The sequence below is a fragment of the Triticum urartu genome, chromosome 4A (assembly GCF_056163025.1).
Source record: "Triticum urartu cultivar PI428250 chromosome 4A, HENAU_Tu73, whole genome shotgun sequence".
NCBI classification, from domain to species: domain Eukaryota; kingdom Viridiplantae; phylum Streptophyta; class Magnoliopsida; order Poales; family Poaceae; genus Triticum; species Triticum urartu.
Genome location: NC_141876.1, coordinates 43015779 through 43159957, shown reverse-complemented (window position 1 = coordinate 43159957; position 144179 = coordinate 43015779). Strand labels below are relative to the sequence as shown.

Sequence of the window (144179 nt, the reverse complement as noted above, 5' to 3'; positions counted from 1 at the left end):
TAGTGTGTGTCTGTTTCTCCAACTTTAGTTGAATCGGATTCAATGAACATGGTTCTTTCTGAAGATCAAAAAGCAATCACTATACCGCGTTGTGGTTTTTGATGCATAGGTAAGAACAGTTCTTGCTAAGCCTGTAGCAGCCACGTAAAACATGCAACAACAAAGTAGAGGACATCCAACTTGTTTTTGCAGGGCATGTTGTGATGTGATATGGTCAAGACGTGATGAGATATAAATTGTTGTATGAGATGATCATGTTTTGTTAAAGTTATCGGCAACTGGCAGGAGCCTTATGATTGTCTCTTTATTGCATAATATGCAAGCGCCATATAATTGCTTTACTTTATCGCTATGTGATAGCAGTAGTTGCAAAAGCAATAGTTGGCGAGACGACCATGTGACGACACGTTGATAAAGATCAAGATGATGGAGATCATGGTGTCATGCCGGTGATGATGGAGATCATGATGGTACTTTGCAGATGGAGATCAAAGGCACAAGATGATGATGGCCATATCATGTCACCTATTTTGATTGCATGTGATGTTTATCTTTTATGCATCTTATTTTTGCTTAGTACGATGGTAGCATTATGAGATGATCCCTTACTAAAATTTCAAGGTATAAGTGTTCTCCCTGAGTATGCACCATTGCGACAGTTCTTCGTGCTGAGACACCACGTGATGATCGGGTGTGATAAGCTCTACGTTCACATACAACGAGTGCAAGCCAGTTTTGCACAAGCAGAATACTCAGGTTAAACTTGATGAGCCTAGCATATGCAGATATGGCCTCGGAACACTGAGACCGAAAGGTCGAGCGTGAATCATATAGTAGATATGATCAACATAGTGATGTTCACCATTGAAAACTTCTCCATCTCACGTGATGATCGGATATGGTTTAGTTGATATGGATCATGTGATCATTTAGATGACTAGAGGGATGTCTATCTAAGTGGGAGTTCTTAAGTAATATAATTAATTGAACTTAAATTTATCATGAACTTAGTCCTGATAGTATTTGCATATCTATGTTGTAGATCAATTGCTCGCGTATAGCTTCCCCGTTTTATTTATGATATGTTCCTAGATAAAACTATGTTGAAATATGTTAGTAGCAATGATGCGGACTAGCTCCGTGATCTGATGATTATCCTCATTGCTGCATAGAAGAATTATGTCCTTGATGCATTGCAGGAGCAGAGGCAAATGTTATGAACGTTTGGCAAGCTCCCTATGATGACTACTTGATAGTTTAGTGTGCCATGCTTTACGGCTTAGAACCGGGACTTCAAAAACATTTTGAATGCCACAGAGCATATAAGATGTTCCAAGAGTTGAAATTAGTATTTCAGACTCATGCCCGTGTCGAGAGGTATGAGACCTCTGACAGTATTTTGCCTACTAGATGGAGGAGAATAGCTCAACCAGTGAGCATGTGCTCAGATTGTCTGGGTACTACAATTGCTTGAATCAAGTGGGAGTTAATCTTCCAGATAAGATAGTGATTGACAGAGTTCTCTAGTCACTATCACCAAGTTACTGGAACTTAGTGATGAACTATAATATGCAAGGGATGACGTAAACGATTCCCGAGCTCTTCGCGATGCTGAAATCAGCGAAGGTAGAAATCAAGAAAAGCATCAAGTGTTGATGGTTGACAAGACCACTTGTTTCAAGTAAAAGGGCAAGTTCAAGAATAATGGCAAGCAAGTTGCCACTCCCATGAAGAAGCCCAAAGCTAGACCCAAGCCTGAAACTGAGCGCTTCTACTGCAAAGGAAATGGTCACTGGAAGCGGAACTGCCCTAAATACTTGGCGGATAAGAAGGATGGCAAAGTGAACAAAAGTATATATGATATACATGTTATTGATGTGTACTTTACTAGTGTTCATAGTAGCCCCTGGGTATTTGATACTGGTTTAGTTGTTATGATTAGTAACTTGAAACAGGAGTTACAAAATGAACATAGACTAGTTGAGGGCGAGGTGACTATGTGTGTTGGAAGTAATTCCAAGGTTGATAAGATCACCATCACACATTCCCTTTACCTTCGGGATGTTGAACCTAAAATAAATGTTATTTGGTGTTTGCGTTGAGCATAATATGATTGGATCATGTTTATTGCAATATGGTTATTCATTTAAGTCAAAGAATAATTGTTATTCTGTTTACATGAATAAAACCTTCTATGGTCATACACCCAAGATGAATGGTTTATTGAATCTCGATTGTAGTAATACACATATTCATAATATTGATGCCAAAAGATGCAAAGTTGATAATGATAGTGCAACATACTAGTGGCACTGCCGTTTAGGTCATATTGGTGTAAAGCGCATGAAGAAACTCCATGCAGATGGACTTTTGGAATCACTTGATTATGAATCATTTGATGCTTGCGAACCATGCCTCATGGAAAAGATGACTAAGACTTCGTCCTCTGGAACAAGGGAGTGAACCACTGACTTATTAGAAATAATACATACTGATGTATGCGATCTGAGAGTGTTGAGGCTCGTGGTGGGTATCGTTATTTTCTTACCTTCACAGATGATTTGAGCAGATATGGGTATATCTACTTAATGAAACATAAGTCTGGAACATTTGAAAAGTTCAAAGAATTTTAGAGTGAAGTGGAAAATGATCTGATCGTGGAGGAGAATATTTGAGTTACGAGTTTGGTCTTCATTTGAAACAAAGCGGAATAGTTTCACAACCCATGCCACCTGGAACACCACAGCGTAATGGTGTGTCCGAACGTCGTAACCGCACTTTATTAGATATGGTGCGATCTATGATGTCTCTTACTGATTTGCCACTATGATTTTGGGGTTATGCTTTAGAGACGACTGCATTCACGTTAAATAGGGCACCACAGAAATTCGTTGAGACGACACCTTATGAACTGTGGTTTGGCAAGAAACCCAAGTTGTCGTTTGTTAAAGTTTGGGGCTGCGATGCTTATGTGAAAAAGCTTCAACCTGATAAGCTAGAACCCAAATCGGAGAAATGTGTCTTCCTAGGATACCCAAAAGAGACTGTTGGGTACACCTTCTATCACAGATCCGTAGGCAAGATATTCGTTGCTAAGAATGGATCCTTTCTAGAGAAGGAGTTTCTCTCAAAAGAAGTGAGTGGGAGGAAAGTAGAACTTGATGAGGTAACTGTACCTGCTCCCTTATTGGAAAGTAGTTCATCATAGAAATCAGTTCCAGTGATTCCTACACCAGTAACTGAGGAAGCTAATGATGATGATCATGAAACTTCTGATCAAGTTACTACCGAACCTCGTAGGTCAACCAGAGTAAGATCCGCACCAGAGTGGTACAGTAATCTGGTTTTGGAAGTCATGTTACTTGACCCTGACGAACCTACGAACTATGAGGAAGCAATGATGAGCCCAGATTCCGCGAAATGGCTTAAGGCCATGAAATCTGAGATGGGATCCATGTATATGAGAACAAAGTATGGACTTTGATTGACTTGCCTGATGATCGGTGAGCCATTCAGAATAAATGGATCTTCAAGAGGAAGACGGACACTCATATTAGTGTTACTATCTACAAAGCTCGAATTGTCGCAAAAGGTTTTCGACAAGTTCAAGGTGTTGACTAGGATGAGATTTTCTCACTCGTATTGATGCTTAAAAGTCTGTCCGAATCATGTTAGCAGTTTCCGAATTTTATGAAATCTGGCAAATGGATATCAAAACTACATTCCTAAATGGATTTATTAAAAAAGAGTTGTATATGATGCAACCAGAAGGTTTTGTTAATCCTAAAGGTATTAACAAAGTGTGCAAGCTCCAGCGATCCATTTATGGACTACTGCAAGCATCTCGGAGTTGGAATATACGCTTTGATAAGTTGATCAAAGCATATAGTTTTATACAGACTTGCGGTGAAGCCTGTACTTACAAGAAAGTGAGTGGGAGCACTACAGCCTTTCTGATAAGTATATGTGAATGACATATTGTTGAACGGAAATGATGTAGAATTTTCTGGAAAGCATGAAGGAGTGTTTCAAAGGATTTTTTCAAAGAAAGACCTCGGTGAAGCTGCTTACATATTGGGCATCAAGATCTATAGAGATATATCAAGACGCTTGATAAGATTTTTCAATGAGTACATACCTTGACAAGATTTTTGAAGTAGTTAAAAATGGAACAGTCAAAGAAGGAGTTATTGCCTGAGTTGTAATGTGTGAAATTGAGTAAAGACTCAAAACCCGGCCACGGAAGAAAATAGAAAGAGAAGGAAAAGTCATTCCCTATGCCTCAGTCATAGGTTCTATAAAGTATGCTATGCTGTGTACCAGACCTATTGTATACCTTAGCATGATTTTGGCAAGGGAGTACAATAGTGATCTAGGAGTAGATCACTGGACATCGGTCAAAATTATCCTTAGTGGACTAAGGAAATATTTCTCGGTTATGGAGGTGATAAAAGAGTTTGTCGTAAAGAGTTAAGTCGATGCAAGCTTTTTACACCGATCTAGATGACTCTAAGTCTCGATCTAGATACATATTAAAAGTGGGAGCAATTAGCTAGAGTAGCTCCATGCAGAGTATTGTAGACATAGAAATTTGCAAAATACATACAGATCTGAATGTTGCAGACCCGTAGACTAAACTTCTCTCACAAGCAAAACATGATCACTCTTTGGGTGTTAATCACATAGCGATGTGAACTAGATTATTGACTCTAGTAAACCCTTTGGGTATTAGTCACATGAAGATGTGAACTAATCACATAAAGATGTGAACTATTGGTGTGAAATCACATGACGATGTGAACTAGATTATTGACTCTAGTGCAAGTGGGAGACTGAAGGAAATATGTCCTAGAGGCAATAATAAAGTTGTTATTTATATTTCCTTATATCATGATAAATTTTTATTATTCATGCTACAATTGTATTAACTGGAAACTTAGTACATGTGTGAATACATAGACAAACAGAGTGTCGCTATTATTCCTCTACTTGACTAGCTCGTTAATCAAAGATGGTTAAGTTTCCTAGCCATGGACATGTGTTGTCATTTGATGAACGGGATCACATCATTAAAGAATGATTTGATGGACAAGAACCATCTGTTAGCTTAGCACTATGATCATTTAGTTTATTTCTATTGCTTTCTTCATGACTTATACATGTTCCTATGACTATGAGATTATGCAACTCCCGAATACCGGAGAAACACTTAGTGTGCTATCAAACGTCACAACGTAACTGGGTGATTATAAAGATGCTCTATAGGTGTCTCCGATGGTGTTTGTTGAGTTGGCATAGATCTAGATTAGGATTTCTCACTCCGATTGTCGGAGAGGTATCTCTAGGCCCTCTCGGTAATGCACATCACTATAAGCCTTGCAAGCAATATGACTAATGAGTTAGTTACGGGATGATGCATTACGGAACAAGTAAAGAGACTTGCCAGTAACGAGATTGAACTAGGTATGATGATACCGACGATCGAATCTCGGGCAAGTAACATACCGATGACAAAGGGAACAATGTATATTGTTATGCGGTTTGACCGATAAAGATCTTCGTAGAATATGTAGGAGCCAATATGAGCATCCAGGTTCCGCTATTTGTTATTGACCGGAGATATGTCTCGGTCATGTCTACATAGTTCTCGAACCCGTAGGGTCCGCACGCTTAACGTTCGATGACGATTTGTATTATGAGTTATGTGATTTGATGACCGAAGTTTGTTTAGAGTCCCAGATGAGGTCACGGACATGATGAGGAGTCTCGAAATGGCCGAGATGTAAAGATCGATATATTGGAAGGCTATATTCAAACATCAGAAAGGTTCTGAGTGGTTCGGGTATTTTTCGGAGTACCGGAGAGTTACGGGAATTCACCCGGGGAAGTATTGGGCCTTCATGGGCCTTAGTGGAAAGGAGAGAAGGGACACAAGGGGAGGCCATGCCCCCCCATGGGCTGGTCCGAATTGGACTAGGGAGGGGGCAACGCTGATACGTCTCCAACGTATCTACATTTTTTGATTGCTCCATGTTATTATATTATCTATTTTGGATGTTAATGGACTTTATTTTACACTTTTATATCATTTTTGGGACTAACCTACTAACCGGAGGCCCAGCCCAAATTGTTGTTTTTTTGCCTATTTTAGAGTTTCGCAGAAAAGGAATATCAAACGGAGTCCAAACGGAATGAAACCTTCGGGAATGTGATTTTCTCAACAAACGTGACCGAGGAGACTTGGAGTGGGCGTCAAGAAACGATCGAGGAGGGCACGAGGCAGGGGCACGCCTACCCCCCTGGGCGCGCCCTCCACCCTCGTGGGCCCCTCGTTGCTCCACCGACGTACTCCTTCCTCCTATATATATATCCACGTATCCCCCAAACATCCAGGAGCACCACGAAAACCTAATTCCACCGCCACAACCTTCTGTACCCGAGAGATCCCATCTTGGGGCCTTTTTCGGAGCTCCGCCGGGGGGGGGCATTGATCAAGGAGGGCCTCTACATCAATTCCATAGCCTCTCCGGTGATGTGTGAGTAGTTTACTTCAGACCTACGGGTCCATAGTTATTAGCTAGATGGCTTCTTCTCTCTCTTTGGATCTCAATACAAGATATCTATTCGATGTAATCTTCTTTTGCGGTGTGTTTGTCGAGATCCAATGAATTGTGGGTTTATGATCAAGTTTATCTATGAACAATATTCGAATCTCCTCTGAATTCTTTTATGTATGATTGGTTTATCTTTGCAAGTCTCTTCAAATTATCAGTTTGGTTTGGCCTACTAGATTGATCTTTCTTGCAATGGGAGAAGTGCTTAGCTTTGGGTTCAATCTTGCAGTGTCCTTTCCCAGTGACAGCAGGGGCAGCAAGGCACGTATTGTATTGTTGCCATTGAGGATAAAAAGATGGGGTTTATCTCATATTGCATGAGTTTATCCCTCTACATCATGTCATCTTACTTAAAGCATTACTCTGTTCTTATGAACTTAATACTCTAGATGCATGCTGGATAGCGGTCGATGTGTGGAGTAATAGTAGTAAATGCAGAATCGTTTCAGTCTACTTGTCGCGGACGTGATGCCTATATACATGATCATACCTAGATATTCTCATAACTATGCTCAATTCTATCAATTGCTCGACAGTAATTCGTTTACCCACCGTTATACTTATGCTCTTGAGAGAAGCCACTAGTGAAACCTATGGCCCGCGGGTCTATCTTCCATCATATTAATCTTCCAACACTTAGCTATTTCCTTTGTCGTTTATTTTACTTTGCATCTTTATTTCTCTTTATCATAAAAATACCAAAAATATTATCTTATCATATCTATCAGATCTCACTCTCGTAAGTGACCGTGAAGGGATTGACAACCCCTTTATCGTGTTGGTTGCAAGGTTCTTATTTTTTTGTGTAGGTGTGTGGGACTCGAGTGTGATCTCCTACTGGATTGATACCTTGGTTCTCAAAAACTGAGGGAAATACTTACGCTACTTTATTGCATCACCCTTTCCTCTTCAAGGGAAAACCAATGCGGTGCTCAAGAGGTAGCAGGCGCCCCCTCTTTCCTTCTCCCTCTCCTCTCCTTCCTTCTTCTCCTACTTGGACTAGGAAAAGGGGAAACCTACTCCTACTAGGAGTAGGAATCTCCCCTTTGGGCGCCCCTTGTGGCCGGCCCTCCTCCTCCTCCCCTCCTTTATATACGGGGGAGGGGGGCACCCCCATAGACACACAGGTTCATCTTTAGCCGTGTGCGGTGCCCCCCTCCATAGATTTCCACCTCGGTAATATCATTGTAGTACTTAGGAGAAGCCCTGCATCGGTAACTTCATCATCACCGTCATCATGCTGTCGTGCTGACGAAACTCTCCCTCGTCATCATCTGGATCAGGAGATCGAGGGACGTCATCGAGCTGAACGTGTGCTGAACGCGGATGTGTCGTACGTTCCGTGCTTGGATCGGTTGGATCGCGAAGACGTTCGACTACATCAACCGCGTTACTAAATGCTTCCGCTTTTGGTCTACGAGGGTACGTAGACACACTCTCCGCTCTCGTTGCTATGCATCTCCTAGATAGATCTTGCGTGATCGTAGGAAAATTTTGAAATATTGTGTTCCCCAACAATAGCAAAGAACCTTTTGTGTCTCCAACACACCCAATACAATGGTAAATTGTATAGGTGCACTAGTTCAGCGAAGAGATGGTGATACAAGTGCAATACGGATGGTAGATATAGGTTTTTGTAATCTGAAAATATAAAAACAGCAAGGTAACTAATGATAAAAGTGAGCGAAAACGGTATTGCAATGCTTCAAAACAAGGCCTAGGGTTCATACTTTCACTAGTGCAAGTTCTATCAACAATAATAACATAATTATATCATATAACTATCCCTCAACATGCAACAAAGAGTCAATCCAAAGTCATTAATAGCGGAGAACAAATGAAGAGATTATTGTAGGGTACGAAACCACCTCAAAGCTTTCTTTCCGATCAATCCATTGGGCTATTCCTATAAGTGTCACAAACATCCCTAGAGTTCGTAGTAAAATAACACCTTAAGACACAGATCAACCAAAACCCTAATGTCACCTAGATACTCCAATGTCACCTCAAGTATCCAGGGTATGATTATACAATATGCATCACACAATCTCAGATTCATCTATGCAACCAACACAAAGAACTTCAAAGAGTGCCCCGAAGTTTCTACCGGAGAGTCAAGACGAAAACGTGTGCCAACCCCTATGCATAAGTTCATAAGGTCATAGAACTTGCAAGTTGATCACCAAAACATGCATCAAGTGAATCACGTGAATATCCCATTGTCACCATAGTGCACATGCAGGACATACATCAAGTGTTCTCAAATTCTTAAAGACTCAATCCGATAAGGTAACTTCAAAGGGAAAACTCAATTCATCACAAGGAGATAGAGGGGGAGAAACATCATAAGATCCAACTATAATAGCAAAGCTCGCGGTACATCAAGATCGTGCCATATTAAGAACATGATAGAGAGAGATCAAACACATAGCTAATGGTACATACCCTCAGCCCTGCTACCTCTTGAGCACTTGCGTTGGTTTCCCTTGAAGGGGAAAGGGTGATGGAGCAGAGTAGCGTAAGTATTTCCCTCAGTTTTTGAGAACCAAGGTATCAATCCAGTAGGAGGCCACGCACGAGTCCCTCGCACCTACACAAACAAATAAATCCTCGCAACCAACGCGATAAGGGGTTGTCAATCCCTACACGGTCACTTACGAGAGTGAGATCTGATAGATATGATAAGATAATATTTTTGGTATTTTTATGATAAAGATGTAAAATAAAATAAAAGGCAAAGGAAATAACTAAGTATTGGAAGATTAATATGATGGAAGATAGACCCGGGGGCCATAGGTTTCACTAGTGGCTTCTCTCAAGAACATACGTATTCACGGTGGGTAAACAAATTACTATTGAGCAATTGACAGAATTGAGCATAGTTATGAGAATATCTAGGTATGATCATGTATATAGGCATCACGTCCGAGACAAGTAGACCGACTCCTGCCTGCATCTACTACTATTACTCCACACATCGACCGCTATCCAGCATACATCTAGAGTATTAAGTTCATAAGAACAGAGTAACGCTTTAAGCAAGATGACATGATGTAGAGGGATAAACTCATATAATATGAAATAAACCCCATCTTGTTATCCTCGATGGAAACAATACAATACGTGCCTTGTTGCCCCTACTGTCACTGGGAAAGGACACCGCAAGATTGAACCCAAAGCTAAGCACTTCTCACATTGCAAGAAAGATCAATCTAGTAGGCCAAACCAAACTGATAATTCAAAGAGACTTGCAAAGATAACCAATCATACATAAAAGAATTCAGAGAAGATTCAAATATTGTTCATAGATAAACTTGATCATAAACCCACAATTCATTGATCTCAACAAACACACCGCAAAAGAAGATTACATCGAATAGATCTCCACAAGAGAGGGGGAGAACGTTGTATTGAGATCCAAAAAGAGAGAAGAAGCCATCTAGCTAATAACTATGCACCCGTAGGTCTGAGGTAAACTACTCACACTTCATCGGAGGGGCTATGGTGTTGATGTAGAAGCCCTTCGAGATCGATACCCCCTCCGGCGAAGCTCCGGAAAAGGCCCCAAGATGGGATCTCATGGATACAGAAAGTTACGGCGGTGGAATTAGGGTTTTGGCTCCGTATCTGGTAGTTTGGGGTACATAGGTATATAGAGGAGGAAGGAGTATGTCGGTGGAGCAACAGGGGGCCCACAAGGATGGAGGGCGTGCCTGGGGGTGGGGGTAGGCGCCCCTTCCTCGTGGCCTCCTGGTTGATGTCTTGACGTAGGGTCCAAGTCCTCTGGATCATGTTCGTTCCGAAAATCACGTTCCCGAAGGTTTCATTCCGTTTGGACTTCGTTTGATATTCTTTTTCTGTGAAACCCTTAAATAGGCAAAAACAGCAATTCTGGGCTGGGCCTCCGGTTAATAGGTTAGTCCCAAAAATAAAGCCCAATTATGTCCAAAACAGAATATAATATAGCATGGAACAATAAAAAATTATAGATACGTTGGAGACGTATCAAGCATCCCCAAGCTTAATTCCTGCTCGTTCTCGAGTAGGTAAATGATAAAAATAGAATTTTTGATGTGGAATGCTACTTGGCATAATTTCAATGTAATTCTCTTAATTGTGGTATGAATATTCAGATCCGAAAGATTCAAGACAAAAGTTTAATATTGACATAGAAATAATAATACTTCAAGCATACTAACTAAGCAATTATGTCTCTTCAAAATAACATGGCCAAAGAAAGTTATCCCTACAAAATCATATAGTCTGGCTATGCTCCATCTTCACCACAGAAAGTATTCAAATCATGCACAACCCCGATGACAAGCCAGGCAATTGTTTCATACTTTTAATGTTCTCAAACCTTTTCAATCTTCATGCAATACATGAGTGTGAGCCATGGACATAGCACTATAGGTGGAATAGAATGGTGGTTGTGGAGAAGACAAAAAGGGAGAAGATAGTCTCACATCAACTAGGCGTATCAACGGGCTATGGAGATGCCCATCAATAGATATCAATGTGAGTGAGTAGGGATTGCCATGCAACGGATGCACTAGAGCTATAAGTATATGAAAGCTCAACAAAAAGAAACTAAGTGGGTGTGCATCCAACTTGCTTGCTCACGAAGACCTAGGGCATTTTGAGGAAGCCCATCATTGGAATATACAAGCCAAGTTCTATAATGAAAAATTCCCACTAGTATATGAAAGTGATAACATAGGAGACTCTCTATTATGAAGATCATGGTGCTACTTTGAAGCACAAGTGTGGAAAAAGGATAGTAGTATTGCCCCCTTTTTTTGGGATAATACTCTATGAATGATGATCATCACACTTCCATTTATTTACAACCCAATGATTACAACTCGATACTAGAACAAAGTATGACTCTATGTGAATGCCTCCAGCGGTGTACTGGGATAGAAATGATGCATGAGTGACTTATATGAAAGAATTATGAACGGTGGCTTTGCCACAACTAAAATGTCAACTACATGATCATGCAAAGCAATATGACAATGATGGAGCGTGTCATAGTAAACGGGATGGTGGAAAGTTGCATGGCAATATATCTTGGAATGGCAATGGAAATGCCATGATAGGTAGGTATGGTGGCTGTTTTGAGGAAGGTATATGGTGGGTGTATGATACCGGCAAAAGGTGCGCGGTATTAGAGAGGCTAGCAATGGTGGAAGAGTGAGAGTGCGTATAATCCATGGACTCAACATTAGTCATAAAGAACTCACATACTTATTGCAAAAATATATTAGTTATCGAAGCAAAGTACTACGCGCATGCTCCTAGGGGGATAGATTGGTAGGAAAAGACCATTGCTCGTCCCCGACCGCCACTCATAAGAAAGACAATCAATAAATACATCATGCTCCGACTTCTTAACATAACGGTTCACCATACGTGCATGCTACGGGAATCACAAACTTCAAAACAAGCATTTCTCAAATTCACAACTACTCAACTAGAACGACTCTAATATCACCATCTCCATATCTCAAAACAATTATCAAGTTTCAAACTTCTCATAGTATTCAACACACTCATAAGAAAATTTTATTATTAATCTTGAATGCCTAAAATAATTAAAGCAAATTACCATGCTGTTTTGTAGGACTCTCAAAATAATCTAAGTGAAGCATGAGAGAACAATGGTTTCTATAAAACAAATCTACCACCGTTCTCTAAAAGATATAAGTGAAGTACTAGAGCAAAAACTATATAACTCAAAAGATATAAGTGAAGCACATAGAGTATTCTAATAATTTCCGAATCATGTGTGTCTCTCTCATAAAGGTGTGTGCAGCAAGGATGATTGTGGTAAACTAAAAAGCAAAGAATCAAATCATACAAGACGCTCCAAGCAAAACACATATCATGTGGTAAATAAAAATATAGCTCCAAGTAAAGTTACCGATAGAAGTAGACGAAAGAGGGGATGCCTTCCGGGGCATCCCCAAGCTTTGGGTTTTAGGTGTCCTTATATTATCTTGGGGGTTCCCAGGGCATCCCCAAGCTTAGGCTCTTGTCACTCCTTGTTCCATAATCCATCAAATCTTTACCCAAAACTTGAAAACTTCACAACACAAAACTTAAAGTAGAAAATCTCGTGAGCTCCGTTAGCAAAAGAAAAGAAAACACCACTTCAAGGTACTGTAATCAACTCATTATTTCTTTATATTGGTGTTAAACCTACTGTATTCCAACTTATCTATGGTTTATAAACTATTTTACTAGACATAGATTCATCAAAATAAGCAAACAACACACGAAAAACAGAATCTGTGAAAAACAGAACAATCTGTAGTAATCTGTAGCTAACGCAAGATCTGGAACCCCAAATATTATAAAATAAATTGATGGACGTGCGGAATTTATCTATTAATCATCTTCAAAAAGAATTAACTAAATAGAACTTTCCAAATAAAAATGGCAGCAATGCTCGTGAGCGCTAAAGTTTCTGTTTCTTACAACAAGATTAAAAAGACTTCCCCAAGTCTTCCCAACAGTTCTACTTAGCACAAACACTAATTAAACACAAAAAACATAACCAAAAAAGAGGCTAGATAAATTATTTATTACCAAACAGGAGCAAAAGGCAAGGAATGAAAATAAAATTGGGTTGCCTCCCAACAAGCGCTATCGTTTAACGCCCCTAGCTAGGCATAATAAGCAAGGATAGATCTAAGTGATATCATCTTGGGTCTTTAATTTTTTTGCGGAGTTACGCTCGAATCTGGGAGGTTCCCTATGTTTACCCTCATACTCGGAAATTTTGAGATCTAAAGAATCCAAACACTTATTGCAAAGGGTAATCAACATATTCATGCGGTGGAGATTCCCGCTAACACTCTTAAGAGGTTCAAGATATTTTTGTAAGATCTTGGTTACTTCGCAAATTTTCTCGAAAACTTGCGTTTCTTCTTGGGTATGATGATGCCCCTTTTGTTGGGGTAGTGTTCCCACTATACCCCCTATAATTTCATGCGCAATACTGGGATGAATTTCAATAAAATTGCCTTTGGCAACGCAATCCAAGAGTTATCTATGAGATAAATTCAATCCAACATAAAAGTTGCGAAGCAGAATTATAAAATTCACCTCTAGGGTTCAATTACGATAAAACCCCATCATTCTAAACCAAGAATCTTTTAAGTTTTCTCCTTGTCTTTGTTTGAAGTGAAGAACCTCAAACTCGGGAGACAAAGCGGAAGATAAGGGACTAGCCATAACGACAAGCAAGCAATCCGACACACAAGCAAAAAAGAAACGGGCAAAAAGAGGCGAATAGAGAAATAGAGGGAGGATGGAGAGAGAGGGCGAATAAAACGGCAAGGGTGAAGTGGGGGAGAGGAAAACGAGAGGCAAATGGCAAATAATGTAATGCGGGAGATAAGGGTTTGTGATGGGTACTTGGTATGTTGACTTTTGCGTAGACTCCCCAGCAACGGCGCCAGAAATCCTTCTTGCTACCTCTTGAGCACTTGCGTTGGCTTTCCCTTGAAGAGGAAAGGGTGATGCAGCAGAGTAGCGTAAGTATTTCCCTCAGTTTTTGAGAACCAAGGTATCAATCCAGTAGGAGGCCACGCACGAGTCCCTCGCACCTACACAAACAAATAAATCCTCGCAACCAACGCGATAAGGGGTTGTCAATCCCTACACGGTCACTTACGAGAGTGAGATCTGATAGATATGATAAGATAATATTTTTGGTATTTTTATGATAAAGATGCAAAATAAAATAAAAGGCAAAGGAAATAACTAAGTATTGGAAGATTAATATGATGGAAGATAGACCCGAGGGCCATAGGTTTCACTAGTGGCTTCTCTCGAGAACATAAGTATTCACGGTGGGTAAACAAATTACTGTTGAGCAATTGACAGAATTGAGCATAGTTATGAGAATATCTAGGTATGATCATGTATATAGGCATCACGTCCGAGACAAGTAGACCGACTCCTGCCTGCATCTACTACTATTACTCCACACATCGACCGCTATCCAGCATGCATCTAGAGTATTAAGTTCATAAGAACAGAGTAACGCTTTAAGCAAGATGACATGATGTAGAGGGATAAACTCATGCAATATGAAATAAACCCCATCTTGTTATCCTCGATGGCAACAATGCAATATGTGCCTTGTTGCCCCTACTGTCATTGGGAAAGGACACCGCAAGATTGAACCCAAAGCTAAGCACTTCTCACATTGCAAGAAAGATCAATCTAGTAGGCCAAACCAAACTGATAATTCAAAGAGACTTGCAAAGATAACCAATTATACATAAAAGAATTCAGAGAAGATTCAAATATTGTTCATAGATAAACTTGATCATAAACCCACAATTCATTGATCTCAACAAACACACCGCAAAAGAAGATTACATCGAATAGATCTCCACAAGAGAGGGGGAGAACGTTGTATTGAGATCCAAAAAGAGAGAAGAAGCCATCTAGCTAATGACTATGGACCTGTAGGTCTGAGGTAAACTACTCACACTTCATCGGAGGGGCTATGGTGTTGATGTAGAAGCCCTCCGTGATCAATGCCCCCTCCGGCGGAGCTCCAGAAAAGGCCCCAAGATGGGATCTCGTGGATACATAAAGTTACGGCGGTGGAATTAGGGTTTTGCCTCCGTATATGGTAGTTTGGGGGTACGTAGGTATAAATAGGAGTAAGGAGTACGTCGGTGGAGCAACAGGGGCCCACGAGGCTGGAGGGTGCGCCTATGGGGGTAGGCGCGCCCCCTACCTCTTGGCCTCCTTGTTGATATCTTGACGTAGGGTCCAAGTCCTCTGGATCATGTTCATTCCGAAAATCACGTTCCCGAAGGTTTCATTCCGTCTGGACTCCGTTTGATATTCTTTTTCTACGAAACCCTAAAATAGGCAAAAAAACAGCAATTATGGGTTGGGCCTCCGGTTAATAGGTTAGTCCCAAAACTAATATAAAAGTGTATAATAAAGCCCAACAATGTCCAAAACAGAATATAATATAGCATGGAACAATCAAAAATTATATATACGTTGGAGACGTATCAAGCCTCGAGGGTGAACTACTCCCTCCTTGTCATGGAGAGCGTCGGGATGATGAATATGGCCACCGGTGATGGATCCTCCCTCTGGCAGGGTGCCGGAACAGGGTCCCGATTGGTTTTTGGTGGCTACGGAGGCTTGCGGCGGTGGAACTCCCGATCCAGGTTTCTTTTTGGGGGTTTCTGTATTTATAGGAATTTTTGGCCTAGGTCTCACGTCAAGGGGGGGGGGGGTCTTTGAGTCGTCCATGAGATAGGGGGACGCGCCCAGAGGGTAGGGCGCACCCTCCAACCTCGTGGATGGCTCGGGACTCGCCCAACTCTTTTACTTCGGGGGCTTCTTTTGGTCCATAAAAAATCATCAAAAATGGCACGTCAATTGGACTCCGTTTGGTATTCCTTTTCTGTAAAACTCAAAAACAAGGAAAAAACAGAAACTGGCACTGGGCTCTAGGTTCATAGGTTAGTCCCAAAAATCATATAAAATAGCATATAAATGCATATAAAACATCCAAGATTGATAATATAATAGCATGGAACAATAAAAAATTATAGATACATTGGAGACGTATCAAGCATCCCCAAGCTTAATTACCGCTCGTCCTCGAGTAGGTAAATGATAAAAACATATTTTTTAACATGGAATGCTACCTAACATATTCATCAATGTAATCTTCTCTATTGTGGCAAGAATATTCAGATCCATAATATTCAAGACAAAAGTTTAATATTGATATAAAAATAATAATACTTCAAGCATACTAACAAAGTAATCATGTCTTCTCAAAATAACATGGCCAAAGAAAGTTCATCCCTAAAAAATCATATAGTTTGGCTATGCTCCATCTTCGTCACACAAAATATTTAAATCATGCACAACCCCGATGACAAGCCAAGCAATTGTTTCATACTTTAGTATTCCCAAACTTTTTCAACTTTCACGCAATCCATGAGCGTGAGCCATGGACATAGCACTATAGGTGGAATAGAATGGTGGTTGTGGAGAAGACAAAAAGGAGGAAGATGGTCTCACATCAACTAGGCATATTAATGGGCTATGGAGATGCCCATCAATAGATATCAATGTGAGTGAGTAGGGATTACCATACAACGGATGCACTAGAGCTATAAATGTATGAAAGCTCAACAAAAGAAACTATGTGGGTGTGCATCCAACTGGCTTGCTCATGAAGACCTAGGGCATTTGAGGAAGTCCATCGTTGGAATATACAAGCCAAGTTCTATAATGAAAAATTCCCACTAGTATATGAAAGTGACAACATAGGAGACTCTCTATCATGAATATCATGGTGCTACTTTGAAGCACAAGTGTGGTAAAAGTATAGTAGCATTGCCTCTTCTCTCTTTTTCTCTCATTTTTTGTTTTCTCTTTTTTGGGGGGGAGGGGGCTCTCTTTTTTGGCCTCTTTTTTATTTTTTTTATTATTATTTTTCATTCGGAGTCTCAACCCAACTTGTGGGGGAATCATAGTCTCCATCATCCTTTCCTCACTGGGACAATGCTCTAATAATGATGATCATCACACTTTTATTTACTTACAACTCAAGAAATACAACTCAATACTTAGAACAAAATATGACTCTATATGAATGCCTCTGGCAGTGTACTGGGATGTGCAATGAATCAAGAGTGACATGTATCAAAAAATTATGGAAGGTGGCTTTGCCACAAATACGATGTCAACTACATGATCATGCAAAGCAATATGACAATGATGAAGCGTGTCATAATAAATGGAATGGTGGAAAGTTGCATGGCAATATATCTCGGAATGGCTATGGAAATGCCATAATAGGTAGGTATGGTGGCTGTTTTGAGGAAGGTAATGGTGGGTGTATGGTACCGGTGAAAGTTGCACGACACAAGAGAGGCTAGCAATGGTGGAAGGGTGAGAGTGCGTATAATCCATGGAATCAACGTTAGTCATAAAGAACTCACATACTTATTGCAAAAATCTATTAGTTATCGAAACGAAGTACTACGCGCATGCTCCTAGAGGGATAGATCGGTAGGAAAAGACCATCGCTCGTCCCCGACCGCCACTCATAAGGAAGACAATCAAAAATAAATCAAGCTCTGACTTCATCACATAACGGTTCACCATACGTGCATGCTACGGGAATCACAAACTTTAGCACAAGTATCTCTCAAATTCACAACTACTCAACTAGCATGACTCTAATATCACCATCTTCATATCTCAAAACAATCATAAGGAATCAAACTTCTCATAGTATTCAATGCACTTTATATGAAAGTTTTTATCATATCTCTCTTGGATGCCCATCATATTAGGACTAAATTTATAACCAAAGCAAATTACCATTCTGTTTAAGACTCTCAAAATAATATAAGTGAAGCATGAGAGTTCATCTATTTCTTCGAAATAAAACCACCGCCGTGCTCTAAAAAGATATAAGTGAAGCACTAGAACAAATGACAAACTACTCCAAAAGATATAAGTGAAGATCAATGAGTAGTCGAATAATTATCTAACTATGTGAAGACTCTCTAACATTTAAGAATTTCAGATCTTGGTATTTTATTCAAACAGCAAGCAAAACAAAATAAAATAAAATGATGCTCCAAGCAAAACACATATCATGTGGTGAATAAAAATATAGCCTCAAGTAATGTTACCGATAGACGAAGACGAACAAGGGGATGCCTTCCGGGACATCCCCAAGCTTAGGCTCTTGGTTGTCCTTGAATATTACCTTGGGGTGCCTTTGGCATCCCAAGCTTAGGCTCTTGCCACTCCTTATTCCATAGTCCATTGAATCTTTACACAAAACTTGAAAACTTCACAACACAAAACTCAACAGAAAACTCGTAAGCTCCGTTAGTATAAGAAAATAAATCACCACTTTTGGTACTGTTGTGAAATCATTCTAAATTCATATTGGTGTAAAACCTACTGTATTCCAACTTCTCTATGGTTCATGCCCCCAGATACTACACATAGATTCATCAAAATAAGCAAACAACACATGAAAAACAGAATATGTCACAAACAGAACAGTCTGTAGCAATCTGCAACTTCCAAATACTTATGTAACTCCAAAAATCATGAAAAATTAGGACGACCAGGATAAAAAGTTTATTGATCTACTACAGCTGGAATTGGTATTTTATCGCTCTCTGGTAAAAAGTGATAATTATTTTCGTGAGCACATACTTTCTGTTTTTATCAGCAAGATCAAACAGCAATCACCCAAGAAGATCCTAAAGGCTTTACATGGCACAAACACTAATTAAAACATAAAAACAAAATCATAACAGAAGCTAGATGAGTTATTTATTATTAAACAAGAACAAAAAGCAAAGAACAAAAATAAAATTGGGTTGCCTCCCAACAAGCGCTATCGTTTAACGCCCCTAGCTAGGCATGATGATTTCAATGATGCTCACATAAAAGATAAGAATTGAAACATAAAAAGAGCATCATGAAGAATATGGCTATCACATTTAAGTCTAACCCACTTCCTATGCATAGGAATTTTGTGAGCAAACAATTTATGGGAACAAGAATCAACTAGCATAGGAAAGCAAAACAAACATAACTTCAAGATTTTAAGCACATAGAGAGGAAACTTGATATTATTGCAATTCCTACAAGCATATATTCCTCCCTCATAATAATTTTCAGTAGCATCATGAATGAATTCAACAATATAATTATCACATAAAGCATTCTTTTCATGAGCCACAAGCATAGAATTTTTATTAGCAAAATTCTTCTCATTCGGAATAGTGGGAGTATCATAAGAAACTCAAATACTATAAATTGTTTCCACATTAAAAGAGTAATGTTCAGAAAAGGGTAATCATAATCATGACAACTTTTATAAATATAATCATCACTACTTTTTATAGCATAAGTGTCATTACAATAATCATCATAAGTAGCAACTTTGTTCTCATCATAATCAATTGAAACCTCTTCCAAGATAGTGGAATCATTACTAAATAAAGTCATGACCTCTCCAAATCCACTTCTATAATTATCACAATAAGATTCAACATCCTCAAAAATAGTGGGATCATTACTTCCTAAAGTTGACACTCTTCCAAACCCACTTTCATCAATGTAATCATCATAAATAGGAAGCATGCTATCATCATAATAAATTTGCTCATCAAAACTTGGGAGACTAAAAATATCATCTTCATTAAACATAGCACCCCCAAGCTTGGGACAAACATTAATTGCAGCAAATAAATTCTCAAACATGTCATTCTCATCAAATATAGTATCCCCAAGCTTGGGCCTTTTCATATCATAAGCATAGTCACTCTCATCATTAATAGTATGGATAGCACCAATAGTATAGCAATTATCATCATCACAATGGGTAATAGGAGCAACATCATTTGGGAGGGATACCTTTTTACCTTTGCTTCTCCGTCTTTTCTTTTTCTTCATCACATTGTGTGTGGGTTTAGTCCTCTTTTTGGAGCTCCTTATTAATGAGATTGGTTGAATAGAGGGATCCTCCTCGTTACCTGATTCATCATAAAAAATAAGAGGATATTGGGAAGTCGCTTCCCTTTCATTAGTATTCTCTTCATCTTCTATTTGTTTTATTTTCTTTATGTAATTGGCAATATAAGGATTTTCAATACAATTCACCGCACAATACATATAAATTTTCTATAGATCAAAATCAAGAACTGTCTCAAGGGCAAATTCTGGAATATCCTTAGTTATACGTTTCATTTCTTCATAACCCAGAAGCAAACTAAGTTCATTATGATGCGCAACTCGTGCTTTCGAACCATAAACTAATGCCGCCTCTCGGGAGCGCGTGTTACTATTCCATTCTCTGGAGCACAATCCAACGGAAAAAAAGTATGTTTCCAACCTACACCTTTAGTTGTTCCAGCTCGTGAGGAAGACGACTATGGAATTCAGATTTCCTTTCTCTCGAAGCAAGCCAGTCCTTAATTAATGATAGGGAAGGAAGGAATTGCTCTTAGGCTTGTGAGTCTTTTTATCATATGGATGGGTCGTACAACCCTTACATGGTCTCTTGGCATGAAATTGGGTATCAAGTCATCACAATTTTTGGACACGATTCGATCATGAAATATTTTGCATTGGATATTTAAATGACCACGTTCATTGCAAAGTTCACAAGGATGGCTAAGAAAATTTAAGTTTTCAACACAAACATCTAGCCTTTCTTGCAACCATTTAGTTTCTAAATACTTATGCCTCTTGCAAAATCTATCTTCCCTATTTGGTGTGTACTTGCAAACTCTATGCACTTCACAAAAATTGACATGCTCATAAGAGACACTTTCATCATGACTAGTGCAATCATCATTAGTACTATGGATATTCAAAGAATTCGTACTAACAACATTGCAATCATGCTCATCATTCAAAGATTTAGTGCCAAACATTTTAATGCATTCTTCTTCTAGCACTTGGGCACAATTTTCCTTTCCATAATTTTCACGAAAGATATTAAAAAGATGAAGCATATGAGGCACCCTCAATTCCATTTTTTGTAGTTTTCTTTTATAAACTAAACTAGTGATAAAACAAGAAACTAAAAGATTCGATTGCAAGATCTAAAGATATACCTTCAAGCGCTAACCTCCCCGACAACAGCGTCAGAAAAGAGCTTGATGTCTACTACACAACCTTCTTCTTGTAGACGTTGTTGGGCCTCCAAGTGCAGAGGTTTGTAGCACAGTAGCAAATTTCCCTCAAGTGGATGACCTAAGGTTTATCAATCCGTGGAAGGCGTAGGATGAAGATGGTCTCTCTCAAACACCCCTGCAACAAAATAGCAAAGAGTCTCGTGTGTCCCCAACACACCCAATACAATGGTAAATTGTATAGGTGCACTACTTCGGCGAAGAGATGGTGAAACAAGTGCAATATGGATGGTAGATATAGGTTTTTCTAATCTGAAAATATAAAACAACAAGGTAACTGATGATAAAAGTGGGCAAAAACGGTATTGCAATACTTTGAAACAAGGCCTAGGGTTCATACTTTCACTAGTGCAAATTCTCTCAACAATAATAACATAATTAGATCATATAACTATCCCTCAACATGCAACAAAGAGTCACTCCAAAGTCACTAATAGCGGAGAACAAATGAAGAGATTATTGTAGGGTATGAAACCACCTCAAAGTTATTCTTTTCGATCAATCCATTGGGCTATTCCTATAAGTGTCACAAACAGCCCTAGAGTTCATAGTAAAATAACACTTAAGACACAAATCAACCAAAACCCTAATGTCACCTAGATACTCGAATGTCACCTCAAGTATCCAGGGTATGATTATACGATATGCATCACACAATCTCATATTCATATGTGCAACCAACACAAAGAACTTCAAAGAGTGCCCCAAAGTTTCTACCGGAGAGTCAAGATGAAAAGGTGTGCCAACCCCTATGCATAAGTTCACAAGGTCACAGAACTCGCAAGTTGATCACCAACACATACATCAAGTGGATCATGTGAATATCCCATTGTCACCACAGATAAGCACATGCAAGACATACATCAAGTGTTCTCAAATACTTAAAGACTCAATCCGATAAGATAACTTCAAAGGGAAAACTCAATTCGTCACAAGGAGATAGAGGGGGAGAAACGTCATAAGATCCAACTATAATAGCAAAGCTCGCGGTACATCAAGATCGTGCCATATCAAGAACACAAGATAGAGATCAAACACATAGCTACTGGTACATACCCTCAGCCGCAAGGGTGAACTACTCCCTCCTCGTCATGGAGAGCGTCGGGATGATGAAGATGGCCAGCGATGATGGATCCCCCCTTCGGCAGGGTGCCGGAACAGGGTCCCGATTGGTTTTTGGTGGCTATAGAGGCTTGCGGCGGCGGAACTCCCGATCTAGGTTTCTTTTCGGGGGTTTCTATATTTATAGGAATTTTTGGCGTAGGTCTCACGTCAGGGGGGTCTCCGAGTCGTCCACGAGATAGGGGGACGCGCCTAGGGGGTAGGGCGTGCCCTCCATCCTCATGGATGGCTCGGGACTCTTCTGGCCCAACTCTTTTACTCCAGGGGCTTCTTTTGATGCATAAAAACTCATCAAAAATTGGCACGTCAATTGTACTCCGTTTGGTATTCTTTTTCTGTAAAACTCAAAAACAAGATAAAACAGAAACTGGCACTCGGCTCTAGGTTAATAGGTTAGTCCCAAAAATCATATAAATAAGCATATAAATGCATATAAACATCCAATATTGATAATATAATAGCATGGAACAATCAAAAATTATAGATACGTTGGAGACTGATGTCTACTACAGAACCTTCTTCTTGTAGACATTGTTGGGCCTCCAAGTGCAGAGGTTTGTAGGACAGTAGCAAATTTACCTCAAGTGGATGACCTAAGGTTTATCAATCCGTGGGAGGCATAGGATAAAGATGGTCTCTCTCAAACAACCCTGCAACCAAATAACAAAGAGTCTCTTGTGTCCCCAACACACCCAATACAATGGTAAATTGTATAGGTGCACTAGTTCGGCGAAGAGATGGTGATACAAGTGCAATATGGATGGTAGATATAGGTTTTTGTAATCTGGAAATATAAAAACAGGAAGGTAACTAATGATAAAAGTGAGCAAAAACGTATTGCAATGCGTTGAAACAAGGCTTAGGGTTCATACTTTCACTAGTGCAAGTTCTCTCAACAATAATAACATAATTGGATCATATAAATATCCCTCAACATGCAACAAAGAGTCACTCCAAAGTCAATAATAGCGGAGAACAAACGAAGAGAATATTGTAGGGTACGAAACCACCTCAAAGTTATCATTTCTGATCGATCTATTCAAGAGTCTGTAGTAAAATAACACGCAGCTATTCTTTCCGTTCGATCTATCCTAGAGTTCGTACTAGAATAACACCTTAAGACACAAATCAACCAAAACCCTAATGTCACCTAGATACTCCAGTGTCACCTCAAGTATCCGTGGGTATGATTATATGATATGCATCACACAATCTCAGATTCATCTATTCAACCAACACAAAGAACTTCAAAGAGTGCCCCAAAGTTTATACCGGAGAGTCAAGACGAAAACGTGTGCCAACCCCTATGCATAAGTTCACAAGGTCGTGTAACTCGCAAGTTGATCACCAAAACATACATCAAGTGGATCACGTGAATATTCCATTGTCACCACAGATAAGCACATGCAAGGCATACATCAAGTGTTCTCAAATCCTTAAAGACTCAATCCAATAAGATTACTTCAAAGGGAAAACTCAATCCATTACAAGAGAGTAGAGGGGGAGAAACATCATAAGATCCAACTATAATAGCAAAGCTCGCGATACATCAAGATCGTGCCGAATCAAGAACACGAGAGAGAGAGAGAGAGAGAGATCAAACACATAGCTACTGGTACATACCCTCAACCCCGAGGGTAAACTACTCCCTCCTCGTCATGGAGAGCGCCGTGATGATGAAGATGGCCACCGGTGATGGATTCCCCCCTCTGGCAGGGTGCCGGAACAGGGCCCCGATTGGTTTTTGGTGGCTACAGAGGCTTGCGGTGGCGGAACTTCCGATCTAGGTTATTTTCTGGAGGTTTCTGTATTTATTGGAATTTTTGGCATAGGTCTCACGTCGGGGGGGGGGGTCTCCGAGTCGTCCATGAGATAAGGGGACGCGCCTAGGGGGATAGGGCGCGCCCTCCACCCTCATGGACGGCTCGGGACTCTTCTGGTCCAACTCTTTTATTTCGGGGGCTTCTTTTGGTCCACAAAAAATCATCAAAATTGGCACGTCAATTGGACTCCGTTTGGTATTCATTTTCTGTATAACTCAAAAACAAGGAAAAAATAGAAACTGGCACTGTGCTCTAGGTTAATAGGTTAGTCCCAAAAATCATATAAAATAGCATATAAATGCATATAAAACATCCTAGATGGATAATATAATAGCATGGAACAATAAAAAATTATAGATAAGTTGGAGACGTATCAGCCGCCTGCGCCGCTCCCGCGCCGCACCGCCACCGCTGCCGCCGCTCCCCGCCGCTGCCGACGCCGCCCATCGCTGCTGCCTCGCCCCGCCGGAGAACACCGCCGCTGCCGGTTTCCCTCACCCGAACCGGTATAAACCGAGAAAAACCCGCCCATTTTTTTTAAGTTCGGTTTTTCTTTTAGATCGGTTTTATATTTAGGTTTTGTTAAATAGTGAATGTTCACCCGATTCGTTTTGCTAGCGAACGAATTCGCTCGTTAGTTTCTGTTAGCGGACGTTCGTCCGATAGATTTTTCTTTTTAGTTTAATTTCGGCCAGGGACCTATCTGTGAATAGTTTTCTTACCGATTAGTCCTTGATCTTTAAACCCTCACTACTTTTTGCTCGTTTATCCGAATCCAGTGAAACCAACGCCAGAATCTTCGTCTTGTTACCCTCCGTCCATATAAACAACTTGAACATGATTTTGAAAATTTAAAATTTGGTTTCAAGAAGATTTGAATTCGAACTTCTTTTTATCGTAGTTTGAGTTTCGTAACTCCGATTCGACTGATTCTTTCTGCAAATCAAAGCTCTTCACTTGAAATTTCAATTTAGATCTTTTCTTTTGGTTGTACCTTTGCATCTTATGCTTGTGTGCTTATGTATGATATTGTTTGTTCACGATAGAGTTTCCGGAGTGCGAGGCTTGCTACTACGAATCTTTAGGGTTTTCCGATCGTCAACGAGGCAAGTAACACTTTGATCATATCCCTTTATTACCCAGTTTTTATGCATTAGCTTCAACCCTCAAACACTTGCATGAGTAGGTTGTGATAACATGTGGGTATTGGGAAGTAGTTGATGAGGTCGGAACCCATTGTCTTATATTCAAACCCCGGGTGTTACTACGTTATGTTTGCACTATTTTACTATACTCGTAGACGTGGATTGGTTTGTGAGATTCATGAAAGATGTGAGAGTTATTAATAACTAAGGGTAACTTTAAGGTGGCTACTTTAATACACATCTGGGTGGATTGGTTGTGGGCACTTGGAGCAATCCAGTGTTGTCCTAGGATATCCCGGAGTACCCGTGTGATCATTCTATGGTTTGCCACCCAGGCTCAAAGGGATCATAAGATTATTCATGCTAGAAACTTTCATGTGTAGCCAAAAGCCATTATGGGCTCTAGCATAGTTGAGTATGTTGTGTGACCGCTTTCAGTGGTAGGCTAGCAGATGTAGGGGATGTAGGTGGTACTGTCTACTCAGAGTAAAGAGTTAATGCTTCTGAAAGACTTGTTGGAAATATGCCCTAGAGGCAATAATAAAATGGTTTATTATATTTCCTTGTTCATGATAATTGTCTATTGTTCATGCTATAATTGTATTAACCGGAAACCGTAATACATGTGTGAATACATAGACCACAACATGTCCCTAGTAAGACTCTAGTTGACTAGCTCGTTGATCGATAGATGGTCATGGTTTCTTGACCATGGACATTGGATGTCATTGATAACGGGATCACATCATTAGGAGAATGATGTGATGGACAAGACCCAATCTTAAGCGTAGCACAAGATCATGTAGTTCGTTTGCTAAAGCTTTTCTAATGTCAAGTATCATTTCCTTAGACCATGAGATTGTGCAACTCCCGGATACCGTAGGAATGCTTTGGGTGTACCAAATGTCACAACATAACTGGGTGACTATAAAGGTGCACTACAGGTATCTCCGAAAGTGTCTGTTGGGTTGGCACGAATCGAGACTGGGATTTGTCACTCCGTATGATGGAGAGGTATCTCTGGGCCCACTCGGTAATGCATCATCATAATGAGCTCAATGTGACTAAGGAGTTAGCCATGGGATCATGCGTTAAGAAACAAGTAAAGAGACTTGCCAGTAACAAGATTAAACGAGGTATGGGGATACCAACGATCGAATCTCGGGCAAGTAACATACCGATAGACAAAGGGAATTGTATACAGGATTGATTGAATCCCCGACATCGTGGTTCATCCGATGAGATAATCATGGAACATGTGGGAGCCAATATGGGTATCCAGATCCCGCTATTGGTTATTGGCCGAAGAGATGTCTCGGTCCTGTCTGCATGGTTCCCGAACCCGTAGGGTCTACACACTTAATGTTCTGTGACGCTAGAGTTGTTCGGAGTCCTAGATGAGATCCCGGACGTGACGAGGAGTTCCGGAATGGTCCGGAGGTGAAGATCGATATATTGGACGAAGGGTATTGGAGTCCAGAATTGTTCCGTGGGTACCGGGTGACGACCAACATCTCTGAAAGGGGTTTCGGAGGCCCCGGCAAGCGTTGGGGGGCCTTATGGGCCAAGGGGAGGGGGCCCATCAGCCCACTAAGGGGCTGGGCGCCCCTCCCACCCCATCTCACGTAACTTGGAGAGGTGGGGGCGCCTCCCCTAGGGCAGCCACCCCTCCCGGCTTGGGGGGCAAGTTTCCTAGGGGTGGGGGCACCCAAACCCATCTAGGGTTTCCCATGTGGCCGCCGCCCATCCCATAGGGAACCCTAGGGCGCCTCCTCCACCCCCTCCCCCTATATATAGTGAGGGAGAGATAGGGCAGCCGCACCCTTCCCCTGGCGCAGCCCCTCCCCCTCTCCTACACCTCCTCCTCCTCCGTAGCGCTTGGTGAAGCCCTGCCGGAGAACCACGAGCTCCATCACCACCATGCCGTCGTGCTGTCGGAGTTCTCCCTCAACTTCTCCTCCCCCTTGCGGGATCAAGAAGGAGGAGACATCCCCGGGCTGTACGTGTGTTGAACACGGAGACGCTGTTGTTCGGCGCTTAGATCGGAATTGACCGTGATCTGAATCACTGCGTGTACGACTCCACCAACCGCATTCTTGTAACGCTTCCGCTCAACGATCTTCAAGGTATGAAGATGCACTCCCTCTCTCTCGTTCCTAGTATCTCCTAGATTGATCTTGGTGACACATAGGAATTTTTTTGAATTATTGCTACGTTCCCCAACAGTGGCATCATGAGCTAGGTCTATGCATAGATTCTATGCACGAGTAGAACACAAAGCAGTTGTGGGCGATGATTTGTTCAATTTGCTTACCGTTACTACTCTTATCTTGATCCGGCGGCATTGCGGGATGAAGCGGCCCGGACCAACTTTACACGTACGCTTACGTGAGACTGGTTCCACCGACTGACATGCACTTGATGCATAAGGTGGCTGGCGGGTGTCTGTCTCTCCCACTTTAGTCGGATCGGATTCGATGAAAAGGGTCCTTATGAAGGGAAGATAGCAATTGGCATATCACTATTGTGGTTTTGCGTAGGTAAGAAACGTTCTTGCTAGAAACCCATAGCAGCCACGTAAAACGTGCAACAACAATTAGAGGACGTCTAACTTGTTTTTGCAGGGTATGCTATGTGATGTGATATGGCCAAAAGGATGTGATGAATGATATATGTGATGTATGAGATTGATCATGTTCTTGTAATAGGAATCACGACTTGCATGTCGATGAGTATGACAACCGGCAGGAGCCATAGGAGTTGTCTTAATTTATTTATGACATGTGTGTCAATGAAAACGCCATGTAATTACTTTACTTTATTGCTAACCGTTAGCCATAGTAGTAGAAGTAATAGTTGGCGAGGCAACTTCATGAAGACATGATGATGGAGATCATGGTGTCATGCCGGTGACGATGGTGTTCATGCCGTGATGTCTACTACACAACCTTCTTCTTGTAGACGTTGTAGGGCCTCCAAGTGCAGAGGTTTGTAGAACAGTAGCAAATTTCCCTCAAGTGGATGACCTAAGGTTTATCAATCCGTAGGAGGCGTAGGATGAAGATGGTCTCTCTCAAGCAACCCTGCAACCAAATAACAAAGAGTCTCTTGTGTCCCCAACACACCCAATACAATGGTAAATTGTATAGGTGCACTAGTTCGGCGAAGAGATGGTGATACACGTGGTATATGGATGGTAGATAAAGGTTTTTGTAATCTGAAAATATAAAAACAGCAAGGTAACTAATGATAAAAGTGAGCACAAACAGTGTTGCAATGCGTTGAAACAAGGCCTAGGGTTCATACTTTCACTAGTGCAAGTCCTCTCAACAATAATAACATAATTGGATCACATAACTATCCCTCAACATGCAACAAAGAGTCACTCCAAAGTCACTAATAGCGGAGAACGAACGAAGAGATTATGGTAGGGTACGAAACCACCTCAAAGTTATTCTTTCCAATCAATCCGTTGGGCTATCCCTATAAGTGTCACAAACAGCCCTAGAGTTCGTACTAGAATAACACCTTAAGACACAAATCAACCAAAACCCTAATGTCACCTAGATACTCCAATGTCACCTCAACTATCTGTGGGTATGATTATACAATATGCGTCACACAATCTTAGATTCATCTATTCAACCAACACATAGAACCTCAAAGAGTGCCCCAAAGTTTCTACCAGAGAATCACGACGAAAACTTGTGCCAACCCCTATGCATAGGCTCATGGGCGGAACCCGCAAGTTGATCACCAAAACATACATCAAGTGAATCACGTGATATCCCATTGTCACCACAGATACGCACGGCAAGACATACATCAAGTGTTCTCAAATCTTTAAAGACTCAATCCGATAAGATAACTTCAAAGGGGAAACTCAATCCATTACCAGAGAGTAGAGGGGGGAACAAACATCATAGGATCCAAATATAATAGCAAACACATAGCTACTGGTACATACCCTCAGCCCCGAGGGAGAACTACTCCCTCCTCGTCATGGAGAGCACCGGGATGATGAAGATGGCCACCGAAGAAGGATTCCCCCTCCGGCAGGGTGCCAGAATGGGTCTAGATTGGTTTTCGGTGGCTATGGAGGCTTCTGGTGGCGGAACTCCCGATCTATTGTGCTCCCCGATCGTTTTAGGGTATATGGAGATATATAGGCGGAAGAAGTACGTCAGGGGAGCCACGAGGGGCCCAGGAGGGTGGAGGGCGCGCCCCTACCTCGTGGCCTCCTCGAAGCTTCCCTTACTTGGACTCAAAGTCTCCCGGGTTGCTTTCCTTCCAAAAATAAGTTCCGTGAAGTTTCAGGTCAATTGGACTCCGTTTGATTTTCCTTTTCTGCGATACTCTAAAACTAGGAAAAAACAGAAACTGGCACTGGTCTCTGGGTCAATAGGTTAGTCCCAAAAATAATATAAAAGTGTATAATAAAGCCCATAAACATCCAAAACACATAATATAATAGCATGGAACAATCAAAAATTATAGATACATTGGAGACGTATCAGCATCCCCAAGCTTAATTCCTGCTCATCCTCGAGTAGGTAAATGATAAAAACAGAATTTTTGATGTGGAATGCTACCTAACATATTTATCCATGTAATTCTCTTTATTGTGGCAAGAATATTCAGATCCATAAGATTCAAGACAAAAGTTTAATATTGACATAAAAATAATAATACTTCAAGCATACTAACAAAGCAATCGTGTCTTCTCAAAATAACATGGCAAAAGAAAGCTATCCCTACAAAATCATATAGTTTGGCTATGCTCCATCTTCACCACACAAAATATTTAAATCATGCACAACCCCGATGACAAGACAAGCAATTGTTTCATGCTTTTGATGTTCTCAAACTTTTTCAATCTTCACGCAATATATGAGCGTGAGCCATGGACATAGCACTATAGGTGGAATTGAATGGTGGTTGTGGAGAAGACAAAAAGGAGAAGATAGTCTCACATCAACTAGGCGTATCAACGGGCTATGGAGATGCCCATTAATAGATATCAATGTGAGTGAGTAGGGATTGCCATGCAACGGATGCACTAGAGCTATAAATGTATGAAAGCTCAACAAAAGAAACTATTGGGTGTGCATCCAACTCGCTTGCTCACGAAGACCTAGGGCATTTTGAGGAAGCCCATCATTGGAATATACAAGCCAAGTTCTATAATGAAAATTTCCCACTAGTATATGAAAGTGACAAAACAAGAGACTCTCTATCATGAAGATCATGGTGCTACTTTGAAGCACAAGTGTGGTAAAAGGATAGTAGCATTGTCCCTTCTCTCTTTTTCTCTCATTTTTTTATTTTTTTATTTGGGCCTTCTTTTTTTATGGCCTATTTTTTTATTTGGGCTTCTTTGGCCTCTCTTTTTTTCGTCCGGAGTCTCATCCCGACTTGTGGGCGAATCATGGTCTCCATCATCCTTTCCTCACTGGGACAATACTCTAATAATGATGATCATCACACTTCTTTTTTACTTACAACTCAAGAATAACAACTCAATACTTAGGACAAGATATGACTCTATGTGAATGCCTCCGGCGGTGTACCGGGATGTGCAATGATGCATGAGTGACATGTATGAAAGAATTATGAACGGTGGCGTTGCCACAAATATGATGTCAACTACATGATCATGCAAAGCAATATGACAATGATGAAGCGTGTCATAATAAACGGAATGGTGGAAAGTTGCATGGCAATATATCTCGGAATGGCTATGGAAATGCCATAATAGGTAGGTATGGTGGCTGTTTTGAGGAAGGTATATGGTGGGTTTAAGGTACCGGCGAAAGGTGCGCCGTATTAGAGAGGCTAGCAATGGTGGAAGGGTGAGAGTGCATATAATCCATGGACTCAACATTAGTCATAAAGAACTCACATACTTATTGCAAAAATCTATTAGTTATCCAAAAAAGTACTACGCGCATGCTCCTAGGGGGATAGATTGGTAGGAAAAGACCATCGCTCATCCCCGACCACCACTCATAAGGAAGACAATCAATAAATAAATCATGCTCCGACTTCATCACATAACGGTTGACCATACGTGCATGCTACGGGAATCACAAACTTCAACACAAGTATTTCTCAAATTCACAACTACTCAACTAGCATGACTCTAATATCACCATCTCCATATCTCAAAACAATTATCAAGTATCAACTTGTCTTAGTATTCAATGCACTTTATATGAATTTTTTTATTATATCCCTCTTGGATGCCCATCATATTAGGACTAGTTTCATAACCAAAGAAAACTACCATGCTGTTCTAAAGACTCTCAAAATAATATAGGTGAAGCATGAGAGTTCATCTATTTCTATAAAATAAAACCACCACCGTGCTCTAAAAGGATATAAGTGAAGCACTAGAGCAAATGACAAACTACTCCAAAAGATATAAGTGAAGATCAATGAGTAGTCGAATAATTATGCAACTATATGAAGACTCTCTAACATTTAAGAATTTCATATCTTGGTATTTTATTGAAACATCAAGCAAAGAAAAATAAAATGAAATGACGCTCCAAGCAAAACACATATCATGTGACGAATAAAAATATAGCTCCAAGTAAAGTTACCGATGAACGAAGACAAAAGAGGGGATGCCTTCCGGGACATCCCCAAGATTAGTCTTTTGGTTGTCCTTGAATATTACCTTGGGGTGCCTTGGGCATCCCCAAGCTTAGGCTCTTGCCACTCCTTATTCCATAGTCCATCGAATCTTTACCCAAAACTTGAAAACTTCACAACACAAAACTTAACAGAAAACTCGTGAGCTCCGTTAGCAAAAGAAAACAAAAATCACTTCAAGGTACTGTAATGAACTCATTATTTATTTATATTGGTGTTAAACCTACTGTATTCCAACTTCTCTATGGTTTATAAACTCTTTTACTATCCATAGATTCATTAAAATAAGCAAACAACACACGAAAAACAGAATCTGTCAAAACAGAACAGTCTGTAGTAATCTGGATCAAACGTATACTTATGGAACTCATAAAATTCTCAAATAAATTGGTGGACCTGAGTAATTTGTCTATTAATCATCTTCAAAAAGAATTAACTAAATATCACTCTCCAAATAAAAATGGCAGCAATTCTTGTGAGCACTAAAGTTTCTGTTTTTTATAGCAAGATCAACAAGACTTTCCCCAAGTGTTCCCAACGGTTCTACTTGGCACAAACATTAAATTAAACATAAAAAACTCAATCATAACAGAGGATAGATGAATTATTTATTACTAAACAGGAGCAAAAAGCAAGGAACAAAAATGAAGTTGGGTTGCCTCCCAACAAGCGCTATCGTTTAACGCCCCTAGCTAGGCATGATGATTTCAATGATGCTCACATAAAAGATAAGAATTGTAACATAAAGAGAGCATCATGAAGAATATGACTAGCAAATTTAAGTCTAACCCACTTCCTATGCATAGGTATTTTGTGAGCAAACAACTTGTGGGAACAATAATCAACTAGCATAGGAGGGCAAAACAAGCATAACTTCAAAACTTTAAGCACATAGAGAGGAAACTTGATATTATTGCAATTCCTACAAGCATATATTCCTGCCTCATAATAATTTTCAGTAGCATCATGAATGAATTCAACAATATAACCAGCACCTAAAGCATTCTTTTCATGATCTACAAGCATAGAAATTTTATTACTCTCCACATAAGCAAAATTCTTCTCATGAATAATAGTGGGAGCAAACTCAACAAAATAATTATTATGTGAGGCATAATCCAATTGAAAACTAAAATCATGATGACAAGTTTCATGTATATCATTATTCTTTATAGCATACAAGTCATCACAATAATCATCATAGATAGGAGGCATGCTTTCATCATAATAAATTTGCTCATCAAAACTTGGGGGACAAAAAATATCATATTCATCAAACATAGCTTCCCCAAGCTTGTGGCTTTGCATATCATTAGCATCATGGATATTCAAGGAATTCATACTAACAACATTGCAATCATGCTCATCATTCAAATATTTAGTGCCAAACATTCTAATGCATTCTTCTTCTAATACTTTGGCACAATTTTCCTTTCCATCATACTCACGAAAGATATTAAAAAGATGAAGCGTATGAGACCAACTCAGTTCCATTTTTTTATATAGTTTTCTTTTATAAACTAAACTAGTGATAAAACAAGAAACTAAAAGACTCGATTGCAAGATCTAAAGATATACCTTCAAGCACTCACCTCCCCGGCAACGGCGCCAGAAAAGAGCTTGATGTCTACTACATAACCTTCTTCTTGTAGACGTTGTTGGGCCTCCAAGTGCAGAGGTTTGTAGGACAGTAGCAAATTTCCCTCAAGTGGATGACCTAAGGTTTATCAATCCGTAGGAGGCGTAGGATGAAGATGGTCTCTCTCAAGCAACCCTGCAACCAAATAACAAAGAGTCTCTTGTGTCCCCAACACATCCAATACAATGGTAAATTGTATAGGTGCACTCGTTCGGCGAAGAGATGGTGATACACGTGGTATATGGATGGTAGATAAAGGTTTTTGTAATCTGAAAATATAAAAATAGCAAGGTAACTAATGATAAAAGTGAGCACAAACGGTATTGCAATGCGTTGAAACAAGGCCTAGGGTTCATACTTTCACTAGTGCAAGTCCTCTCAACAATAATAACATAATTGGATCACATAACTATCCCTCAACATGCAACATAGAGTCACTCCAAAGTCACTAATAGCGGAGAACGAACGAAGAGATTATGGTAGGGTACGAAACCACCTCAAAGTTATTCTTCTCAATCAATCCGCCGGGCTATTCCTATAAGTGTCACTGAGGGAGTCCTGGATTAGGGGGTCTCCGGACAGCCGGACTATATCCTTTGGCCGGACTGTTGGACTATGAAGATACAAGATTGAAGACTTCGTCCCGTGTCCAGATGGGACTCTACTTGGCGTCGAAGGCAAGCTAGGCGATACGGATATGTTTATCTCCTCCTTTTTAACCGACCTTGTGTACCCTTAGCCCCCTCCGGTGCCTATATAAACCGGAGGGTTTTAGTCCGTAGGACAACATACAATCATACCATAGGCTAGCTTCTAGGGTTTAGCCTCTCTGATCTCGTGGTAGATCAACTCTTTTAATACTCATATCATCAAGAACAATCAAGCATGACGTAGGGTTTTACCTCCATCAAGAGGGCCCGAACCTGGGTAAACATCGTGTCACCTGCCTCCTGTTACCATCTGCCTTAGACGCACAGTTCGGGACCCCCTACTCGAGATCCGCCGGTTTTGACACCGACATTGGTGCTTTCATTGAGAGTTCCACTGTGTCATCACCATAAGGCTTGATGGCTCCTTCGATCATCGCTAGCAATGCAGTCCAGTGTGAGGCTTTCCTCCCCGGACAGATCTTCATATTCGGCGGCTTTGCACTGCGGGCCAATTCGCTTGGCCATCTGGAGCAGATTGAGAGCTACGCCCCTGGCCATCAGGTCAGATTTGGAAACTTGAACTACACGGCCGACATCTGCGGAGACTTGATCTTCAACGGATTCGAGCCCATGTCGGACGCGCCGTACAGTCTTGACAAGCATGACGTAACTCTGCCGTCGGACAGTGTTCGGAGATCGCATTCGCAGCTACTCTGCCCATCAATCCGGAGCAAGCCGCGCCATCCAAGAGCGGAGGGATGGACCCCGCCATGGAGGCCGCACTCTCAGTGGCGATAGAGCCGGATACTGACTTCGCCGCTTACGAGAGTCGTGTCACCAAACAACTGGATTCATCTCCGGCCACGGACTCCGAGCCGCTCATATCCGTGTCCGTCGAGTCCGACTGTGCGGCGATCATGGAGTTCACCTCCGCGGACATCTTTCATCACTCACCCTTCGGGGATGTGCTAAATTCATTAAGGTCTCTCTCCCTGTCAGGAGAACCTTGGCCGAACTACGTCCGGCTAGAATGGGATGCGGACGACGAAGAAATTCGCTGCCCACCCACCACCCACTTAGTAGCCACTTTCGATGACTTAACCGACATGCTCGACTTCGGCTCCGAAGACTTCGACGGTATGGACGACGAAGACGGAGACGAACAGGATCCACCGCCCTCGGGGCAATGGACCGCCACCTCATCATATGATATATACATGGTGGACACCCCCAAAGAAGCCAATGGCGACGAGATAGCGGAGGATGACCCCTCCAAGAAGCAACCCAAGCGCCGACGTCAGCGGCGCCGCTCTAAGTCCCGCCACAACAAGAGAAGCGATACCGGCACAGGAGATAATAACACTCCGGATAGCACCGAAGACAACAACAATCCCCTCCAGCATAATGCAGAGCTAGAGGACGAACAAGCTAGCCTTCCAGAGCAGGCAGCAGATGGAGAACTGGAGGAGGACAATTACATGCCTCTCTCCGAAGACAAGGTGAGCCTCGGCGACGACGAGTTTATCGTGCCTGAGGACCCCGTCGAGCAAGAGCGCTTCAAGCGCCGGCTTATGGCCACGGCAAGTAGCCTAAAGAAGAAACAACAACAGCTTCAAGCTAATCAAGACTTGCTAGCAGATAGATGGACCGAATTCCTTGCGGCCAAGGAGCATGAACTCGAGCGCCCGTCCAAGAGTTACCCAAAACGCAGGTTGCTACCTCACTTCGAGGAGGAAGCATTGAAACCTCATTCACCAGTGTACGATGCGGCTGACCGGCCACTACGCGGCCGAGCCAGAGAGGCGTTTCAGCCTAAAGTTCAGACCGCACCCCGTCGCCACCCAGTCATAAATACTAAGGCCTGGGGCAACACAAAGGACCTGCGAGACATCTTGGACAGTAAGGCAAAAATCGCAAGGTCAATATACTAGACACGCGCACGTGCGCCCACATGGGACGATGATCGTCGCGTCGGATACACCAAGAGTAAATCCGGCCGGGCCGAATACAGCAGATAAGACTCATAGGAACTACGACGGGATATAGCCCGGCACAGAGGCGCCACACACCCCCTATGCTTCACTGATGAAGTTATGAATCATGAATTCCCAGAGGGTTTCAAACCCGTAAATATCGAATCATACGATGGCACAACAGATCCCGCTGTATGGATTGAGGATTTCCTCCTTCACATCCACATGGCTCGTGGTGACGATCTACATGCCATCAAGTACCTCCCACTAAAACTCAAAGGACCAGCTCGACATTGGCTGAATAGCTTGCCAGCAGATTCTGTTGGCAGTTGGGAGGATTTGGAAGATGCATTTCTTGACAACTTCCAGGGCACTTATGTGCGGCCACGGGATGCTGATGACTTGAGCCACATAACCCAGCAGCCAGGGGAATCGGCCAGACAATTTTGGACACGGTTCCTGACTAAGAAAAATCAAATTGTAGACTGTCTGGATGCAGAAGCCCTAGCGGCATTCAAGCATAACATCCGCGATGAGTGGCTCGCCCGCCACCTCGGCCAAGAGAAGCCGAAATCTATGGCAGCCCTCAAAACACTCATGACCCGCTTTTGTGCGGGCGAGGACAGCTGGCTGGCTTGCAGCAACAACACATCGAGGAATCCGAATACCTCAGATACCAAAGACATTAACGGTAGGCAGCGTCGTAATAGACCAAAGCTCCGCAATAACGGCGACAACACCGAAGATACGACAGTCAATGCCGGATTCAGAGGCTCTAGATCCGGTCAGCGGAAGAAGCCATTTAAAAGAAATACTCCGGCTCCGTCCAGTCTGGATCGCATACTGGATCGATCGTGTCAAATCCACGGCACCTCTAACAAGCCAGCCAATCACACCAACAGAGAATGTTGGGTGTTCAAGCAGGCCGGCAAGTTAAATGCCAAAAACAAGGACAAGGGGCTGCATAGCGATGACGAGGAGGAGCCCCGGCCGCCGAACCCAGGAGGACAGAAGGGGTTTCCCCCACAAGTGAAGACAGTGAACATGATATACGCAACCCACATTCCCAAGAGGGATCGGAAGCGTGCACTAAGGGACGTCTACGTGATGGAGCGCGTCGCCCCGAGGTTTAACCCATGGTCTGCTTGTCCGATCACCTTCGATCGCAGGGACCACCCCACTAGTATCCGTCATGGAGGATCCGCCACACTAGTCCTAGACCCCATCATTGACGGATTTCACCTCACTCGAGTCCTTATGGACGGCGGTAGCAGCCTGAAACTGCTTTATCAGGATACAGTGCAAAAAATGGGTATCGATCCCTCAAGCATCAAACCCAGCAAAACCATCTTTAAAGGCGTCATCCCAGGTGTAGAGGCTCATTTCACAGGCTCAATCACACTGGAAGTGGTCTTCGGATCACCGGATAACTTCCGAAGTGAAGACTTAATCTTCGACATCGTCCCGTTTCACAGTGGCTATCATGCACTGCTCGGACGGACAACATTTGCAAAATTCAATGCAAGGCCGCATTACGCATACCTCAAGCTCAATATGCCAGGACCCCGCGGGGTCATAACAGTAAATGGAAACACAGAACGCTCGCTCCGTACAGAAGAGCAGACGACGGCCCTTGCAGCAGAGGCACAAAGCAGCCTATTTAGGCAGACCACTCATTCGGCGTTACAGCCCTCGGACACCTTCAAGCGAGTCCCGAACAATCTGCAACAGGATCGCCTGGCGCGATCAACGCTCGCCTAGGAATTCAGCCCCCGTCCCAGTCCTAGTGCAGCTACGAAATTCGTGTTGCGCGTACATAACTACGCATTGAAAATACCATGGACATAGGCGGGGGCACAATCAGGACACGCCCCGCATTGTGGCTTAACCACGCCAGGGGCTGTATACCTTTGACATTACTTTTCTCTTTCAGGGCCTAACTCTTCGGAAGCCCTTTCCGGCAGTCCGATTGCTGGACACATTCCAGAAGCAACAACCAAGGCGGCAAGAAGCTAAGATGAACACGGGAACTACCAGGTGGTCTCTAATAATACTTGATATACCCGCTTTTCACTATTTATGCGTAGCTTGCCTTGGTATAGGACATTTCGCATTGTCCTACTTTATGCTTATTGCACTACTTGTACCAGTACGTTTTGACATATTATTCAAATAACAATGCATATTATTAATCTGGCATTGCATTATTTAAGTTTTTCTCTTTCTCTTATATGTACATTTACGACATTCCCCACCTGCACGCTCGGGTGCGGTAAGTACGCCAGGGTCTCACGTTTACCCCATAATACGGCGCAAGAAGTCCGAACACTTTCGACAGTGCGGCACCCTGAACTTATAGCATTATATGCATCAGCTCCAAATCATGTCATGGGTCAAATGTTGGGTTGCCCGGCTCCCATGCTTTGGTACATTACGTTCCGCTATATCGGCTAAGGTAGCGGTGGGAGAACTACTGCGATTGTGTCCCGGTTCTTCCGGACGAGCACCTTAGTAGAGAAAGCCAAAAACTGACTGTCATGATTAGGCGAGAGACTGGTCGCTGTTCGAGAGGTCTCAAGTCCTTAAAGACTTTTTCCGCTTCGGGCGAGGAGTCGGCCTTGTCCAGCTTAGGTGTGTATAGCGCCCCAAATTCGGCCCTCCGAATATCAGGGGCTTCGCCAAAAATTTAATATCATAGACTTCTATGGCTAAGTGAGAGTGATAAAGCATTATAGTCTGATTGCCTGGTTCGTTGCGCTGAACACCTCCCTTGAAGGACCCAAAATTGGGGTAAAGAGTGTTCAGATTTACCCCGAACACCCTGTTAGGGAACGTAGCAATAATTCAAAATTTTCCTACGTGTCACCAAGATCAATCTATGGAGTCATCTAGCAACGAGGGAGGAGTGGATCTACATACCCTTGTAGATCGCGTGCGGAAGCGTTCAAGAGAACGGGGTTGATGGAGTCGTACTCGTCGTGATCCAAATCACCGATGATCCTAGCGCCGAACGGACGGCACCTCCGCGTTCAACACACGTACGGATCAGCGACGTCTCCTCCTTCTTGATCCAGCAAGGGGGGAGGAGAGGTTGATGGAGATCCAGCAGCACAACGGCGTGGTGGTGGAAGTAGCGGGATTCCAACAGGGCTTCGCCAAGCGCTGCGGGAGGAGGGAGATGTGTCATGGGAGGGAGAGGGAGGCGCCAGGGCTTAGGTTGAGAGGCCCTCCTTCCCCCACTATATATAGGGAGCCTAGGGGGGCGCCGGCCCTAGGAGATGCAATCTCCTAGGGGGGGCGGCGGCCAAGGGAGGAATCCCTCCTCCCCAAGGCACCTAGAGGATGCCTTCCCCTTTGAGGACTCTTCCTCCTTTTTATCTCTTGGCGCATGGGCCTCTAGGGGCTGGTGCCCTTGGCCAATGTAGGCCAAGGCGCACCCCCTACAGCCCATGTGGCCCCCCGGGGCAGGTGGCCCCACCTGGTGGACCCCCGGGACCCTTCCGGTGGTCCCGGTACAATACCGGTGACCCCGAAACTTGTCCCGACGGTCGAAATAGCACTTCCTATATATAATTCTTTACCTCTGGACCATTCCGGAACTCCTCGTGACGTCCGGGATCTCATCCGGGACTCCGAACAACTTTCGGGTTACCGCATACTAATATCTCTATAACCCTAGCGTCACCGAACCTTAAGTGTGTAGACCCTACGGGTTCGGGAGACATGCAGACATGACCGAGATGACTCTCCGGTCAATAACCAACAGCAGGATCTGGATACCCATGTTGGCTCCCACATGTTACACGATGATCTCATCGGATGAACCACGATGTCAAGGACTTAATCAATCCCGTATACAATTCCCTTTGTCTAGCGGTACGATACTTGCCCGAGATTCGATCGTCGGTATCCCGATACCTTGTTCAATCTCGTTACCGACAAGTCTCTTTACTCGTTTCATAACACATCATCCCGTGATCAAATCCTTGATCACATTGTGCACATTATGATGATGTCCTACCGAGTGGGCCCAGAGATACCTCTCCGTTTACACGGAGTGACAAATCCCAGTCTCGATTCGCGCCAACCCAACAGACACTTTCGGAGATACCCATAGTGCACCTTTATAGTCACCCAGTTATGTTGTGACGTTTGGCACACCCAAAGTATTCCTAGGGTATCCGGAAGTTGCACAATCTCATGGTCTAAGGAAATGATACTTGACATTAGAAAAGCTTTAGCATACGAACTACACGATCTTGTGCTATGCTTAGGATTGGGTCTTGTCCATCACATCATTCTCCTAATGATGTGATCCCGTTATCAACGACATCCAATGTCCATGGTCCGGAAACCATAACCATCTATTGATCAACGAGCTAGTCAACTAGAGGCTTACTAGGGACATGGTGTTGTCTATGTATCCACACATGTATCTGAGTTTCCTATCAATACAATTCTAGCATGGATAATAAATGTTTATCATGAATAAGGAAATATAATAATAACTAATTTATTATTGCCTCTAGGGCATATTTCCAACAGTCTCCCACTTGCACTAGAGTCTATAATCCAGTTCACATTGCTATGTGATTAACACTCAAGGTCACATCCCCATGTGACTAACACCCAAAGAGTTTACTAGAGTCAATAATCTAGTTCACATTACCATGTGATTAACACTCAATGAGTTCTGGGTTTGATCATGTTATGCTTGTGAGAGATGTTATAGTCAACGGGTCTGAATCTTTCAGATCCGTGTGTGCTTTACAAATCTCTATGTCATCTCCTAGATGCAGCTACCACGTTCTATTTGGAGCTATTCCAAATAACTGTTCTACTATACGAATCCAGTTTACTACTCAGAATAATCTGGATTAGTGTCAAAGTTTGCATCGGCGTAACCCTTTACGACGAACTCTTTTACCACCTCCATAATCGAGAAAATTCCTTAGTCCACTAGTTACTAAGGATAACTTTGAGCGCTGTCCTGTGATCCATTCTTGGATCACTCTTGTACCCCTTGACTGACTCATGGCAAGGCACATTTCAGGTGCGGTACATAGCATAGCATACTGTAGAGCCTACGTCTTAAGCATAGGGGACGACCTTCGTCCTTTCTCTCTATTCTGCCGTGGTCGAGCTTTAAGTCTTAACTTCATACCTTACAACTCAGGCAAGAACTCCTTCTTTGACTGATCCATCTTGAACACCTTCAAGATCATGTCAAGGTATGCGCTCATTTGAAAGTACCATTAAGCGTTTTGATCTATCCTTATAGATCTTGATGCTCAATGTTCAAGTAGCTTAATCCAGGCTTTCCATTGAAAAACACTTTTCAAATAACCCTATATGCTTTCCAGAAATCCTACGTCATTTCCGATCAACAACATGTTAACAACACATACTCATCGGAAATTCTATAGTGCTCCCACCCACTTCTTTGGAAATACAAGTTTCTCATAAACTTTGTATACACCCAAAATCTTTGATCATCTCATCAAAGCATACATTCCAACTCCGAGATGCTTACTCCAGCCCTTAGAAGGATTGCTAGAGCTTTGCATACTTATTAGCATCTTTCAGGATTGACAAAACCTTCTGGTTGTATCACATACAACCTTTCCTCAAGAAAATCGTCGAGGAAACAATGTTTCGACATCCTATCTGCAAGATTTCATAAATAATGCAGTAATCGCTAATATAATTCCAACAGACTCTTAGCATCGCTACGAGTGAGAAAGTCTCATCATAGTCAACTCCTTGAACTTGTCGGAAAACATCTTAACGACAAGTCAAGCTTTCTCAATGGTGATACTTACCATCATTGTCCGTCTTCCTTTTAAAATCCATCTGTACTCAATAGCCTTACGACCATCGAGCCGTTCTGCCAAAGTCTACACTTTGTCTTCATACATGGATCCTCTCTCGGATTTTATGGCCTCGAGCCATTTATCGGAATCCGGGCCCACCATCGCTTCTTCATAGCTCGTAGGTTCATTGTTGTCTAGCAACATGACTTCCATGACAGGATTACGTACCACTCTGAAGTAGTACGCATCCTTGTCATCCTACGAGGTTTGGGAGTGACTTGATCCGAAGTCTCATGATCAATATCATAAGCTTCCACTTCAATTGGTGTAGGTGCCACAGGAACAACTCTTTGTGCCCTGCTATACACTAGTTGAAGTGACGGTTCAATAACCTCATCAAGTCTCCACCATCCTCCCACTCAATTCTTTCGAGAGAAACTTTTCCTCGAGAAAGGACCCGATTCTAGAAACAATCCTTCATTGCTTTCGAATCTGAGACAGGAGGTATACCCAACTGTTTCGGGTGTCCTACGAAGATGCATTTATCCGCTTTGGGTTCAAGCTTATCAGCCTGAAACTTTTCCACATAAGCGTCGCAGCCCCAAACTTTTGAGAAGTGACAGCTTAGGTTTCTCTAAACCATAGTTCATACGGCGTCATCTCATCGGAATTATGTGGTGCTCTATTTAAAGTGAATGTGGTTGTCTCTAATGCCTAACCCATGAACTATTGTGGTAATTCGATAAGAGACATCATGGTATGCATCATATCAAATAGGGTGCAGTTTTGATGTTCGGACACACCATCACACTATGGTGTTCCAGGCTGTATCAGTTGTGAAACAATTTCCACAATGTCTTAATTCTATGCCAAACTCGTAATTCAGATATTCATCTCTATGATCATATCATAGATATTTTATCCTCTTGTCACGACGATCTTTCAACTTCACCCTGAAATTACTTGAACCTTTCAATAATTCAGACTCGTGATTCATCAAGTAAATATACTCAACATCTACTCAAATCATCTGTGAAGTAAGAACATAACGATATCCACTACACGCCTCAGCACTCATTGGACTGCATACATCAAAATGTATTACTTCCAATAAGTTGCTTTCTAGTTCCATTTTACTGAAAATGAGGCTTTCAGTCATCTTGCCCATGTGGTATGATTTGTATGTCTCAAGTGATTCAAAATCAAGTGAGTCCAAATGATCCATCTGTATAGAGTTTCTTCATGCATATCTACCAACAAACATGGTTCGCATGTCTCAATCCTTTCAAAAATGAGTGAGTCCAAAGATCCATCAACATGGAGCTTCTTCATGCGTTTTATACCGATATGACTTAAGTGGCAGTGCCACAAGTAGGTGGTACTATCTTATATCTTTTGGCATGAACATGTGTATCACTACGATCGAGATTCAATAAACCATTCATTTTAGGTGCAAGACCATTGAAGGTATTATTCAAATAAATAGAGTAACTATTATTCTCCTTAAATGAATAACCGTATTGCGATAGTCATAATCCAACCATGTCTATGCTCAACGCAAACACCAAATGACAATTATTTAGGTTTAACCCCAATCTCGATGGTAGAGGGAGCGTGCGATGCTTGATCATATCAACATTGGAAACACTTCCAACACATATCGTCAGCTCACCTTTAGCTAGTCTCCGTTTATTCTGTAGCTTTTATTTCGAGTTACTAACAATTAGCAACCGAACCGGTATCTAATACCCTGGTGCTACTAGGAGTACTAGTAAAGTACACATCAACACAATGTATATCCAATATACTTCTATCGACCTTGCCAGCCTTCTAATCTACCAAGTATCTAGGGTAATTCTGCTCCGGTGGTTGTTCCCCTTATTACAGAAGCACTTAGTCTCGGGTTTGGGTTCAACCTTGGGTTTCTTCACTAGAGCAGCAGCTGATTTGCCGTTTCATGAAGCATCCCTTCTTGCCCTTGCCCTTCTTGAAACTAGTGGTTTCACCAACCATCAACAATTGATGCTCCTTCTTGATTTCTACTTTTGTGGTGTCAAACATCGCGAATATCTCAAGGATCATCATATATGTCCCTGATACATTATAGTTCATCACGAAGCTCTAGCAGCTTGGTGGTAATGAGTTCGGAGAAACATCACTATCTCATCTGGAAGATCAACTCCCACTCGATTCAAATGATTGTTGTACTCAGACAATCTGAGCACAAGTTCAACAATTGAGCTTTTCTCCCTTAGTTTGCAGGCTAAGAAAATCGTCGGAGGTCTCATACCTCTTGACGTGGGCACGAGCCTGAAATCCCAATTTCAGCCCTCGAAACATCTCATATGTTTCGCGACGTTTCAAAACGTCTTCGGTGCCTCAATTCTAAACCGTTTAACTGAACTATCACGTAGTTATCAAAATGTGTATGTCAGATGTTCGCAACATCCATAGACGACGTTCGAGGTTCAGCACATTGAGCGGTGCATTAAGGACATAAGCCTTCTATGAAGCAATGAGGACAATCCTCAGTTTACGGACCTAGTCCGCATAATTGCTACTATCAACTTTAAACTAAATTTTCTCTAGGAACATATCTAAACAGTAGAACTGAAGCGCGAGCTACGACATAATTTGCGAAGACCTTTTGACTATGTTCAGGATAATTAAGTTCATCTTATGAACTCCCACTCAGATAGACATCCCTCCAGTCATCTGAGTGATTACATGATCCGAGTCAACTAGGCCATGTCCGATCATCACGTGAGACGGACTAGTCAACATCGGTGAACATCTTCATGTTGATCGTATCTACCATACGACTCATGCTCGACCTTTCGGTCTCTTGTGTTCCGAGGCCATTTCTGTACATGCTAGGCTCGTCAAGTTAACCTAAGTGTTTCGCATGTGTTCCGAGGCCATGTCTGTACATGCTAGGCTCGTCAACACCCATTGTATTCGAATGTAAGAATCTAACACCCGATCATCACGTGGTGCTTCAAAACAACGAACTGTCGCAACGGTGCACAGTTAGAGGGAACACTTTCTTGAAATTATTATGAGGGATCATCTTATTTACTACTGTCGTTCTTAAGCAAATAAGATGTATAAACATGATAAACATCACATGCAATCAAAAAGTGACATGATATGGCCATCATCACTTTGCTCCTCTTGATCTCCATCTTCGGGGCTCCATGATCATCATCGTCACCGGCATGACACCATGATCTCCATCATCATGATCTCTATCATCGTGTCTTCATGAAGTTGTCTCGTCAACTATTACTTCTACTACTACAGCTAACGGTTAGCAATAAAGTAAAGTAATTACATGACGTTTATGTTGACACGCAGGTCATAAATAAATTAAGACAACTCCTATGGCTCCTGCCGGTTGTCATACTCATCGACATGCAAGTCGTGATTCCTATTACAAGAACATGATCAATCTCATACATCACATATATCATTCATCACATCCTTTTGGCCATATCACATCACAGAGCATACCCTGCAAAAACAAGTTAGACGTCCTCTAATTGTTCTTTGCATGTTTTACGTGGCTGCTATGGGTTTCTAGCAAGAACGTTTCTTACCTACGCAAAAACCACAACGTGATATGCCAATTGCTATTTACCCTTCATAAGGACCCTTTTCATCGAATCCGATCCGACTAAAGTGGGAGAGATAGACACCCGCTAGCCACCTTATGCAACTAGTGCATGTCAGTCGGTGGAACCAGTCTCACGTAAGAGTACGTGTAAGGTCGGTCCGGGCCACTTCATCCCACAATGCCACCGAATCAAGATTGGACTAGTAACGGTAAGCATATTGAACAAAATCAACACCCACAACTACTTTGTGTTCTACTCGTGCATAGAAACTACGCATAGACCTAGCTCATGATGCCACTGTTAGGGAACGTAGCAATAATTCAAAATTTTCCTACGTGTCACCAAGATCAATCTATGGAGTCATCTAGCAACGAGGGAGGAGTGGATCTACATACCCTTGTAGATCGCGCGCGGAAGCGTTCAAGAGAACGGGGTTGATGGAGTCGTACTCGTTGTGATCCAAATCACCGATGATCCTAGCGCCGAACGGACGGCACCTCCGCGTTCAACACACGTATGGAGCAGCGACTTCTCCTCCTTCTTGATCCAGCAAGGGGGGAGGAGAGGTTGATGGAGATCCAGCAGCACGACGGCGTGGTGGTGGAAGTAGCGGGATTCCAACAGGGCTTCGCCAAGCGCTGCGGGAGGAGGGAGATGTGTCATGGGAGGGAGAGGGAGGCGCCAGTGCTTAGGTTGAGAGGCCCTCCTTCCCCCACTATATATAGGGAGCCTAGGGGGCGCCGGCCCTAGGAGATGCAATCTCCTAGGGGAGGCGGCGGCCAAGGGAGGAATCCCTCCTCCCCAAGGCACCTAGAGGGTGCCTTCCCCTTTGAGGACTCTTCCTCTTTTTTATCTCTTGGCGCATGGGCCTCTAGGGGCTGGTTCCCTTGGCCCATGTAGGCCAAGGCGCACCCCCTACAGCCCATGTGGCCCCCCGGGGCAGGTGGCCCCACCCGGTGGACCCCCGGGACCCTTCCGGTGGTCCCGGTACAATACCGGTGACCCCGAAACTTGTCCCGACGGCCGAAATAGCACTTCCTATATATAATTCTTTACCTCCGGACCATTCCGGAACTCCTCGTGACGTCCGGGATCTCATACGGGACTCCGAACAACTTTCGGGTTACCGCATACTAATATCTCTATAACCCTAGCGTCACCGAACCTTAAGTGTGTAGACCCTACGGGTTCGGGAGACATGCAGACATGACCGAGATGACTCTCCAGTCAATAACCAACAGCGGGATCTGGATACCCATGTTGGCTCCCACATGTTCCACAATGATCTCATCGGATGAACCAAGATGTCAAGGACTTAATCAATCCCGTATACAATTCCCTTTGTCTAGCGGTACGATACTTGCCCGAGATTCGATCGTCGGTATCCCGATACCTTGTTCAATCTCGTTACCGGCAAGTCTCTTTACTCGTTTCGTAACACATCATCCCGTGATCAACTCCTTGATCACATTGTGCACATTATGATGATGTCCTACCGAGTGGGCCCAGAGATACCTCTCCGTTTACACGGAGTGACAAATCCCAGTCTCGATTCGCGCCAACCCAACAGACACTTTCGGAGATACCCGTAGTGCACCTTTATAGTCACCCAGTTACGTTGTGACGTTTGGCACACCCAAAGTATTCCTACGGTATCCGGGAGTTGCACAATCTCATGGTCTAAGGAAATGATACTTGACATTAGAAAAGCTTTAGCATACGAACTACACGATCTTGTGCTATGCTTAGGATTGGGTCTTGTCCATCACATCATTCTCCTAATGATGTGATCCCGTTATCAACGACATCCAATGTCCATGGTCAGGAAACCGTAACTATCTATTGATCAACGAGCTAGTCAACTAGAGGCTTACTAGGGACATGGTGTTGTCTATGTATCCACACATGTATCTGAGTTTCCTATCAATACAATTCTAGCATGGATAATAAACGTTTATCATGAACAAGGAAATATAATAATAACTAATTTATTATTGCCTCTAGGGCATATTTCCAACACACCCCAGTACTAGTTACATGGGGGCAGAAGCCGACGACTGGCCAACTCCCAGATTTTATAAACAGCCGCACAGAAGGTGATATTTTAAATTAAGAAAGCGTCGCATGGCGCAAAAGAACTCGTTTCATATTACAGGATCACATGGGTGATGACCCACAAGTATAGGGGATCTATCGTAGTCCTTTCGATAAGTAAGAGTGTCGAACCCAACAAGGAGCAGAAGGAAATGATAAGCGGTTTTCAGCAAGGTATTCTCTGCAAGTACTGAAATAAGTGGTAATTGATAGTTTTGTGATAAGATAATTTGTAACGAGCAACAAGTAACAAAAGTAAATAAAGTGCAGCAAGGTGGCCCAATCCTTTTTGTAGCAAAGGACAAGCCTGGACAAACTCTTATATAAGGAAAAGCGCTCCCGAGGACACATGGGAATATCGTCAAGCTAGTTTTCATCACGTTCATATGATTCGCGTTCGGTACTTTGATAATTTTACATGTAGGTGGACCGGTGCTTGGGTGCTGTTCTTACTTGAACAAGCATCCCACTTATGATTAACCTCTATTGCAAGCATCCGCAACTACAACAAAAGTATTAAGGTAAACCTAACCATAGCATGAAACATATGGATCCAAATCAGCCCCTTACGAAGCAACGCATAAACTAGGGTTTAAGCTTCTGTCACTCTAGCAACCCATCATCTACTTATTACCTCTCAATGCCTTCCTCTAGGCCCAAATAATGGTGAAGTGTTATTTAGTCGACGTTCACATAACACCACTAGAGGCTAGACAACATACATCTTATCAAAATATCGAACGAATACCAAATTCACATGACTACTAATAGCAAGACTTCTCCCTTGTCCTCAGGAACAAACGTAACTACTCACAAAGCATATTCATGTTCATAATCAGAGGGGTAATAATATTCATAAAGGATCTGAACATATGATCTTCCACCAATTAAACCAACTAGCATCAACTACAAGGAGTAATTAACACTACTAGCAACCTACTAGCACCAATCCCGGACTTGGAGACAAGAATTGGATACAAGAGATGAACTAGGGTTTTGAGATGAGATGGTGCTGATGAAGATGTTGATGGAGATTGCCCTCTCCCGATGAGAGGAGCGTTGGTGATGATGATGGCGATGATTTCCCCCTCCGGGAGGGAAGTTTCCCCGGCAGAACAGCTCTGCCGGAGCCCTAGATTGGTTCCGCCAAGGTTCCGCCTCGTGGCGGCGGAGTTTCGTCCCGAAAGGTTGCTTCTTATTTTTTTCTCGACGAAAGACTTCATATAGGAGAAGATGGTCATCGGAGAGCCACCAGGGGGGCCACGAGGTAGGGGGCGCGCCCTAGGGGGGGTGCCCCCCACCCTCGTGGAAAGGGTGTGGGCCCCCTGGTCTTCATCTTTGGCGAGGATTTTTCATTATTTATTATAAGGTATTCCGTGGAGTTTCAGGACTTTTGGAGTTGTGTACAATAGGTCTCTAATATTTGCTCCTTTTCCAGCCCAGAATTCCAACTGCCGGCATTCTCCCTCCGTATGTAAACCTTGTAAAATAAGAGAGAATAGCCATAAGTATTATGACATAATGTGAAATAACAACCCATAATGCAATAAATATCGATATAAAAGCATGACGCAAAATGGACGTATCAACTCCCCCAAGCTTAGACCTCGCTTGTCCTCAAGCAAAAGCCGATAACAATAAATATGTCCCCATGTTTAGAGGTAGAGGCGTCGATAAAAATAAAATACGGACATGAGGGCATCATGATTATTCTCATAACAGCAACATATATAGATATTGTCATATGATTACTTATGTTCAAGTGATGATCTATTCACAATGCAAAAGTATGAATCAGAAACCTTATTGAGAACCAACAAACTATAACCTCAGTCATTGAAGCAATTGCAATTTATCAAAACATCAGAAAGAGTCTATGTGAGAGCTAAAAAGCAAGCCCACATACTCAACTATCATCTAGTCCTTCATAATTGCTAACACTCGCGCAATACTTGTGGTTACGGAGTTTTAGTCGGACACAGAGAAAGATAGGGGCTTATAGTTTCGCCCCACAACCTTTTTACCTCGAGGGTAATGTCAACAATAATAACTCATGCCCCCCTACAACCAATTAGATATATCAGGTTCTTTCCAACATGCTAGGCTTGCCAAAGGATAAAATGAAAAAGGGAGAGGTGAAGATCACCATGACACTTGCATAAGGTAGAAGATAATAATAAAAGATAGGCCCTTCGCAGAGGGAAGCATAGGTTGCCATGCGCTTTTATGGTTGGATGTACAAAATCTTAATGCGAAAGAACGTCACTTTATATTGCCCCTTGTGATATGAACCTTTATTATGCAGTCCATCGCTTTTATTACTTTCACATCACAAGATCGTATAAAGCTTATTTCTCCCACACTAGTCATACATATTTAGAGCAATTTTTATTGCTTTGCACCGATGACAACTTACTTGAAGGATCTTACTCAATCCATAGGTAGATATGGTGGACTCTCATGGCAAAACTGGTTTAAGGGTATTTGGAAGCACAAGTAGTATCTCTACTTGGTGCTGAGAATTTGGCTAGCATGAGGGGGAAAGCAAGCTCAACATGTTGGATGATCCATGAAAACATACTTTATCTCAGATATAAGAAAACATAACCCATTACATTGTCTTCCTTGCCCAACATCAACTCTTTAGCATGTCATATTTTGATGAGTGTTCCCAATCATAAAAGGTGTTAATAATAGTATATTTATATGTGAAACCTCTCTTTCCTTATTACTTCCTATTAATTGCAACGATGACTAAAGCTATGTCTGCCAACTCCCAACAACTTTTAATCATCACACTCTTTCTATGTGAAGTCATTACTATCAATAAGATCAATATGAACTTTTGTTTCTTCCTATTCTTTTTCTCTTCTCTTTTCTTTTATTTGGGATCATGGCAAAAATAAGAAAGCCCTTGACTCAATCACTAATCTTTATTATATAGCTCAAGGACTCGATTACATAGAAGGATAATAAAGCAAAACTCATGACTAGATCATACTAAGAACTTTTATTCTACTAGATCAAAATATTACCAAAAGGATCGAACTAAGAAAAACGGTAAAGATAAAAGTGATGGTGATACGATACCGGGGCACCTCCCCCAAGCTTCGCGGTTGCCAAGGGGAGTGCCCATACCCATGTGATTATATCTCCTTCTTTGTTGTTGGTGAAATATTCTTTGCGATAATTCCTCTCAGGATACGATTCTCCTCCTCGAGCTTGTTGACTTGCTGCTTGAGGTCCATTGTTTCCTTACGAAGCTTTCCTATGACGGCTAAAGCTCCTTGCACCCAAGGGTGTTTCATAGCTGCGGGAGAACAAGTGACACTCCTCTTCATATTTTCATAAGAAAGAAATCTAACATTGGAAGGGATAACCGAGTTTGGAATAGCTGAGCTCTGTAGTTCCCCCATTGTGAACCCAGCTCGGAAGCGAGAGGTGACTTCTTGATCCTCCATGGCATCTACCCTCATTAGGTCAGCCTCCATCTTTTCCTCCGTTGCTGGCCCAAAGTGGTCAGGGTCGCTGTTTGCCCTTGGTTCCGGTGCCGGATTAGATACCCGGCTCTCCCCGACTGACTCTTGAGAAGACATCTTGCTCTAATCTGCAGCAGCAACAGCTCAAAACAAAAACAGAGAATATTTGTGTGATACGGGAGTCAAAACCTTCGGGAGAATACACAATGAATTTTTACTGACCAAAATACGTATCGTGCAAGAAAACGGAGTCCGGAAGGCACACGAGGTGCTCACGAGGTAGGGGGCGCGCCCAGGGGGGTAGGGCGCGCCCTCCACCCTCATGGGGCCCTCGTGTCCTTCCTGGACTGCTACTTAATTTTCTATTTTTCTAAATATTCCAAAACAGAGAAATATTGCCTTAAAAATTATTTTGGAGTCGGTTTACTTACCGTACCACATACCTATTCCTTTTCAGAGTCTGAAACGTTCTGGAAAGTGTCCCTTATGTATTCCTTCGGGGTTACGGTTTCAATAATATTGGTTTCAACATTTATGGGATTACCTGAGATATAATGTTTAATTCTCTGACCGTTTACCACCTTCCGATTTGTGCCTTCGAAGTTGTTGATTTTTATGGCACCGGAACGATAGACCTCCTCGATAACATAGGGGCCTTCCCATTTAGAGAGAAGTTTTCCTGCAAAAAATCTTAAACGAGAGTTGTATAGCAATACATAATCACCTATATTAAACTCACGCTTTTGTATCCTTTTGTCATGCCATCTTTTAACCTTTTCTTTAAACAACTTGGCATTTTCATAAGCTTGGGTTCTCCATTCATCAAGTGAGCTAATATCAAATAACCTCTTTTCACCAGCAAGTTTGAAATCATAATTGAGCTCTTTAATAGCCCAATATGCCTTATGTTCTAGTTCGAGAGGTAAGTGACATGCTTTTCCAGATACCATTTTATACGGAGACATACCCATAGGATTTTTATATGCAGTTCTATAGGCCCATAATGCATCAGCAAGTTTCTTGGACCAATTCTTTCTAGACCTATTGACAGTCTTTTGCAAAATTAATTCGAGTTCCCTATTACTCAATTCTACTTGACCACTAGACTGTGGGTGATATGGAGATGCAATTCTATGATTGACGTCATATTTAGCAAGCATTCTACGGAAAGCACCATGAATAAAATGTGAACCACCATCAGTCATTAAATATCTAGGGACCCCAAACCTCGGAAAAATAACTTCTTTAAGCATTTTAATAGAAGTGTTATGATCAGCACTACTAGTTGGAATAGCTTCTACCCACTTAGTAACGTAATCAACAACAACTAAAATATGTGTATATCCATTAGAGGCAGGAAAAGGTCCCATATAATCAAAGCCCCAAACGTCAAACGGTTCAATAACAAGTGAATAATTCATAGGCATTTCTTGACGTCTACTAATATTACCAATTCTTTGACATTCATCACAAGATAGGACAAACTTACGAGCATCATTGAAGAGAGTAGGCCAATAAAAACTGGATTGCAATACCTTATGTGCAGTTCTATCTCCAGCATGGTGTCCTCCATAAGCCTCGGAGTGACACTTGCGTAGGATCTGTTCCTGTTCATGCTCAGGTACACAACGTCTAATAATACCATCTACTCCTTCTTTATAAAGATGTGGGTCATCCCAAAAGTAATGTCTCAAATCATAGAAGAACTTTTTCTTTTGTTGGTATGTGAAGCTAGGTGGTATAAATTTAGCAACTATGTAATTAGCATAATCAGCATACCAAGGGGTACTACGAGAAGTACTTATGACATTTAATTGTTCATCAGGAAAGCTATCATCAATAGGTAGTGGGTCATTAAGAACATTCTCTAACCTAGATAAGTTGTCTGCAACGGGGTTTTCAGCTCCCTTTCTATCAATATATGCAAATCAAATTCTTGTAGCAGGAGAACCCATCTAATAAGTCTAGATTTAGCATCTTTCTTTTCCATAAGGTATTTAATAGCAGCATGATCAGTGTGAATAGTTACTTTAGGATCAACAATATAAGGTCTGAACTTATCACAAGCAAATACAACTGCTAAAAGTTCTTTTTCAGTAGTAGCATAATTTCTTTGAGCATTGTCTAGAGTCTTACTAGCATAATGGATAACATTTAATTTCTTATCAACTCTTTGCCCTAGAACAGCACCTACGGCATAATCACTAGCATCACACATAATTTCAAAGGGTAAATTCCAATCAGGTGGCTGAACAATAGGTGCAGAGACTAATGCTTTCTTAAGTATTTCAAATGCTTCTACACAATCATAATCAAAGACAAATGGTATATCTTTTTGTAATAAATTAGTCAGAGGCCGAGAAATTTTTGAGAAGTCCTTAATGAACCTCCTATAAAATCTGGCGTGACCAAGGAAACTTCTTATACCTTTAATGTCCTTGGGACATGGCATCTTTTCAATAGCATCAACCTTGGCTTTATCAACTTCAATACCTCTTTCAGAAACTTTATGCCCCAAGACAATACCTTCATTAACCATAAAGTGGCACTTTTCCCAATTCAAGACAAGATTAGTTTCTTCACATCTCTGCAAAACTCGATCAAGATTGCTCAAGCAATCATCAAAAGAAGATCCATAGACGGAAAAGTCGTCCATGAAAACCTCACAAATCTTTTCACAAAAGTCAGAGAATATATCCATCATGCATCTTTGAAAGGTAGCAGGTGCATTACATAAACCAAAAGGCATACGTCTATAAGCAAAAGTACCAAAAGGGCATGTAAAAGTAGTCTTTGATTGATCTTTAGCCGACACAGGTATTTGAGAGAAACCAGAATAACCATCTAGAAAGCAGTAATGTGTATGTTTGCATAATCTTTCTAGCATTTGATCGATAAAAGGTAAGGGGTAATGATCTTTCTTAGTAGCCTTATTTAATTTGTGGAAATCAATTACCATCCTATAACCTGTAATAATTCTTTGTGGAATCAATTCATCTTTATCATTAGGAACAACAGTAATACCTCCCTTCTTAGGGACACAATGAACATGACTTACCCACTGACTATCAGCAACGGGATAAATTATACCTGCCTCCAGAAGCTTTAGTATTTCTTTTCTTACCACTTCTTTCATTTTAGGATTCAGACGTCGTTGAGGATCACGAACTGGTTTGGCATCTGCTTCCAAATTTATTTTATATTGACATAGAGTGGGGCTAATGCCCTTAAGATCATCAAGAGTATATCCAATAGCAGCACGGTGCTTCTTCAGAGTTTTCAATAATCTTTCTTCTTCATGATCTAAAAGGTTAGCACTAATAATAACAGGATATATCTTCTTTTCATCAAGATAAGCATATTTAAGATTATCAGGCAACGGTTTAAGCTCAAACACGGGATCACCCTTAGGTGGAGGGGGATGCCCTAGGGTTTCAACCGGAAAATTGTGTTTCAGAATAGGTTCCTGTTTAAAGAATACTTCATCTATTTCCCTTCTTTCATTCATAAACATATCATTCTCATGGTCTAGCAAATATTGTTCTAAAGGATCACTAGGAGGTACATCAATAGAAGCAAGACCAATAATTTCATCCTTACTAGGCAATTCTTCTTCACGGTGTTGTTTACTAAATTTAGAGAAATTAAACTCATGAGTCATATCATCTAAGCCGACAGTAACAACATCCCTTGTGCAATCTATGGTAGCATTAACAGTATTTAAGAAGGGTCTACCAAATATAATGGGACAAAAGCTATCTTGTGGGGAACCAAGAACAAGAAAATCAACAGGATATTTAGTTTTCCCACACAAGACTTCAACATCTCTAACAATTCCCATTGGTGAAATAGTATCTCTATTAGCAAGTTTAATAGTAACATTAATTTCTTCTAACTCAACAGGTGCAATTTCATGCATAATTTCTTTGTATAAGTCAATAGGTATTGCACTAGCACTAGCACCCATATCACATAAGCCATGATAACAATGATCTCCTATTTTAACAGAAATAACAGGCATGCCTACCACATGTCTATTTTTATCTTTAGCACAAGGTTTAGCAATTCTAGCAGTTTCACCGCAGAACTGAATAACATGCCCATCAATATTATCAGACAAGAGATCTTTAACAATAGCAATATTAGGCTCTACTTTAACTTGCTCAGGAGGTGTATATGTTTTAATATTGCTTTTACGAACCACAGTTGAAGCTTTAGCATGATCCTTTATTCTAACAGGGAAAGGTGGTTTCTCAACATAAGAAGTGGGAACAATAGGATCATTATAAGTGACAGTCTTTTCTTCAACTTTAATAGGTGCAACTACTTTTACTTCTATGGGAGGATGATATTTAAAACACTTCTCCTTAGGGAGATCAACATAAGTAGCAAAAGATTCACAGAAAGAAGCTACTATCTCAGAATCAAGTCCATATTTAGTGCTAAACTTACAGAAAATATCGGTATCCATAAAAGATTTAACACAATCAAACTTAGGTGTCATACCTGACTCCTTACCATTGTCGAGGTCCCAATCTTCAGAGTTGTGTTTAATTCTATCCAATAAATCCCATCTAAATCCAATAGTCTTCATCATAAAATAGCTAGCACAAGAAGTATCGAGCATGGTGCGATTATTTTCAGAAAGCCGAGCATAAATTTTTTGAAGAATTGTTTCTCTTGGGAGCTCATGATTGGGGCATGAATATAACATTGATTTAAGCCTCCCCCAAGCTTGAGAGATGCTTTCTCCTTCGCGAGGCCAAAAATTATATATATAATTGCGATCACGATGAACACGATGCATAGGGTAATACTTTTGATGAAATTCCAATTTCAATCTTCTATAATTCCATGATCTCGTATCATCACATAGCCTATACCATATCAATGCGTCTCCCTTCAAAGATAAAGGGAAGACCTTCTTCTTAGAAACATCATCGGGTATACCTGCAAGCTTAAATAATCCACAAACTTCATCCACATATATTAGGTGTTCATCAGGATGCTTTGTTACATCTCCTGTAAAAGGATTAGCTAGCAGTTTTTCTATCATACCCGAAGGATACTCATAAGGAATTTCATTTTCAATAGGTTCAGTAGGTTGAGGAGAAACTCTTTGCTCCTACAAAAAGGATTACTTTCCATAGTAACAAGTGACAATAAATTTCAGCACACTATATAAATTTTTCCTTACCAAATTCCACCTACAAAAGGCGCTTCACTCCTCGGCAACGGCGCCAGAAAAGAGTCTTGATGACCCACAAGTATAGGGGATCTATCATAGTCCTTTCGATAAGTAAGAGTGTCGAACCCAACGAGGAGCAGAAGGAAATGATAAGCGGTTTTAAGCAAGGTATTCTCTGCAAGTACTGAAATAAGTGGTAATAGATAGTTTTGTGATAAGATAATTTGTAACGAGCAACAAGTAACAAAAGTAAATAAAGTGCAGCAAGGTGGCCCAATCCTTTTTGTAGCAAAGGACAAGCATGTACAAACTCTTATATAAGGAAAAGCGCTCCCGAGGACACATGGGAATATCGTCAAGCTAGTTTTCATCACGTTCATATGATTCGCGTTCGGTACTTTGATAATTTGACATGTGGGTGGACCGGTGCTTGGGTTCTGTTCTTACTTGAACAAGCATCCCACTTATGATTAACCTCTATTGCAAGCATCCGCAACTACAACAAAAGTATTAAGGTAAACCTAGTCATAGCATGAATCATATGGATCCAAATCAGCCCCTTACGAAGCAACGCATAAACTAGGGTTTAAGCTTCTGTCACTCTAGCAACCCATCATCTACTTATTACCTCCCAATGCCTTCCTCTAGGCCCGAATAATGGTGAAGTGTTATGTAGTCGACGTTCACATAACACCACTAGAGGCTAGACAACATACATCTTATTAAAATACCGAACGAATACCAAATTCACATGACTACTAATAGCAAGACTTCTCCCTTGTCCTCAGGAACAAACGTAACTACTCACAAAGCATATTCATGTTCATAATCAGAGGGGTAATAATGTGCATAAATGATCTGAACATATGATCTTCCACCAATTAAACCAACTAGCATCAACTACAAGGAGTAATTAACACTACTAGCAACCTACTAGCACCAATCCCGGAATTGGAGACAAGAATTGGATACAAGAGATGAACTAGGGTTTTGAGATGAGATGGTGCTGATGAAGATGTTGATGGAGATTGCCCTCTCTCGATGAGAGGAGCGTTGGTGATGATGATGGCGATGATTTCCCCCTCCGGGAGGGAAGTTTCCCCGACAGAACAGCTCTGCCGGAGCCCTAGATTGGTTCCGCCAAGGTTCCGCCTCGTGGCGGCGGAGTTTCGTCCCGAAAGGTTGCTTCTTATTTTTTTCTCGACGAAAGACTTCACATAGGAGAAGATGGTCATCGAAGAGCCACCAGGGGGCCCACGAGGTAGGGGGCGCGCCCTAGGGGGGCGCGCCCCCACCCTCGTGGAAAGGGTGTGGGCCCCCTGGTCTTCATCTTTGGCGAGGATTTTTCATTATTTATTATAAGGTATTCCGTGGAGTTTTAGGACTTTTGGAGTTGTGCAGAATAGGTCTCTAATATTTGCTCCTTTTCCAGCCCAGAATTCCAACTGCCGGCATTCTCCCTCCTTATGTAAACCTTGTAAAATAAGAGAGAATAGCCATAAGTATTGTGACACAATGTGAAATAACAGCCCATAATGCAATAAATATCGATATAAAAGCATTGTGCAAAATGGACGTATCAATGGGCATGTTCATTCAAAAATTACATCCTTGGCACACTCATCTGCCACTAAGCGGGAACCCTTCAGGACGCTCTCATAGTAATTCTCGGGGCAGCGATGCTCCTTGCCCTTCGGTGGCCCCTCCTTCACAAGCTTCACGGCGTCCAACTTCGCCCAGTGCAACTTCGCCTGGGCAAAAGCCCTGCGTGCACCTTCGATGCAGACGGACCGCTTGATGACTTCAAGCCATGGGCAGGCTTCCACCAGCCATCTCAGCAGACCGAAGTAGCTGCCGGACAGGGGCTCGCCAGGCCACATCTGGACTATAAGGCCCCTCATGGCCTGTTCGGCCGCCTTGTGAAGTTTGACCAACTGCTTCAGCTGGTCGCTCAAGGACACGGAGTGTTCGGTCCCAGTATACTGAGACCAGAACAACTTCTCCATTGAGCTCCCCTCCTCAGCCCGGTAAAACTCCGCGGCATCCAGCACACTGCGGGGAAGATCTGCAAACGCTCCTGGAGATCTCCGAACTCGGGTAAGAAAAAGGAAAGTCTCCTTCACATGATTGCTTTGCATATTGAATGCCTTACCCGCTGCTATCTTCTTCGCCGCATCAATCTCCTGGAGGGCCTTGTGGGCTTCGGCCTTGGCGCTCCGGATGCTTTCAAGTGCCTGCACGAGCTCGGACTCTCGCGTCTTGGAGTCAAGCTCCAAGAACTCGTGGTTTTTGGCGAGAGCCTCGAGCTCTTGCTGCACCTCGCCAACTCGGGCTTCTTGTTTCTCCCGTTCAATGCGTTCTTTGGCCGCTTTGTCTTCGGCTGCGGACAACGCCTTCCTCAGGGTCTCCACCTCGGTCGTGGCCCCTGACAAATTCATGATGATCCTATTACTTTACACCGAACTTCTTTTTAACTATATAAACTGGGGTATATCTTACCTTTGCTCTCTTCGAGTTGCCCCTTGGTAAGGCCGAGCTCATCCTCGGATCGCTTCAGGGCCTACTTCAGCACAGAGACCTCCGCAGTACGTGCAGCAGCGGCCAGCAGGGAAGCCTGCACATACGCATAGACATACTCTAATTAGACTCCTGAGTTATCATTTGATACTCTATTCGACTTTTCTTCGCGAACGCCGAACAGAGCATCAGGGGCTACTATCCATGCGGTAACATTTTTATATTTTGAACACTTACCTCAAAGCCTGTTAGGAGGCTGGCGCAAGTTTCGGTCAGTCCATTTTTGGCGGACTGAACCTTCTTGACCACCGCACTCATGATAGTGCGTTGTTCTTCATCGATGGACGCTTTGTGAAGCGCTTCCAGCAAGTTGTCCGGTGCCTCTGGTTGGACAGAGGACACTGACACGGATGGTTGCCCCCCTTAATGGGGGACCGCCTTCCGGAGTCCGGAACCATCGAAGGTTTCAGCGCAGTGTCCGGCTGGGGCCCGAACTCGAAGCCCGTAGGAGCCTCGCTCCCTTGATACCCAGGGTCGGGGAGGTCGCCGTGAGGTGCCCCCAGGATCACCTCCCCTTGGGTCGGTGCCTTTTGAGACACCACCTCAGCGTTGTTCGTAGGGCGAGGGGTGGAAGCCGTCAGAGGAGAACCGCTGTTCATATCCGACGAGCCCAAAGAGCCGCTCGACGAGGGTACGGCGAGATGAGCTCGGGCCGGACTACATAGTCATGTTCGGCATGAGCAAAGGCAGTACAATAAAACATACCATGAAGTACTATGGTGTCCGGACACTTACGACTTCGCTAGGGGCTTGTCCCTGGGTAGCCACTCATCGCCGCTGTCGGCGGCCATCGTGGCACAGTCCGGAGGGAGGGTGTTTCCCTTCTTGGACCCTTCGGCCTCCCCGGATGGGTCGGCCTTCCTTTTCTTGTCTTCCCCGGCTGGGGGGGGGGACTTTTCTCCTCCTCCTCGTTTCCGTGGGAGGAGTGCATGTCGGACTCATCGGACGATGAGTCCGATAGAACCACCTTGCGCCGGAGACCCTTTCGGGTCCCCGAGGCCTTCTCCTTGGCCGTCTTTTCTGGTACCTCGTAAGGTGCCGGAGTCAGCATCTTCATTAGAAGAGCATTTTCAGGATCTTCGGGCAGGGGGGCTGGGCAATCAAGCTGCTCCGCTGTCTTTATCCAGTCATGTTAATGACATGAAAGCTTAGATCCAGCACATAACCAAACCAGGGCACATAAATACCCTGAGAGATATAAAAGCCTGCCGGATGGGCGCGGCGCTTTGCGCTGAGTCAACGGTCCTCGGTGAGGGAGGGAGGCATCTCGGTGCCCTTGAACAGCACCCTCCAGACGTCCTCGTGTGTCATGTCATAGAGCTCTCGCAGCATCTGGTGCTGGGCCGAGTCGAACTCCCACAAAACAAATGCCCGTCGTTGGAACGGAAGGATCCGGCGGAAGAGCATAACCTGGACCACATTGACGAGCTTGATTTTCTTCTTCGTCATGTTCTGGATGCAGGTCTGGAGTCCGGCCAGCTCTACCGAAGAACCCCAAGACATGCCCTTCTTTTCCCAGGAGGTGAGCCGCGTGGGGATTCCGGATCAAAATTTGGGGGTCGCCACCCAGTTGGAGTCGCGCGGCTCGGTGATGTAGAACCACCACGATTGCCACCCCTTTATGGTATCCACGTAGGTACCCTCGAGACAGGTGACATTAGGCATCTTGCCCACCATGGTGCCTCCGCATTCTGCTTGCTGGCCACCCACCACCTTCGGTTTGACATTGAAGGTTTTCAGCCATAGGCCGAAGTGGGCCCTGATGCGGAGGTAGGCCTCGCACATGACGATAAACGCCGAGATGTTGAGGATGAAGTTGGGGGCCAGATCATGAAAATCCAGCCCGTAGTAGAACATGAGCCCGCGGACAAACGGGTGGAGAGGAAATCCCAGTCCACGGACAAAATGGGTAAGAAAAACTACCCTCTCATGGGGTTCGGGCGTTGGGACGATCTGCCCCGCATTCTGCAGCCGCTGCGCGATATTCACAGCTAGGTATCCGGCTTCCCGTAACTTTTTGATGTTCTCCTCCGTGACGGAGGAGACCATCCACTTGCCTCCTGCTCCGGACATGATTGGAGTGGTTCGAGAAGAAGAACGCGACCTTGGGCGGTAGAGCTTGGGTGTGCGGGAATGGGTAAGCGAGAAGGAAGAAGGCGTTGGTGAAAAAAGTAAATCTTTGTCCCTTTATAAGGGCGGAGGAGGCGATGAGTCTCCCCACTTGCCTCGCAAAACCGCTTATTCCCCAGGCACCATAATTGATGGCGCGGTTGGGTTACCCATGTCTGTATTGATGAGAAACCCGTGATAAGGGGAACACGATCTCTGCTTTGACAAGACGTATCAGGAAAACCGCCTTGCGATATGTGCGGAGCTGGTTGAGAAAAGCGGTTCGAATAATAACCGGGCCATGAAGTGATGTCATACTATCGAAATGTGTTAGCAGATTAGATTTGTGGAAGTATTATTCTCTCTACGGTGGTATGTGGAACTTATTTTGCAGGGTCGGACACTATCCTTGTATTCAAACTCTTCCATGGTGTACTCGGAGGAGGAACCCGCCTTGCAATGCCGAAGACAACACTGCGCGTCGGACTCATCGTCATTGAAGCCTGGTTCAGGGGCTACTCAGGGAGTCCTGGATTAGGGGGTCTCTGGACAGCCGGACTATATCCTTTGGCCGGACTGTTGGACTATGAAGATACAAGATTGAAGACTTCGTCTCGTGTCTGTATGGGACTCTACTTGGCGTGGAAGGCAAGCTAGGCGATACGGATATGTATATCTCCTCCTTTGTAACCGACCTTGTGTAACCCTAGCCCCCTCCGGTGTCTATATAAACCAGAGGGTTTTAGTCCGTAGGACAACATACAATCATACCATAGGCTAGCTTCTAGGGTTTAGCCTCTCTGATCTCGTGGTAGATCAACTCTCGTAATACTCATATCATCAAGAACAATCAAGCAGGACGTAGGGTTTTACCTCCATCAAGAGGGCCCGAACCTGGGTAAACATCGGGTCCCCTGCCTCCTGTTACCATCCGCCTTAGACGCACAGTTCAGGACCCCCTACCCGGGATCCGCCGGTTTTGACACCGACAGTCACAAACAGCCCTAGAGTTCGTACTAGAATAACACAGACACAAATCAACCAAAACCCTAATGTCACCTAGATACTCCAATGTCACCTCAAGTATCCGTGGGTATGATTATACGATATGCATCACACAATCTCAGATTCATCTATTCAACCAACACATACAACCTCAAAGAGTGCCCCAAAGTTTCTACCGGAGAATCACGACGAAAACATGTGCCAACCCCTATGCATAGGTTCATGGGCGGAACCCGCAAGTTGATCACCAAAACATACATCAAGTGAATCACGTGATATCCCATTGTCACCACAGATACGCACGGCAAGACATACATCAAGTGTTCTCAAATCTTTAAAGACTCAATCCGATAAGATAACTTCAAAGGGGAGACTCAATCCATTACAAGAGAGTAGAGGGGGGAAGAAACATCATAGGATCCAAATATAATAGCAAAGCTCGCGATACATCAAGATCGTATCACCTCAAGAACATAAGAGAGAGAGAGATCAAACACATAGCTACTGGTACATACCCTCAGCCCCGAGGGAGAACTACTCCCTCCTCGTCATGGAGAGCACCGGGATGATGAAGATGGCCACCAGAGAAGGATTCCCCCTCCGGCAGGGTGCCGGAACGGGTCTAGATTGGTTTTCGGTGGCTACGGAGGCTTCCGGTGGCGGAACTCCTGATCTATTGTGCTCCCCGATCGTTTTAGGGTATATGGAGATATATAGGCGGAAGAAGTACATCAGGGGAGCCACGAGGGGCCCACAAGGGTGGAGAGCGCACCCACCCCCTACCTCGTGGCCTCCTCGAAGCTTCCCTTACGTGGACTCCAAGTCTCCCGGGTTGCTTTCCTTCCAAAAATAAGTTCGTGAAGTTTCAGGTCAATTGGACTCTGTTTGATTTTCCTTTTCTGCGATACTCTAAAACAAGGAAAAAACAGAAACTGGCACTGGCCTCTGGGTCAATAGGTTAGTTCCAAAAATAATATAAAAGTGTATAATAAAGCCCATAAACATCCAAAACACATAATATAATAGCATGGAACAATCAAAAATTATAGATACGTTGGAGACGTATCATGCCGCGCCTCGAAGAAGGAGATCAAAGGTGCAAGATGATATTGGCCATATCATGTCACTTTATGATTTGCATGTGATGTTTGTCATGTTTACATCTTATTTGCTTAGAACGACGATAGCATAAATAAGATGATCCCTCACTAAAATTTCAAGAAAGTGTTCCCCCTAACTGCGCACCGTTGCGAAGGTTCGTTGTTTTGAAGCACCACGTGATGATCGGGTGTGATAGATTCTAACGTTCGAATACAATGGGTGTAAGCCAGATTTACACATGCAAAACACTTAGGTTGACTTGACGAGCCTAGCATGTACAGACATGGCCTCGAAACACGAGAGACCGAAAGGTCGAACATGAGTCGTATAGTAGATACGATCAACATGGAGATGTTCACCGTTGATGACTAGTCTGTCTCACATGATGATCGGACACGACCTAGTCGATTCGGATCATGTATCACTTACATGACTAGAGGGATGTCTATCTGAGTGGGAGTTCATTGAATAATTTGATTAGATGAACTTAATTATCATGAACATAGTCTAAATTGTCTTTGCAAATTATGTTGTGGATTAATAGCTCATGCTTTAGCTCTTTGTTTTAATACGTTCCTAGAGAAAGACTAAGTTGAAATATATTGTAAGCAATTGTGCGGACTAGGGCCGTAGTCTGAGGATTGTCCTCACTGCTACACAGAAGGCTTCTGTCCTTGATGCACCGCTTGGTGTGCCAACCCCTCTGACGTTGTCTGTGGATGTTGTGAACATCTGGTAGACACGTTCTGATGACTACCTGATAGTTTAGTGCGCCATGCTTTATGTCTTAGAGTCGGGGCTCCAAAAGCGTTTTGAACACCATAGAACATATGAGATGTTCGAAGAGCTGAAATTGGTATTTCAGGCTCATGCCCGTGTTGAGAGGTTGAGACCTCTGACAAGACCTTTGCCTACAAGATGGAGGAGAATATCTCAGCAGTGAGCATGTGCTCAGAATGTTTGGGTACTTCAATCACTTGAATCAAGTGGGAGTTAATCTTCCAGATAAGAGAGTGATTGACAAAAGTTCTTCAGTTGCTATCACCAAGCTACTAGAGTTTCGTGATGAACTATAACATGCAAGGGAAGATAATCTTGGAGCTGTTCATCATGCTTAAGGCTATAAAGGTAGAAATCAAGAAGGAGCATCAAGTGTAGATGGTTAACAAGAGCACTGGTTTGAAAGAAGGGCAAGGGCAAGAAGGGAAACTTCTTGAATGGCAAGCCAGTTGCCGCTCCAGTGAAGAAACCCAAGAACCCAAACCCGAGACAAAGTGCTTCAATTAGGGGAACGGTCACTGATAGCGAAACTGCCTCAAATACTTGGTAGATAAGAAGGCTTTCAACTTCAACAAAAGTATATTTGATATATGTGTGTTATTGATGTGTACCTTACTAGTACTCCTAGTAGCACCTATGTATTAGATACCGGTTCAGTTGCTAATATTGGTAACTCGAAACAAAAGCTACGGAATTAACGGAGACTAGCTAAGGGCGAGGTGACGATGTGTGTTGGAAGTGTTTCCAAGGTTGATGTGATCACCATCGCACGCTCCCTCTACCTTCAGGAATAGTGTTGAACCTAGATAAATGTCATTTGCATTGGTGTCTGCGTTGAGCATGAACATGATTAGATCATGTTTATTGCAATACGGTTATTCATTTAAGTCAGAGAATAATGGTTATTCTGATTACATGAATAATACCTTCTATGGTCATGCACCCAATGTGAATGGTTTATTGAATCCTGGTCATAGTTATACACATGTTCATAACATTGACGCCAAAAGATGTAGAGTTGATAATGATAGTACCACTTTCATGTGGCACTGCCGCTTAAGTCATATTGATGTAAAGCGCATGAAAGAACGTCCATGCTAATGGACTTTTGAAGTCACTTGATTTTGAATCACTTGACACATGCGAACCATGCCTCTTTAGCAAGATGACTAAAACCCCGTTCTTTGGAACAAGAACGGGCAAGTGACTTGTTGGAAATCATACATGCTAATGTGTGCGGTCCGATGAGTGTTGACGCGCGCGGTGGATATCGTTATTTTCTCACCTTCACCGGTGAATTTAATAGATATGGGTATATTTACTTAATGAAGCATAAGTCTGAAATGTTTGAAAAGTTCAAGCAATTCCAGAGTTAAGTTGAGAATCATCGTAACAAGAAGATCAAGTTCCTTTGATCTGATCAAAGGGAAAGTAGAGTTTGGCAATCACTAAAGACAAGGTGGAATCGTTTCATAGTTGACGCCGCCTAGAACACCATAGCATGATGGTGTGTCCGAACGTCGTAATCGAACCTTATTGGATATGGTGTATGATGTCTCTTACCAATCTACTGCTATTTTTTGGGGGGTTATGCATTAAAGACAATTAAATTCACTTTAAATAGGGCACCATCTAAGTCTGTGGAGACGACACCGTATGAACTATGGTTTGGCAAGAGACCAAAGTTGTTGTTTCTTAAGGTTTGGGGCTACGATGCTTATGTCGATAGGCTTCGGTCAGAAAAGCTCGAACCCAAAGCGGAAAATTGTATCTTCATAGAATACCCAAACGAGACGATTGGGTATACCTTCTATCTCAGATCTAAGGGCAAAGTGTTTATCGCTAAGAACAGGTCCTTTCTCTAGAAAGAGAGTGGGAGGAAGATAGAACTTGATGAGGTTGTTGAACCTTCACTTCAACAAGAGAGTAGCGCAGCACAGCAAGATGTTTCTATGGCAACTACGTCAGTTGAAGAGAAAGCTAACGGTGATGATCATGAAGCTTCAGATCAAATTACTATTGAACCACGTAGGTCGACAAGGGTGTGTACAACTTCTCAGTGGTAACCCTGTCTTAAAGGTCATGTTGTTGGACAACGATGAACTTATGAGCTATGAAGAAGCTATGGTGGGCCCGGATTCCAACAAATGGCTAGAAGCCATGAAATCCGAGATAGGATCCATGTATGAGAACAAAGTATGGACTTTGGTGGACTTTCCCGATGAACGGTAAGCCATTGAGAATAAATGGATCTTTAAGAAGAAGACAGACGCTGATGGTAATGTCACCATTTGTGAAGCTCGACTTGTCTCAAAGAAGTTTCCGACAAGTTCAAGGAGTTGACTATGATGAGACTCTCTCAATCATAGCGATGCTAAAGTATGTTAGAACTATGTTAGCAGTTGCTGCATTTTCATTTACGAAATCAGGCAGATGGATGTCAAAACAAAGTTTCCTTGACGATTTTCGTGAGGAAAGGTTGTACTCCCTCCGTCCGAAAATACTTGTCATTGAAATTAATGTATCTAGATGTATTTTAGTTCTGGATACATCCATTTTCATCCATTTTGATGACAAGTATTTCCGGATGGAGGGAGTATGTGATACAACCAAAAGGTTTTTGTCAATCCTAAGGATGCTAAAAGGTATGCAAACTCCAGCGATCCTTCTATGAATTGGAGAAAGCATCTCGGAGTTGAAACATACGCTTTGATGAGGCAATCAAAGCATTTGGGTTTATACAAAGTTTGCAAGAAACTTGTATTTGCAAGAAAGTGAGTGGGAGCACTACAACATTTCTAATAGGTATATATGGATGACATATTGTTGATCGAAAATGATGTAGAATTTCTAGAAAGCATAAAGGGTTGTTTTAATGGAGTTTTTCAAAGGAAGACCTGTGTAAAACTGCTTACGTGTTGGGTATCAAGATCTATAGCGATAGATCAAGACGCCCGATAAGACTTTCACGGAGCACATACCTTGACATGATCTTAAAGGAGTTCAAGATGGATCAGTCAAAGAAGGAGTTCTTGCCTGAGTTTTGAGGTGTGAAGTTAAGACTTGAAGCTCGACCATGGCATAAGAAAGAGAAATGACGAAAGTCATCCCCTATGCCTTAGCCATAGGCTCTATACGATATGCCATGTTGTGTACCGCGATGTGCCTTGCCACGTGTCTGGCAAGGGGGTACAAGAGTGATCCAGGAGTGGATCATTGGACAGCAGTCAAAATTGTCCTTAGGAATAAGGAAATGTTTCTCGTTTATGGAGGTGATAAAGAGTTCGGCGTAAAGGGTTACGTCGATGCAAGCTTTAACACCTATCCGGATGACTCTGAGTAGCAAACCGGATATGTATAGTGGAGCATAGTAGCAACATCTACAATATGAAATCAAGATTTGCGAAGAACACACAGATCTGAATGTTGCAGACCTGTTGACTAAAACCTCTCTCGTAAGCATAACATGATCAAACCCTAGAACTCTATGAGTGTTAATCACATGGCGATGTGAACTAGACTATTGACTCTAGTAAACTCTTTGGGTATTAGTCACATGGCGATGTGAACTATGAGTGTTAATCACATGGCGATGTGAACTAGATTATTGACTCTAGTGCAAGTGGGAGACTGTTGGAAATATGCCCTAGAGGCAATAATAAAATGGTTATTATTATATTTCCTTGTTCGTGATAATTGTCTATTGTTCATGCTATAATTGTATTAACCGGAAACCGTAATACATGTGTGAATACATAGACCACAACATGTCCCTAGTAAGCCTCTAGTTGACTAGCTCATTGATCGATAGATGGTTACGGTTTCCTGACCATGGACATTGGATGTCATTGATAACGGGATCACATCATTAGGAGAATGATGTGATGGACAAGACCCAATCTTAAGCGTAGCACAAGATCGTGTAGTTCGTTTGCTAAAGCTTTTCTAATGTCAAGTATCATTTCCTTAGACCATGAGATTGTGCAACTCCCGGATACCGTAGGAATGCTTTGGGTGTACCAAATGTCACAACATAACTGGGTGACTATAAAGGTGCACTACAGGTATCTCCGAAAGTGTCTGTTGGGTTGGCACGAATCAAGACTGGGATTTGCCACTCCGTATGACGGAGAGGTATCTCTGGGCCCACTCGGTAATGCATCATCATAATGAGCTCAATGTGACTAAGGAGTTAGCCATGGGATCATGCGTTAAGAAACGAGTAAAGAGACTTGCCAGTAACAAGATTGAACGAGGTATGGGGATACCGATGATCGAATCTCGGGCAAGTAACATACCGATAGACAAAGGGATTTGTATACAGGATTGATTGAATCCCCGACATCGTGGTTCATCCGATGAGATAATCATGGAACATGTGGGAGCCAATATGGGTATCCAGATCCCGCTATTGGTTATTGGCCGAAGAGATGTCTCGGTCCTGTCTGCATGGTTCCCGAACCCGTAGGGTCTACACACTTAATGTTCTGTGACGCTAGAGTTGTTCGGAGTCCCGGATGAGATCCCGGACGTGACGAGGAGTTCCGGAATGGTCCGGAGGTGAAGATCGATATATTGGACGAAGGGTATTGGATTCCAGAATTGTTCCGGGGGTACCGGGTGACGACCAGCGTGTCCGAAAGGGGTTTCGGAGGCCCCGACAAGTGTTGGGGGGCCTTATGGCCAAGGGGAGGGGGCACATCAGCCCACTAAGGGGCTGAGCGCCCCTCCCACCCCATCTCACATAACTTGAAGAGGTGGGGGCGCCTCCCCTAGGGCAGCCAACCCTCCCGGCTTGGGGGCAAGTTTCTAGGGGTGGGGGCACCCAAACCCATCTAGGCTTTCCCCTGTGGCCGCCGCCCATCCCCTAGGGAACCCTATGACGCCTCCTCCACCCCCTTCCCCCCTATATATAGTGAGGGAGAGATAGGGCAGCCGCACCCTTCCCCTGGCACAGCCCCTCCCCCTCTCCTACACCTCCTCCTCCTCCGTACCGCTTGGCGAAGCCCTGCCGGAGAACCATGAGCTCCATCACCACCACGCCGTCGTGCTGTCGGAGTTCTCCCTCAACTTCTCCTCCCCCCTTGCTGGATCAAGAAGGAGGAGACGCCCCGGGCTGTACGTGTGTTGAAAACAAAGGCGCCGTTGTTCGGCGCTTAGATCGGAATCGACCGCGATATGAATCGCTGCGTGTACGACTCCACCAACTGCATTCTTGTAACGCTTCCGCTCAGAGATCTTCAAGGGTATGAAGATGCACTCCCTCTCTCTCGTTGCTAGTATCTCCTAGATTGATCTTGGTGACACGTAGGAAATTTTTTGAATTATTGCTACGTTCCCCAACAAGACTGTGTCTCGGTCATCTATTGATCAAACATCATGTAGTGCGAGAAATCCAATGGAGGAGATCGAGTCTTGTGGGGAAAAGTGCGCAACCTTTGCAGAGTGTACAAACTAATCATGGTTAGCCGTGTCCCCGGTTATGGACATCTTGAGTATCTGTCTTGAATTATTATGTTGATCTTATCACTTTACTTAATGAAATTGTTGGGTTATAATTATTATTTTGGGATTGAGTTAGAGGAACCTTCTCAATAATGTCATAAAATTTGTAGTTAAATAAAATATATTCCTTTGTTGTAGGAAAAAATTAGCTTTATGCAAATGATAACAGTAGAGCCTCCACCAGCCAAATATGCATGTAGTGATAGCTGTTATTTGTTCATTGCTCTATGGTGTTATCTTGCCAGCATATTCCATGTGTTGACCTACGCGGCTGCAACGTATCATGTTGCAGAATTTTCAGACGAAGAGTAAGGTGCGATAGGTCGTTGTCATGCACTCAGTTTTGCCGTGGAGTTGGATGGACTCATTTATCTTCGAAGCTTCCGCAGTTATCTTATTTAGATGGCCTTCAGCCATATTATTGTAATAAGTTCTCTTTTCGAGACAGTCATGTAATAAATGTGTGATTGAACTCTGCAATAAATCCTCGAGTATTGTGTGTGTCAGCAATACTGATCCAGGGATGACACTTAAGCACAGAGACTACGGTCCATTGGGATCGGGTCACTACACATACGCTGACGGGTCACGGGAGTTCACCATGTTGAAGAGGCCGCCGGAGATGGTGAGGAAGAGCCACTTGACTATGCAGGCGTCCATGGCAAGCCACTCGTCGTTGTCCTTCATGTCGCGGAAGTCGACGCTCCCGTCAACATGCTCGATGAGACGGTAAGAGTGGAACAGGAGCGTGAAGTAGGCGCGCCACACGTTGTAGGATGGCTAGTCGAGGATGACGGGTACATGGTCTTTGATGTGAAGCTCGTTGAGGCGGTCGGAGGTGAACATGGCACTGGCGAAAGAACCGGCGTCGGATGGATCGGCCTTGGAGCGGGACATGGTGGCATCGGGTGATGGGAAGGAGGAGGTGGTGGCTATAGGAGGAAGAGAGTAGTGGTGGCGGCTTAGGGTTTGAGTGGTGGCCGAGGGAAGGGGAGGCAGTGGCTGTAGAATAGCAGCGGCGGCGGCACTAGGGTTTGGGGAGAAGGGAGCAGTGGCGGCTCTGGGAAGAAGGGAGCAGCGACGGCGTAGGGTTTAGGGTAGGAGGAGGCAGCGGCGGCGGCTACGGGAGAGGTAGCGGCGGCGGCGGCGTTAGGGTTTGGAGTTGGTGGCAGCGGCGGCTACGGGAGGGTGCAGCGGGTGCGGGTTGCGGAAGCGAGAGGAGATTGCGGTAAAACTGATAGCATATAGAAAGGAAATGCAGTGCAACTCATTGTATTCCATGGAGTACGTCACAATATATACACAGGATGTCTTGCGTGACAAGGAAACTAATTCTACCATATTTCAAAGAGTCAACTATACAAGGCTAGAGAAGATAGGAATAGTTATACAAATATGTCACGTTCAACACCACGTAGTAACCGTATGTCTACAGTTTTGCAAGGCATTCTAGATGGGTTTTTGAATGAGAACAGTATCACAACCATCTAGTAATCAAACTGACACTCCAGGAATAACAAAAGACACATATCTGTATTGGCATTTGATATATGCGTGTGACTTACTTCCTCTATTCCTAAATATAAGTTTTTCTAGGAATTTCAATATGGACTATATACATGTATATAGACCTAGTTCAGAGTGTAGATTTATTCATTTTGATTCATATCCAGTCCATATTAAAATCTCCAAAAAAACTTACATTTAGGAACGAAGAAAATAGATCAGAGATAATCCAAGTGATGTAATAATTAAGATAAAGAAACAATGGAGACGTGATAGAGTATCTTTTGCGCTTTTCATGATCCTTGCTCCAGCGAGATAAGGGCCAGTTCTTTTGGCAGTTTAAAAAATAAGCCGCCAGAGGCTGAGGAAGCATATTTTGAGTGACGTAGATCAGCTGAGCTCCTCTCCCTCCTCACCCTCTGCGCCGCGGGCCACTCCGGCCGTGGCGGCCACCAAACGCCCCAGCCCTGCCTCAGGCGGCCGGAGGACCCGCCCCTGGCCATGCCGCACTGCTCCCAAGCGGGGGCCCCGGCCTCGCCGACCACCAGCCTGGCCTGGAGCACCCCGGAGAAGGGGGATATCTGGGCCGCGTCCAGCGGTCCGTCCCAGGTGCCGGAGACGCCTGCTGCCCCGTCGCCGCGATTCCGTGCATCGGCTGGGCCCTCCCCGTGCGGATCCGGCTCTGCTGCGGCGTCTGCCCCGGCGGATAATCCCACGCGCCCCATCTTGGGGGTAACCGCCTAAAATCCATTGTGGTGGTTCCTCCACCCCAAGCTCGGCCGGCAGAGGGAAGCATTGACGGCGCCATTGAAGAGGGATGGACGCTCCATCAATCCCGCAAGAACCGACGCGCGTGCTCGGATCCAGCGGCCCCTGGCCTGATCTGGAAGCAGCTGTCCTCCACTCGTCGCCATTGCCACGCCTCCGGCCGCGAGGCCTTTTTAAGCAGGTTCAAAGGTCTATGTTTTCGTTGCCTGATCACTCGCCATCGTAGAGTAGATTGTAGAGACCCCATGCGCTACATCATCTGCAAGCGGCAGGGGCACTACGGCTGGGAATGCCCGCAAAATCCATGAAGAAAGAGAGGAGGGGGCTCTGCTAGAGAGCGGCTTGGCGACCCTATGCGCTCGGCCTCCCCTGCTCACGGCCCCCCTGCATCCCAGCCGCTCGCACCTCCTCCTCGCCCCCTGCTGCCATGGGGCTGGCACCGGCCGTCGACCACTCCCACCGCCCGCGCAACAGCCACAAGGTCATCGCCTCCACCCCTGCGATGGAGCACCAAGTGTTTCTGCTGAACCAGCACACCGTTGTCCTCACCGCGGTGGGCACCAAGGCGCACGCTGCTAGCCCTCTGTCCATCGGACGGGCGCTGGAGAAGGAGCTGAAGATCCCACCTCACCTGTTGCGCGTGACCGCCCATGACCCCGAAGACTTCTTCGTCTTCTTCAATCTGTCGGCGCACAAGGATCTGACGGTGCGGCATAGCTCGCTCACCGTCGATGGAGTGCCGTTCATGCTGGAGGCCTAGCAGGAGGACGCCCACGCCGTGGACCAAAAGTGGATGCTGCACGTCCGGGCCGTCATTGAGAAGCTGCCCATGCAGCTCTGGACACTACAAGGCGCAGTGGAGGCCCTTGGAGACAAGGTGATCGTCGACCGGCTCGACAGCCGGACCTTCGAGCGCGCCGACACCAAGCTGTTCGCGTGCTGGGCTGGGTCTGGAACCTCTCCTTCATCCCGACCAAGCGGACGATCTTGAAGCATGCGAGGGGGGCAGGCCGCGTGGAGGAGATGCACGGCTACTCGCCACCGAGCCGCACGGTTGCCCCTCCACCGGAGCTGCTGAAGTATGACCTGCTGCTGCATGTCGACCGAGTGGAGGACTGGACGCCGTTTTTGCCGCGCTCCTCGCACTCACCGTAGAGTGGCCTCCCCTCCGACGACGATGACGATGACGACTGCCCATACCCCCGCATCGACTCTGGGGTCTGGACCGTGCACGTCAAAGATGGACGGCCCGCACAGGCCCCGGCGCCCCTGCTGCGCCCACCCCCACGCGTCTCCTCCTCTGGCTGCAAGGGGATGCCGCTGGGGGGTGCCCACAGGGATCATGACGGAGACGATCAAGGCCACCACCGATGATCGTGGAAGGAGGCGCTGCTAGGGAGAGGGCGTGCGGGTGATCACGGCAAGGCGCCCAAGGCCACCAGCAGGCACCGCAGCCGCACCCCGACGTCGAGGCACCGCCACTGTGCGCCTGGAGACCGGCCGCTCGACGCTGGTGCGCACCCGCAGGCACTCTGGGAGCTTGCCACTGGTGGCTCCAGAGGAAAGAGCAAGGAGGGCGCCTGCTCGTCGGCCTTCAAGGAAGCTGAGCCGGCCAAGGAAAAGCTGCAGTGGCCGGGGCGGGGGGGAGTCCATATCCCTGCTCGCCCACCTCGCAAGCTGCATCGAGACACTGCATCCTCCTCAACTGCACCGGCGGATGACCCGGTGGCCGAGTTCTTTTAGGGGGCCAAGCAGCAGCTGACTCCACCTAAACGCCCTAATGATTTGGCCCCGGCGCTGGACAAGGTGATCGCGGCCAAGATCAACAAGCCCCTCGATTTCGCCGACGAAGATGGGGGCAGTGGGGAATCGCTGGACCTTGGGCCGGCGCTGTCCCTGGTGCGCCACACCCCCACTACCACGACCTCGCACGCGCTCCAGCTGGGGGCCGTGACAAGGCAGGTGACTGAGTTGTAGCTGGGCGGGGGTGGTGGAAGTGAGGAGCCGCAGCCACCGACGCTTCCGTTCTTCACCAGTGCACCCACTCCGGTGATCGGCAAGCCGCCAGCAAGAGACAAGCCCCCCCCCCCCAAGACCAAAGCGACCAGTGTCCCTGTCCGAGATAGCGCGCGTCAGGCAAGCAACCCGTCATCGGTGCCCCATGCGCAGCGTGCAACCTTTCGATTGGTGCATGGCCTTGGGATCCTGGGACCTTAGGAGAAGATGACAGCGACAGCGGCCGAGGCGCTCATCTGTCGCTTCGACGAGCCCCTGACTGATGAAGACATCGCTGCGATCGCAAGGCTGACCCGCCTGGACGCCCAGGCTCTGAAGGCTGCTGCTGGCATGCTTGGTGTCGATGGAGAGGCCTCTGGCCACCCGGTTTTCCCCATGTTAGTTCAGCACCGTGGTCGACGACGACCAACCATGGGCTGGGTGAAGTTAGGGAGTAGTTTGTTAGCCGTACGGCTTGCGAGTTGTAACAGTAGTTGGGCATGGTTGCTAGCTGTTTGCCGACGGGGTTTTGGGACTATTGGTGGCCGCCGGCAACCCCCGGATGGTAGGAAAGTGTACTCGTCGTTATTTTCAGTAAAAGTAGTCGTCGTTGTTCAATCCTGGCTTGCGCCCACAGCCAGCCCCCTACGTATGACACAAGTTCCTGATGAGTAGCACAGTAGGCCCGATCATGAGTTGGAATGTCCGGGGCCTGAACAATCCAGCCCGGCGGTCCGTAGTGCAGGACACGGCAAACACGCACCACCTCGCCATTCTCTGCATCCAGGAAACCAAGCTTGAAGAGTGGACGCCAGTGATCGCCAGGGAAGTAGGAGGCCCAAGGCTTGATGACTGCATTGTTCTACCAGCTAATGGCACAAGAGGAGGCGTCGCTATCTTCTGGGACTCAACCTCGGCTAGAATCCAATCCCACACGATCGGGGAGTTCTTCATCACGGCCAAGGTCACCGTTCTATCATCAGGAGCTAGTTTTTGGTTGACAACAGTCTACGGTCCATCTGAGAGCACTCGAAAGGACAGTTTCCTGGCGAGCTAGCGAGAAGCGCCCCTCCCCGAGGAGAGCCATGGCTCCTAAATGGTGATTTTAACATCATCTACGAGGCCCGTGACAAAAACAACAGCAATATAAATAGGAGGGTCATGGGTAAGTTTAGGACGGCAATTGACGCTGGTGGCCTGCACGAAATCAAATGCAAAAATAGGCACTTCACTTGGAGTAGCGAGCGCCAGGACCCAACCCTAGCGAGCATAGACAAGTTCTTCTGCACAATCGAGTGGGAGGTCATGTTCCCGGATTTCATGCTGCACGCGGCGTCCACCTCATGCTCGGATCACTGCCCGCTGCTTCTAGCTACTGTTGCTGCCCCTAGGCTGGCGCCACGGTTCCGTTTTGAATCTTTCTGGCCACGGTTCCCGCGTTTCCACGAGACGGTGCAGCAAGCATGGCAGCGGCCAGTCCCAGCGGCATGCGCATTCGCCCGCCTGAACATCAAAATGCACTGGATAGCTAGGGACTTAAAAATTTGGAGCAGATCACTGTTTAGCGATGCAAAAATGCAGCTGCAGCTCGCCACGCTGGTGGTTCTCCGACTAGACATAGCACAAGAACGCCGGCCGCTTACACAGAGTGAGTTTCACCTTTGAAAGCTTCTGAAGCTGCGTATTCTGGGGCTGGCGGCGGTGGAAAGAGTCCGAAAACGCCAAGCATCAAGGATAACATGGCTGCAGGCAGGAGACGCTCAAACAACCTTTTTCCAAGCCAAGATCAATGCCAGGCGCAGGAAAAACTTCATCCACTCGCTGCATGGATCGAGGGGTATTGCCACCACCCATGACGACAAGGAGGAAATCGTCCGTAGCCATTTCGCTGGATCGTTAGGAACTAGGAAGAACCGACCACACACTATCGACTGGAGCTACATCGACATGCCTACGGTACAAGGTGGTGGCCTAGACAATCCATTCACTGAGCAGGAAGTGTGGCAGGCGATCAAGCAATCGCCGGCGGAGAAGTCACCGGGCCCAGATGGTTTCTCAAGTGTCTTCTCCAGAAGCTGCTGGCCAACCATAAAAAGGGATGTCATGGAGGTTTTTCATCAATTCTACCATCTAGCCGGGGATAATTTCCACATGCTAAACACAGCTGTTCTGGTTCTTCTTCCTAAGAAGGATGGCGCTGCTACAATTAACGACTACAGACCGATTAGCTTAGTGCACTCCGTCGCAAAACTGATCTCCAAAGTGCTCTCGCTCCGCCTAGCGACGGTGATCCAAAGCCTGATCTCCCCGGCACAGACGACGTTCCTCGGGACAAAATGCATACATGATAGCTACCTCTTTGTGCAAAACTATGTCAAGTCACTCCACGCAAAGAAAACTCCGGCCCTGCTACTCAAATTAGACATCTCCAAGGCATTTGACAATGTCTCCTGGGACTACCTGCTTGAGCTCCTCCAACAGCTAGGTTTTAGCGCACGATGGCGCGACTGGATTGCACTACTTCTCTCCACCTCCTCGTCGAATTTTCTGCTCAATGGCGTCCCAGGGCCGAAGATAGATCACCAAAAGGGGCTGCGGCAAGGCGAGCCCCTATCACTGCTCCTTTTCATCCTAGCCATTGATCCGCTGCATAGAGTAATCAAAGCGGCGGTGGAGCACGATCTGATCACTCCTCTACCAGGTCGTGAAGTCAAGCTTAGAGTTAGTCTCTATGCGGACGATGCAGTAATCTTCGCAAACCCAAACCAGCATGAAGTGCAAACTATCATGGAGATCCTAACTGAGTTTGGCAACGCCACTAGGCTACATATCAACCCGGCCAAATCAACTGCAACACTGATACGATGTGAACAAATTGATCTCTCTGAGATTCTCAGGAGTTTTGGTGGTTTCGTCGCCCATTTCCCCATTAGATATCTTGGGCTCCCGGTAACAACAACACGGCTTAGACTAGTGCACCTGCAGTTCCTTATTGATCGGATCAGAGCTCGATTAGCAGGTTGGAAAGGCCGCCTTCTCCCCCTGAGCAGCAGAAGAGTGCTGGTCCGCAGTGTGCTCAGTGCCATGCCGACCTTCGCCCTCTCAGTGCTGCGAGTTCCACCAAAATTACTCAAAGAAATCGATAAGTGTAGGAGGCGTTTCCTTTGGAAGCAGGAGGAGGAAACAACGGGGGCTAGCTGCAGGGTAAATTGGCCAACAGTCTGTGCGCCAACTGAGAAGGGAGGGCTTGGCATCCTGGACCTGCAAAGTTTCAGCCGAGCACTCCGGCTACGCTGGCTATGGATTGCTTGGAAAGACCCGGACAGACCATGGGTTGGCACACCACCGCCATGCGATGACGTGGACAGAGCCTTGTTTGCTGCAGCAACAACGGTGACAATTGGAGATGGCAGAACGACGTCGTTTTGGCGATCAGCATGGCTAGGCCCTGGAACTCTTGCTCAAGGCTATCCAGCCTTGTTCAAGCACTCCCGGCGTAAAAACAGAACAGTTTCAGAAGCGCTACAAAACGAAGCATGGATCAACGACCTTGAGCACGGTGATATCAACACGATACTCCCTGATTTTCTACGGTTGCACCGAAGGATCCGAGAGGCAAACATCCTGCTAAATGAAGATGAAAGGGACCAAATTCGGTGGAACATGGAGGCGAAAGGAGAATACACAGCAAGTTCCACTTACCAGATGCATTTTCAGGGACGGCACAATTCAGTCTTTGAAGGCATCATCTGAAAAGCCTGGGCTCTAGGGAAGATAAAGTTTTTTTGCTGGCTGCTGCTGCAAAACCGAATCTGGTCCAATGACAGACTTCAGCGACGAGGCTGGCCAAATGGCTATTTCTGTCAGCTCTGCCACAGGAGCTTGGAAACAAGCAAGCACATTATCTGGGAGTGTCCCATGGCTTGGAGCGTGTGGCAACAGGTGGCGTCATGGCGCGGCTGCTCCACCTTCACGCCAAAGGACGAGTGGCGCCAAAAAAAACCTTTGACAATCGTCAGAAATATAATCAGCAGGGCGGCGCCGGGGGAGCGAAAAGGAGTGAAAACCATGCTTCTTGCAACATGCTGGGAAATTTGGCAGGAGAGAAATAGATGCACTTTCAAAACAAATGTCGCATCCACATCTGACATTATGAGGGATTTGAAAAGCTCGATCGAGTTATGAAGACTCGCGGGAGCAAGCTGTATTGAGAGCCCATTCAGGGATCCTCCGTGAGATTATAGGTTATGTGAGGCATCTCTTTTTATTTTTTTTCTCCTTTTTATCCTTGGTCAAATGACCGTCATGCACACTGTTTTATTTATCATCATGTTCTCCCTGCTATGAATCAATGAAATAGCCAGCAATTGTTGGACATTTTCAAAAAAAAAATTAAGCCGCTTTCTTCTCAGCTTTTTCCATAAACCGCCTTTCTTATTCATTGGGGCTTCTAAACTAGTTATGGAATAACTAATTTAGAAGTCTCAACAAATCTTGGAAGCGGCTTATTTTTTAAACTAGGGAGAGGCGGTTTATTTTTCAAACCGCCCAAAAAAACTGGCCAACAGCTAACACCAATTTAGTCCAGTTGCTAGATTATTACTACTACATTTTTGCTTCCTTGGCTTACCGTACGTATTGTCGCGGTCACATGCCTGGTTGGTCTCGGCTAGTGATGTTCTCGATTTTTATTTTTATTTTGATAAAAATGTTGTCCTCGAATTCTCACGAACACAAACTCCATCCGCTAACACTCCCTCTGTCGTCCTTATGCAGAAAAAATTGGACGCTGAAAATTTTATGATCCCAAGGCGGGTAAAAGAACAAAAACTCCACAGTTTCTCACTACTACTTGACACGCAGCAAGTAAGCGTAGCACTCAAATTAATGGATGCATCAGTCCGCCAAGTATATTCAAGCACACTGTCATCTACGCAATTTTGTAGCTAGTGAATACACTGGCATATATGCCGTCGGCACGCGTTAAGCGGCCGCGACAGCGCCGAGCCTGCACGCGGTCCTGGCCGTGGACCCGACGGCGCAGCTTCTGCTCCTGCTCTCGTCCATCATCACACGCCCACCGACGAGACCCCGCTGCTTCATGCCGCTGAGACCTGTCGTTGTTGATGTGTCAGATACCACGCCGCTCCTTCTCTTGTCCCTTCCAGCCAGCACTTGCTCCAAAACGATGCTCCCAGGAGGGAGAACGACATCAAAAACATCGCCATCGTCCGATCCGGTAAACCTAGATCTAGGGTTTCCCCCAGAACCTCTCGATCAGGTTGACGTTACCTGCAACGACGATGCCTCGAGAAGGGAACGACGTCCGAGACGCCGCAATCGTCCGCCAAGACCGCAGTCAGGCACGATTTTCACCGGAAGCCACGTCGTCCCGATCCCGCGGCTAGCTGGAACCGAGCGGAGCCTCTCCACGAAGACGAACACCGTCATCGGCAATCCGGCAAAAATCTGTCATCTCCTCGCCAGTCTCTCCACGCGTCGCCGGTCGGCGGAAGGCCACCCCGCGGCGGATCCGATCGGGGCGTTGGATCCGCAGTCGCCACCGCCACCATCTCCGCACAGATCAGCCACCCCGCCGGATGGGGCGCTGCCACCGCCGCCGTCCACAGGGCCGCCGCCACACGGCATGGGATCGACGCCCCAGCTGCCGCCTTCGGATCTCACAAGAGGGGTCGCCCTGCCTCCTTAGATGAGATCACGCCGTATCCACCCGCCCAGGTGCCTTCGGCACCGAGCCCGCTGCCACTGCAGCCCACGCCGGCGGTAGCGGCGGCAGAAGGAGGGGGAAGGGGAGGCCTGCGGTGCTAGGGTTGAAGGACCCCTGGCGTCGCCCAGAGGGAGGCGACGCGAAGGGAGGGAAGGGGTATTCTCGATGAGGAATAGACTTCGAAAACATTCTTGGCCGATTTCAGCGCTCTTTTTAAAAGTTCACGTAGACCATGATTTGGCCAATCTCTCACTTTTTTTTTGAAGAAATGGCCAAACTCTCACTTAAGAAGACAATCAGCGTTATTCGTGTAAGTTGGGCCTTGCAGCTTGCGCCGCTTTGGGTAAATTATGGTCTCATCTACCCGACAAACATTAGCACTAAGCAAAAGAAGGCTAATGCGCCTACAAAAACTAGGATCAGAATATCCGGCGAACGTCACAGGCATGAAAAATCGAACATTTTTATGCCAAATTATGTTCGCTGAAGATATCAAGTTTGGTTGATGAACATGACAAATCCGTATAAATTAACTTTTAAACTAAATTTATCATCATCGCACCCATATAAATTGTCATGAAAAATGCCATTTTTCATGCCGTTTCAAAAAGCAAAAGAATGCTGATCAGCCGCTGTCCAGCCGAACAAAAACACACCGTCGTTGAATGGAGAAAAACGGATACTTGGCCTGGAGTCCGAGGGAAAAAAGAGTCGCCGAGCATGCATGTCCGCCCGGCCGATAAAGGTTGGTGCAGCCCGTTCTTTAATGGCGACGGTCAAGAAAGCCGACAACCTTGAAATATTATTGATAATCCCCAAGGCCGGGAAAAGAACAAAAACTTTATAATTTCCCACTACTTGACACGCAGCAAGTGAGCGTAGCACTCAGAATCGGACGCATCAGGCCGCCAACTACTTCCTCCGTTTCTTTTTAGTCCGCATATAAAATTTGGTCAAAGTCAAATTTTGACTAAGTTTATAGAAAAAAATATCAAGATTCACAATATGAAATTAATTTTTTAGATGCATCATGAAATTAATTTTCATACCATATATATTTAATATTGTAAATGTTGATACTTTTTCATACAAAATTGGTCAAACTTTACAAAGCTTGACTTTGACCAAATCTTATATGCAGACTAAAAAACGGAGGGAGTATATTCAAGCACACCGGCATCTATGCCGTCGGCGCGTGTTAAGCGGCCGCGACAGCGCCGGGCCTGCGCGCCGTGCTGGCCGTGGACCCGACGGCGCAGCTCCTGCTCCTGGGCGGCCCGGCGCGCGAGGCGGCCCTGACGAGCCGCCGGCCAATTGGTGGAAGTGGAACCCCTGGCTCCGGCTCCGGGACACGGCCGCTATGTCCACCGGCCCGCGCCCCGCCGCGCAGGCCGCCATCCGGCTGACGTAGAGGTCGCGCGCGCGGACCAGCGCACGGAACGGCGCCCGCACGCACCGCCCCAGGACGGCCAGCGCGCGCACGCCCCTGCTCGCCGCCGCCGCCGACATGTCTCTGATCGATGGCAACGCCTTGCCGTTTCTTAGCGCCCGGGAGACGACGCCACTGGCTACGCGACGTCGGGCAAATTGCAGTGCTCGTGCTTGTCGCTGGGGGCTGGGGCTATATATGAGCTGGTCGGCGACTCGTTCTCAGCGAAGTGACGTGACGCGTCGTAGGTGGAGGGCTGCGGAGCACGGGAGGTCTGACTCGCACTCACTTGGTCATCCGTTTGGATTTGGCCGGTTCAAATCGGACGTGCTCTGGCGCGCATCGATATGGACAGAACCGGCCCTGGGGAGGGGCAGGGGGGAGACCGCCCCGGGCCCCCGAAGTCTAGGGGCCCCCTCCCGGTCAATGTTGCCCATGGGCTAGTCAGGTACGTATGTGTATATGTGCAGGTAAATCCATCCGACGAGAGAAACGGGAGCACCTATAGGCCGCTCGCTGCGGCAAAATGCCGGCGCTTCGCACAGGAGCGGCTAGCGTGGGCCGGCCCATTTACAGTGGCACGCGGCGGAACGTTCCCAAGATGGAAAATCGCAAAAAATAAAATAAACGCTAGCGCTGTAACTCGAACATGCGACTTTGCACTAATTGGCCTGCCGTGCAAACCACTGCCATGTAGACATTCTCATGTTCAATTAGCAGCGCTACAGTTAAAGTCTACAGATAATTTATAGGGTCGAACCGACGACCTCCTACAACTGAATTTTTCAAAATTATGAATATTTTCTTCAAAATAAAAACACTTTCCGAATTTTCATACAAATCTTGTAAAACAGGAACATTTTGATGATGTGAACAAATTTGAAAAAGGGGAACATTTTCTTGAATTTGTGAACAAAAAATAAAAATGTTTATGTTTTTAAAACTTCCAGAACATTTTTTGAATTTGTGATTTTTTTAAAAACATGAACTATTATTGAATTTGTGAACAAATTTGGAAAGCTGGAACATTTTTTTCAATTCCCAAACATTTTTTGAATCTTGAGAACAAATTTTGAAATGGTGAACAATTTAAGAAAATCCTGAACAAATTTGGAAGCGCGAACAACTTTTTAAAGCAGGAAATTTTTTGAATCTTGAGAATGTATTTTGAAACTGAGAGAAATTTTGAAAAATTCCAAACAAATTTGGAAGTCCGAACAATTTTTTAAAGCACGAACATTTTTTGAATCTTGAAAAAATATTTTGAAGCGGCGAGAAATTTTGAAAAATCCCGAACAAATTTGGAAGCGCGAACATTTTTTGAATATGTGAACAAAAAATTGAAATTCAGTACATTTTCTGAATTTCAGAAGTTTTGTACTTTTTTGTATAACGAGAACAAATTTTGAATTTTGGGAACATTTTTTCGAAAACTGAACATTTTTTGGAAACATGAACAAAATTTAAAATTTTGTTTTAAGGAAGAGAAGAAAAGAAAATCATAAACATTTTGTAAAACTATGAACATATTCTGAAAAAGAAAAATAAACTTAGAAAATAAATTAAAACAAGAAACAAAAAACGAAAAAATGAAAAAGAAACAGAAACGAAAAAAAGAGAAATAAAAAAACAGTAGAAACCCGAAAAAGAACCAGAAAAAAACGATACAGAAAAAAAACCCGGTTCAGGGAACCTTTTGGAAGGTTCCCAAAACCGGTTTGGACGCATTATGTGTGGGCCGGCCCATTTGCGTCGCTCGCTGCGCTGCCCCTGTGCGATCGCTCGACAGTTTGCCGCAGCAAGCGGCAAATATGATTTTCCGAGAGAAACTGCCTCCTTCTTCTGTTTTGTTTGCGATCCAAGAGGGGGGCCCTCAAGAGATGTGGAGCCTGGCCCAGCGCATGGCTGACGGCCTGACCATCGGACACATACAGCGAATAACCCATGTATCATTTTTTCCAGCCAAACGATCACGTCAATCTCCAGTCCCCCAATCCATCGCTACCGATGCCGCCGCCGCCGCCGCGGCCACGATGGAGGATAAATCTGCAGGCTCGTCTTCACACCCTGGTAGGTAGGGATCCCTTTGCTCTTTTTTGGATTGGATCCCGTCAGTTCGTATTGATTTTGAGATTTCTGCCCTTCCTTGCTCTACACTGAAAAAATTGTAGTCCCCATGAGCAGGATTTCGACTGTCTCCAAGGCATTCAGATGGTCCCTCCCATATAGAAGATTTCAATTTGGGTTTTTGGATCAGGAATTCAGGATCAAAGTGGACACAAAATGATGCTTTTGTATCTGCATATGGTACAACTAATACAATGAATCTTCTGTTCATTTCTCATATTGCTTACGGAATTTAACCCATTATCCGTATTAAGCCTTGAAGATGGTTTTTGTGCTTCATAAGATACCAAAGAAGTCTTATGAAAAGAACATGTATAAGGAGGCAGTGGATGTTTTGATAATGGCCCAGGTATGCTTCCTTTATGTGATTGTTTTTGTCCTACTGTAAGAAGCATGTGCATCTTATAAATAGATATATGTTGACAAAAACGATGTGAGGTCCGTAAATGTCTCAAGATAGATTCTGTTTGGCAAATTTACACATTGAAAAGAAATTATTGAATAAGTTTGATATTCATATCGTCATTGGAACCTTTACATTTACAAAGTTAGAAATAAAATAAGGTAATATATAAGGGCCCTGATTTTTGTTTCGCCCCGGGCCCCCGAAATATCAGGACCGGCCCTGGATATAGACGTTGCGTTGATGAATCCAGCAACGATGAATGTTCATCTAATGAAACTCAAGATGAACTTAGGGCGTATCACACATGAGTTGGTCTGACTCCCGTTATCGACTACCCCCTTCCTCTACCTTAGGACGAAGGGAGTAGTATGTGTATTAGTTTGACGTGCTACTTGATAATTGGAAAAGTTTTGACTTAATCTTGCTCAATAGACTCTGCGATCTATAAGCCGATGACCTATGGGTTGGTTAGTTACTTTGATGTTTATTGTCAATGCATATTTGAAACACCCGAACTCGTATATGGCAGTATATAATTTGTATTTTCCTTTGATGTGCTGTGGATGGGACCGGATTCATGCTTTGTACTGGCATAAATGCATGGGGAATACATTTTACGTATACTAATTATATTGGCATCATCCTTATTAACATAATTCGTCCATGTAATTCACATCCAAAGTTGAATGGATAAATCTAGCCTTGATAGGGACGCAGAGTTTCTGAGCCCGAGCTCAAATGAGCTCGGGTGAACAGTAAAATCGAAAACAAATAATTTAAAAAAATCTGATTTTTTTTGTGACAAACATTGACAAAAGTTTCAAGTGCCTGCAAAATTTTGTCATGGAATCACATTCCTAGAAGACATGGCAAAAAAAATGATACTCTAAAAATGCTACTTTCATGGAGCACTAAAATTGTTTTTTGCCATGCCGTACAGGAATGTGATTCCATGAACAATTTTTGTAAGCACTTGGAACTTTTGTCAAAAAAAATTCACAAAAAAATCAGATTTGTTTCTGATTTTACTGTTCATCGAGCTCATTTGAGCTCGGGAGCAGAAGGACACTTTTCCCTTGATAGATGCTTCTCTCCCACACCAAATCTTTCTAGGAAGCAAAAATAAAGTTAATTTAAAATCAATATTGAGTTCAACTTTTCATGTGTGGATGAAGAATAACATAAAAATAATATGTGTTCATACAGAAAATAATGTGGTCAGAACATATGCCTCAGAGAGGCTCATTGTTCAACCACCTTTGAGCCATGCCGAAACATTCTTTAGGCCGGTACTCTGGAGCAGTATGACCAACACCCTGTACAAATAACGAATCATGCTCTCAATCAGGTTAGAACTTGTATGGTTCCTCATGGACATGATTTTAAAAGGAAAATAAGATCACCTTCACTGTGGCAAATGTCATATTTTTTGTGTATTCTATGGTAAATCTACAGAAAAGAAAAGATGCATCCCATGTCAAAAAGAGTGGGGAGAAAGCCAGTACACAAGGTATGTGCCATGAAGTTTTTCTTATATTTGAAATAGGGAGATAGAAAGACTTAACCCAGCAGCCTGCCCACTAAGATGCCATGCCCTCCAGTCATCAACGATTGAAAAGTTCAAGGATTTTATCCATGCTTGTGTGCCAAGAAATGGTGCCTCGAGATCATGATCTCCGCTGCCCTCAGAAGTTGTTTTAGTTATGAGGTGCGCAGGAACATTTTGAGCCAATGTGATCAAGTAAAAAAAATCGCATGCCCTTGTTTTTACCTATACACAAGTGCACGATAACCCCTCGTAGTAAGGTTGAGATGGTATGGTATACTGCTTGGTATCTCATATGTGTAGGGGAGCCCTATGTTGCATTGTACCCACTCACTGGTTGTTCCCTATTGCCAAATTAACTTTCATCAATGGTGTTCCAAATGTTGTGGATTGGAAAAAAGAATGTCATGTGTGCTCCTACATGGCATCTGTGTTAAGCTAAAAGATGAACTTTGAATCTCAACTTTTCCCCAAAATCTGATTCGGTATGGAAACTTTGAAACCGTCTAAAGAGAACCATAAACTTATGAATTAATAAGTTGTGTACACTTCGAAAAACAAAATGCAAATAAAGGCATGGATAAAGTTGCCAGTTACCAATCTTCTCCTTTTAAGCCGGTCACCCCTCGCTTTGACCTCCCACTGTTAGCAAACTTTTGCATGGTATGTATCTCGCAACCATGCAAGTGAAACTAGTTTTATTGGATATCATGTCAGTGCAAACCAATTTGATGTCAATTGATGCTATAAAAGTGTCTGGTGTATTTAGATGTTTTAAAATTTGCATGAGTAAAGATAAACTTGATGCAAAGTCCAGGCTTCAAAAGGTGATGGTTTTCATTACATTTTTCTACTTCTACAACAATTTTTTTACCCTATAATATGTCCAATTTTAGATCTAAAGAAGTTAAAACTGTATAATGATACATTTGAATGCATACTCTGTGAAATAAGTTTCATGTAGAACACATAGTATGTACCTCCTTGATCCCAAGAGCCTTTCTAGTCATGTTGTTGTTCATCCAAAAGTAAGCCAGATAGTAACCATATGTCTGCAGTTTAGAAAAGAATTCCAGATAAGTTTTTGCTATGAGAAAAGCATCATATGACATTTTTCAGATTCATCGATTCATCATAATACGTATATCGAATTGACACCCCATGGATGAAGAGAGACTAACAAGACAATCTATAGTTGGACGTGCAGGTGGCTTGTTTAACTTGGTGGATTCTTCCAACAAAAACTTTCTTCTTGAAGCATCATCTATGGTGTTTGGCGCAACAACATCACATTTTTTGTACAAGATGTGCTCAATTGAAATTTCAGAAATGAGCTGTGATAGAAGAGAAGTGCATTAGAAGATGTTGGCAATACCATAGTTCACAACAACAAAGCAATACATGAATCTTACACTTTCTTTTGCGAGGAATGAATCTTACATTGTTGATAGTATGCAGCACTTCAACACACATTTCACTAACATGGTTAACATAATCTCCTTTGCAGTTCTTCACTGCAGTCTTCACAAAAGGAAACCATGCTATAACTTCTTAGATTGAAGCACACTGCAAAAATTTGTTGAAGCATGCAAATGTGCCATCACCTCATATATTTCATCAGATATTATCCCAAAGCCATAAGCACTTGGAACTTTGTAATTTTCATCAAACTTTGGATCTGTTATAGGGTTGCCAACCATATATCCCTAAAAATAATTGCATTAACATTGCAAAAGAAAAAAAATACATGATCTCACTCTCTTTTTCATTCTGTTGCCATTATCGATATTAAATGTTCAAAGGATAGATAATAACTTGCCTTGAGATTGATGGTAGGTTGCTGCCCCATGTCAATTCCTGGAGGATATTAGAATCAAGAGTTAAGTCCACATTGCCCCCCTCAACTTTGGTTGAAGTTTGAAATTACCCTCCTCGGTTCATACAACAACTCTAGAAAAATGTCCTGATACATCCCCCCCCCTTCATGTTTTACCAGTTTTGTCCTATGTGGCGGCGAAGACATCATCACCATGTCATGTGCTCTCTCCTCTTTGTCTATGTTAGAATATGAGGCAGCAAGATAAAAATGTTACTTTATCATAAAAGTGTGCAAATAGTTACAAATTTAAACCATCGACTCAATAAATTGTGTTAGTTTTTCTATCATTTTTTTATTTTCTCAATTGCTTGGAAAATTTCATCCAAACTTCGAGGTAGAAATCTTGAACAATATGTGTTTTAAATAGTTTCTCTAAGAGAGCTTAAATTTTAGTAATTGACTTAGAGAATCATGTGTAATATTCTGTAGTACTCTGAATGGTTTGAAATTTTGATCCAAATTTGAGGTGCCGTTTTAACATATTTTTTCTCATCAACTATTTTTCAAAATTAATTGAGCCTTCTGCCCGGTGAATTATTTTTCTCTTTTGTAAACTAAAACTTATAGGTCGTATGAAATATGTTCCAAAAGTTTCAATTATGTGAGATTTTTTTATAATGAAGAAAGAAGATGTTGTGACGATCAAGATGTGGCTTCCATGCAGGCAACACCAATGGAAACTGGAGGAGGGTTATAATGTGGGGCATATTTTGATGGTCTTGCACACAATGTTAGTAATCTGAGCTCCATGAACAGTTGAGGAGGAGGGACCCATGGACTTTATCTCTTGAATCAAAATCAGAGTTTTATAACTTGAAATTTTGCGGAAAGACATGATTTTCTAGTTCCTTTCGAACCCTTTGTCGTACTACATTCTGGAGTGTGCATAGAATTGCAATGTTCTAAAGAGTTACTCCCTCTGTAAACAAATATAAGACGTTTTAGATCAGGGAGTAACAATTATACCTTCTGAAATGCCTTGTGCAATAAGTGGAATCACCTTTCCAGCATATGAATCTCCACCAATGTAGAAAGGATTTGAGAGGAATTGCGGATGATCCGTGAACCACTGTACATAACCATGCATAGAGCGGACAATAATCAACGCTCGGACGTTCTCCATGCAAAACAATATGACAGTACGGCATCAGCGATGCCTCTCATCACCTTATTCAGAAATATTTGGACTTGCGAAGATGATGAGTAGTCCCCAACATCGTAGCCTTTGGGATCACGAGCGAACGAAAAACCGGAACCGACCGGTGAATCCAACAAGAGTATGTTTGCCATCTGATCGAGAATTGTCGTTAGTAAACCATAAAATTGACCAAAAAGAAAATTCATTAGGACGAACATCTCAGTTACATGAATGATCATCAATAATCTTACCTTTGTCCATGAATATGGGTTATACACCAACTCCGGCAAACCGCCACTATACGGCGCCAACACAAACTTGAGAGGACCTACGGTGCAAAACAATGATGGATAGATGTATATGAGCAGCAACTACGTGGTATAGTACGCATGTCAGAAAGTGGAAGCCGGCTTGGTGAACTGACCAATTTCAAAGGCCAGGCCCATGATGACCGAGCAGCGGGGCCCACCAGTGAGCCACAGGAGCAGAGGGTCGGTGCCGGGGCTCCTCTCCGACTCGACGAAGTAGTAGAAGAGCTCCGCCCCGGTCTCCTCCTCCACGCCCACGTACCTGCATCGCACGGCCACTCCGGCCATGAGTCCGGCGCCATTTCAACCAAGCTTTTAGTTGTGGAGGTACAACGCCTAGAGCTTACCCTGTTTCAAGGTTGAAGGGCAGAGGCCCATCGAATCCTGGCAGGTGCGTGACCGCCGCCGAGGCCGGGCGTGAGAGCGGCAGGAGCAGGAGGACGGGAACGAGATGCAGCAGCAGCGGCGGCAGCGACAAGAAGTGGCGTTGCCCGGCGGTACGCACCCGGAGAAGCTTCAAGGACATTCTCTCTCTCTCTCTCTCTCTCTCTCTCTCTCTCTCTCTCTTCCTTTCTTTGGGCCTCTGGGCACGTAGCCGTGCCTGTACTGCTGCCTGCTGCTCGAATCCATTTGGATGCGTGGAAGGTATTGTCACGTGGAAATGGTTGGCATGTCACCTTCTTTTCGAAAAGGAAAGCTCGCCTGCTCACTAATTGACGTCGACAGGAGAATGTTTTCTCGACCAGAATACTCCTATATACGTAACATGTAGAGATGAAAAAACAGTACATATATACGCTACAGAGAAAGGGTGAAGCAGGATATTCAAGCTCACTGTGGACAAATCAGAATTCAGCTTCTTATTACAAACCGGGCTAATTCCCTTTTTGTTTAGTCACATGATGGAAATGCAAGATTTTGTACGAGTACAGGAAACAGGGAAGGAAAAGAGCGAATCCCCATTGTACATACACAAAGTATTTCCTCCGTCTTAGAATGTAAGACCATTTTTTACATCATTATAGTGTCAGAAATGATCTTATATTGTGAAAAAGAGGGAGTAACTATCTTAGAGGCATCTCTAACTGAGTTTAACTCCTTAAACGCCTTTTCAAACTTGAACTCAATTTTTTATTGAAAAAGAAACTCCTAGAATCCGACGAGTTTAAAAAACATGGGCCTAGGTCTCGTCCTATTTTTGCCAATTATGACAACTTTTATCTTAACTTTGCTTTTTTAGCTCTGAGCGAGCTTGTACCGTATCGCAGACTTTTTGGATATTTGCTTAATAAGATGGCGGCATGCATCATTATGATGAAGAGGATGAGGATAATCCTCCGCTTCTAAAATAAATATGCCCCCCGCGCCCTATTTCGACTCAACACTAGATGCCTCTTTGTTGAACCCTTGTTGAAGTCAATAAGAATATGGTTGATCTCTACTCCCATCTGGCAAGTGCCACTAGCTAGCAAATCTCAACAACATTTTTCCTATTTTCCCAAGGAAAAAACTCTGAAAAACCTATTGCAAACCTATTTATAAGACTGATAGGTCGTGGTCGTGGCGTTTAGGTTGATGGAATCAAGAATCCTGAGGATCTGGTCGAGGGCGCTCTTGTCCTTGAGGATGCCCATGTGCGAGACCTTGGGCAGCTCCACCACCTCGAGGACCTGCGCCGGTGAGTCGGACCAGGCCTTGATCGGTCCCATGAGGCTGGCGAGGTTCACCGTCCCGTCGCCGTCACCGTACACCACATTGACGGGCCCCGCGTCGAACCCCTCGTCCCCGAACACGAGGCTCTCCACGGTGTCGACGCCGGTGCCCACGAGGCACGTGACCGGCACGCCCGGCTCCGGCAGGACCTCGCCGAGCGGCCGTATCCGCGCCCGGTACGGCTCCACCCCACCGGCGAACCCAATGTCGTTGAGGAACTGTGTGACGTTCTTGGCGGAGTAGGTCCGGTTGTGGCGCTCCGACACGACGAGCGTGGTGTTGCCGAAGACCTTGGGCGTGGGCAGCAGCCAGAGGTTGCTCTCGGAGCTGCGCTGCTCGTCGCGGATGAGGGAGGGGTCGACGAAGGGCACGCCGAGGGTGTTGCCGAAGGCGAAGGTGAGCATCTCCTGCACGGAGCCGCCCCACGGCGCGGACAGCGTCACCAGCCGCTTCACGTGCGCCGCGCGCCAGGCGGGCGGGGCGCGCGCCAGGAACTGCAGCGCGTAGAGCCCGCCGAGGCTGTGCGCCATGAGGATCGCCGGCCTCCCGCCGTTGGCCGCGCACGCGGACTCCACCAGCAGCCGGAGGCGCTCCATGTACGCGCTGCCCACCTGCGAAGGGTGCCCCGGCGCGGCCAGGCCGTAGCGGAAGTCGTAGGGCGCGCCGAAGAGGTCGCGCCCCTCCTCGTACCCGGCCTTCTCCAGCGTGCTCGCGAGGACGTCCATGTACCCCGTCAGGACCCTGCATAACAGTTTTCGCAACGACGTCATTGCCATTGCTGCATTGCGACATCCGCATCATTTTTCTTTACTTCTTAAAAAGAACATAAGGTTTTCATTTCATCTTTTTTCCCATCACCCCTTCATCCAACTTTCCATGCATAATTTACTTACTTTATGAACCAATTCCATTTTAATTTACTTATCAAACTTCTAATCGAAATATAATGTAATTCATGTCAGAATTTGATGAACATTTATTTACACAATTAGCATTATTACTGACAGGTAAATGACAAGCTAAAGTATTTAAATATTTATATTCCGTTGCGGCATTGTTCTATAGTTGACATATAAATAGATAGAAGAAGAAGACGATCTTGATTACTTGAGGGTTGGGTCGAGGTAGCGGAGGGTGGAGGTGGAGCCGAAGTCGTCGACCCTGGTCAGCACGCCGGGCGCGTTGCGGTAGTCGTCGGCGTCGCGGTCGTAGTAGAGCATCATGCGCTCGGCGAAGCAGCGGGTGAGGGACGCGACGACGACGGACGGCTCGAACCACATGCGGAACCAGCCGCCGCGGCCGCGCACCAGCGGCCACACCCGGCAGGTCAGGCTGGACGGCCTGTAGTCGTCCGTCAGCCGCGCCTCCAGCTGGTTGCCGCCGGAGCCCGGGATGAGCACCACCGGGTGCAGCAGCTGCCCGCCCGCCGACGACGCGCTCAGCGACAGCATGGTGGTGACCACGGCCGCAGCCAGCAGCACGACCATACGTGGCGGATTTCTCCCCATGGCGAGTGTATGTATGATCGGATTTTGGGTTTTCTTGCTTGTCTCTTTGCTTGTTTTGGGATTTGGTGGTCGCTGTATTGTGTGGCGATGCTTGTGTCTTGGGATCGACGGATGGCTTGGAGAGTTGGAGTGGCTAAAAAGGCAGGGCGCGCGTACGGTGGAAATGGTAGTTACGTCGTCCTTGGAGCGGTCGGTAGTCTGGCGTGCGCTGTGAATCTGCGATCAATTCGCGTCTAGCTACTTACTGCTTAATCACGCCCAGTACTGCGTAGCCGCGTAGCGTTCCTTGGTAGCCTACCTGCGATTTAAGTGGGGACAGTGACCAGACACTCACTGCACAGGCTGCGTTGCTGCTACTTGTTACTATGCGCCGTGCAATCGATTGCTCTGTTCATACGCACCCAGCTTCGACCATCTCTACCCCTCGCACTAAATAACTTAACCCCTTTCTAGTCTTTTCCGCAAAAAATTAGCGCCCCAAAACTTGACAAGTTTTTTTCTTCAGAAAACTACCAATCTATTCATATTAGCGCCTGGTCGGTCTCGGCTAGTGATGTCCTCGATTTTTATTTTTATTTTGATAGAAATGATCTCCTCGAGTTCTCACGAACACAAACTCCATCCGCTAACTACTCCCTCTGTCGTCCTTCTGCGGATTTGTTTTAAGTTGCTACCGCTGTCATATAAACCCTCCCAAGGCATTTTAGAGCATACCGGGTACTTCAAACCGGGCCATATACAGAAAAAATTGGACGGCCTTCCGATGATGTAAAACTGAAAATTTTATGATCCCAAGGCGGGGAAAAGAACAAAAACTCCACAGTTTCTCACTACTACTTGACACGCAGCAAGTGAGCGTAGCACTCAAATTAATCGGATGCATTAGTCCGCCAACTATATTCAAGCACATTGTCACCTACGCAATTTTCTAGCTAGTGAATACACCGGCATCTATGTCGTCGGCGTGCGTTAAGCGGCCGCGACAGCGCCGAGCCTGCGCGCGGTCCTGGCCGTGGACCCGATGGCGCAGCTCCTGCGCTTGCGCTCGTCCATCATCACACGTCCACCGATGAGACCCCGCTGCTTCATGCCGCTGAACTTCTCTTGTCCCCTCCAGTCAGCACTTGCTTCAAAACGATGCCCTCAGGAGGGAGAATGACATAAAAAACGTCGCCATCGTCCGATCCGGTAGATCTAGATTTAGGGTTTCCCCGGAACCTCTCGATCAGGTTGACGCAACCTGCAACGACGATGCCTCGAGAAGGGAACGACGTTCGAGACGCCGCCATCGTCCGCCAAGACCGCAGTCAGGCACGATTTTCACCGGAAGCGTCCCGATCTCGCGGCTGGTTGAAACCGAACGGAGCCTCGCCACAAAGACGAACGGCGTCTTCGGTAATCCGGCGAACGTCAGAATATCCAGCGAACGTCAGAGGCATGAAAAATCGAACATTTTTATGCTTCATCGAAGATATCAAGTTTAGTTGACGAGTATGATAAATCCGTATAAATTAATTTTTAAACTAAATTTATTATCATCACACCCATATAAATTGTCATGAAAACTTCATAGTTTCCCACTACTTAACACGCAAGGAGTGTCGCTGAGCATGTCCGCCCGGCCGGCAAGGTTGGCGAGCCCATGGCGACGTCAAGAAAGCCGACAACCTTGAAATATTATTGATAATCCCCAAGGCCGGGAAAAGAACAAAAACTTCATAGTTTCCCACTACTTGACACGCAGCAAGTGAGCGTAGCACTCAGAATCGGACGCATCAGGCCGTCAACTATATTCAAGCACACCGACATCTATGCCGTCGGCGCGCGTTAAGCGGCCACGACGGCGCAGCTCCTGCTCCTCGGGCCCAGCGCCCGCGCCGCGGCGCCGTCGTCGAGCCCGAACTCGCACGCTCTGGCTCCGCGGCCCGACGCCGGCGGGCCTGACGAGCTCACGCACGTCGGCGTCGTCGCCGTCGCCGCTCGCCGAGTGGTGGAAGTGGAACCCGTGGCTCCGGCTCCGGGACACGGCCGCTATACCCACCGGCCCGCGCCCCGCCGCGCAGGCCGCCATCCGGCTGACGTAGAGGTAGCGCGCGCGGAACGGCGCCCGCACGCACCGCCCCAGCATGGCCAGCGCGCGCACGCCCCTGCTCGCCGCCGCCGCCGCGGACATGTCTGATCGATGGCAACGCCTTTGCTGTTTCTTAGCGCTGGGGAGACAACGCCACTGGCTTCGCGACGTCCTACGAATTGCAGTTGCAGTGCTTGTGCTTGTAGCTGAGGCTATATATGAGCTGGTCGGCGGCTCGTTCTGGGCGACGCGTCGTATGTGGAGGGCTGGTTGCGGAGCACGCGAGGTCTGACTCGCTTCGTCATCTGTTCTGCTGCGGGACTTCGGTTGGGTTTGGCCGGTTCAAATCGGACGTGCTACGTGGACGTCGCGTTGATGAGTCCAGCGACGATGAATGCTCATCTAGCGAAAGTCAAGATGAACTTAAGGCGTATTGCAACTAGATCATTTGAAAAGTTTTGAACAAATGACTTGATCGGTTATTTTAGTGTTATTGCGTTCGAGATGCTGTGATTAAAGTTGGTCGGAAGCAATCCAAGTTCATGGTGTGGCTGCGCTTACTGATTTTTATTAGATGGTGCTCCGAGTGTTGATGCAGAATCGAAGATTTGATTTCTAGATACTGCGTAGAATGTAAATATATTCATTAAGATTCAAATCATGTGAGAAGTGCCAGCAGATCAAATAAAAGTAATCTTAACATAAGAGTTTTAACATTCCACAAGTAAATGCAACAAGATTTTAAATCCACTTTAAAATATACTAATGCGTGTTGCCTGCAGGGAGGCTCTCAATTGGCAGTTCACACAGGAGATGTTAGAGTATCTACAGTCAGACTTGCCAAATTCAATCCCTCAAACGCCCGTGGACGCGTCCGGGCGCATCTGTAGGCACTGACCGGACATCCCTCGAATAATGTAATCCACATTCAGACACCTCAACTGCCATATCTCAAATCCATACAAACTCATGCAACTACATCGACGCACATGCCTCGTTCGGCTACTCCATCACACTACACTAAACATGCCATCGGATTACCAAAATTTGGCATGTTTGGCTATGACGGAGTTCATCCACGGCTGCCCTTGCCCTTCCTGGTGCCCTTGTCGTCCTTCTCGCGGAAGTACCCGTCGAAGACGCAGTACGGATCGAGCCGGATCTGCTCGTCATCGGAGCTGTCCTCCTTCTCCTCCTTCGGTGGCAGTCTGAGCATGGCACGGACCGCCTGATTCTGCTCTCGGGCAAGGGCGCACATGTTCCTCTTCTGTCGTTTCTTCACAATACGGGGCGGATGGTTTCTTCTTTCACTATAGGAATCAGGCACTTTGTCGTCCGCCAACAGACGGCAACATGTCCAGCTGAATAGGCTACGGCGAAGGGCTCTTTGCCGTCTGCTGATGGACGGCAACTATGAAACGCTCTTTGCCGTCCGCCAAAGAGCCCGGACGGCATACGTGGCAGGTTAGGTCCGTCAAGGGGCTGGCAGACGGCAAAGACAAATGCACATTTGCCGTCTGCCAGCGGATGGCATTGCTGTCCGCCAACAGACGGCAAAGTAACCAAATAGGCCAGCCAGTGTCTCAGGTTGCACAGGTAGCTGTCACGTGGCAGCTTTGCCGTCCGCTGGCTGATGGCAAAGGTCAGGTCTTTGCCGTCTGACAGCAGACGCCAAAGCTCCTGTATAGCCCATGTTTTTTCTGTTTTTTGTTATATCCTTGCATTTTCAAAAGACATAAATTATATGGCGGATGAGCTTGCCTGCTCCTGGTATGCGGACGAATGGAACAAGGTCGCGTGACAGCTAGCAGTTATGACTGATTGGAATACATGTTCGTAGTATTAGCGCAGGAGACGGCAGACATACCGGGACCGCATGATGTACTGGTGGTACAGGTCCTACCGAACAAGGTGTTCCATCCACGAATCACGGCGTCAGTCCAACAAGTGGTGGGGCCATTTAATACGACATCACAGGGTCGATTTGTGTTGTCGAACAGTAGCCATGGCGGCCTTGGCGGCTGACTGGAGTTCCTATCAGATCCGATCGACAGGCATGGTTTATGATCATCCCTACTAGATTGGAGCATTAAGCATCTGTTGTATCCTGAAAAGGGTCACCCCAATCCCTATGAACAGGTTCGCCGTCCCAGCCATGTACGGCGATGTGTTCTCAGTGGCCATCCAGCCGACACTAGATCTGGTTGAAGCTGAGGGAGGAGCAGTGGATCTGTTCGCGCCTCTCCAACAGGACCTGAACACGCTGTGCGATACAAGCAGCTTATCGCCGCCGGACTCTGAACAGTCCACTGGCTAGGACCGCAAGCTCCTGGTTGGACATGGAGGTGATTTCATTGCTCTGCACTTTCATCGAATTCGTTCAGTAAATAAAAATATTTTTGGCAGTTTGAACTATTGCAGTCAGAAATTCATGCTCTCTGATAACACACCCATATTCTGTGATTGTGGTTAACTGCAAACAAAAGCTATGTGATGCAGGGTGCATGTTGGATGGGCTCCTGCGAAGCGACCGCCTTGTTCAGGCAGAGTGTGTGCCCTTGAGAAGACAACCACGGGGTTCGCCGAGAAGAAGAATGACACTGTTGTTGCACGTGTTGTCAGAAGTACGTTCGACTCATTAGATGAGGCGACTACTAGAATTTGTACTTGTGGGTATTTGGGTTTGAAATTAGGTAAGGCTAGAGAAAAGTTAACTTTAAAAAGACAAAGTGCATTCAGGGGATAGTCCGATAGTGTGTGTGTGCTCGGTACAGCCTGACTTGGTTCGGTTAATCATTATGTCCGCGCACTGGCTGAAAAAATAAGTTGTGCTAAAACTGGTTTATAATTACAGGGTAAGCCAACAGGGAGCAACACAAGATCATGCCAGTGCGAGGGTCCAGGCGTGATTCATCTACTCAGATCGGAGGACAACAGCTGAGACATAAGCGACTACAGGGCCAAGCCATTTCGAATGATTATTACCAGAAATGATCTCACACTTTGAGGCATACAAACTACAACTAACCTGGCATGAAATGCAAAAGAACTACGACCAGGCAATGGAGTTGTTGAGGACAAATGGAATGGCAGCGTCAGTCCATGTGCTGCAGTTCAAGGACGACAAGCTATACCCAGATGGAACCCCTAGCCGGCGGAACTTGATGGATCCAAGTTTTGCGATACATGCTACATTGTCGGCTATGACCTTGTTTATTTTATTAGGGTAAGTAAAATGTACTAACCCGCATTTTGCTGTCTGTGTGAAAAAACTGAAGGATGAATTCATGTACGACCAAAAGAAGCCTCATTGGCGGGATTTCGGGATGTTCAACAAGCAAAAACTGGACTACAACCTTCAGGAATGCAAAAAAGGTAAACCAAAAATAATATGTTGGCGAAGATTGATAGCCATGCAACGGTAAGGGGCGGCTTTTTAGAGCATCTGTGCTCAATGGGATATTTTGCAGGCTCGTCTTGAGCGCAAAGAGGCTAATTGGAAAAAATAATTACAAACCACCCCAGCCAAGCAGGTGGGCTGGCATCTGGCAAAAGCTTATATTTCTGACATTGGAACCTTTGACAAGCATGCTTTGGAAGAGCAGTGATTGACACAGGTGTCCAGCCAGCATGAATTAATGTTGGCAACTAGGGGGTCGTCTTTTGAACCTGCCTGATTTTGCCAATCAGGTTACAAATGCATGCATGATCACATTCTGCAGAAGAGACTTTGCAACCATGTGTTCAAATACTACGGCTTTAGATGGCTGCATTCTGTAGACGATGTTGACACCCCAGATGGTGACATTTTAAAACTGATAAAGGTGCCAAAGGCTTGACACATGGGTAAAAACATTTTGAAACTGAGTAGTTGCCAAACATGTATTCAGAAATTACACCTTAATATTTGGAATCCTTGGTCGGCAACAAATTGTCCAAGCTCGTCGCGCGGCTGAAAAATCTCTAGCGAAGTGGCTTCCATATGCAAGATTTTTCTGCAAACCCGAAAAACATTGGGCTCCTTAAATTATATTTTTGCGGGGTCCTTAAAATATTCTTTTGTGGGCGGAACACCATCGACGAGCGGTTGCCGTCCGTTTTCAGCGAACAAGCACCATGGGTACACGACGGTGCGATCTAAGCACATTATCAAATTTGTAGGTGTAGCAATTTATTTCGTCAAAAAGGTGGCTTTGAGTTGATCCGTATATTCATTTTGTCATACTCCATTGAATAATAATAAAAATGGTTTTGTGCATACTTGATACAGAGGTTGGAAGTTATCCTCCTTTTCAAAAAGAAAAAAGAAAATTGGCCCGGATTTGTGTTCGTCGTTTTGGTGTGGCTAGGGTTCTTTTTTGAATTTGGGGACCTGTCTAGGGTTTCTCTCTCCCTCCCCTATCCCTTGGCGGTTAGGGTAAACACACTCCTCCAAGCTTCGTCGGCGAGCCCGTGGGTTCATCTCCCCCTCTGTCGGCTGCTCCGGCCGCGGGTGGCATGGAGGGGAATCCCGGTGTCTCTGCTCCGGTTAGTAGTTAGGTTAGGGTTTTTTAGTCCTCGCAGGTGCGGCACTCGGACGGATGGCGGTGCTTCTTCTTCGAGTTTTTCTTCCGGGCTCCAATCCTCTTCGAGTTCGTTCATCTGGACGTAGTCGACGGAGCTCCGACGTAAATTCCTGTTGTCTCCTTTGGACGGTGAGGTTAGGGCTTCTCGTCATGTGACGAGATTTGGTGTAAGATGTTTCAGATATATTCAGGGGTTCAACGACGACGACTGCGGCTCCAGGGCGTTGGTCCTTAGGGGCACGTGCAAGAAGATTTTCCGGTTGTCATCGACAAGGTCAAGCCGCCTCCGATAGGCAAGCGACGACAGCGGCACGTCTGCAGCTCGTTCTGACGGTGGCAGTGATTGTTCGGTGGTCTCAAAATCTTGATATTATTATGTTTGAGGTGTTTTGTACCTCCGATGAAGTTTAATAATAGATCTGAATTATTTTCAGAAAAATAATTTGAGGGATCATTGTATGAAGCATGTGGGATCAGCTGGCCTGGCTGAAATATCAGCGCGTGATGTGGACTGAGCCAACCCCATCCAACTAGCACGTTGCTGCCCCTGGACAGGATAACGTTACGTGCCCTTTCTACCGTCGGGACGAGCCATTGGCACAATTTGACACAGGTCCCATCCGCCGTCTGCTGCTAGGGCAGACGCAAACGGCCGTCTGCTATAGACCTGTGTGCGGCCGTGACCTGATCCTGTACGACCGACAATATTAGAATTGGTCTGCATCCCTATGCAAATGAATGGCCGGCGATTCCATGGGCAAGCGCGCTCGTCCACGCCAACGGATTTCCGTATATATATATAACACTATTCTGATCATGGGATTAGAATATATATATATATATATATATATATATATATATATAACACTATTCTGATCATGGGATTAGAATATATATATATATATATATATATATATATATATATAACACTATTCTGATCATGGGATTAGAATAATATTCTGATCACAACATAAACTTCCTGAGTTACATGTCTGAACTTCCCTCTGTAGGAACCCGACCTTCGGGCTATCTTCTCAACCACTAGTGCAGAACTGGGCAATAGCACCGGTTCGTAAGGCCCTTTAGTGCCGGTTCGGTAACCGGCACTAAAGTGTGGGCACTAAAGCCCCCCTTTAGTAACGGTTCAGCACGAACCGGTGCTAAAGGGCAACCACGTGGCACGAGCCAGCTCCGGGGGCAGGGAGCCCTTTATTACCGGTTGGTGACACCAACCGGTATTAAAAGGTTGGGGGATTTTGGGTTTATGATTTCTTTTTCATTTAATTTTGTGTTTTCCATTTAATTTTTTTTTCGTTTGCTGGTATTTTACGATACTACATATTGTATACGTTATGCATATATAAAAATAGAATTTCTAGTAGAACTGATCATATATATATATATATATATATATATATATATATAGGTAAAACTGTGTCTACCATAGCTTGCCACAGAACTAGTTAAGTGTCCCTAAACTTTTAACGGTTCAAAAGTTATCAAAAAATATGAAATAAATATGGGAGCATCTCTCTAATGTAATAAGATGATCCAACAGAGGAATTGTCAAAATATGCATCTATGTGTCCTCGGCAAAAATAATAAGCATTTCAGCTCACTGCGACATAAATATATACTGAACTATTTGTTTTTTTGTCCAGGACACATACAGTCATATTTTTTTAATCCCTCCGTTGGATCATGTTATATTATAGGTGTGTTGGTTCAGTATTTTTTTCAGAATTTTTGAGAACTTTTGCACCGTTGAAACCCTTAACTAGTTCTGTGGCAAGCACTTGTAGAAAATCCTACTCCTATATATATATATCATCAAATGTCTCACAACCATTATTAATTAACACATATATACACACATATATATACAATTTCTCCTAATTGGTGCCTTCAGAGCATGACGACAATTGGAAGTGGTTCATGGGGCGGTAGCGGGTAATAGTATTCTCCTTTGGGATCTATGACCTGGTCGAGCAAAAATCCCGCTATTTCCTTTTGAATTGCTTCTATGCACTCCTCTGCTAGGAGCTGCTCCCGCACCTCTCTGAACTGTTAAGAAGGAGATCAATATGCGTGTGTATTAGTTGTGTGACTAGATATCGATAATGGTGTAAAAATTGTGAATAGTATTCTGACAAACGTACCTAGTCCTGTCTTTGAGATCTGCTCCTTTCGGATGCCATCATGCGAATGTTCTCGCAAACGTAGTATGCACACAGATTATTCCCCAGCGTCTGCTTCAGGGCCTTTACGAGAATGGAATTTGATCATATAATAATTAATCAAGCATGATAATTAAAGCGTCGCGCCCCTGAAGGTAGCACCTCCCAGTGCCAGCCCGGCGGAGCCTAGTCCCGGACATGGGTAGGATGTCATCGCGAACGGGTCGACAGCGAGGATGCGGGCCGGGCATCGTCGACAACAAATACTATATGCCGCAAAAGTAAATTAACATTTTTTAAATGATGGATTGTGATTTCATATATGCAAATTCTAAATTTTATAACTAAAAATATAAGAAACTAAAAAAACATTGATCATCGTCTAACAATTTGAAATTAATCTAATTCATCTAGCTAAAACTAACATTTCCAAAATTTCTAACATTTCTATATAACTAACATTTCTATAACATTTGTATAAAAAATAGAAAAAACCTTTGACATTATATATATTATAACTAACATTTCTATATACTATTTGACAATAATCTAATCTAATTAATTAATTCATCTAAAACTTTGTATGAAAAACAGAAAAAACTAAAAACTAAAAACAGAAAAATTGTGTGTGTGTGCGCGTGTAGTGTGTGTGTGTGTGCGCGCGCACGCGTGTAGTGTGTGTGTGTGCGCGCGCGCACGTGTATGTGCAGTAGCTACGGCCGGCGCCGGCGGCGCGGTGGCTTTGATCGATTGGAGCGAGGAGAGGGGCCGGGGAGGGGCTCATAGCGCACGCGGGCGAGGTCGAGGCGACGGCGACGGCGAGGCGAGGTCGATCCAAGGCGATGGTGACGGCGAGGCGAGTGGACGGCGACGGGCCGATGCGGCCACGGGGACGAGCCGGCGACGGGGGCGGTGCGGAGTTGACGGGGACGACGCGACGAGGACGGGGGCGTCGCGGAGTCGACGGGGATGTCGCGACAGGGGCGGCGACGGCGCGGGACGGGGCGGCGGCGGAGAGAAGTGGGAGATGAGAAACTGAATTTTTTCGAAGTGTTTGTTATATAGGGGACACCTTTAGCTGAAAAAATTATGCTATGTGGGTGAAATTATGATACCATGCCAACTTTCAACCTTTTCGAAATTCATTTGAAGTGTTTTTCAATTTAGCTGAAAAAAATCAGTAAATGCATGAAAGAATTTGTTTGCACATAAAATTTCTTCGCGTTTCAAATGCCAAAACACATAACTACCCCTAAATATTACAGAGATTCCATCCTGGGTGTGAAGCACAGAAGAAAGTGATGATATATAGTGAAGCCGATCACATCCCAGATCTTTGGGTGTGAAACTTTTTACACGCTGTGTCCCTTTGCGCCGTAACCATAGAAAATCTTCATCATTTATTGGGATGCTCGGGTCAATATTCACTGTGAATGAAGCAATTTCATCAAACTTTTTCAAATCCTTGTACTCACCGCGGTAGAGGATGCAATCATTAGGGCATGCATGTATCTTCTGCACCTCTAACCCTAGAGGGCAGACAGCCTTCTTTGCTTCGTATGTACTCTCGGGCAATTCGTTGTCCTTTGAAAGCATATTCTTTATCATTACGAGCAACTTTCCAAATCCCTTGCCAGATACACCATCCTCTGCCTTCTATTGCAGCAATTCCAGTGTGGTGCCCAACTTTTTCTTGTCCCCTACGCAATTCGGGTACAACAATTTTTTGTGATCCTCTAACATGCGCCGCAACTTCTTCTTCTCCAAATCACTTGCGCAGTTTCTCTTTGCATCGGCAATGGCCCGACCTAGATAATCAACGGGCTCATCTGATGCCTCTTCTTCAGCTTCTTCCCGCATTGCCGGCTCAGCTTCTTCCCGCATTACCGGCTTAGCTTCTTCCCTCATTGTTGTATCATCGTATTCAGGGAACCCATGGCCAGGATAGCTGTCGTCGTCCTCTTCTTCTTCATTGTGTTCCATCATAACCCCTCTTTCTCCGTGCTTGGTCCAAACATTATAGTGGGGCATGAAACCGGACTCAAACAGGTGGACATGAATGGTTCTTGACATAGAGTAATTGTGACCATTCTTACAGCCAGCACATGGGCAAGGCATAAAACCATCCACCCGCTTGTTTGCCTCAGCCGCAAGCAGAAAAGTATGCATGCCATTAATGAACTCGGGAGAGCATCGGTCATCGTACATCCATTGCCAGCTCATCTTCAATACACAGCACCGAAAACACCAAATTAATACAATACATAAAGTTCATACAACACTTAAATGCAACAAACAAATAACTCTCTAGCTAAAGAATTTAAATGCAACAACAAATGCGATCAAGATCGTAACTAAGGTAACAATTGATCCAACAGCATAATGATACCAAGCCTCACTATGAATGGCATATTTTCTAATCTTTCTAATCTTCAAGCGCATTTTCTCCATCTTAATCTTGTGATCATTGACGACATCGACAACATGCAACTCCAATTCCATCTTCTCCCCCTCAATTCTTTTCAATTTTTCTTTCAAATCCTCATTTTCTGTTTCAACTAAATTTAACCTCTCGACAATAGGGTCGGTTGGAATTTCCGGTTCAACTACTTCCTACATATAAATATCTATGTCAGCTTGATGGGCATAATTTGTCATAAACACGAAATGCAACAAATAGTTTTAAAAGAGAATATACCACATCTGAATCATAACAAGGATGAGGGCCGACGGGGACGGATATCAAAACCATGGCACTATGTATAACAAACAACGTATGGGTAAGATAATTATACGAGTAACTATATATCCAAATCACACACACATCAATTTTTTATATAAAATTTCATGAACAAGAGGCTCACCACAAGGTGGTGCTGGAGACGGGACGGTGCGGGCGATCGACGGTGGTTACGACGGAGATTTAGAAGGCACTAAGTAAACCACACCTACATATGCAAACTAAGTGTTATTTTGACCTCAGTTTGCATATAAATCAAATACTACCACATATAATTCCTCCCAAATTACTAAAACCCACAATTAATCACTATATAAGCCAATGCAAGAGCTAATCTAGCAATGAGAGATGAAAGGACAAAGTTGCTAACCTTTGTGATCATTTGAATGGATGGGGGCCTGCAAATCTTGACAAATTTGGGGCAAATTTTGTGATGAACTCGGAAGGAAGAAGGGAAGAACAGAGGAGAGGGAGAGTGGAAAGGGGGAAGAACAGAGTGCTGGTGGACGAAGGGTTTATATAGGACGACCTTTAGTACCGGTTCGTGGCACGAACCGGTACTAAAGGTGTTGGAGGGGCTCCACTCTGACAACATCCTACCACCACTCTCATTAGTAACGGTTCGTGGCACGAACCAGTGCTAAAGGTTCGCTACGAACCAGTACTAAAGATCTCCTCCCGCCTAGCCGTTGGAACCGGCACTAATGGACACATTAGTGTCGGCTCTGTTACAAACCGGGACAAATGTGTCTCACATTTGACCCTTTTTCTACTAGTGAACCGTGTCTCCCCATGGGAATTTTTCTGATTAGTCGTGTTCTATATGATGTTAGTGTAATCTAGAAACATTTTTTAGCAACTAAATACCCGTTTTAAATAGGAATCTCGCTCGTTGGCGGATTTTGCACTCGGGTCATGATGAACTCGCATTTTTTTTTTGCAATTTTACTGCCTGAGTTGTTGGACCTGAACTTCCCCGTGTGCTAGGTTGAACTTCCGCCAACATTACCCCAATGGGGCTTGCTATATACCGTTGGAAAGCTATGGACACTAGTATCATGACCCAAGTTAATTTTTTGGCAAAATGTAAGCGGTTTAAGAGCAGTTTTGAAAACCGTTTTTTCTTCATACAAAAAACATGAATCGTATTTTCGATCGCATTTTTAAACGGTTTATCGGAATGAGGCAAATAATATGGCGTTGGAAAGCTGCTGCAAAACTGCTCCTTCCACATGTTGAAAGTTTTCTCTAATTCCCTACGGTTATAGAGTAATTAGGAAAATCATAGAATTTCACAAACGGAACATCCGAGTTCGTATTTTCGATGCCATTTCTAAACGGCTAATCCAATTGAGGCAAATAATATGGCATTGGAAAGCTTATGAAAATGCGCTACTTTTTCATGTTAAAAGTTTTTTCTAATTTGAATGGTTTAAAAGTAATTTAGAAAACGATACAAGTTCCACTGAGTTCGTATTTTCGAGCTAATTGTTTAACCGTACGTCCAAATGCAGCAAATGATATGACGTTGGAAAGCTTGAAGAAATGCGAAACTTTTTTTGTATATATTGTTTCTCCTAATTCGTTATGGTTTTATGTTAGTTTTGAAAATGTCTAAAAACGTATTTTTGCCGTAATTTCTACAAACTTTATCGGAATGGGGCAAATAATATACCGCTGAAAAGCTACGGAAAATTCGAAACTTTTTCATGTTGATGGTTTTCTCTGAATCCTGGCCGTTTTCAAGTAATTTCGAAAACTACGAGATCATGAGTTCTACGTTCATCGCGAAACAGATTCTTCAAAAATGCACCACGTGAAGAACTTGAACTTCTCAGCGTGTGTGCTTGAACTTCACTCTGTTTTTCACGGGCTTTTTTGCTCTCAGCTCTCCATCCACTCACCGGAACACTCACCGAAATTGAGCAAGTGATATACCGATGGAAAGCTGCCGTAAACACGCAACTTTCCCATGTTGATCATTTTTTCATACCCGCGACGGTTCTAAAAGTTTTTTCATCTGAAATTCATTCAGTGTAGTTGGTGAACTTCTTGCTGTTTTCACGTTGAACTTCTGTGACATATTTTCGTTTGTAATTTTCTCATCCATTTCGTCAGTGTTACACAAATGATATTCTTTTTGTACAAACATCTCTCACAATATTTTTTTAACTTTCTCCGACCGAGGACTTGAACTTACACAAATGATATTCCTGCTGTTTTGAAGTAAATTAGAAAATGACGAGATCATGATTTCTGCCTTCATCGCGAATGGGAAACACACTGGATGAAGTAGTTCAACTTCTCGGGCATGTCTGTTTGAACTTCACTATGTTATTGACATGCTGTTTTTTGCACTGCGTGAAGTAGTTGAACTTCTGAGGCATATTTGTTTGAACTTCACTTTGTTTCACTTTATTTGTATTTTTTCTTATATGAAATACACACCATGTAGTACGCGAACTTCCGGTTGTTATCACTTTGAACATCTCTCTGGTTTGTGAGAATTATTTTAAAACACAAAAAAACAACATATTATTGAACAGGTAAACATCGAACCTCTTCTGTTGACCTCCCTCACAAGATTTTTTTGAACTTTTCCTCGCCGAGCACTTGAACTTCTAGCAACCATTTTTTCGTTTATGAGTTGTTTTTAAAAGTGCAAAAAATGGGGTTGTGTTTTTTGTTTTTTGAACAGGTAAATCCTAGGTTTTAATAAACTCCGAACTTCTCTGTTATTTCAAATTGAACGTCACCTTTTTTCATATTTTTGAGTAAAGAATAGTATTCGATTTTTATACGGAAAAAATCTTAGTTTTGTAATAAACATTATACAACTTCTTTGTTATTTCAAACTAAACTTCTTGGTTTATTCGTTAGCAATGGGAAAAATTTAAGTTTCTGTGACAAATATTGAAATGCTCCATTTTTTGAAATTGAACTTCTTGGTTTATTATTTAGTATCAAGGCAAATCTGAGTTTTTTATATACATTGAACTATTGTATTTTTTGAAATTGAACTTCTTGGTTTTTTCAATTTGGACTTCTTGGTGTTATTCATTTGTAACGAAAAAAAATCTTAATTTTGTAATAAACATCGTAGAACTTCTTCGTTTTTTTGTTAGTAACGTGAAACATTATGAGAAAAATCTGCATTTTTATGGACATCGAACTTCACCATTTTTTAAATTTGAACTTCTTAGTCTTATTTGTTAGTAATGGGGAAAATCTTTTTTTAAACTTTCTCGGGTAGGTCACTTGAACTTCGAGCAACTAAATTTGTAGCCTTTTCATTTTTATTATTTTTTTCTCATACGAAATGCTCAACATGTAGTACGTGAACTTCGGTCAGTTATCAATTTTAAACTTCTCTCTGTTTGGCTTTACTAACGGAAAAAATCTATGTTTTTATGGACATCAAGCAGCTCTAACTTTTTTTATTTGAACTTCTTTGTGTATCTTTAGAAATGTGGAAATTGGAGTTTTGTTAGAAACATCGAACTTCTTCATTATTTCGAATTGAACTTATTGATTTTTTTCTTTAGTAACTGGAAAAATCCGATTTATCAAATAAATATCAAACTCCTTCGCTTTTTCCAGTTGAAATTCTTGGTTTTATTTTCTAGTAACGAGAAAACCTGATTTTTCTTGGTTTAATTTTTTGAATTTCTTGGTTTTATTCTTTTAATAATGATACAATACTGATTTTTTATAGATGTTGAACTTCACCATTTTTTAAATTGGAACCTCCTCGTTTTATTGGTTAGTAACAGGAAAAATCCTATTATTTTATAAACATTGAACCACACCGTTTTTTTAATTTGAACTTCTAGTTTTTTAGAAACAGGGAAATTCTTTTTTATTGAGTTCTTGAACTGGTATGTTATTTTAATTTGAAGTTCTTGGTTTTTATTGGTTTTTCCGCCATGACTTACTCAAGTCTACACCATGGGTTTTTCTTTTCTGCACATCTCGTCTCTTGAGTCTCGACTTTTAAATCCCCCCCTCGGAATAATTAAAGTTTTTGTTACATGAAATAAACAAGTTTGTTCTTTTTCTACCTACATAGTTTTTTATTCTCTGAATTCCCCTCGTAGCTCCCCTTGAACTTCTATACATATATCATGAATGTTCCCTAGTTTGTTGTAACCTTTTATTTTTTATTTTTTGAACTCTAGGATGAGTGGGTTTTTTGTTGAACTTCGCTGGTTTTCATTTTTGGACTCGAAGGGGTTGTCATATCAACTAATATCTTTTTTATCATTCCTCTTGAGCATCTTATTTTTATGAACTTCTAGTGTTGACGAATGCACCAGACTTTGGGAACACCTTGTTCTTTTTTGAACTTTTTTCAGCAGTAGTCATACTTGAAGTTCACTAACTTTTTTTTGTGGAGCAACCAAATGTGCACACCACACAGGGGAGAGGGCACATTTTCTTTCATTGTGGACATTTTTTAAAATCACATGGAGAGCACACAATGACAAAGAGGAAAATAAAGAAGGAAAAAATTATGCATTTTTCTTGTTTTTTGCTCATACATAGAAAATGTGTGCATCCACATTTTTAAATTTTCTATGTTCTTTCTTTGATCTACATGACAAAAAATAGTCTTTTCCAATTCAGTGTACTACGCACACACACACACACGCACAACAAATCCGCATTTTTTGGCTGCCACCAATTCACTTTTTTCTATTCAGGCAAAAATACAAACACGTTTCTCATGCACTATAGCTTGCCTGCAAGTATCATACTTCTTTTATCGAACTCGAGTTCTCTGCAATCTTGAAGCTCCATTGGGAAGCTAGCAAGCAAAACTAGTGCTCTCAGTTGAAAATCAATCAACCAAAAAACAGCCTCTCCACCTCCACGGGTTCGTTCACGATCTATTTCTGCTTGTTCGACTCCATCGGCGGGGTGGTGCAGCCTGCTGCTGCTAGCATTCAGAGACAAACAGTTTTTCCTACGCAGCCATACAAAAGCAGCAACTTCCTGCAACAAATTGGAAGAAAGCAAGATGTGTGTTTTTGTGAACCGACACAAGGAGCTGAGTAATCCCAGGTAACTGCAAAACACATGTGAGAGAAGATTCATGTTCATGAAAATTGACAACCTGAACTTCAAAAGGAGTATGTGGATTCTCAATGGGACGAGCTCTGTTCGCCGTCTGCCAGCAAGGTGGATGAAGTTAACTGAAGTTCAAATATTGTGTTAGACAAGGTTCTTCTACTTAGTGCATTACAATAAAAAAAGTTAGCCAAAATGCATAAGGGGAGGACTCCTGTAACATTTTTACTAGAGCATATGAATGAACATGTAGACATTCAACTGTAAAAACCATCACGTTTCTACTGGAAAATACGTTCAATCAAAAACAAATTTGGCAAATTACTCCCAGAAGCACCCGAAATCATGAAAAATTTAGAGGATAATTGAACAGAGCAGTTCAAGACAGAAAGAAAATTCTCCCAAAATGGGGATTTTCTAATAACAGTTGGTCTTTTTCCCTTTCGGTGGGGAGCTCTGCACTACGGAGAACCTACATCAAGAAGGTCAAGCTGGTCATCACGAGAAGAACAACCGGTGTGTGGTGTTGGCCGGAGTGGCACGATGACGATGTTGCATGGAGCGTCACCGGTAAGAGGCATAGAAGGAGGGGTGGCGCGCATCACCAAAGTCGCAAAGTCGAGCTGGCAGGTGGCGTCGGAGCGCGTGGCCGGTGGCGGCGCACGTCAACGCGCAGTCCAGAGTTCACCGGGCGTGCGGGTCGAAGGTGGCCGGCGCCTTGGGGGAGGTGGAGGGCATAGAGTTTGGGGGAAGGAGGCAGCGAAATCAGGTGGTTGGGAGTTGGCACTCGGGCGATAGCGGCAAAATCTAGCAGCTCGGGAGTGGGCCACCATGGCGGAAGGGAGGTGGGCGACGTCGGAGGTTGGGAGGTGCCGCGTTGTAACGCCCTCGATGCGGCTATATCTCCTATGTGTCGAAGCATGACTTAGAGGCATAACCGCATTGAAAGCAATGTCCCAAGTAAGGTAATCTTCACAACAACCCATGTAAATAGATAATAGGGGAAAAAGGTACATAGTTGGCTTACACTCGCCACATCACACAAATACATGAATAACATTACAATCATCCAATTCACTCATGGTCCGACTACGGTACCAAAATAAAAGATCAACCCCAACATGCGACACGGTCCCCGATCGCCCCAACTGGGCACCTCTACTGATCATCTGGGAAAGACACATAGTAACGACGAGAGTCTTCATCGAACTCCCACTTGAGCTCAAGCGCATCATCTGGAACGGTATCATCGGTCCCTGCATCTGGTTTGGGAGTAATCTGTGAGTCACGGGGACTCATCAATCTCGCACCCTCGCGATCAAGACTATTTAAGCTTATAGGTAAGGCAAGGTAATATGTGGAGCTGCAGCCAACGACTAGCATATATGGTGGCTAACCTGTTCGCAAAAGAGAGCGAGAAGAGAAGGCAAAGCACGAACGAAGAACTAAGAACAAGAAGTGATCCTAGAACAACCTATGTCCAGCATTACTCCAACACCGTGTTCACTTTCCGAACTCCGCCGTGAAGAGACCATCACGGTAACACACGCGGTTGATTCATTTTAATTAAGTTAATTTTCATGTTATCTACAACCGGACATTAACAAATTCCCATCTGCCCATAACCGCGGGCACGGCTTTCGAAAGTTCAAATCCTTGCAGGGGTGTCCCAACTTAGCCCATCACAAGCTCTCACGGTCAACGAAGGATATTCCTTCTCCCGAGACATTCCGATCAGACTCGGCATCCCGGTTTTACAAGACATCCTCGACAATGGTAAAACTAAACCAGCAACACCGCCCGAATGTGCCGACAAATCCCGATAGGAGCTGCACATATCTCGTTCTCAGGGCACACCGGATTGTCCAAGGTTCCGGTAGACCAGCCCAGAGTTGCCCCTGGTGGCCACCGACAGCTGACAGGTTGGACCAACACTCAGAGGAGCACTGGCCCGGGGGTTTAAATAAAGATGACCCTTGAGTCCGCGGAACCCAAGGGAAAAAGAGGCTAGGCGGCGAATGGTAAAACCAAAGTTGGGCATCGCTGGAAGAGTTTTATTCAAGGCAAACTGTCAAGGGGTTCCCATTATAACCCAACCGCGTAAGGAACGCAAAATCCGGGAACATAACACCGATATGACGGAAACTAGGGCGGCAAGAGTGGAACAAAACACTAGGAAAAGGCCGAGCCTTCCACCCTTTACCAAGTATATAGATGCATTAAGATAAACAAGATAATATGGTGATATCCCAACAATAAACAATGTTCCAACAAGGAACGATCTCCAATCTTCACCTGCACTAGCAACGCTATAAGAGGGCTGAGCAAAGCGGTAACATAGCCAATCAACGGTTTGCTAGGACATGGTGGGTTAGAGATTTGACATGGCAATTTGGGAGGCATGATAAGCAAGTGGTAGGCATCGTAGCATAGGCATAGCAAAAGAGCGAGCATCTAGCAAGCAAAGATAGAAGTGATTTCGAGGGTATGATCATCTTGCCTGCAAAGTTGTCAGAGTTGACTTGATCCTCGTAAGCAAACTCAACGGGCTCCTCGTTAGCGAACTCATCTCCCGGCTCTACCTAAACAATACAAACAAGCAAAAGGAACACAATCAACCACGTACAATGCTCGAACAACATGATGCAAACATGGTATGCTATGCGGGATGCGATATGTGATGCATATGCAAGATTTGACAAGAAATGATTGAACATTGCCTCAACTTGGAAATCCAAGAGTGCCACTGGAAAGGTGAGGTGATTTTGGTTGAAATCGATATAAAGATCACCGGAATCGGATGCATGGTTTGGAAATGGCAAGCAAAACAAATATGGCACCGGTCTGCGATAATCAGCAAGTAGACATCTAAATGCATCAAGATAATTATGCTGCAGCACTCAAACATGACAAAAAAATACATGTAAGGGATCCACTCATGATGCTTGACAAAAGATGAACACTGAGCTACAGCCAATTCATCCATTAACAGGTTCAAACAAGCATGGCAAAAATGCAAATGATAACAGGTTTCAGACTTAGTGAAATTAACACGTCTGGAATTTAACATCAGGTAGCACATTTTAGAGCATGAAAACTACATGCTACAGAAACTTAACATGGAAAAGCAAGGCATGGCATGAAGCTACTCAAAGCACTTAACAAAAGTCCCTTAGTGACCTTGAGCCAAAAGGGATCATAAAATAGAATTTCAAGCATGTGAACATGGCAAAAATATAAACAGATCTCAGACTTAGTGAAAAACTGGAGCATGCAAATCTGTTAACGAGTAGGCATGTTTACGAGCTCGATGCACTCACTACAGAGCATGGCATGACAAACTAAGCATACACCCATCAAGAATACATGTCATAGAAGCTAGACATGGCAAGAACAACAACATAGCATGCACGGATCAATAGCAACATCCTCGGCAAAATTGCTAACAAGTCAACAATCTGCCAGGATTCATGAAATAGCAAAAGTAGAGCTCGATTGACTCAAGCTAGGGTGCTCCATAAATACAAACAAAGACAAGGATGGATAGAGCACCACAATTTTAACAAATCATCCTTACTGATCATCCTCAAAAGAGGCACGGATCACTAGGAAACAACATGAACATATGGCATAATGACAAAATCAGGACAAGGACTTGGAGAAATTCTAAGTCCCTGAAATCAGCATTACCGATTGCACTAATTTGCAATCTTGTGCTAGTCACCACACATATCACAAAAATACATGGTAAGTGCCTATGTAAAGATGGCATGGCATATAACAAAACTCATGTAGAACTCAGGAGTATATCATGCACACATTAAACATGGCAAAAATGACAAATATCTATTTGATGAAACAGATCTGGCAATTTTATTATATAGCCCTCTTCCAACAGCATTCCAGGCATCAAGATGAGCTTCAATGAAAATGATGCAATGAGATGAAATGATGTACTCTCTAAGAAGAACATTTTGATATGCTACACGCGCAAATCGGAGCTACGGATGCAGAGATACAACATGATGAATATTGCAAAAAAATTAGGGTTCGGAGGGAAAAGTCAACCCGATTTCGAATCTGGATCTGGATCGGGCCGGTTACTGTAGCTGCGCGGAAAATGAGGATCGTCGCCGTCGGAGCTCCTGTTCGCTTGAGAGGAAGCGGCGGTCGGACTCGTCGCCGGACTTGGGCGTGGTCGACGAGGAGGGTGGCGAGGCGGCGGACTTGGCGGCGCCGGTGAGAAGCGAGGTGGCGGCGCGGCGTCTCGCCCGCGGCGGAGCGGGGCGGAGCCGGCAGGCTCGGGCGATGAGTTCGCCGGCCGGCGCGGAAGAAGGCGGCGGCGGGGACGATGCGCGGGCGGCGTGGGCGCGTGGAGGCGGCGCGGTAGGTGGCGGCCCGGTTGGCGGCGGAGAGGGCCCGCCCTCGGCCGGGACGGGCCGTGGCGGAGGGAGGCCGGCGCGGGACACGTGTCACGCCCTGATTGGGTGCGGGGGTGGCGACGGCTTTCCCAGCGGCGGCGGACACGTCCGGTGCACGGAGGAGCGGTCTTAGGGTTTTGGGGAGGAAGAGATCCAAAATTTCAGGGGAGAGGCTAGATTTATAGGTAGAGGGAGCTAGGAGAGTCCAAATGAGGTGCGGTTTTCGGCCACGCGATCGTGATCGAACGACCGAGATGATGGAGGAGGTTTAAGTGGGTTTTGGGCCAAAATGGAAGGGTGTTGGGCTGCAACACGCACGAGGCCTTTTCGGTCCCTCGGTTAACCGTTGGAGTATCAAACGAAGTCCAAATGGTACGAAACTTGACAGGCGGTCTACCGGTAGTAAACCAAGGCCGCTTGGAAAGTCTTGGTCCAATCCGGAAACGTTTAACCCCCACACACGAAAATAGGTAGAAAGGGGCACCGGAGGAGATAGGAGCGCCGGAATGCAAAACGGACAACGGGGAAAATGCTCGGATGCATGAGACAAACACGTATGCAAATGCAATGCACATGATAACATGGTATGAGATGCATGACAAAGGCAACAACATACGGAGACAAAAACCCGAACCCGAGGAAAATAAAATAACTTAGCGCCGGAAACGGCAAGAGTTGGGATACATATAAGGTAAATTACATCCGGGGTGTTAGAACACTCCACCACTATGAAAGGATCTTGTCCCGAGATCTAGGACTAGAAAAACGTCGGGTACTCAGAACAGAGGTGATCCTCGCGTTCCCAGGTGGCTTCACGGTCGGAATGGTGTGACCACTTGACTTTGAGGAATTTGATTGACTTATTGCGAGTCTTGCGTTCAGTCTCTTCAAGAATAGCAACTGGGTGCTCACGATAAGAGAGGTCTTCTTGGAGATCAATGTCTTCGAAGTTGACGGTGCGGTCAGGGGTCTTGAAGCACTTGCGGAGCTGAGAGACATGGAACACGTCGTGCACATTTGCAAAGTTTGAAGGAAGCTCGAGTTGATAGGCCAGATCGCCTCTCTTGCTGACGATCTTGAAAGGACCCACGTATCTAGGGGCAAGCTTCCCTTTGATACCGAAGCGACGAGTACCTTTCATTGGAGAGACGCGGAGGTAAACATGGTCTCCGATCTCGAAAGCCAAATCACGATGCTTACTATCATAGTAGCTCTTCTGGCGCGATTGTGCTGCTTTGAGGTTATCACGAATGACTTTGCACATTTCCTCTGCCTCTGTGATCAAGTCATTTCCGAGAAGTTGACGTTCACCGGTCTCTGACCAGTTAAGAGGAGTACGACACTTCCTGCCATAGAGAATTTCAAATGGGGCCTTGCCCGAACTTGCTTGAAAACTGTTGTTGTAGGAGAACTCGGCATATGGAAGACAATCTTCCCACTTCATACCGAAGGAGATAACGCAAGCCCTGAGCATATCTTCAAGAATCTGATGGACACGCTCGACTTGACCGCTAGTTTGAGGATGAAAAGCTGTGCTGAAACGGATGTTGGTGCCCATGGCCTTTTGAAAAGAATCCCAAAACTTGGAGGTACAGATGCTGCCATGGTCTGAAGAGATCAACTATGGAATGCCATGCAGAGAGACAATCCGAGAGGTATAAAGCTCCGCCAATTGAGCTGTAGTGATAGACTCTTTGATAGGCAGGAAATGAGCCACTTTAGTGAGTTTGTCGATGACAACGAATATAGCATCATTGCCACGCTTGGACTTTGGAAATCCTGTCACGAAGTCCATCTCAATGTGGTCAAACTTCCATTCTGGAATGGCAAGAGGTTGAAGGAGACCAGCTGGTCGTTGGTATTCTGCCTTCACTCTTCTACAGATATCACATTCATTCACGAACTGAGCAATCTCGCGCTTCATTCGAGTCCACCAATATGCCTGCTTGAGGTCCTGGTACATCTTTGTACTCCCAGGGTGGATGAAGAGGAGAGAATTGTGAGCCTCGTTCATAATGACTTTACGAAGGTCACCTTTAGGCACAACAATGCGATCCTCGAAGAAGAGAGTGTCCTTTTCATCAAGGCGATAGCACTTGTACTTGGGTTGACTCTTGGCAATCCCAATCTTCACCTTCTTCACCATAGCATCAAGAAGTTGAGCCTCACGAATCTGATCTTACAAAGTAGGAGAGACTTGAAGGTTGGCGAGGAAACCTTGAGGAACAGCTTGCAGATTGAGTTTGCAGAAAACTTCACAAAGCTCGGGTTGGTAAGGCTTGAGAATCAGACTGTTGCAGTAAACCTTCCCGCTCAAAGCGTCAGCAATCACATTAGCCTTGCCTGGAGTATATTTGATGCTAGGATTATACTCTTGAATCATTTTGACCCAACGAGTCTGCCCGAGGTTGAGATTAGGCCGAGTGAAGATGTACTTGAGACTCTTGTGGTCAGTGAAGATGTCCACTTTTCTTCCCAATAAGAGATGTCTCCAAGTCAAAAGAGCATGCACAACTGCCGCCAAATCGAGGTCATGAGTGGGGTAGTTCTTCTCGTTGGGCTTCAACTGGTGAGAGGTATAAGCCACAACTTTCTTCTCTTGCATCAACAGTGCACCAAGACCTTGAAGAGAGGCATCGCAGAAGACCTCGAACGGTTTGGATTCATTCGGAGGAGTCATAACTGGAGCAATGACTAATTTCTCTTTCAAAGTGTTGAAAGCGATGTCATATTCCGAAGACCAAACGTACTTCACGTGCTTCTGGAGAAGGTTTGAAAGCGGCTTCGCGATCTTTGAAAAGTTCTCAACGAACCTTCGACAGTAGCTTGCGAGACCAAGGAAGCTGCGGAGTTGCTTCATGTTCTGAGGTGGTTCCCAATTCACAATTGCAGACACCTTCTCAGGATTCACCGCTATGCCCTTAGCAGAGATGATATGCCCAAGATAGAGAGCCTCATCGAGCCAAAACTCGCACTTTGAGAACTTGGCGTAGAACTGATGTTCTCTGAGCTTATCGAGCACCAAACGCAAGTGCTTGGCATGATCTTCCTTGTTCTTCGAAAAGACCAAAATGTCATCGAGGTAGACCAAGACGAAGTCATTTGTGTAGGCGTTGAAGATGAAGTTCATCATGCGAGAGAAAGTCGGCGGAGCGTTGACGAGGCCAAAAGACATGAAAGTGTATTCATATGAACCATAGCTTGTTCTGAACGCCGTCTTGGGGATATCTTGCTCATGGATTCGAATCTGGTGATAGCCCATACAGAGATCAAGCTTGAAGAATACTTGAGCACCTTTGAGTTGTTCAAACAGCTCTTTGATGTTGGGAAGTGGGTACTTGTTCTTTATAGTCTTCTTGTTCAATGGACGGTAGTCAACACAAAGTCGGTCCGTTCCATCCTTGTTCTTCACAAAAAGAACTCCACAACCCCACGGAGAAGAACTAGGTCAGATGAGACCCATTCGCTCTTGAATATTGAGTTGCTTCTTCAGCTCCTTCAATTCTTCAGGTCCAAGCTTGTAAGGACGTTTGCAAACAGGTTCCGTGCCAGGCTCAAGGTCGATGACAAATTCAACTGGCCGGTGCGGAGGCATTCCTGGAAGCTCTTCTGGAAAGACATCTTGATATTCGCAAACGACCGGAATTTGAGAGATGGCATCCAGTTCACCCTTCTCATTGAGAGAAAACAGACGGATGGTATCATCACGAGCGGCAAAGACAATTACATCCTCAGACGAATGAGTCAATTGAATCTGCCTGGTAGCGCAATCAAGCTGAGCCTTGTGCTTAGAAAGCCAATCCATTCCGAGAATAAGATCAATATCTGAGTCACCAAGAACCGTAGGAGAAGACAGAAACTTGTAGTCACCCAAAGTGACAGTAACATACGGAATAATGGAGTTAGCATTCATGTGCCTACCGAGAGAGACAACTGCTATTGGTCTAGGCAAAACTTGCAAAGCCAACTCATGCTTAGATGCAAAAGGTCTTGAGATGAAACAATGTGATGCACCAGTGTCAAAAAGAACTTTAGCTGGAATATCATTAACAGGAAGGTTACCCATGATGACATCTGACGAGTCCTCTGCCTGAGTTGCATTCATCAAGTTGACCTTGGCGTGCTTGGGGTTATGCTTGACCACAGCTGTACTTGCCGATCTCACAGGAGGAGGAGGAGGGAGACGCCTCTGATTGAAGCATTTGTTGGCATAGTGACCCTTCTGTTGGCACTTGTTGCACGTGAACTCTGGAAGCGGACAGTGATACGGAGAACTTGATCTTGGAGCTTGAGATGAAGTCTTGTTCTGAAAGCCAGGGTTGGGTGGGTGGGAAGATCCACTGCCACCTTTGCTCTTCTGCTGATAAGGCTGACGGAACGGAGGAGGAGGAAGCCAATACTTCTGCTGCTTAGCCACTTGAGTTGAGGAAGAAGGAGTAGCATCTCTGACTCGCTTCTTGGAAGCATCGCACTTCAGTTGAGCAGTCTCTTGCTTCATTGCCATGTTGTAAAACTCATCGTACCTCTTGGGCTCAAAGAGAACGAGAGCTAGCTGGATTTCTTCTCTGAGACCACCCCTGAACTGGTATATCATGCTCTTCTCGTCAGGGACGTCTTGCTTAGCAAAACGGGCGAGCTTCTGAAACATCTTGTTGTACTCGTAGACAGACATAGAGCCTTGCTTCAGGTTGCGGAATTCCTCACGCTTGCTTTCAACCACGCTCTGAGGAATATGATGAGCTTTGAAGTCTTGACGGAATTCATCCCAGGTAATCACACGACCTCCTCTGGAATCTTTGTACTGCTGAAACCATTCTTCAGCTTGGTCTTTGAGTTGGAAGGAAGCGAACTTGACAAAGTCCTCAGGCGTGACGTTACTGCAATTGAAATGCTTGCATATGTCCACGAGCCAATCATCAGCGTCAGTTTCCTCAACACAATTGCTGAAGGTCTTTGGCTGGTTAGCAAGGAACTGGTTGAGTGTAGCAGAGTGATTCTGATTGTTGCCTTGGCCCTGGTTCCCTTGGTTGCGCTCTTGAAGAAGTTGCATGATCAGCTGCGTGTTTGCATTGGTAGCGGCCATCACAGCTTGCCATGCCTCCGGAGGTGGAGGTGGTGGTGGCGGATCAGGATTCAGAGTCGTGCGCGTTGGAGGAGCCATCCTGAAGAGGTTGACATCCATTAGCACATTGACAGACAAATATTGCAGCTGAATCAAACGGGTTGAAATTGCAACATAAAGTCTTCACATCCGAACAAAATGAACGAATGCATTCCAATTGAAATGGTCACACATCCATAAATTGAGAAGCCACTTAGAATTGAGGTAGAAGAATAAAACCAACAAGGTACGGAACAAGAACGAATACTCGGTAAGGATCACCCAATCTCAAAGCAAATATCCATGGAAGAAGAACTAGAGCTACAAGAATTTCCACCTATGAAACTCCCAAACATTTCCGGTTATGCAATCAGGTGTTGGGGATACAGGGGAAGCATAATATCTCACCCAAATCTAGCAAATCCTACATCCAGCTGTATCCATCCTTCAACACATAACCGAGAAAAACTTCGGAAATCGTCTACCTCAACGACGAACTGTAGCAACGGTGCACAGTTAGGGGAGAACACTTCTTGAAATTGTTGTAAGGGATCATCTTATTTACTACCGTCGTTCTAAGCAAATAAGATGTATAAACATGATAAACATCATATGCAATCAAATAATTGTGACATGATATGGCCAATATCATATAGCTCCTTTGATCTCCATCTTGGGGCTCCATGATCATCTTGTCACCGGTATGACACCATGATCTCCATCATCGTGTCTTCTTGAAGTTGTCTCGCCATCGACATGCAAGTCGTGATTCCCTTGACAAGAACATGATCAATCTCATACATCACATATATCATTCATCACATCCTTTTGGCCATATCATATCACATAGCATACCCTGCAAAAACAAGTTAGACGTCCTCTAATTGTTGTTTGCATGTTTTACGTGGCTGCTATGGGTTTCTAGCAAGAACGTTTCTTACCTACGCAAAGACCACAACGTGATATTCCAATTGCTATTTACCCTTCATAAGGACCCTTTTCATCGAATCCGATCCGACTAAAGTAGGAGAGACAGACACCCGCTAGCCACCTTATGCAACTAGTGCATGTCAGTCGGTGGAACCTGTCTCACGTAAGAGTACGTGTAAGGTTGGTCCGGGCCGCTTCATCCCACGATGCCGCCGAATCAAGATAAGACTAGTAACGGCAAGCATATTGAACAAAATCAACGCCCACAACTACTTTGTGTTCTACTCGTGCATAGAATCTACGCAATAGACCTAGCTCATGATGCCACTGTAGGGGAACGTAGCAGAAATTCAAAATTTTTCCTACGTGTCACCAAGATCTATCTATGGAGAGACCAGCAACGAGGGGAAGGAGAGTGCATCTACATACCCTTGTAGATCGCTAAGCGGAAGCGTTCAAGTGAACGGGGTTGATGGAGTCGTACTCGTCGTGATTCAAATCACCGATGATCTAGTGCCGAACGGACAGCACCTCCGCGTTCAACACACGTACAGCCCGGTGATGTCACCCATGCCTTGATCCAGCAAGGAGAGAGGGAGAGGTTGAGGAAGACTCCATCCAGCAGTAGCACAACGGCGTGGTGGTGATGGAGGAGTGTGGCAATCCTGCAGGGCTTCGCCAAGCACCACGGGAGAGGAGAAGAACTTGGGGAGAGGGAGGGCTGCACCAACGGCATAAGGTTGTTTGAGAGGCCCTCCTACCCCACTATATATAGGGATCCCAAGGGGGGGGGTGCGCTAGCCCCTAGGAGATCCAATCTCCAAGGGGGCGGCGGCCAGGGGAGGAGTCCTCCCCCCCAAGGCACCTAGGAGGTGCCTTCCCCTGCTGGGACTCTTCCTTTAGGGTTCCCCAGGTGCATGGGCCTCTTGGGGCTGGTGCCCTTGGCCCATGTAGGCCAAGGCGCACCCCCTACAGCCCATGTGGCCCCCCGGGGTAGGTGGTCCCACCCGGTGGGCCCCCGGGACCCTTCCGGTGGTCCCGGTACAATATCGATGACCCCGAAACTTGTCCCGATGGCCGAAACAGGACTTCCTATATATAAATCTTTACCTCCGGACCATTCTGGAAATCCTCGTGACGTCCGGGATCTAATCCGGGACTCCGAACAACATTCGGTAACCACATACAAGCTTCCTTTATAACCCTAGCGTCATCGAACCTTAAGTTTGTAGACCCTACGGGTTCGGGAGACATGCAGACATGACCGAGACGTTCTCTGGTCAATAACCAACAGCGGGATCTGGATACCCATGATGGCTCCCACATGTTCCACGATGATCTCATCGGATGAACCACGATGTCAAGGACTCAATCAATCCCGTATACAATTCCCTTTGTCTAGCGGTATTGTACTTGCCCGAGATTCGATCGTCGGTATCCCTATACCTTGTTCAATATCGTTACCGGCAAGTCTCTTTACTCGTTCCGTAACACATCATCCCGTGATCAACTCTTTGGTCACATTGCGCATATGATGATGTCCTACCGAGTGGGCCCAGAGATACCTCTCCGCTTACACGGAGTGACAAATCCCAGTCTCGATTCGTGCCAACCCAACAGACACTTTCGGAGATACCTGTAATGCACCTTTATAGTCACCCAGTTACGTTGTGACGTTTGATACACCCAAAGCATTCCTACGGTATTCGGGAGTTGCACAATCTCATGGTCTAAGGAAATGATACTTGACATTAGAAAAGCTATAGCATACGAACTACACGATCTAGTGCTATGCTTAGGATTGGGTCTTGTCCATCACATCATTCTCCTAATGATGTGATCCCGTTATCAACGACATCCAATGTCCATGGTTAGGAAACCGCAACCATCTATTGATCAACGAGCTAGTCAACTAGAGGCTTACTAGGGACATGGTGTTGTCTATGTATCCACACATGTATCTGAGTTTCCTATCAATACAATTATAGCATGGATAATAAACGATTATCATGAACAAGGAAATATAATAATAACTAATTTATTATTGCCTCTAGGGCATATTTCCAACAATCTCCCACTTGCACTAGAGTCAATAATCTAGTTCACATCGCCATGTGATTAACACTCACAGGTCACATCGCCATGTGACTAACACCCAAGAGTTTACTAGAGTCAGTAGTCTAGTTCACATCACTATGAGATTAACACTCAATGAGTTTTAGGTTTGATCATGTTGCTTGTGAGAGAGGTTTTAGTCAACGGGTCTGAACCTTTCAGATCCGTGTGTGCTTTACAAATCTCTATGTCATCTCCTAGATGTAGCTACCACGTTCTATTTGGAGCTAATCCAAATAACTGTTCTACTTGGAGCTATTCTAAATTGTTACTCTTTTACCACCTCCATAATTGAGAAAATTCCTTAGTCCACTAGTTACTAAGGATAACTTTGACGGCTGTCCTGTGATCCATTCTTGGATCACTCTGGTACCCCTTGACTGACTCATGGCAAGGCACACTTCAGGTGCGGTACACAACATAGCATACTGTAGAGCCTATGTCTTAAGCATAGGGGATGACCTTCGTCCTTTCTCTCTATTCTGCCGCGGTCGAGCTTTAAGTCTTAACTTCATACCTTACAACTCAGGCAAGAACTCCTTCTTTGACTCATCCATCTTGAACACCTTCAAGATCATGTCAAGGCATGTGCTCATTTGAAAGTACTATTAAGCGTTTTGATCTATCCTTATAGATCTTGATGCTCAATGCTCAAGTAGCTTAATCCAGGCTTTCCATTGAAAAACACTTTCCAAATAACCCTATATGCTTTCCAAAAATTCTACATCATTTCTGATCCATAATATGTCAACAACATACACTCATCAGAAATTCTATAGTGCTCCCACTCACTTCTTTGGAAATACCAGTTTCTCATAAACTTTGTATACACCCAAAATCTTTGATCATCAAAGCATACATTCCAACTCCGAGATGCTTACTCCAGTCCTCAGAAGGATTGCTGGAGCTTTGCATACTTATTAGCATCTTTCAGGATTGACAAAACCTTCCGGTTGTATCACATACAACCTTTCCTCAAGAAAATCGTCGAGGAAACAATGTTTTGACATCCTATCTGCAAGATTTCATAAATAATGCAGTAATCGCTAATATAATTCCAACAGACTCTTAGCATCGCTACGAGTGAGAAAGTCTCACCGTAGTCAACTCCTTGAACTTGTCGGAAAACATCTTAACGACAAGTCGAGCTTTCTTAACGGTGATACTTACCATCATTGTCCGTCTTCCTTTTAAAATCCATATGTACCTAACAGCCTTACGACCATCAAGTAGTTCTTCCAAAGTCTACACTTTGTTTTCATATATGGATCCTCTCTCGGATTATATGGCCTCGAGCCATTTATCGGAATCCAGGCCCACCATCGCTTCTCCATAGCTCGTAGGTTCATTGTTGTCCAGCAACATGACTTCCAAGACAGGATTACGTACCACTCTGAAGTAGTACGCATCCTTGTCATCCCACGAGGTTTGGGAGTGACTTGATCCGAAGTCTCATGATCACTATCATAAGCTTCCACTTCAATTGGTGTAGGTGCCACAAGAACAACTTCCTGTGCCCTGCCACACACTAGTTGAAGAGACGGTTCAATAACCTCATCAAGTCTCCACCATCCTCCCACTCAATTCTTTCGAGAGAAACTTTTCCTCGAGAAAGGACCCGATTCTAGAAACAATCCTTTATTGCTTTTGAATCTGAGACAGGAGGTATATCCAACTGTTTTGGGTGTCCTATGAAGATGCATTTATCCGCTTTGGGTTCGAGCTTATCAGCCTGAAATTTTTTCACATAAGCATCGCAGTCCCAAACTTTTAAGAAATGACAGCTTAAGTTTCTCTAAACCATAGTTCATACGGTGTCATCTCATCGGAATTACGTGGTGCCCTATTTAAAGTGAATGTGGTTGTCTCTAATGCTTAACCCATAAACTATTGTGGTAATTCGATAAGAGACATCATGGTATGCATCATATCCAATAGGGTGCAGTTATGATGTTCGGACACACCATCACACTATGGTGTTCCAGGCTGTATTAGTTGTGAAATGATTTCCACAATGTCTTAATTTTGTGCCAAACTCGTAATTCAGATATTCATCTCTATGATCATATCATAGATCTTTTATCCTCTTGTCACGACGATCTTTCAACTTCACCCTGAACTTACTTGAACCTTTCAATAATTCAGACTCGTGATTCATCAAGTAAATATACTTAACATCTACTCAAATCATCTGTGAAGTAAGAACATAATGATATCCACTACATGCCTCAGCACTCATTGGATTACACACATCAAAATGTATTACTTCCAACAAGTTGCTTTCTAGTTCCATTTTACTGAAACCGAGGCTTTCAGTCATCTTGCCCATGTGGTATGATTTGCATGTCTCAAGTGATTCAAAATCAAGTGAGTCCAAACGGTCCATTTGCATGGAGTTTTTTCATGCATATACACCAATAGGCATGGTTCGCATGTCTCAAACTTTTCAAAACGAGTGAGTCCAAAGATCCATCAACATGGAGCTTCTTCATGCGTTTTATACCGATATGACTTACGTGGCAGTGCCACAAGTAGGTGGTACTATCATTACTATCTTTTGGCATGAACATGTGTATCACTACGATCGAGATTCAATAAACCATTCATTGTAGGTGTAAGACCATTGAAGGTATTATTCAAATAAACAGAGTAACCATTATTCTCCTTAAATGAATAACCGTATTGCGATAGACATAATCCAATCATGTCTATGCTCAACGCAAACACCAATCTCGATGGTAGAGGGAGCGTGCGATGCTTGATCATATCAACATTGAGAACACTTCCAACACATATCGTCAGCTCACCTTTAGCTAGTCTCCGTTTATTCCGTAGCTTTTATTTCGAGTTACTAACACTTAGCAACCGAACCGGTATCTAATACCCTGGTGCTACTAGGAGTACTAGTAAAGTACACATCAACACAATGTATATCCAATATACTTCTATCGACCTTGCCAGCCTTCTCATCTACCAAGTATCTAGGGTAATTCTGCTCCAGTGGCTGTTCCCCTTATTACAGAAGCACTTAGTCTCGGGTTTGGGTTCAACCTTGGGTTTCTTCACTAGAGCAGCAGCTGAATTGCCGTTTCATGAAGTATCCCTTTGTTCCCTTGCCCTTCTTGAAACTAGTGGTTTCACCAACCATCAACAATTGATGCTCCTTCTTGATTTCTACTTTCGCGGTGTCAAACATCGCGAATATCTCAAGGATCATCATATATATCCCTGATATATTATAGTTCAACACGAAGCTCTAGCAGCTTGGTGGTAATGACTTTGGAGAAACATCACTATCTCATCTGGAAGATCAACTCCCACTTGATTCAAATGATTGTTGTACTCAGACAATCTGAGCACAAGCTCAACAATTTGAGCTTTTCTCCCTTAGTTTGTAGGCTAAGAAAATCGTCGGAGGTCTTATACCTCTTGACGTGGGCACAAGCCTGAAATCCCAATTTCAGCCCTCGAAACATCTCATATGTTTCGCGACGTTCCAAAACATCTTCGGTGCCTCAACTCTAAACCGTTTAACTGAACTATCACGTAGTTATCAAATGCGTATGTCAGATGTTCGCAACATCCACAGACGACGTTCGAGGTTCAGCACACTGAGCGGTGCATTAAGGACGTAAGCCTTCTAAGAAGCAATGAGGACAATCCTCAATTTATGGACATAGTCCGCATAACTGCTACTATCAACTTTCAACTAATTTTTCTCTAGGAACATATCTAAACAGTAGAACTGAAGCGCAAGCTACGACATAATTTGCGAAGACCTTTTGACTATGTTCAGGATAATTAAGTTCATCTTATGAACTCCCACTCAGATAGACATCCCTCTAGTCATCTAAGTGATTACATGATCCGAGTCAACTAGGCCGTGTCCGATCATCACGTGAGACGGACTAGTCATCATCGGTGAACATCTTCATGTTGATCGTATCTACCATACGACTCATGCTCGACCTTTCGGTCTCTGTGTTCCGAGGCCATGTCTGTACATGCTAGGCTCGTCAAGTTAACCCTAAGTGTTTTGCTGTGTAAAACTGTCTTACACCCGTTGTATGTGAACGTAAGGATCCATCACACCCGATCATCACGACGTGCTTAGAAACGACGAACTGTAGCAACGGTGCACAGTTAGGGGAGAACACTTCTTGAAATTGTTGTAAGGGATCATCTTATTTACTACCGTCGTTCTAAGCAAATAAGATGTATAAACATGATAAACATCATATGCAATCAAATAATTGTGACATGATATGGCCAATATCATATAGCTCCTTTGATCTCCATCTTGGGGCTCCATGATCATCTTGTCACCGGTATGACACCATGATCTCCATCATCGTGTCTTCTTGAAGTTGTCTCGCCATCGACATGCAAGTCGTGATTCCCTTGACAAGAACATGATCAATCTCATACATCACATATATCATTCATCACATCCTTTTGGCCATATCACATCACATAGCATACCCTGCAAAAACAAGTTAGACGTCCTCTAATTGTTGTTTGCATGTTTTACGTGGCTGCTATGGGTTTCTAGCAAGAACGTTTCTTACCTACGCAAAGACCACAACGTGATATGCCAATTGCTATTTACCCTTCATAAGGACCCTTTTCATCGAATCCGATCCGACTAAAGTAGGAGAGACAGACACCCGCTAGCCACCTTATGTAACTAGTGCATGTCAGTCGGTGGAACCTGTCTCACGTAAGAGTACGTGTAAGGTTGGTCCGGGCCGCTTCATCCCACGATGCCGCCGAATCAAGATAAGACTAGTAACGGCAAGCATATTGAACAAAATCAACGCCCACAACTACTTTGTGTTCTACTCGTGCATATAATCTACGCAATAGACCTAGCTCATGATGCCACTGTAGGGGAACGTAGCAGAAATTCAAAATTTTTCCTACGTGTCACCAAGATCTATCTATGGAGAGACCAGCAACGAGGGGAAGGAGAGTGCATCTACATACCCTTGTAGATCGCTAAGCGGAAGCGTTCAAGTGAACGGGGTTGATGGAGTCGTACTCGTCGTGATTCAAATCACCGATGATCCTAGTGCCGAACGGACAGCACCTCCGCGTTCAACACACGTACAGCCCGGTGATGTCACCCATGCCTTGATCCAGCAAGGAGAGAGGGAGAGGTTGAGGAAGACTCCATCCAGCAGTAGCACAACGGCGTGGTGGTGATGGAGGAGTGTGGCAATCCTGCAGGGCTTCGCCAAGCACCACGGGAGAGGAGAAGAACTTGGGGAGAGGGAGGGCTGCACCAACGGCATAAGGTTGTTTGAGAGGCCCTCCTACCCCACTATATATAGGGATCCCAAGGGGGGGGGTGCGCCAGCCCCTAGGAGATCCAATCTCCAAGGGGGCGGCGGCCAGGGGAAGAGTCCTCCCCCCCAAGGCACCTAGGAGGTGCCTTCCCCTGCTGGGACTCTTCCTTTAGGGTTCCCCAGGCGCATGGGCCTCTTGGGGCTGGTGCCCTTGGCCCATGTAGGCCAAGGCGCACCCCCTACAGCCCATGTGGCCCCCCGGGGTAGGTGGTCCCACCCGGTGGGCCCCCGGGACCCTTCCGGTGGTCCCGGTACAATACCGATGACCCCGAAACTTGTCCCGATGGCCAAAACAGGACTTCCTATATATAAATCTTTACCTCCGGACCATTCTGGAACTCCTCGTGACGTCCGGGATCTAATCTGGGACTCCGAACAACATTCGGTAACCACATACAAGCTTCCTTTATAACCCTAGCGTCATCGAACCTTAAGTGTGTAGACCCTACGGGTTCGGGAGACATGCAGACATGACCGAGACGTTCTCCGGTCAATAACCAACAGCGGGATCTGGATACCCATGATGGCTCCCACATGTTCCACGATGATCTCATCGGATGAACCACGATGTCAAGGACTCAATCAATCCCGTATACAATTCCCTTTGTCTAGCGGTATTGTACTTGCCCGAGATTCGATCGTCGGTATCCCTATACCTTGTTCAATCTCGTTACCGGCAAGTCTCTTTACTCGTTCCGTAACACATCATCCCGTGATCAACTCTTTGGTCACATTGCGCATATGATGATGTCCTACCGAGTGGGCCCAGAGATACCTCTCCGCTTACACGGAGTGACAAATCCCAGTCTCGATTCGTGCCAACCCAACAGACACTTTCGGAGATACCTGTAATGCACCTTTATAGTAACCCAGTTACGTTGTGACGTTTGATACACCCAAAGCATTCCTACGGTATCCGGGAGTTGCACAATCTCATGGTCTAAGGAAATGATACTTGACATTAGAAAAGCTATAGCATACGAACTACATGATCTAGTGCTATGCTTAGGATTGGGTCTTGTCCATCACATCTTCTCCTAATGATGTGATCCCGTTATCAACGACATCCAATGTCCATGGTTAGGAAACCGTAACCATCTATTGATCAATGAGCTAGTCAAGTAGAGGCTTACTAGGGACATGGTGTTGTCTATGTATCCACACATGTATCTGAGTTTCCTATCAATACAATTATAGCATGGATAATAAACGATTATCATGAACAAGGAAATATAATAATAACTAATTTATTATTGCCTCTAGGGCATATTTCCAACACGGTCAGGGGTCTTGAAGCACTTGCAGAGCTGAGAGACATGGAACACGTCGTGCACATTTGCAAAGTTTGAAGGAAGCTCGTGTTGATAGGCGAGATCGCCTCTCTTGCTGACGATCTTGAAAGGACCCACGTATCTAGGGGCAAGCTTCCCTTTGATACCGAAGCGACGAGTACCTTTCATTGGAGAGACGCGGAGGTAAACATGGTCTCCGATCTCGAAAGCCAAATCACGATGCTTACTATCATAGTAGCTCTTCTGGCGCGATTGTGCTGCTTTGAGGTTATCACGAATGACTTTGCGCATTTCCTCTGCCTCTGTGATCAAGTCATTTCCGAGAAGTTGACGTTCACCGGTCTCTGACCAGTTAAGAGGAGTACGACACTTCCTGCCATAGAGAATTTCAAATGGGGCCTTGCCCGAACTTGCTTGAAAACTGTTGTTGTAGGAGAACTCGGCATATGGAAGACAATCTTCCCACTTCATACCGAAGGAGATAACGCAAGCCCTGAGCATATCTTCAAGAATCTGATTGACACGCTCGACTTGACCGCTAGTTTGAGGATGAAAAGCTGTGCTGAAACGGATGTTGGTGCCCATGGACTTTTGAAAAGAATCCCAAAACTTGGAGGTAAAGATGCTGCCATGGTCTGAAGAGATCAACTATGGAATGCCATGAAGAGAGACAATCCGAGAGGTATAAAGCTCCACCAATTGAGCTGTAGTGATAGACTCTTTGATAGGCAGGAAATGAGCCACTTTAGTGAGTTTTTCGATGACAACGAATATAGCATCATTGCCACGCTTGGACTTTGGAAATCCTGTCACGAAGTCCATCTCAATGTGGTCAAACTTCCATTCTAGAATGGCAAGAGGTTGAAGGAGACCAGCTGGTCGTTGGTGTTCTGCCTTCACTCTTCTACAGATATCACATTCATTCACGAACTGAGCAATCTCGCGCTTCATTCGAGTCCACCAATATGCCTGCTTGAGGTCCTGGTACATCTTCGTACTCCCAGGGTGGATGAAGAGGAGAGAATTGTGAGCCTCGTTCATAATGACTTTACGAAGGTCACCTTTAGGCACAACAATGCGATCCTCGAAGAAGAGAGTGTCCTTTTCATCAAGGCGATAGCACTTGTACTTGGGTTGACTCTTGGCAATCCCAATCTTCACCTTCTTCACCATAGCATCAAGAAGTTGAGCCTCACGAATCTGATCTTACAAAGTAGGAGAGACTTGAAGGTTGGCGAGGAAACCTTGAGGAACAGCTTGCAGATTGAGTTTGCAGAAAACTTCACAAAGCTTGGGTTGGTAAGGCTTGAGAATCAGACTGTTGCAGTAAACCTTCCCGCTCAAAGCGTCAGCAATCACATTAGCCTTTCCTGGAGTATATTTGATGCTCGGATTATACTCTTGAATCATTTTGACCCAACGAGTCTGCCTGAGGTTGATATTAGGCCGAGTGAAGATATACTTGAGACTCTTGTGGTCAGTGAAGATGTCCACTTTTCTTCCCAATAAGAGATGTCTCCAAGTCAAAAGAGCATGCACAACTGCCGCCAAATCGAGGTCATGAGTGGGGTAGTTCTTCTCGTTGGGCTTCAACTGGTGAGAGGTATAAGCCACAACTTTCTTCTCTTGCATCAACAGTGCACCAAGACCTTGAAGAGAGGCATCGCAGAAGACCTCGAACGGTTTGGATTCATTCGGAGGAGTCATAACTGGAGCAATGACTAATTTCTCTTTCAAAGTGTTGAAAGCGATGTCATATTCCGTAGACCAAACGTACTTCACGTGCTTCTGGAGAAGGTTTGTAAGCGGCTTCGCGATCTTTGAAAAGTTCTCAACGAACCTTCGACAGTAGCTTGCGAGACCAAGGAAGCTGCGGAGTTGCTTCATGTTCTGAGGTGGTTCCCAATTCACAATTGCAGACACCTTCTCAGGATTCACCGCTATGCCCTTAGCAGAGATGATATGCCCAAGATAGAGAACCTCATCGAGCCAAAACTCGCACTTTGAGAACTTGGCGTAGAACTGATGTTCTCTGAGCTTATCGAGCACCAAACGCAAGTGCTTGGCATGATCTTCCTTGTTCTTCGAAAAGACCAAAATGTCATCGAGGTAGACCAAGACGAAGTCATTTGTGTAGGCGTTGAAGATGAAGTTCATCATGCGAGAGAAAGTCGGCGGAGCGTTGACGAGGCCAAAAGACATGAAAGTGTATTCATATGAACCATAGCTTGTTCTGAACGCCGTCTTGGGGATATCTTGCTCATGGATTCGAATCTGGTGATAGCCCATACAGAGATCAAGCTTGAAGAATACTTGAGCACCTTTGAGTTGTTCAAACAGCTCTTTGATGTTGGGAAGTGGGTACTTGTTCTTTATAGTCTTCTTGTTCAATGGACGGTAGTCAACACAAAGTCGGTCCATTCCATCCTTCTTCTTCACAAAAAGAACTCCACAACCCCACGGAGAAGAACTAGGTCAGATGAGACCCATTCGCTCTTGAATATTGAGTTGCTTCTTCAGCTCCTTCAATTCTTCAGGTCCAAGCTTGTAAGGACGTTTGCAAACAGGTTCCGTGCCAGGCTCAAGGTCGATGACAAATTCAACTGGCCGGTGCGGAGGCATTCCTGGAAGCTCTTCTGGAAAGACATCTTGATATTCGCAAACGACTGGAATTTGAGAGATGGCATCCAGTTCACCCTTCTCATTGAGAGAAAACAGACGGATGGTATCATCACGAGCGGCAAAGACAATTACATCCTCAGACGAATGAGTCAATTGAATCTGCCTGGCAGCGCAATCAAGCTGAGCCTTGTGCTTAGAAAGCCAATCCATTCCGAGAATAAGATCAATATCTGAGTCACCAAGAACCGTAGGAGAAGACAGAAACTTGTAGTCACCCAAAGTGACAGTAACATACGGAATAATGGAGTTAGCATTCATGTGCCTACCGAGAGAGACAACTGCTATCGGTCTAGGCAAAACTTGCAAAGCCAACTCATGCTTAGATGCAAAAGGTCTTGAGATGAAACAATGTGATGCACCAGTGTCAAAAAGAACTTTAGCTGGAATATCATTAACAGGAAGGTTACCCATGATGACATCTGACGAGTCCTCTGCCTGAGTTGCATTCATCAAGTTGACCTTGGCGTGCTTGGGGTTATGCTTGACCACAGCTGTACTTGCCGATCTCACAGGAGGAGGAGGAGGGAGACGCCTCTGATTGAAGCATTTGTTGGCATAGTGACCCTTCTGTTGGCACTTGTTGCACGTGAACTCTGGAAGCGGACAGTGATACGGAGAACTTGATCTTGGAGCTTGAGATGAAGTCTTGTTCTGAAAGCCAGGGTTGGGTGGGTGGGAAGATCCACTGCCACCTTTGCTCTTCTGCTGATAAGGCTGACGGAACGGAGGAGGAGGAAGCCAATACTTCTGCTGCTTAGCCACTTGAGTTGAGGAAGAAGGAGTAGCATCTCTGACTCGCTTCTTGGAAGCATCGCACTTCAGTTGAGCAGTCTCTTGCTTCATTGCCATGTTGTAAAACTCATCGTACCTCTTGGGCTCAAAGAGAACGAGAGCTAGCTGGATTTCTTCTCTGAGACCACCCCTGAACTGGTATATCATGCTCTTCTCGTCAGGGACGTCTTGCTTAGCAAAACGAGCGAGCTTCTGAAACATCTTGTTGTACTCGTAGACAGACATAGAGCCTTGCTTCAGGTTGCGGAATTCCTCACGCTTGCTTTCAACCACGCTCTGAGGAATATGATGAGCTTTGAAGTCTTGACGGAATTCATCCCAGGTAATCACACGACCTCCTCTGGAATCTTTGTACTGCTGAAACCATTCTTCAGCTTGGTCTTTGAGTTGGAAGGAAGCGAACTTGACAAAGTCCTCAGGCGTGACGTTACTGCAATTGAAATGCTTGCATATGTCCACGAGCCAATCATCAGCGTCAGTTTCCTCAACACAATTGCTGAAGGTCTTTGGCTGGTTAGCAAGGAACTGGTTGAGTGTAGCAGAGTGATTCTGATTGTTGCCTTGGCCCTGGTTCCCTTGGTTGCGCTCTTGAAGAAGTTGCATGATCAGCTGCGTGTTTGCATTGGTAGCGGCCATCACAGCTTGCCATGCCTCCGGAGGTGGAGGTGGTGGTGGCGGATCAGGATTCAGAGTCGTGCGCGTTGGAGGAGCCATCCTGAAGAGGTTGACATCCATTAGCACATTGACAGACAAATATTGAAGCTGAATCAAACGGGTTGAAATTGCAACATAAAGTCTTCACATCCGAACAAAATGAACGGATGCATTCCAATTGAAATGGTCACACATCCATAAATTGAGAAGCCACTTAGAATTGAGGTAGAAGAATAAAACCAACAAGGTACGGAACAAGAACGAATACTCGGTAAGGATCACCCAATCTCAAAGCAAATATCCATGGAAGAAGAACTAGAGCTACAAGAATTTCCACCTATGAAACTCCCAAACATTTCCGGTTATGCAATCAGGTGTTGGGGATACAGGGGAAGCATAATATCTCACCCAAATCTAGCAAATCCTACATCCAGCTGTATCCATCCTTCAACACATAACCGAGAAAAACTTCGGAAATCGTCTACCTCAACCTTCGAAAAGCATCCGTTATACAAGTTATGGCAATACTCCCGAACTCCCGCCCCAGTACTGGGTGGCGTCGAGGTTATCTCACCAACAACTGCATAAAAGAGATTTTCGATGTCGGCGAAACTGAACTCAGGTATTCCAGAACTGCAACGATAAAATTGTGACGACAACACCTCGGAGCTCAACTCCCCGGGACACTGCCACAACCCCTAAATGACAGGAGGCACCAAGAACAATGTTCTCGTCACAAATCGATCGGAACGATTCCAAGATACCCGCGTGATCCTAATTTTTTTGTGAAATTTGAGAAGAGAAGAGTCAAAACTCTACGTCAGGATGCCTTACCAGAGCGATGAAGGGACTGGGGAGTAAAAATAAGTCCTAACTCTCCGATATATATAATCCTAAATGACTCAAAACATTTTTCTAGACTCAACAACGTCAGCTATTCGATCAAGCAGGGGGGCTCCTAAGGTCGGGGAAGGCTCTGATTACCAACTTGTAACGCCCTCGATGTGGCTATATCTCCTACGTGCCGAAGAACGACTTAGAGGCATAACCGCATTGAAAGCAATGTCGCAAGTAAGGTAATCTTCACAACAACCCATGTAAATAGATAATAGGGGAAAAAGGTACATAGTTGGCTTACGCTCACCACGTCACACAAATACATGAATAACATTACAATCATCCAATTCACTCATGGTCCGACTATGGTACCAAAATAAAAGATCAACCCCAACATGCGACACGGTCCCCAATCGCCCCAACTGGGCACCTCTACTGATCATCTGGGAAAGACACATAGTAACGACGAGAGTCTTCATCGAACTCCCACTTGAGCTTAGGCGCATCATCTGGAATGGTATCATCGGTCCCTGCATCTGGTTTGGAAGTAATCTGTGAGTCATGGGGACTCAGCAATCTCGCACCCTCGCGATCAAGACTATTTAAGCTTATAGGTAAGGCAAGGTAATATGTGGAGCTGCAGCCAGCGACTAGCATATATGGTGGCTAACCTGTTCACAAAAGAGAGCGAGAAGAGAAGGAAAAGCACGAACGAAGAACTAAGATCAAGAAGTGATCCTAGAACAACCTACGTCAAGCATTACTCCAACACCGTGTTCACTTCCCGGACTCCGCCGAGAAGAGACCATCACGGTAACACACGCGGTTGATTCATTTTAATTAAGTTAATTTTCATGTTATCTACACCGAACATTAACAAATTCCCATCTGCCCATAACCGTGGGCACGGCTTTTGAAAGTTCAAATCCCTGCAGGGGTGTCCCAACTTAGCCCATCACAAGCTCTCACGGTCAACGAAGGATATTCCTTCTCCCGAGACATTCTGATTAGACTCGGCATCCCGGTTTTACAAGACATCCTCGACAATGGTAAAACTAAACCAGCAACACCGCCCGAATGTGCCGACAAATCCCGATAGGAGCTGCACATATCTCGTTCTCAGGGCACACCGGATTGTCCAAGGTTCCGGTAGGCCAGCCCAGAGTTGCCCCTGGTGGCCACCGGCAGCTGACAGGTTGGACCAACACTCAGAGGAGCACTGGCCCGGGGGTTTAAATAAAGATGACCCTTGAGTCCGCGGAACCCAAAGGAAAAAGAGGCTAGGCGGCGAATGGTAAAACCAAAGTTGGGCATCGCTGGAAGAGTTTTATTCAAGGCGAACTGTCAAGGGGTTCCCATTATAACCCAACCGCGTAAGGAACGCAAAATCCGGGAACATAACACCGATATGACGGAAACTAGGGCGGCAGGAGTGGAACAAAACACTAGGAAAAAGGCCGAGCCTTCCACCCTTTACCAAGTATATAGATACATTAAGATAAACAAGATAATATGGTGATATCCCAACAATAAACAATGTTCCAACAAGGAACAATCTCCAATCTTCACCTGCACTAGCAACGCTATAAGAGGGCTGAGCAAAGCGGTAACATAGCCAATCAACGGTTTGCTAGGACATGGTGGATTAGAGATTTGACATGGCAATTTGGGATGCATGATAAGCAAGTGGTAGGCATCGTAGCATATGTTGGAAATATGCCCTAGAGGCAATAATAAATCGGTTATTATTATATTTCCTTGTTCATGATAATCGTTTATTATCCATGCTAGAATTGTATTGATAGGAAACTCAGATACATGTGTGGATACATAGACAAGCCCATGTCCCTAGTAAGCCTCTAGTTGACTAGCTCGTTGATCAATAGATGGTTATGGTTTCCTGACCATGGACATTGGATGTCGTTGATAACGGGATCACATCATTAGGAGAATGATGTGATGGACAAGACCCAATCCTAAGCCTAGCACAAGATCATGTAGTTCGTATGCTAAAGCTTTTCTAATGTCAAGTATCATTTCCTTAGACCATGAGATTGTGCAACTCCCGGATACCGTAGGAGTGCTTTGGGTGTGCCAAACGTCACAACGTAACTGGGTGGCTATAAAGGTACACTAAAGGTATCTCCGAAAGTGTCTGTTGGGTTGGCACGAATCGAGACTGGGATTTGTCACTCCGTGTAAATGGAGAGGTATCTCTGGGCCCACTCGGTAGGACATCATCATAATGTGCACAATGTGATCAAGGAGTTGATCACGGGATGATGTGTTACGGAACGAGTAAAGAGACTTGCCGGTAACGAGATTGAACAAGGTATCAGGATACCGACGATCGAATCTCGAGCAAGTATAATACCGCTAGACAAAGGGAATTGAATACGGGATTGATTAAGTCCTTGACATCGTGGTTCATCCGATGAGATCATCGTGGAACATGTGGGAGCCAACATGGGTATCCAGATCCCGCTGTTGGTTATTGACCAGAGAGTTGTCTCGGCCATGTCTGCATGACTCCCAAACCCGTAGGGTCTACACACTTAAGGTTCGATGACGCTAGGGTTATAGGGAAAGTATGTACGCGGTTACCGAATGTTGTTCGGAGTCCCGGATGAGATCCCAGACGTCACGAGGAGTTCCGGAATGGTCCGGAGGTAAAGACTGATATATAGGAAGTGTGGTTTTGGCCACCGGAAGTGTTCCGGGCATCATCGGTAGTGTACCGGGACCACCGGAGGGGTCCGGGGGTCCACCAGGTGGGGCCACCAGCCCCGGAGGCCTACATGGGCCAATAGTGGGAAGGGACCAGCCCCTATGTGGGCTGGGGCGCCTCCCACCAAGGCCCAAGGCGTCCTCAAGAGGAGAGGGGGCAAACCCTAGGCGCAGATGGGCCCTAAGGCCCACCCTAGGTGCGCCCCCCCTCTCTCTCCCCCTTGGCCGCCTCCCAGATGGGATCTGGGGGCTGCCGCCACCCCTAGGGAGGGAACCCTAGATGGGGGCGCAGCCCCTCCCCTTCCCCTATATATACTTGAGGTTTGGGGCTGCCCAACACATGTGATTTGCTCTCCCTGTTGGCGCAGCCCTACCCCTCTCCCTCCTCGTCTCTCGTAGTGCTTGGCGAAGCCCTGCTGGAGTCCCGCGCTCCTCCACCACCATGCCGTCGTGCTGCTGCTGGATGGAGTCTTCCCCAACCTCTCCTTCTCCCCTTGCTGGATCAAGGCGTAGGAGACGTCACTGGGCTGTACGTGTGTTGAACACGAAGGTGCCGTCCGTTCGGCACTAGGATCATTGGTGAATTGGATCACGACGAGTACGACTCCATCAACCCCGTTCACTTGAACGCTTCCGCTTAGCAATCTACAAGGGTATGTAGATGCACTCTCCTTCCCCTCGTTGCTAGATTACTCCATAGATTGATCTTGCTGATGCGTAGAAAATTTTGAATTTCTGCTACGTTCCCCAACAGTGGCATCATGAGCTAGGTCTATGCGTAGTTACTATGCACGAGTAGAACACAAAGTAGTTGTGGGCATCGATATTGTCAATTATTTTGCCGTTACTAGTCTTATCTTGATTCGGCGGCATCGTGGGATGAAGCGGCCCGGACCAACCTTACACGTACGCTTACGTGAGACCGGTTCCATCGACTGACATGCACTAGTTGCATAAGGTGGCTGGCGGGTGTCTGTCTCTCCCACTTTAGTTGGATCGGATTCGATGAACAGGGTCCTTATGAAGGGTAAATAGAAATTGGCAATTCACGTTGTGGTTTTGGCGTAGGTAAGAAACGTTCTTGCTAGAAACCTATAGCAGCCACGTAAAAACTTGCAACAACAATTAGAGGACGTCTAACTTGTTTTTGCAGCAAGTGTTTTGTGATGTGATATGGCCAAAGGATGTGATGAATGATATATATGTGATGTATGAGATCATGTTCTTGTAATAGGAATCACGACTTGCATGTCAATGAGTATGACAACCGGTAGGAGCCATAGGAGTTGTCTTTATTTTTTGTATGACCTGCGTGTCATTGAGAAACGCCATGTAAATTACTTTACTTTATTTCTAAACGTGTTAGCCATAGTAGTAGAAGTAATAGTTGGCGAGCAACTTCATGGAGACACGATGATGGAGATCATGGTGTCATGCCGGTGACAAGATGATCATGGAGCCCCAAGATGGAGATCAAAGGAGCTATATGATATTGGCCATATCATGTCACTATTATTTGATTACATGTGATGTTTATCATGTTTTTGCATCTTGTTTACTTAGAACAACGGTAGTAAATAAGATGATCCCTCATAATAATTTCAAGAAAGTGTTCCCCCTAACTGTGCACCGTTGCGACAGTTCGTTGTTTCGAAGCACCACGTGATGATCGGGTGTGATAGATTCCAACATTCACATACAACGGGTGTAAGACATATTTACACATGCAAACACTTCGGTTGACTTGACGAGCCTAGCATGTACATACATGGCCTCGGAATACAGAAGACCGAAAGGTCGAACATGAGTCATATAGAAGATACGATCAACATGAAGATGTTCACCGATGTTGACTAGTCCGTCTCACGTGATGATCAGACACGGCCTAGTTGACTCGGATCATGTAATCACTTAGATGACTAGAGGGATGTCTATCTGAGTGGGAGTTCATAAGATGAACTTAATTATCCTGAACATAGTCAAAAGGTCTTCGCAAATTATGTCGTGGCTCGCGCTTCAGTTCTACTGTTTAGATATGTTCCTGGAGAAAATTTAGTTTAAAGTTGATAGTAGCAATTATGCGGACTAGGTCCGTAAACTGAGGATTGTCCTCATTGCTTCATAGAAGGCTTGTGTCCTTAATGCGCCGCTCAGTGTGCTGAACCTCGAACGTCGTCTGTGGATGTTGCGAACATCTGACATACACATTTTGATAACTACGTGATAGTTCAGTTAAACGGTTTAGAGTTGAGGCACCGAAGACGTTTTGAAACGTCGTGAAACATATGAGATGTTTCGAGGGCTGAAATTGGGATTTCAGGCTCGTGCCCACGTCAAGAGGTATAAGACCTCCGATGATTTTCTTAGCCTGCAAACTAAGGGAGAAAAGCTCAATTGTTGAACTTGTGCTCAGATTGTCTGAGTACAACAATCATTTGAATCGAGTGGGAGTTGATCTTCCAGATGAGATAGTGATGTTTCTCCGAACTCATTACCACCAAGCTGCTAGAGCTTCGTGATGAACTATAATATATCAGGGACATATATGATGATCCTTGAGATATTCGCGATGTTTGACACCACAAAAGTAGAAATCAAGAAGGAGCATCAATTGTTGATGGTTGGTGAAACCACTAGTTTCAAGAAGGGCAAGGGCAAGAAGGGATACTTCATGAAACGGCAAATCAGCTGCTGCTCTAGTGAAGAAACCCAAGGTTGAACCCAAACCCGAGATTAAGTGCTTCTGTAATAAGGGGAACAACTACTGGAGCAGAATTACCCTAGATACTTGGTAGATGAGAAGGCTGGCAAGGTCGATAGAAGTATATTGGATATACATTGTGTTAATGTGTACTTTACTAGTACTCCTAGTAGCACCATGGTATTAGATACCGGTTCGGTTGCTAAGTGTTAGTAAACTCGAAATAAAAGGCTGCAGAGTAAACGGAGACTAGCTAAAGGTGAGCTGGCGATATGTGTTAGAAGTTTTTCCCAACCTTGATGTGATCAAGCATCGCACGCTCCCTCTACCATCGAGATTGGTGTTTGCGTTGAGCATAGACATGATTGGATTATGTCTATCGCAATACGGTTATTCATTTAAGGAGAATAATGGTTACTCTGTTTATTTGAATAATACCTTCAATGGTCTTGCACCTAAAATGAATGGTTTATTGAATCTCGATCGTAGTGATACACATGTTCATGCCAAAAGATATAAGATAGTAATGATAGTACCACCTACTTGTGGCACTGCAACGTAAGTCATATCGGTATAAAACGCATGAAGAAGCTCCATGTTGATGGATCTTTGGGCTCACTCGTTTTTGAAAAGTTTGAGACATGCGAACCATGTCTATTGGTGTATATGCATGAAGAAACTCCATGCAAATGGACCATTTGGACTCACTTGATTTTGAATCACTTGAGACATGCAAATCATACCACATGGGCAAGATGGCTGAAAGCCTCGTTTTCAGTAAAATGGAACTAGAAAGCAACTTGTTGGAAGTAATACATTTTGATGTGTGTAGTCCAATGAGTGGTGAGGCGTGTAGTGGATATCGTTATGTTCTTACTTCACAGATGATTTGAGTAGATGTTGAGTATATTTACTTGATGAATCACGAGTCTGAATTATTGAAAGGTTCAAGTAATTTCAGGGTGAAGGTGAGAGATCATCGTGACAAGAGGATAAAATATCTATGATATGATCATAGAGATGAATATCTGAATTACAAGTTTGGCACATAATTAAGACATTGTGGAAATTGTTTCACAACTAATACAGCCTGAAACACCATAGTATGATGGTGTGCCCGAACATCATAACTGCACCCTATTGGATATGATGCATACCATGATGTCTCTTATCGAATTACCACGATAGTTTATGGGTTAGGCATTAGAGACAACCACATTCACTTTAAATAGGGCACCACGTAATTCCGATGAGATGACACCGTATGAACTATGGTTTAGAGAAACCTAAGCTGTCATTTGTTAAAAGGTTTGGGGCTGCGACGCTTATGAAAAGTTTCAGGCTGACAAGCTCGAACCCAAAGCGGATAAATGCATCTTCATAGGACACCCAAAACAGTTGGGTGTACCTCCTGTCTCAGATCCAAAAGCAATGAGGGATTGTTTCTAGAATCGGGTCCTTTCCCGAGGAAAAGTTTCTCTCAAAAGAATTGAGTGGGAGGATGGTGGAGACTTGATGAGGTTATTGAACCGTCTCTTCAACTAGTGTGTGGCAGGGCACAGGGAGTTGTTCCTGCGGCACCTACACCAATTGAAGTGGAAGCTTATGATAGTGATCATGAAACTTCAGATCAAGTCACTACCAAACCTCGTGGGATGACAAGGATGCGTACTACTTCAGAATGGTACGTAATCCTGTCTTGGAAGTCATGTTGCTAGACAACAATGAACCTACGAGCTATGGAGAAGCAATGGTGGGCCTGGATTCCAAAATGGCTCGAGGCCATATAATCCGAGAGAGGATCCATATATGAAAACAAAGTGTAGACTTTGGAAGAACTACTTGATGGTCGTAAGGCTGTTAGGTACATATGGATTTTAAAAGGAAGATGGACAATGATGGTAAGTATCACCATTAAGAAAGCTCGACTTGTCGTTAAGATGTTTTCCGACAAGTTCAAGGAGTTGACTACGATGAGACTTTCTCACTCGTAGCGATGCTAAGAGTCTGTTGGAATTATTTTAGCGATTACTGCATTATTTATGAAATCTTGCAGATAGGATGTCAAAAACATTGTTTCCTCGATGATTTTCTTGAGGAAAGGTTGTATGTGATACAACCGGAATGTTTTGGTAATCCTGAAAGATGCTAACAAGTATGCAAAGCTCCAGCAATCCTTCTAAGGACTAGAGTAAGCATCTCGGAGTTGGAATGTATGCTTTGATGAGATGATCAAAGTTTTTGGGTGTATACAAAGTTTATGAGAAACTTGTATTTCCAAAGAAGTGAGTGGGAGCACTATAGAATTTCTGATGAGTATATGTTGTTGACATATTGTTGATCAGAAATGACGTAGAATTTCTGGAAAGCATATAGGGTTATTTGGAAAGTGTTTTTCAATGGAAAGCCTGGATTAAGCTACTTGAACATTGAGCATCAAGATCTATAAGGATAGATCAAAACGCTTAATGGTACTTTCAAATGAGCACATACCTTGACATGATCTTGAAGGTGTTCAAGGTGGATCAGTCAAAGAAGGAGTTCTTGCCTGAGTTGTAAGGTATGAAGTTAAGACTTAAAGCTCAACCACGGCAGAAGAAAGAGGAAGGACGAAGGTCGTCCCCTATGCTTTTGTCATAGGCTCCATACGGTATGCCATGCTGAGTACCACACCTGATGTGTGCCTTGCCACATATTTGGCAAGAGGGTACAAAGGTGATCTAGGAGTAGATCACCAGATAGCGGTCTAAATTATCCTTAGAGGAATAAGGATATGTTTCTCGGTTATGGAGGTGATAAAGAGTTCGACGTAAAGAGTTACATCGATGCAAGCTTAACACCTATCCGGATAGCTCTGAGTAGAGATACCGGATACATATAATGGAGCAACAATTTAGAATAGCTCCAAGTAGAACAGTTATTTGAAATGGCTCCAAATGTAGCGTAGTAGTTGCATCTACAAGATGACATAGAAATGGCTCCAAATTTAGAATACCGGATGCGTAGTAGTTGCATCTACATCAATCAAACATGACAACAAAATACATGGCAGGGATCCACTCATGATGCTTGAAAAAATATGAACACTGAGCTATGGCCAATTCATCCATTAATAGGTTCAAACAAGCATGGCAAAAATGCAAATGATAACAGGTTTCAGACTTAGTGAAATTAACACGTCTGGAATTTAACATCAGGTAGCACACTTTAGAGCATGAAAACTACATGCTACAGGAACTTAACATGGCAAAGGAAGGCATAGCATGAAGCTACTCAAAGCACTTAGCAAAAGTCCCTTAGTGACCTTGAGCCAAAAGGGATCATAAAATACAATTGCAAGCATGTGAACATGGAAAAAACATAAACAGATCTCAGACTTAGTGAAAAACTGGAGCATGCAAATCTGTTAACGAGTAGGCATGTTTACGAGCTCGATGCACTCACTACAGAGCATGGAATGAAAAACTAAGCATACACCCATCAAGAATACATGTCATAGAAGCTATACATGGCAAGAACAACAACATAGCATGCACGGATCAATAGCAACATCCTCGGCAAAATTGCTAACAAGTCAACAATCTGCCAGGATTCACGAAATAGCAAAAGTAGAGCTCGATTGACTCAAGCTAGGGTGCTCCATAAATGCAAACAAAGACAAGGATGGATAGAGCACCATAATGTTAACAAATCATCCTTACTGATCATCCTCAAAAGAGGCACTGATCACTAGGAAACAACATGAACATATGACATAATGACAAAATCAGGACAAGGACTTAGAGAAATTTTAAGTCCCTGAAATCAGCATTACCGATTGCACTACTTTGCAAGCTTGTGCTAGTCACCACACATATCAGAAAAATACATGGTAAGCGCCTCTGTAAAGATGGCATGACATATAACAAAACTCATGTAGAACTCAGGAGCATATCATGCACACATTAAACATGGCAAAAATGACAAATATCTATTTGATGAAACAGATCTGGCAATTTTATCATATAGCCCTCTTCTAACAGCATTTCAGGCACCAAGATGAGTTCCAATGAAAATGATGCAATGAGATGAAATGATGTACTCTTTGAGACGAACATTTTTATATGCTACACGCGCAAATTGGAGCTACGGATGCAGAGATACGACATGATAAATATTGCAAAAAATTAGGGTTTGGAGGTAAAAGTCAACTCGATTTCGAATCTGGATCTGGATCGGGCCGGTTACTGTAGCTGCGCGGAAAACGAGGATCGTCGCCATCGGAGCTCCTGTTCGCCTGAGAGGAAGAGGCGGCCGGACTCGTCGCCGGACTTGGGCGCGGTCGATGAGGAGGGCAGCGAGGCGGCGGACTTGGCGGCGCCGGCAAGAAGCGAGGTGGCGGTGCGGCGTCTCGCTCGCGGCGGAGTGGGGCAGAGCCGGCAGGCTCGGGTGACGATGCGCGGGCGGCGTGGGCGCGTGGAGGCGGCGCGGTAGGTGGCGGCCCGGTTGGCGACGGAGAGGGCCCGCCCTGGGCTGGGACAGGCCGCGGCGGAGGGAAGCCGGCGCGGGACACGTGTCACGCCCTGATTGGGCGCGGGGGTGGCGGCGGCTTTGTCCGGCGGCGGCAGACACGTCCGGTGCACGGAGGAGCGGATCTTACGGTTTTGGGGAGGAAGAGATCCGAAATTTCGGGGGAGAGGCTAGATTTATAGGTAGATGGAGTTAGGAGAGTCCAAATGAGGTGCGGTTTTCGACCACGCGATCGTGATTGAACGACCGAGATGATGGAGGAGGTTTAGGTGGGTTTTGGGCCAAAATGGAAGGGTGTTGGGCTGCAACACGCACGAGGCCTTTTCGGTCCCTCGGTTAACTGTTGGAGTATCAAACGAAGTCCAAATGGTACGAAACTTGACAGGCGGTCTACCGGTAGTAAACCAAGGCCGCTTGGCAAGTCTCTGTCCAATCCAGAAAGGCTTAACCCCCACACATGAAAATAGGTAGAAAGGGGCACCGGAGGAGATAGGAGCGCCGGAATGCAAAACAGACAACGGGGAAAATGCTCGGATGCATGAGACGAACACGTATGCAAATGCAATGCACATGATGACATGATATGAGATGCATGACAAAGGAAACAACATACCGAGACAAAAACCCGAACTCGAGGAAAATAAAATAAGTTAACGCCAGAAACGGCAAGAGTTGGGATACATATAAGGTAAATTACATCCGGGGTGTTACACGCGTGGTGAGGATGACGTGGAAGGTGGGGGCGGCGCGTGGAGATCGATGGGGAGCAGCGGGCGGCGGCCATGGATGGATGCTGGAAGGGACGGATCCCGTCTGGCAGAGTGGCGCGCGGGGTTACAGGCGCCGGCGGCGGAGGTTTCGGGGACTGGTGCCGACGGGTCGGTGGGTGGGAGGTGGGGATCGAGCTAGTGCGGTAGGTGGGGATCGAGCGAGTGCGGGAGGTGGGGGACTGTCAATCGTTGTTTTTTTCTTTGTTCCAGCGGGATCGGGAGTTCGGGAACAACCGGATCACTCCTACATGGGCGGCTGTGATCCAAATAGTTATTCTAATCCCAGGATTAGAATAGTCTCTCTCTGTATATATATATATATATTATATAGTAGCACTATTCTGATCCTGAGATCAGAATAGCTATTTGGATCACGTCAGACTATATAGGGTCCGATTAGGTTCTCCCGAGATCCAAAACGCAGAGCCAGACCAGCCCACAAGCATATTTCTGGACGGCCTCATAACCCCCAATGACCTTCTCCTCCTGCAGCCCCCGCTGCCGCGACCTCCTCCCGCGACCCGTCGCCGGCCTCCTCCCGTGACCCGCCGCCGGGCGACCCTCCGCCAGCCTCCTCCCGTGACCCTCCGCCAACCTCCTCCCGCGACTCGCCGTCATACTCCTCCCGCGGATCTGCTGCCCTCCTGTGACTCGCCGCCGTCCTCCTCCTACGGATCTACTGCCCTCCCACGACCCACCGCTGGCCTGCTCCCGTAGCCCTGCAGCCATCCTCATCCCACCAAAGCTGCCCATGCGCGCCGCCACCAGCGGCTTTCACAAAAAACATCTCGCATCGGTCGCTGGTGCTCAAGGTCGAGGTTCGAGTGGATTGTGCTGGAATTAGATTTGCACAGCCGGCCTTGCGCTCGTGCTGATGCACCTTCATGGAGGCCTCGGGTTTCCCTGCCGACCACCTACTTCTTCATCGCACGGTCGCTGTGGCTCTCTCTAGCTAGAGCAGCCGCTGCTTCCTGCACCCGCCCATGCTCCGCCACCT

The 144179-nt window shown here is 44.6% G+C and overlaps 4 protein-coding genes and 1 long non-coding RNA gene across 10 annotated transcripts; 2 read left to right on the top strand and 3 right to left on the bottom strand.

Moving 5' to 3' along the window:
• Positions 1–75059: 75059 nt before the first annotated feature.
• On the top strand, positions 75060–75563 carry LOC147974678 (uncharacterized). Its single transcript, XM_087520111.1, has one exon. The coding sequence runs from the start codon at positions 75060–75062 to the stop codon at positions 75561–75563; it is 504 nt and encodes a 167-aa protein (XP_087376237.1).
• Positions 75564–82896: 7333 nt separating this feature from the next.
• LOC147974677 (uncharacterized) lies at positions 82897–86465 on the top strand. Of its 3 annotated transcripts, none has more exons than XR_015600225.1 (6): positions 82897–83125; positions 83240–83362; positions 83437–83531; positions 84795–84936; positions 85044–85098; positions 86330–86461. It is a non-coding gene; the product is annotated as an uncharacterized LOC147974677 (long non-coding RNA). The 3 variants fall into 3 exon arrangements; XR_015600223.1 differs by having other exon boundaries at positions 82897–83129; XR_015600224.1 differs by lacking the exons at positions 84795–84936; positions 85044–85098 and having other exon boundaries at positions 82897–83129; positions 86330–86465.
• On the bottom strand, positions 84201–89643 carry LOC125530647 (serine carboxypeptidase-like 13). 4 transcript variants are annotated; one of them, XM_048695035.2, is made up of 15 exons: positions 88807–89643; positions 88576–88721; positions 88403–88479; positions 88181–88303; positions 87980–88082; positions 86954–86991; positions 86739–86840; positions 86575–86655; positions 86316–86468; positions 86115–86186; positions 85360–85478; positions 85154–85267; positions 84992–85037; positions 84846–84904; positions 84201–84697 (listed from the first exon to the last, which is right to left on the bottom strand). In XM_048695035.2, the coding sequence occupies exons 1-15, from the start codon at positions 88983–88985 to the stop codon at positions 84574–84576; spliced, it is 1536 nt and encodes a 511-aa protein (XP_048550992.2). In that variant the 5' UTR covers positions 88986–89643; the 3' UTR covers positions 84201–84573. The 4 variants fall into 4 exon arrangements, 3 of the variants coding, with proteins under 3 accessions (XP_048550992.2, XP_087373805.1, XP_087373806.1); XR_015600222.1 differs by lacking the exon at positions 84201–84697 and adding an exon at positions 85732–85826 and having other exon boundaries at positions 84853–84904; XM_087517679.1 differs by having other exon boundaries at positions 84201–84904.
• A 205-nt stretch (positions 89644–89848) lies between these two features.
• On the bottom strand, positions 89849–91899 carry LOC147974676 (lecithin-cholesterol acyltransferase-like 1). The gene is made up of 2 exons (XM_087517684.1): positions 91280–91899; positions 89849–90913 (listed from the first exon to the last, which is right to left on the bottom strand). Exons 1-2 carry the CDS (start codon positions 91678–91680, stop codon positions 89992–89994), a joined length of 1323 nt encoding a protein of 440 aa, XP_087373810.1. The 5' UTR covers positions 91681–91899; the 3' UTR covers positions 89849–89991.
• A 1324-nt stretch (positions 91900–93223) lies between these two features.
• LOC147974675 (uncharacterized) lies at positions 93224–93944 on the bottom strand. Its single transcript, XM_087519534.1, has one exon. It carries the CDS (start codon positions 93851–93853, stop codon positions 93464–93466), a length of 390 nt encoding a protein of 129 aa, XP_087375660.1. The 5' UTR covers positions 93854–93944; the 3' UTR covers positions 93224–93463.
• Positions 93945–144179: the final 50235 nt, after the last annotated feature.

Excerpts from the sequence above, each read along its gene's own strand:
- LOC147974676 (XM_087517684.1), bottom strand. The coding sequence starts at position 91,680 with ATGGGGAGAAATCCGCCACGTATGGTCGTGCTGCTGGCTGCGGCCGTG. Across the intron at positions 90,914-91,279 it reads TACCTCGACCCAACCCTCAA|GGTCCTGACGGGGTACATGG; the intron begins GTAATCAAGATC and ends ACTGTTATGCAG.
- LOC147974678 (XM_087520111.1), top strand. The coding sequence starts at position 75,060 with ATGGGTAAGTTTAGGACGGCAATTGACGCTGGTGGCCTGCACGAAATC.
- LOC125530647 (XM_048695035.2), bottom strand. The coding sequence starts at position 88,985 with ATGTCCTTGAAGCTTCTCCGGGTGCGTACCGCCGGGCAACGCCACTTC. Across the intron at positions 86,992-87,979 it reads TGCACAAGGCATTTCAGAAG|GAATTGACATGGGGCAGCAA; the intron begins GTATAATTGTTA and ends AATATCCTCCAG. Across the intron at positions 85,038-85,153 it reads CTTAGTGGGCAGGCTGCTGG|ATTTACCATAGAATACACAA; the intron begins GTTAAGTCTTTC and ends TCTTTTCTGTAG.
- LOC147974675 (XM_087519534.1), bottom strand. The coding sequence starts at position 93,853 with ATGTCCGCGGCGGCGGCGGCGAGCAGGGGCGTGCGCGCGCTGGCCATG.